General features: G+C 39.7%; 5 protein-coding genes and 1 long non-coding RNA gene across 8 annotated transcripts; 4 read left to right on the top strand and 2 right to left on the bottom strand.

The window, feature by feature from the left end:
• Positions 1-311: 311 nt before the first annotated feature.
• On the top strand, positions 312-5,558 carry sec11a (SEC11 homolog A, signal peptidase complex subunit). Its single transcript, XM_044031208.1, has 6 exons — positions 312-492; positions 953-1,062; positions 3,372-3,521; positions 3,691-3,810; positions 4,984-5,041; positions 5,132-5,558. Exons 1-6 carry the CDS (start codon positions 442-444, stop codon positions 5,180-5,182), a joined length of 540 nt encoding a protein of 179 aa, XP_043887143.1. The 5' UTR covers positions 312-441; the 3' UTR covers positions 5,183-5,558.
• Positions 5,559-9,652: 4,094 nt separating this feature from the next.
• tspan3b (tetraspanin 3b) lies at positions 9,653-15,647 on the top strand. Its single transcript, XM_044030747.1, has 7 exons — positions 9,653-9,856; positions 11,215-11,406; positions 11,556-11,630; positions 12,158-12,259; positions 13,156-13,308; positions 13,799-13,882; positions 14,504-15,647. Exons 1-7 carry the CDS (start codon positions 9,794-9,796, stop codon positions 14,594-14,596), a joined length of 762 nt encoding a protein of 253 aa, XP_043886682.1. The 5' UTR covers positions 9,653-9,793; the 3' UTR covers positions 14,597-15,647.
• Positions 15,648-15,841: 194 nt separating this feature from the next.
• On the bottom strand, positions 15,842-22,496 carry LOC122772574 (proline-serine-threonine phosphatase-interacting protein 1-like). Its single transcript, XM_044030746.1, has 15 exons — positions 22,280-22,496; positions 21,612-21,712; positions 21,262-21,336; positions 20,725-20,759; positions 20,502-20,608; positions 20,251-20,313; positions 20,077-20,169; positions 19,746-19,791; positions 19,591-19,670; positions 18,428-18,526; positions 17,862-17,958; positions 17,625-17,721; positions 17,202-17,266; positions 16,370-16,485; positions 15,842-16,258 (listed from the first exon to the last, which is right to left on the bottom strand). The coding sequence occupies exons 1-15, from the start codon at positions 22,310-22,312 to the stop codon at positions 16,127-16,129; spliced, it is 1,239 nt and encodes a 412-aa protein (XP_043886681.1). The 5' UTR covers positions 22,313-22,496; the 3' UTR covers positions 15,842-16,126.
• Positions 22,497-73,437: 50,941 nt separating this feature from the next.
• On the top strand, positions 73,438-101,365 carry LOC122772056. Its single transcript, XR_006360732.1, has 5 exons — positions 73,438-73,703; positions 74,070-74,116; positions 76,094-77,825; positions 79,509-79,600; positions 100,805-101,365. It is a non-coding gene; the product is annotated as an uncharacterized LOC122772056 (long non-coding RNA).
• Positions 101,366-104,671: 3,306 nt separating this feature from the next.
• isl2b (ISL LIM homeobox 2b) lies at positions 104,672-109,391 on the bottom strand. 3 transcript variants are annotated; one of them, XM_044029612.1, is made up of 6 exons: positions 109,249-109,391; positions 108,667-108,856; positions 108,128-108,390; positions 107,010-107,305; positions 106,197-106,364; positions 104,672-105,444 (listed from the first exon to the last, which is right to left on the bottom strand). In XM_044029612.1, exons 1-6 carry the CDS (start codon positions 109,304-109,306, stop codon positions 105,328-105,330), a joined length of 1,092 nt encoding a protein of 363 aa, XP_043885547.1. In that variant the 5' UTR covers positions 109,307-109,391; the 3' UTR covers positions 104,672-105,327. The 3 variants fall into 3 exon arrangements, with proteins under 3 accessions (XP_043885547.1, XP_043885548.1, XP_043885546.1); XM_044029613.1 differs by having other exon boundaries at positions 107,022-107,305; XM_044029611.1 differs by lacking the exon at positions 109,249-109,391 and having other exon boundaries at positions 108,672-108,733.
• A 2,069-nt stretch (positions 109,392-111,460) lies between these two features.
• Positions 111,461-133,314, top strand: LOC122772620 (talin-2-like). The gene is made up of 30 exons (XM_044030806.1): positions 111,461-111,595; positions 111,718-111,915; positions 111,993-112,132; positions 112,657-112,750; positions 113,463-113,552; positions 113,660-113,782; positions 113,897-114,040; positions 114,513-114,674; positions 114,774-114,914; positions 115,018-115,199; positions 116,409-116,541; positions 116,762-116,863; positions 118,037-118,207; positions 118,692-118,838; positions 120,742-120,843; positions 121,605-121,724; positions 121,856-122,002; positions 123,617-123,783; positions 124,375-124,558; positions 124,690-124,815; positions 125,924-126,040; positions 126,192-126,377; positions 126,497-126,604; positions 127,114-127,219; positions 127,599-127,604; positions 128,010-128,134; positions 129,561-129,749; positions 129,829-130,011; positions 130,153-130,278; positions 131,024-133,314. The coding sequence occupies exons 1-30, from the start codon at positions 111,461-111,463 to the stop codon at positions 131,150-131,152; spliced, it is 4,083 nt and encodes a 1,360-aa protein (XP_043886741.1). The 3' UTR covers positions 131,153-133,314.
• The last annotated feature ends 3,567 nt before the right edge of the window (positions 133,315-136,881 follow it).

Below are 136,881 nucleotides of genomic sequence, written 5' to 3'. Positions count from 1 at the left end.
GAGTTCATTTACTTTAGGATTAGTTTAAATGATTAGTGCAGGCTTACTTGTAACAGTGTAATTTGTGAACAGTGAAAGTAGTTAACTGTTGATAAAATATTCTTGCAGTGTTGATATCTACTTTGATATCTTTGATGGATATAATAGATAGAAGGATTGGAAGATAGCTTGCAGTTTTGATGTGGTTGATGTGTCCGTCAGAAGCTACCTACTAGGATTGGGGACACGTAGTCTCTCTCTCTCTCTCCCCCTCTCTCTCTCGTATCCTGAGCTGACACCTCAGCGGTCTCTGTTCTCGGTGTGGGCGGGACTTCCGGTTGAGCGCACCCGGAAGATTCGGATGCAACTTTCGGTGCCTGGTCGTGTTTCCATCCATATGCTCGACCCTTGAGCGTTTTCATGTGATTTTAGACGCATTTTGTACGCTGTAGTATTTCAACAATGTTATCTTTAGACTTTCTCGACGATGTTCGTCGCATGAATAAGCGGCAGGTAGGTGCACGGCAGCCTCTTCACTCTCGTACAAACGACTGTTGTCGTAAAGCTCAAAGCTAACGGTAATTAGCCGCCGAGCGCTTTTTTTTTTATCGCTGCAGCCTGAGTCTGCCGGACACATGTTAGCCACCTACAAAATAAATGCGTCTAACGTGGAGGGTTTCTCTTATAATACAAGATGAAAGCCGTGCAAATACACTGGTGCAAAAAACACTGCTCAAATAATAATTCCAACCTCAGTGTAGCTAGCTACCTTCCTCATTTTCTACACTATTGTCGTGAACTGAGGCCAGATGTGTTCATCACCTCTTATCTCAAATCTAAGAGTTATTGAGATGCCTCTGTGGTATTCTACACCAGATTGTGTGCCCGATCTTAATGGTACTTGTATACTGTAATTTGCTATGCTGAAGCCTTTCTTCTGACAGAAATGCAATGCTGTGCCTTTGTCCTGCAGCTGTATTACCAGGTGCTCAACTTTGGTATGATCGTTTCCTCTGCGCTGATGATCTGGAAGGGACTGATGGTTGTCACTGGAAGCGAGAGTCCTATTGTTGTTGTTCTTAGGTAAGTTACAGTCATGTACTGAGCTTTTAATACATAATTTTATCACGCATCATGATTAAACACTCACAAGTACACAGCGTATCATTTCCGTTCGGGCTGTACAATGTATTGAACTGTCATCATCAGCGGCGACATCAATGTGCCTGAATAAACCAGTTGATTGTGGTTTTTAACTTGTGTATAGACATGAAAAGTTATGCATTGGTGTTGTGCTTTGATGTGTGTTTGCCTTTGCACAGTTTATCAACATCTATCTACCGTGTTCATTTACCGATATCGAACCTTCGTTATATTGATATTGAAATAACCCTCTTACATCTGTGTGCGCCCTCTTACCTAAATGCAGATTTAGCATTCTGTGCTATTGAACATGTTTCCTCACTCCACGACGTGGACTAACAAGTGAGGTGTCAGATCTGCTGTGTTTCTTCTCACGGTCTGTGTGTGCTCTGATGCACACAGACTCACACACATTCATACAGTAGGCAGTCCGTGGTCAAGTGGAAAGGGAACTTGGCTTGTAACTGGAGAGTCGCCGGTTCAAGTCCCCACCAGGTCAATGGGCCCGTTGCTACCTGGGCGTCACTCAGTGTGGCAGCCCACTGCTCCTAATTCTAGGATGGGTCAAATGCAGAGAAATAATTTCCCTAAGGCGATTGATAAAGTATAAGATTTAGAAAACACTTGCTTACTCACCTTTACAACATCTGTTAGTGTATATTAATATAATATAAGGTTATTATGTTTCTACACATATTGTGTGCATGAGGACTTTATGGTCTAAGTTCTTGTTTAGATAGATAGATAGATAGATATTTTATTCATCTCACAGAGAAATTCACTGTTCTGCAGCTCCAGAATAGGTTACAAAATAGGAACATAAGAGGCATGCAAGTTTATGTACAGTCTAAATATAAACTGAAACATATGTATAAAAAAAGAAAAAAGGAAAAAATATATAAAAAATATAAAGACGTTTAAAAAGAAGGAGATGCACATGTACATGTGTGATTTGTGTGATATGTTGTTTGTTCTGTCACTGTTTTTTTCTTTGATTTGTGTGTCTGTGTGTATAACAGAGGTGATCATTTTGCACAGGATTCTGTCTTTTTTTTCAACACAATTTAAAAATACAGCGAATCGTCCTTTCATTCATTTCCCTGTGCTCTATCTCTCTCTCTCTTTCACACACACACACCGCTGATTAGTCTGTCGCTCCTCTACATGCACAATGCCTGCAGCCTTTGTCAAATGATAATGCATGTCCTGCTCTGTGAGTTAGGTAGCATTAGCTTGCTAGCACCTTTTTCTATTGGTGAATCCAGGCACGATGAATTAATGAATGAACACAAATTCAGCATAGGCTACCAGCATCAAACAGGGGATGAACTGTACAATCTCTCAATTTTATTGTGGACCTATTGAATTTCCCAGGGATCCACACAAATGAGCACATGTGGGTCCCAGGAATCACTACATTGAAAACCTATACATCACTGCATGATTCATAATGTACTCTACTATACTGTACTACTGTACTGCACTTGAATGTTTGAAGTTACATGATCTGCAGACATTAGTTAAAGAATGCTTTTATCATGGATGGCCATCAGTTGTTACAAATACCTGAAATGTTTTGTTCTTTAAACTTTCTATATCTCACTTTTAAGGTAATTACAAGAAGAAATAATTTTCTCCTTGCAATGACTCGTCATGGGGGTCTTTTGAACAGTTCTTTGTCTGATCATTCACCTAAGACTTTTTCTATTTGTAAAACTGTGATGCATTAGTGTGCAGTGCTAGTTAAGTGCTACGATCAAGCACGTTGAGCCCTATCCGGTTGCATAAAAAGACACTCTCAAAGCGGCATGCATTGCCAGACCGCCAGCACAATTCCCTGCACATGAATGTTATGTTATATTTAGATCCCCACCTTGTATTTGCAAAAACACAAGTGTGGGAATGAGTGCAAATTAGGTCAAAGAATACTTGTTGATATGTATCAGTCAGCATTTTTAAGTAGTTATAGACGTAGGCTACACCACTGAATAAAATAAAGTCACGTTCCACTGTCTCACATTTTGTGGATGAATGTCTGTCCTAAACATTCATGTAAATGATGGCATTGCAAACAATAACATTTGTTTTGTCAGTGTAGTTTCTTTTTTACCTATGTAAAAGACATGCCTGCAGATAATGTCTGTTAAGCAAATACTTAGTTTAGCAATTCAAGGTGGACATGTCAAATATTTAAAGGATTCAAATGTTATTAAAGAAATTTCCTAATGTGTATTTATCCTTAATTTCAGTGGGAGTATGGAGCCAGCTTTCCACAGAGGAGACCTGCTGTTCCTGACCAACCGAGTAGAAGATCCCATCAGAGTTGGAGAGATTGTTGTCTTCAGAATAGAAGGCAGAGAGATCCCAATAGTACATCGAGTACTGAAGATCCATGAAAAGTATGACTGCACTTGCTCTAGTCTATAATGAAATTGTGCTTTCATTATCATTCCAATACCTGTGTGTCTGAGAACTTCTTCGTATTTAACTACATGAAAATGCTCATAGAAGACTGTGGGACATTTTTACGAAGGGGACACAATGTTCATGGTGATTCTTTGTTCACAGGGAAAATGGAGACATTAAGTTCTTGACCAAAGGGGACAACAATGCAGTGGATGACAGAGGGCTGTACAAGCAGGGCCAACACTGGCTGGAGAAAAAAGATGTAGTTGGAAGAGCTAGGGGGTAAGTAATTGGTCAGAAAATGCATAATGGTACAGATGGCTTAAAAACAGCTTTAATGAAAGCTTCTTTTTCTCGAGAATAGGGGCCACATAGGGGCCTGTGACACTCAAAACCTGAAGGAGAATGAAAATCTAATGGTGTCTTTCCAATACACTGTCCCGGCATGGCGTGAATCGGCATGTTTTTTTTTTTGCTTTTCCATTAGTGATAGTACCTGGTACTTTTTTAAGATCTGCTTTTGCGAGATTCCAAGTGAGCTGAGTCGATACTATTTATGACATCGACAAACTGCCGGCCACTGATTAGCAGAGTGTCGGCACTGGAAGCGACTGAACAATGCCAAACTGTAGATCAGTTAAAAAAAACTCACAAATCCTGAAAAAATGTGTTAATCTCCAACATTTAGCAAAGAAATGTCTAACTTTTCAATATTTAACAGAGAAATTGCCAAGGTGAGGCGTGCTCGGACTGTAAGTGAAAATATCCATAAGGGAGTCTGAAATATGAAGAAGAGGTGGATAGAATAGAAACATATTTTAATGAAGTGGTTTTATTGATAGCCCTAGTCATTCTTTTGTTTTGAGTTTTATGGAGACTGAATTGATTGAAATGTTGTTGTCTTGAGTATGTTCAAACACTTAACTTACAACTTTAAGTCATTACATGTGTAGAAAATAATCAGTTATAACAAACTGCTGCTTGGATTTGTGTTTGTTTATTCATTATTAATTGTACTACATAAGCCACGTTAATATCAGCAATGTATGTTCATGTTTTCTGTTGATTTAATTTTATGTATATAACTCCTTGACATCACAAAATTGCATCAAAGGGATTTAAGGTTGTCATGTGCTATGTTCCGCGTCTTCTGTTCATACTAAAACAATTGCTGTGTCAGTCTAGAGTTTTGTGCATGCATACTCAAGCTCACGTTCAATCGCTTATTCATCAGGAGTTTCCCTCATTTGTATTTCCTCTCTATATAACCGCAAGCAAGTTTCCATGGCTACCACCTTCTTAGATGTCTCTTTTTACCATAACAAACGTGCACCACCAACTGGGAGCCAAGTTAGGGAGCATGACAGTCTGCGTGGACTTGGATGAGAATGGAGATAGATGTACATCATAGCAGCTATCTGATGTTTACAAACTCCATATCTGTGTCCCTTCCAGGTTTGTGCCATACATTGGAATTGTCACCATTCTCATGAACGATTATCCCAAGTTCAAAGTAAGTTTGTTTTTGACCTTGTCCCAGCTGGAATTTGCTCAAATCCTTAGTGTTAACATTTCTAATGTGATTCTAATTTTCATTTTGCAGTATGCCGTCCTCTTCATGCTGGGTCTCTTTGTGTTAGTCCATCGGGAGTGAGGTACCCAGACTTCAGAACTCAAGAAGGATAAGCTACGTCCAGGAACCTCAGTCATGCCTTTCAATAAACAGAAATTAGTTAGACTTTGTCAAACCCAACAGGCTTTTTTGTACCATTTGTTTAGACATTTTGTAGAAATGTGGATAGGATGTTTACATTTGAAAAATCCAAGCTTTAAAAATATTTTTGTGAAAACTAGTTTAAATTTGGTTCAAACTCAGTCTTTATTTGTAATTCACAGAATGTGAAAAGACATTCTTAAAGATAAATTAAGTCTTGTTTATTTCCCGTTGAGTCATTGTTAAATAAGATATGTGAAGTATTTTATGAGAACTGATTTCAGTGGTATTAAATATGAAATCTGGTTGCCATCCACTATGTCTTTTTCACTTGTCTCAGTTTCTCTTGTTCCCAATTCAATAGATGTGAGCAGTAGTAATATGTGGTCTTTGGTCTCTTTAATGTAGCTTTATCATTATTTAATGGAGATGATAATTCACAACAATGAGTCCAGATATTTTGTTTCATATAAGCAATTTCCCAACCATCAACACCTTCAACGCACAGCTAACAGCAGACTTGGAGCTCTTCTTCCTTCAGGACTAGTTCGCCACTACGTGCAGAGATGATGTTTACGCTGAATAACGTTTGCCAGTGTGGCTTATTTACGTATCTTCTCTTGTTTTCTTTTGTGTCTTTCACCGCTGCTGTCAGTTTCGACTTGACTGAGCTTAGAGATAAAGTTGCAAAAATTAAACTGAATCCAAGAGGCAACCTTTGGGCCACAGGTAACAATCTACCATACTGTAGTAAATTTGTTTGGATGACATATTCATGTTTTTGTCCCCACACTATTTTAGACGACATAGTTAATGCCATTGTTAAAAAGGTTATTACTAATATCTTCGTGTGTGTTTTTTTTATTTATATATTAATATAAGTTTATATTAGTTCACCTGAAGTGATAAAAAAAAATCAATTGAAAGGTATCTACAGTACTTAAGAAACAGGAAGAAAGATTACAAAACAACATAAAGGCAAAACATTCTGGTCCACTCTCCACCACACCCAAATCCTCCCCTGGGATCGTGGAGAACAAGTATATAAATATTTGCCTGGTGCCTGTTGACAGCCCACTGTTCAATAATTATGTCTTTGAATTCACGGAGCCATCATTTCTTTTAAATATCTATGTTTTAACTCTGTTTCAGGAGGCAGACTTGTTGATAAAGGTTTTAGAAAGCTACCTCCAAAGCACAAGGTGACACTCTTGGACGCATGAACATTGGACCTCATTGGTAAAAATAAATCAGACACTCTTCTGCTCATCATGATTGTAATTTATTGTATATTGTTTTTCAGTTTCAGCAAAAAAAACAAACAAACCAAAAAACAATTTCACTTATGCTCTCAATTGAGCATAAGAAAGAAAAAAAAAAAAACGTTTTCCCCCATAATATTTCCATTTTATTTTTATATTTTATATTTTTATATTATATTTGATACCTGTTCAGGCTCAACATGGTCCTTTAACCAGACCAAACAGTCTTTATTTATTCATCTGAAATAACCACATGATTAACTGTGTGTTAATCTGTTGTATGAAAAAATTATTATCAATTTGTGTGTGTATGAATAAGTGATTATAACTCCCCTCTCATGACTTAAAATTACAGATTCAAACATGTTTGCAAATTGTCAAGGTGGTGTCTCCACACAATTTGAACTTCCACTATGGACATGTACGCTTTCTCCCTCCTCAGGGAATGAAAGAGCCAATTAAACGTCTTTTTTTGCTCATATTAGTGCTTTGTAGCACTCACCGCACACAAATGAGGAGCAGCTCTGTGTCTTTAAATTCGCTGGCCAACCACAGGCAAAAACATCTTAAAATTTTAATTTGAGGAAGGAAATTGTTTTTCCTGCACAGATCTGATGTCATTGAAATCGTTCATCATCATCTATTAATTCACCCTTAATACATCTGTATCAGTGGGACAGACAGGAGGGTGTGGGGCTAAACACGCACACAATATAACACACATTTTGTTACAACTCGCTGCTGTCTGCCATAGTTGTACAGACTCTTTATTGCTTGTTTTTATCTTTGAATATTTATTGTTTTAGGACATGCTATCCAAAGTTGGTTGTAGTTATTTTCTAACCCCCTTAATATAATGACTATGAAGCTATGTCTACTACATTTTTAATATGACTAAGAGAGGAATATCTGTTGCAACTGAGGTGTAGCTTGTGTGTAAATATCAGAAATGACCAATATCAATAAACCTTTACATTGATATTTACTGTGGGTGTCATTGGAAAGGAACACTTACCGGTAAGTCTCTGCTGTGATTTAAATAATTAAAAGGCATGAGAACACTATGCCATAAGACAGTGTGTGTATAGTCCAGCCACGATATGTCTAGTAGCTATAGTTCATTATTAAAGAAGTTGAAATCCTGGAGCTAATTAAAAACAGATACAAGCAATGATCAGAAATGAAAGATGTCTTTACTAGATTAATATACGTGATATGTGAGCTTTCTTTTCTTTTCTTTTGTATTTGTACTTGAAGGCTATGTGATCCAACATTGTTGCCTCAAAGCAAGAAGGTCATTGTACTGATCCTGATTCAACTGTGGGCCTTTCCGTGTGGGGTTTGTATGTTCCTGTGCTCCGAGGAAGTATTAACCAACACTTCTCATATTCATTATCTTATTTAATATAATTTCTTGCTTACATACAAACTTAAATCCAGACATATTTGTTGAAAAGATAATATGAACTTAAATCAGAGGCTTATAGTAACCTTTGCTATTTGTCTTTCTGTCCCTTTCTGTTTATTTGCTTGTTTAATAGTTTTACATTGTCTTGTTTTAATAATGACTCAATTTACAGCAATGAGGGGAGCGTGGTGCAAAATTCACAGTGTTGTGCCAACAGAGGCAGTGTCAGCCTCTGCTTGTGTGTGCAAGTTACACTTTTGTTTAGTTTAAACATGAACAGCTGACAGAGATACATGTAATACACTTTAGCTTAATAATACTGAGGCTTTGGGCACCAGCCCAAGTCATCACTGAGCGCCCCAAAGGTGCCGACTTTCAATTGAGTAATCCATCTTTCCCTCATAAGAGATGCACATGTCTCGTAGGTTTTAAGTAAAGGCTGAAGTGGCACATCAACTATCTTTTATTTTCATTTTAAAATGTTTGTTGAGACGCGGTGTGGTTGCAGTATATGTTTATTCACCCAGGCCTGAGACTGAACATGTGAAATATTTGTGTATGCAGTTGTAGGGAGGATGGTCTTACCAACTGCATTCACTGGGTGCATCATATTCTATCACACGTTTTATGACAGTGTCAAACCAGCAATCACACACTGCACCTTCTGACATAAAACCCACTACAACACGAGAGGATCAGATATTCTCATTTTTCCAGTTGGCATACAATGGACACAAAATACTCACCTGCTTTACATGAAACTGATCAGAACACATCATATGCAGTGTCACAACAGCAGTGTCATTTACACAAATACATTATTTGTGTAAATGACACTGTTTCTGGCATCAGCCTCCACTGGGAAATGTAAGTTAAATGTACAAATTCAAGTGTGTATATATAAAAAAATACATCAGACAAGTGCTCCATCTAGTGGAACGACTATGGCTGCAAAAATGAATCTGCTCGGGGTTCGTGAAGGCAATAAACAAATTTCACTTTCATTCATTTTCCTTTATTTAACCAGGTAAAAAGCTCACTGAGATTTAAAACCTCTTTTCCAAGAGTGACCTGGCAAAGATGGCAGAAAAAACACAAAATGTTACTCCAAACACACAAATTAAAAAATAAATAGATAAATCAAAATATTGATATATTGATAAATAAATAAATAAAGAGGGGGGAAACAACACCACCGACATCACAACAATACATCATTATTCATTGATAAGATCCTTGTATTGATTTTTTGATACTATTTTTGGTGTCAATAAATGTCATTGTTTTGATATTTGCTCTGGAAACCTTAAAAACAGTGTCAAGTTTTCCATGCTCTAAGTTCATAATCATATTCTTACATGCACTTTTTAACTGTGCATACACAATGTGAAAATAAATCTGCTAAAAATGTTGCTTCAGTGATACAATAACTATTTTTGTTATCCCTGTCTATACATTTAGAGAAGTAAAACATTTTTTGGACGTGTACAAAATATGTATGTACATTTTTCAGCCTTTTTTACTTTAATCTTAAAGTGTTTTTGTTTCACATGTGGCCCTTATCCTCTTTTGTATTGGTCATTAAACACTTGTGTAACAATAGTCTTTTGTATCCTCTATCCACCATTAGACGCTTTGTTTTCAATGATGACGTCATTTGAGCACGTGACCTGTGACTTTTCATTACGGTCATTTGATTGGTGGAGGCTGATGGAATCTGCAGAGTGGGCAGGGCCACTGAAGCCATTTTATTATTATAACAGGAAAGGTGCAGGTGCATCCTAGCCTTAATAGATATATATATATTTTTTTTATATATATATATCTACATGTCTGTTTATTCACACTGCCACTGTGGTAATTGTTAAGGCGGAGACTACAATGGGTCAGTGTGGAATCACGTCGTCGAAGACCGTGCTGGTTTTTCTCAATCTCATCTTCTGGGTAAGAAAGCGACACTGAACAAAGTGCAGCATCGGTGATGGAGAGCATTAGCACACTAAGCTAACTGCGCCAGAGACGCTCTGCGGCTCTTAATCTAACGGCGGACAGATGTGGTTGTTCGTGGACACTGTGTCACGTTACTTCTTACAGACTGAGCAAATTTAACGGACACACACAGTCACAAATAATGTGTCGCTCGAGCTAGCTGCAGTGTGTGTCGGTGGCTACCGCCCACAAGTTGTTGCTGTGATGTTATGCGGCAGCTGCTGTAGCTGAGTGACCATGTAGCGTTACGGATTAAATTATATATTACACATCTCTGGTATATAATCTGATCTTTAGTTTAGCTACACATGACTCCTCATCTCTGGGGATGTAGAGATAACTAGTGATCCACTTCTCACTGCACATGTATATGGTATTTAACTGACTTCACTTGAGGCTAACCAATCCACACTGTGTGTTCAACATGCATTGAACTGTTTAAAAAGTCGTCATCGTAAGACAAAAAACATTAATGACACTACAGTACATAATGTAGTACATCACTATTGTAGGTGTTGCGATTCTTTTGTTTTGGCATTGGAAGATTATCATGCCTTTCATTGCTGACACATTTTTGTTCTCATTTCTTTAAATGCAGATTGGAGAAACAGATTATGAGTAGTGTTTATTTAAATTGAGCAAATGTGTGTATTGTTTGTTATTATCAAACTGTTATATTTAATCAGATTGCAGAAATAAAAAGATAACTGCCTGGAATACTTTTTTAAATAACTGCTACCGAAAGTCCTTCATCCCCACTGCTGTTTGGATATTTAACTCCTCGTAAATGTCCACTCACTTTCCAACTTGATCCTACTTGATCCCTGATACTACTCTATATTAGAGTGTAATTTTATCTTTTTTACTTTTTATTTTTTGGTAATTTCTCTCACTATTGTATTGTATTTTATTTTTATTTTATTTTTATTTTATTTTATTTTATTTTATTTTATTTTATTTTTATTTTTATTCTATTGTCATTTGTCTTAACTGAGCTGTTGTGAATGTGTGTTTTTCCCCTGGGGGATATTCTGATATTCTGATTTCAGAAGATCGACATTTGTCTTAAAAAACCCTGTATCAGTCAACCTCAACACTACTTGCAGTGTTGGTGTTTTATAGCTGCATTATACTCAACTGAAATCCTGCACTGTATAATAAAAAGAAAGGGAAATAAATTAACTGGAAAAAAATAATGTGCACTATGAGACATTTAGTAGCTGAAACCTAATTATCCGTAGAAGAAATAAAACACACACATTTTCACCCTCCTTTTCTCTGTCTCACTGACTCCCGACTCTCTGTCTGTACAGGCTGCAGCTGGAATTTTATGCTACATCGGAGCCTATGTGTTTATCACATACGACGACTATGACCACTTCTTTGAAGATGTGTACACTCTGATCCCTGCTGTCATAATTATAGCCGTTGGGACCCTTCTCTTCATCATTGGCTTGATTGGCTGCTGTGCAACAATACGTGAAAGCTACTGTGGTCTGGCAACTGTAAGTGTGGATCATTCTGACTCAAAGTAACATCACACTGAGGTGGAACACAGCTTATTTAAGTGCACTGGAAAGTAAAGAGTTATATAAGCATGTTGCCTCAAAGTAACCTTACTAATGTGTATCTGAACAATATACTGTCCTTTCAGTTTGCTGCCATTCTCCTGCTGGTGTTCGTAACAGAGTGTGTGGTGGTGGTGCTGGGTTATATATACAGAGCAAAGGTAAACTCACTCATGCCTTACTGATGATATAGAGCCACACTTTTCATCTCTTTGACATTTCTGAGTAAATCAGAAAATAATTAACTAACTAAATATAGTATTTATTGTATTTATTTGTACAATACCTTGTTGGTGTGCTTATGTTGTCACAGCAATGAACACTTGTTTTTACTCAAGTCTTCATTGCCTACTACTACTACATTTTACTATGTGACACGTGCTATGGTCAAAATACAGATACCACACACATGCACACGATTGCTGTCTTATGGGGTAACACAGTGTTTTTTTATCATGTCTCTACAACATGTCTCAACCCAGAAGTCAAAACCATTTTCTGAGCAGTGTCTACATGTTGATTCTTTTAAAACCACTGAAAGAAGATGATATTGAAATGAAGATAAGGTTCTTAGATACTGAACTTTGGCACTAGATGTTTTGGCTATTCAATAGTATCTAAACAAAGTTCCGTTCCTAGGCCTATTTGTTGAACAGTGACCATAACAGCTGCTGTGTAACTGTTTCAGGTAGAAGATGAGGTGAATCACTCCATTCAGAAGGTTTACAATGAGTACAATGGCACCAACACTGATGCTCCAAGTCGTGCTATTGACTATGTGCAGAAGCAGGTGGGTGAAAAAAAGTCTGCTTTCTCTAATCTTTTTCCTGTCTTGATTTAAATTGTTAAAATTAACATTTTATGCAAGTCTAGTACTGTGCAAAAGTCTTTGGCCACTGTAAGATGTGTTGCTTGCTGTAATGACCATGCAGTATAATTATTTCTCAGTCACTTTATTGAAACACATCCATACAGGAAACATATGCAGCAACACCTTCTACAAGTGTAAAGTATTTAGTGTAACCTGCCCTAACACTTGGACAACAATAGCACCACCCTAGCTCTCTTAAAACAGTAAAAACAAATTAATGTTATTAATAAATGTTGCGTTTGTCCTACTATTTCATTTTAAAAAAATACCTTGAGGTAGGTCTTTTATACTATGCATTAGAGCTGAAACGATAAATCGATTATTAATCGATTACTAAATTAATCAACAACTATTTTGATAATCGATTAATCGGTTTGAAGCTTTTTTCATGATTAAAACAAGATTTCCGATTGTTTCCCCTTTGCTTTGGATAACAAAGAAATCATTAAAAGTTAATCATTTTGAGAACATCATCATTTCCAGGTTTGACGAACACCGATCAACATTTTTAAGGTTTTATGATATTTTATGGACCAAACGCTTAATCGAGAAAATAATCGACAGATTAATCAATTATGGAAATAATCGTTAGTTGCAGCTCTACATTGCATATACGTTGTATGAGGTGATTTGTTAACAGTTTGCTAATATATAAGATCAACTTTCAGTCGCATCGTTCCAACCCAAATGCCATTGATCACAAAAACGACGTAAAAACATCAAAGCTGCTGGTGCCCACGTTGTTTTCACAGTACTGGATTGTCACAAGTATATTTTAGACATTCACTCACCCATCCTTTCTGTTCCCCTAATAGCTTCACTGCTGCGGCATTCACAACTACTCTGATTGGAGGAACACTCACTGGTTTAAAGAATCTAAGAACAACAGTGTCCCAGTAAGCTGCTGTCAGCCCAGCATCAGCAACTGTACCGGCACTCTCACTCGTCCATCAGATCTCTACCAAGAGGTACATAAATGACAACTGGTCGTGATGTCACCACTAAGAATCAGAACCCCGATTTGAATCCTCCAGAATTGCAATTTGGCTCGCACCATGTTGACATTTTGCAACCGGCAGTGAAGAGGTGTCACCTGAACGATACTGTCAGTCACAGTGGTGTCCACTATTATCTGCTTACTGTCTGTTTTAACCTGAAATGGGAAGATCATTTACTAGTGATTGGGACAATTAACTCCTCAGGAAAATGTTTACTGATGTTATTAATTTAGTAAGACGTAGGCAGAATTTTCATTCATTTTTCAACAGCTTTCTTTTTGCAACTAGAAGAGTTGCCTCCTGGTGGATATGATATGATATGATGTAATATATGGGTACACACACATGCATAAATAAATGGGTAAATTGGCTTAAACCATAGAATGACATATGATCGACAGATGAAAATGTTTAGTTCAGCATTTCTCAACAGTTTTGAGATCATTTTTTTGTGTCTTAGGGCTGTGAAGCTCTCGTTGTGAAGAAGCTAAAGGAGATCATGATGTATGTCATATGGGCTGCGTTAACCTTTGCATCTATACAGGTAAGAGAGACAAGCCATACATTTGAACCATGGATGTATAGAAAGCTGTCCAAATGACTCAGATTATCTAGTTATATAACCCCCCTGAAATCGCAATACAGCCTACTGCAGTTTTCAAATTGCAGGAGGCACGATGTTTGTACATCTTTGTTTCTTACAGATCTGCCCAAATAACGCAAATTCTATCGCAATTCCTGTCAAAATATTCGCAATTAGATATTTATTCAATATTGTTCAGAACCCCCCCCACCCCCCATTCAAACATTTACTGAATGCAACGATGGACCTCCACCAGTGGGATTGATTTAGCATGTTTTTATTAGGAACATAATTAAAGCTGCAGTCATCTCTGTCAGCAGAAAACTGACCCAGGTCTGACCCAGTTGTGTCAAACATTTTGTACTTGTAATTAACAAGCTCAGCATGGTTGCTGCGGACCAGGATACCATTGCTCTCAAAGTAGTGATAAAAATCAGGTTTGACCACTCGGTTGATATTGCGCTCATCATAGATTAGCATTCAGTGTGAGTGTGAGAAGATTAGACTTATTTGCCTGTCAGGTCTGAGTAAGGACATAATGACTTATATAACGGCTTTCATTCCTTTACTGTGTGCCTGCAGATGCTGGGAATGCTCTGTGCCTGCGTGGTGCTGTGCAGAAGGAGTCATGACCCAGCATATGAGCTACTGGTCACGACCAACAGCTACGCATGAATGACGCGGCCAGCAAAGCACTCCGAAAATCAAAAAGAGTGTCACCAGACATGTCCACAGTAGATTTCAGCTGTAGTTAAATAAGCTCAAGCACACCTTGCACAATTCATGATAAAGTAGTGAACACTGATGACGTGGTTTTGGTGGGCGGGGGCTACAAGGCAAAACCAGTGACATATTTATTGACATACATTGTAAGTTGCTGTTACTTTAAATATTCTTTTCTCTCCTTACTAATAGTGAAACAGGAACGCCAAAGTTGTGTAAGGCTAATTTTACCGTTGTGATTTTGATGTTGCATTTCCTTGTTTTGTTTTGTTTTTTAAATTGTGATATTTTCTAAAGTGAGGGCACTTTCCCAGTGAGGTTGATGAGAAGTATTTTGGAGCTTGTGTGTGTTATTTGGAATGTATTTCCTTGTCAGCTAGTTTGCACTACGACTGTAACCCTGGGGATATTTTGTGGTCGTTAAAATGCAAGGTCTGTGTTAAAAAGAACACATTCTCCTTCTTTCGGCCTCTCCCAAAACTTAAACTTGATCAGACTTTGTGAAAAGAAAGAACTTTTCTTTTCCATAGAAAGTATATCCTTTATCCGTTTTTATCTTTGTCATTTTTTTTTTGGAACATTGCTTTTAAAGCTGTGGTTTAATAGAATGAGTTCATATTCCCAGTTATGCAGGTTGTAAATGATGCACACTCTGTTTTGGTGGAGATGTTCTCTGATTCTAGCTTCACTAGTGAGACATGCCTAATATACTCACCTTTTAGTCTCCAGTGTTATTGGTTGGAGTATTATCAGTGTTATGAAAACTTGTGTATGTGTAGTTACTGGCAGATAATTCCTTATATCCACTTTGTTAGTTATAAACCTGCTATAAAGAAATATGACACTTTGTTTTATACATTTTCGTGAATTTTGGGTTTTGTTCCGATGTTTTTGTTAAGTTTGTTGACCCCCTACAGATACTTAGCTAGTGCTGATAAAAAAAACAAATGTATAGACTAGAAAAGAGGCAGGCGACAAATAAACTCATACATTTTAATGTGAATGTTTCACTGTTTTTTTATGAAAATAAACCATACATACTAAGATAATGATTTGATAATTCATCTGCCACATGACTGTAGATAGAATCTGTTTCTGTGCATGTGTGTGTGTGTGTGTGTTCAAAATAGCTACAGTTTCCTTGATTATGTCAACCTTAGAAGAACTTTTTAAAAGTAGTGAACAACAGACAAACACTTGAGGCAGCAGGGTTAAATATGTAATATAGCTGCAACCAAACTGAATGACTCCTCTATAAATACAGAATAGCGCACTAAATATTCAAACAAGACAGTGTTAAAATTACGCACTGTTTTCAGGACGGGTTGAGAAAATCAGCTCAGTTTGTAGAAAGCACTTAAAAAGGAAGCTTGGCAAATAAGTATGTGGATTAACTGGGAACATGCATGTACATGTGTTTTCAAGTGTGTGGCTATGTGTTCATTGTCATTTGTGAATGTGAGTGTGTGTGTGTTCTTTTTTTTAGATTTTCCCCAGGTAGTTTCCTGGCACCACTCCAGTCAGCCCGTTCCTGTCCACAAGCCACCAACCATCTTCCCCTTGCTCCAATACTTGGACCACTTCCCCTCTGCTCACAGTCAGTTCATCCGCATCCTGACCAGTCAATGTAAACAAAGGTGTGTCAGAGATGAATAACATGAACTTATACACTTACACTGGCTTTGTAACATCTTAACAATCAAAGTCATGGTTGTGTGTAATTACCTGTGCAGTATATCCATAAATCACCGCGTAACTTTCTTCATCAGCTGTGAATGTAGCCAGCGATGTGTCTCGCTCGTGGCCTGTTAGTGGTGCATATCCTCCATCTGTAATCTCAACTAAAACAGACAAATGCCCAATGAACCTCGCTTTGTAAAGTATAATACACAGTACTGTACATTGTCCAGTTACATTTCCATCTGTTAGTTCAAGATTCCCTTTACTATTAAAAATAATAAATATTTACATTAAAAATGAACACCTACAAACACTTAAAAAATAAAAAGGTTATTGCACTGAATAAAATACTAAATAGGTCACAATCCATATTGCTCATGAAATTTGTAAATAATACTGCCTGTGTTGCAGATCAGAGAAATAGTTAGTGGTGTGTGTGATTGTTGTTTGCAGCCTAACAGCAGCTGAGCAGAAGTCAACAGGGAGAAAAGGCTATGTGTTCTAATTTATACTTTTACTTATTACTTTCAATCTTCAATCCTATATACAGTACACATCCTATATACATTCCCTTTTGTTACATTTTTATTGCAGATGTGTGCATGTGTATATATATGTATATATATATATATATATATATATATATATATAAATATATACACTGCATGTATATGTATATATAGACTGCATATGGCTTTAATCTGAATTGGCCTAATATTTTAAATGTAAATATTTAAATACTTGCATCACAGCCACCCCACAATAATACAATTCTCAACGGAGCCAGAGACATGCTGATTATTCAGTTGAGCTTCGTATTCAAGAACATTTAAACGTGTAAGATGATGGTGAATGAGTGAGTAGATGTAATACTTACATTCACCAGAAGACATCTGTGATAATCGTGAGTTTGGTGGACTCTCGATGCTGATGTCCACAGGCCTGCAGAGAAGGGGTTCAGGGCACAGCGTGTATGTAAATGAATGTGCATAGCTTGATCACACTCTTATGTATATATATAGATATCTATATAGATATATGTATATATATATATGTATGTATGTATATATATACATAGATATATATATATATATCTATGTATATATATATGTATATATATATATATATATATATACAGTTTACTGTTTAAAGTGATCAAAATACACACAGAGAAAGAAAAGATTAATTAAACAAGACTGCCATAACACTTCTGCCAGATGTATAATTTGTCCTGGCAGGTTTCACTAACAATGCTATTATCTTCTGTTAAATTTCCTCCTGTAGGCTACTTATGTCACACCTCCTCGTTACGTCTTCTACTCCTCTTGCGATAAGAGCTTGGCCATTGCTCTGTGTGGACCTTTCAGCTGAGTAGTAGCTCTCAAACACAATGGGATCTGTGAGAGGAAAGAGGTAAGGACACGCACGGGTAAAAAACTTAGTGACTGCCCAACTATCAGTGTAAATGACATTATTTTGCTGTTGCGCTTCTCTCAGTTGTGGTCTAAGTAGTTGTTTCTGAAGGAAAATGGCTCACCTGGAGGCTTAGATCCTGTGCTTTTTGTCTCTATGAAATAGTTGTTGTCTGCAGTGATGTCACATTGTTCCAGATGTTTCCTCACTTCCTCGTAAAACTGATTTTCAGACAGGAGACATTACATGTGAGATCAGAATTGGCCACTTTTCCTGATCAGGTCAGTAGGTGAAGAGCCCAATCATCTCAACGACTGGAGACTTCTCCTCCTTGCCATAATACATTAATTATATAAATTATGTAATGCAGGCACATTTTTCAAGCATAGTCACCCCCCAATTTAGTGTTAATGTATTAGTTTCAACATTTGCTTTCAACCACATCCTAAGGGGATCATGTCATGTCCGGAAGCTTTCATGGAAATTCCTCTAAAAGTTGTGGACCTCTGGTTGTCTGTGGTGTATGGTGTACTTCATTTAAATTCTATTAACTGCTATTTTACCAGTGGTTGTGCATGTACACCGTGTTATTTAGTAGAATTGTCAAATATCAATACAAAGTTGCTGGTACGGTGCAGATATCAAATCCTCTATTTGATGTATAAATAAATGACGGGAAGTACCACTCACCTCGTCATCATTGACGCACTGCTGGGAGAAATGATTGCAGTGGTCCCAGAGAGCACTTCTTAACATGCTAATGCGATCTCCCTCCATTTGCTGGAGCACCTAAAAGACAAACACAGTCTTTTTATTATATATGTTTCATCTTTACTTTCTATAGTATTATTCCCAGTATAATATGAATAATTGGTTAATGTCTGTAAAGACATGAAAGTTTCCTTGGAACAGTCAGAACAATCTTTTTGCTGGTATTATTATTATTATTGTTATTATTGTTGTTATTTACATGCATTACACATGGCTGAATGGGCAGCCCATGGCCTAGTGGAAAGGGAACTTTGCTTGTAACTGGAGGGTTGCCAATTTGAATCCTGACAGGTCAAGGGCCTCTGAGCAAGTTCCATAATCCCCCATTGATAGGGTAAATTGGATACCCTGGTCGGGTGTGGAGTGGGACAACACATCCACTGTCCTAGTACCAGTAAGGGTGTGTTATGTTATTACATGTTTTTATTTGAATTCATTTATACAAACTCATCAACTTTGCTGACCCAATAATATTGGCTTCACATATGTTTTCATATTTTTTGACCAAACAATAAAAAACGATGAATACAATGACAGAGGAGTGATACTAGAAAAGTATAAAAACACACCCAGTATAAAATAATAAACACATCTACAAACTAATGTGAGAAATAAAAACATGACTAATAAAATAAAAATTGTATCTGTGAAAATGAATGCCAAATTGGGTTTGAATGATTTCCTCAGTTATTTCACATAGATATTTAACACAGTTTGTTGATATGATAATTAAATAATGTCTTATACTTTATTGTCAATATTGACAATTCGGGCTTCCATATGTCCAAAAGTGACAGTAACGGAAAATAAGTCAAAACTCTATAGTGTGTGTGTGAACTATGAGCCTAGCTAGTCTCTGCCTCCTCAGCACGAGCTGAATGATAAATCTAACACACCAAGAGAGGCGGGACTTGTTTGCTGCCAATCATCCGCCGGTCACACTCAAAAGCCGGTGTCATGTTTGAGGCATTTTTACCCTCTCACAGGAAAAGTGTGAGTGTTAAAACACACACATCCCCCACCGCTGGTGAAAGTGTGTGACCAGCAACAGAGACAATAGGAACATTGCCAGCCCACAGTACCTCACATGTGCTTTGATGCGTCTCTGCCCAGTCCTGGCGAACATTTTCGAGCTGAGCGATGTTGTTGGAGTACAGCTTTTCTGTGAGAGATTAGAGAATAGTTATAGGTCAAATTCAAACGCAGCCACAAATACATTTGTTGTTCTTTGTCACACCTGCTTCTTTGGCTGTCTGTCTGCAATGCTTGGCCCTGTGACGTATCTGTGAACACATTATTACACAGGAAGAAAGACTTTATTTTTAGCGCAGTTATTGTGGTATACTTCTTGTATATACATAAGACTGAAAATAATCTTTTATGTTAAGTTTACTGCCTCAGTTAGTCTTACCACAGATGTTTTCCTGCAGCTAGAAACCTAACAAAACTGAAGGTTATGTATTTGCTGGGATGTGGTGCAGAGATTAAAATCCAAAACAAAATGTATTTCTTGTTCACAAACAGGATCATCTGACACTACTACTATACAATAGTATATACTGATGTACCTTTTCAGAGTTTTTGCTTGCTATAGTGGTCTTTTCAGCAACCTGTTCAGCTTCATCTGCCTCCTTGCATCTCAGCTCATAGTTCCTCTTTGACTGACAGAAAGAGAAAGTAAGAGTTGCAGTTTCATCAAAGGCAGAACGAGGATTATTGTGAAATACTAATTCTTTTCCAACCTCCATGGCCTTCTTGAATGACGTAATCTTTTTCTTCTGAACCTTCTCCATGATGCTTTCAAACTATAAGGGGAAACCAAGGAGTCAGAATTGGAGGCTTTCAGACTTTATGCGCGCTGCATATTATGGTATGTTGGACTTATAAGTTCCTAATACACATAAAAAGACAGAGAAAGTCCGACTTCACATTATCATGGAAATCAAACCATATACCCATGTGAAGAATCATCGCCGTGAATTGTCCACACTACCTTCCTCCTCTGCTCTCTCTGACGTTCTCTGAATGTCTCAATCTTTTTCACCTCCTCTTTCAGTATATCAGAAAGTTGGATGTGAAAGTTCCCAATGGTCTCGATTTCTGCAGCCAAAAAAAAAAGGCAAACTGAATCGTTGACATTTGAGAGCACACAAGATTAATAGCAGGAGCATTCAGAGGCTGAGGTGTTTTTTCCACAGAGCCAGTGAGAAACTTACGTCTTTTCAAATGGTCGAAGGACGTTCTCAAAGTGCTGGAAATAAGATAATATGATCAGAGATAATTCAGTGTTGTAAGTGTAGTGTGTAAAGATTCTGTCTTTTTGGTCATGGCTGTTTGTCTGTTAATCAAGATTATGGCCCTTGAAAGAAAGGATTAGATCTGGGTTATGCACCAGATATGGATTCTTTTTATATTTTAAATTGTTAGCCTTGGTGGAGGTTTGCACTCTGAGTGCTTTCTCTAGGTTTGGTTGTAGTTTCTGTCGTTGCTACTTAAACAGAAGCAGTCGGAAGCAGAAGCAACACACACACACACGCACACACACACACACGCACGCACGCACACAGTCTATATGAAGACGCAGTCAGGTCCTGACGACCATTGAATTCAGTATTAAACATCTTAATCTTACCACAATTTTTTTTTTTACATAATATATTATGTAAAAAAACACATTAAGTATATTATACTTAAGTTCCAACTGTCTATCCATTTAATACATGACTTTAATGTGACTGAGGCAAAGCACTTACTTGATCTCTGCTTGTCCTCCAGCTTTGCGAGCGATTGTCACCAGCTCCTTCCCATACTTTTCCTCTGCTAGTGCCCTGTGCATTATGAACACACACATACATCATTTATTTAACCTGTAATTGAAGTTGAAAAAGGGAGCAGTAACAAATGCGGATGAAATGCTCGTCATTGGGTGAGGCCAACTACATGTAATTACAATTAACTGCCACATGAGATCACCAATATTTGAAGATTTTGTTTTTAAAAACATATTAAACATCTCATGGTGCCAACTTTTATCAAATCTCAGTGGTTTTATTCTTTTTGTCACAACCACAGATCACATGTGGTTTACACATTTGGTTTCAACCTCATCTTTAGAAGCTCCTCCATGTCTTTGCACATTTGCCTTCCGTCTCGTAACCTTTGGATCACAGCGTCATATCCAGCATGACAAGTGAAATCCGACCCCTGCATTGAGAAGACATGGAAAAAAAAATTGCTGTAATAAACAACATTGCGAAACAGCCATTGCGACATTGACATATGGTTGTGTCAATCCTGGACTCACTGTGGTCAAAATGCAGAACTATACTTGCAAAATATACTTATAGAAACCATGGCAACTAAACTCTTCACTTCATCGAGTTGCTCATATATACTTCTTAGAGTAGATAAGATACTGTAGATGTCAGGTTGGACTACAAATGTGCAGAATATATTTGAAGGGTATAATATGACGTAAAATGAAAAGTGATCAATACATGGAAAAATATGTTAAAGCGTTATTTTATATTAAGTTTTTCACAGCAACATTATTATAGTGACACCAAAGTTATGTGGACTGAGTTATCATTTAAAATAAAGTGTATATGGCAAATTTGGTTTTAGGATAAGTATATAATGGATCATTATAATTGAGTTCAGTTGAGAATTAAAACTTATTAAGCTTGACTGCAATTATTGCATAGTTGTTGTTGTTTTTTTTTTATATAAGAACAACTTCACCAGAGCATAAAACTGCAGAAGCAAACTTACCCAGAAAGCGTCTTTAAACAGCAGCACTTCCATTTTAGCTGTTACTTCCTTGAAAGGAGCACAGTTGTTTGCTCTCAATGAACTTCCCTTGTAGAATTTAAATGTAAAACTAAATGCTGACCATTAGCTTCAATGAAGTTGTCTCAGGTCAGGTGACTCTAGCCGAGTGAGCTGTGTTTTAAAGCGTGAGCTGCCCAAATGACAGTTAGTCATTTTAAATGAGGAAGAGTTTGTGTCCCATGATGTCACTGACCACAGAAGGTTCAGTCCTTATGAGGCAGTTACTCTTTTGTTGTCACTTAATGAACTAGACAGTGTGTTTTCTGTAAAGATTCTTCAACAGTGTATGAGATACATCATTTACATATACCTGCCTGAAGATAATGGAGTGCATGTACATAATGATTGGTTTGATCCATAAAAGTGATGAGCTAATACTGACATAAAGTACATTACAATATGTGACTGTTTAGTGTTCAATAGCAAAATGTTATGAAACCAGGATGTCACCAGCAATATGTAAACAACACATTTTCACAAGCATTACATATATTACATTACATGTGTCATACTACCATAATTCTTTTAATTTGACCTCAGAAAACTGGAAATGTCACATTTTCTTCCCTTTACCCTTTTTGCACCATAGTTTGTTAGACTGGCACCTTTTTGACACTTGACTGGTTCAATGGTGTAAAGCCCAACACCATGTCGCTGCTGTGGGAGCATGTTGGTTTTAAGCCAGATCATTAATAAGAGTTGTGTGTGTTTAATTGTATGTCAAAGGTCAAGGACCAATCTCACCCACCAGGTTCATCCCAGCAGTTACAGAAACTATATGTTTGATTCCCCTGAATGTTTGTATTCGTATTACATTTGGATTAGGCTTATAGTATAATTACAATTGTACAATTTACTCACATTGGTGTAATTGAGTAGGTTTTTTGTGTACTTTTTTAAATAAATCAGGCACCGGAATCTTTGGCAGTGAATGATGAGGACAGATGAATTGGCGCTAATTATGGTCCCCAAGTGGGGTGACTGATATGTTGTGTTTACATATTTAATTTAGTTTGCCTTTAAATAAAAAACAATTTTTTTAACTTTTAAACTGTTTTACCTTTTAGACCAGTATACTTGTAAAATCAAAATAGTGGTACTTTTACTTGTGAGTGTCACACTGACCATTATTCTATTTCTGTTTGTTTTTCTTACTATGTCTGAAACAATGCACCAATTACCAATATCACTAAAGTTGTTTTATTTGTTACTTGAGAACATTTTATTCAGCAGATATTGTGTGTGTTCCTTACCTGTGCTGACCACAAGAGGGCGACATAGACCACTGTAAAACCCCTCAAGCATCAAACCCTACTATCACAGAGTTAGTAGGTCTCAAATGTCCATGTACGGGGGTCAGTCATGAAATCCACAATCTCTCCACCTTGCTGAGATGAAAACAAATCTGTGCCTCTGTCACCTCGCAGATGGAGGCATGTCAGTGAGCACAGAGACACTTTCTATTGATTTTCAAAGTGACGAGAAGGACAGACTGGGCTCTCTCTCACCAGTTGCTCACTGGGTTGTGTGAAAATCTTTGGCTCTCTCACAGAGCTGGGGATCATTCTGTCACACACCTACTGTAACAGCATGTTAAAGGGACAGTGCAGATCAATATGGTCAATAGAAAATGAAGTATTTGGTCTATTTCACAGAGTATTTTTGTGCAATAGACACACATGTTGGAATAATTGATTGGACATTTAAAATCTGATAAGCACATATATGTAAGGTCAGTGTCACTGCCCTGTTTAAACCATATACAATAACTCCAAAACAGCAGCTTTTCCTGGTTTAAGTTTATTAGTTTGCTATTTAAGTTTAAGAAGAAATGGAGTTTTCTTAATCCTCAAGGAAGTGTTAGGATTAAACAGTGTGAGGTGGAGAGACAATGTGAACACGTGAGAGAAACATTTTCCTTTTCAACTTTTATATTGTTATTTTGTCTTTAATTGTATTTGATCTTTTATGACATATATGCCCCTTTCACCTTTCCGTTGGTCTTGCTTCCACCTTTTCATTTCCATGCATCCCGTTCATCATGCTTTATCAGAAGCCACGCGTTTCAAGTTGACGTCCTTTGAGACTGGTCGTCTTTGGGTTGAAAGGGGTAAAATTGAGCTTTCCCACTTGGAAAAAAAAAGATAATCCTGCCAGACCGAGGTTTACAAGTTTTCATATTGAGATGACTGAATCAGTAGTGCTTGGCCTTCACTGTGACCCCGTTCGAGGCCTCTAATGGAGGGACAAGCTCTGGGAATCAGCTGTGCTTCCCTGGTCTGAGCACACAATCACACACCAGGGTTGCAGCACACTTACACACATCTTACCCTCCTCTTCGTCTCGCTCCCTCCCTCTCACTTGCCCAGAGTGGCAGTTATTGAACTGTGACAAACGAGCCGTGTCAGACCAGCCCCCCTACCTGGGGGATTCACTAAATGACCTTTCCATTACCCAACCACTGCTGTATTCCCCCTCCTTAGATAGAGTTACACATACAGCCACACAGCCCATTTGCCAGGACCGGTGTCACTGTCGCTGCCGTTAGCCACTGCATCTTTCTGTGTGTTTTTAAAACCTTTTGTTTTATTTTATTTTATTTTAAGGCAGCAGATTACTTTAACTGCAACATATGCAAGTTCAGCTGTGGGGTCTGGCCCAAGAGACATGTTGTGCCTGGCTGCAGAGTTACTGTAACTGCTTTTCACTGATCCCCTGCTGACCAGTGGTACCAGTCCTGAACTTTCCCAGATACTTTAGGGGACGAGAAATACAGAGGAGCATTGAAGGGATTAGAGGAGGGCAAAGGTTAAAAGTGGATGAGGAGTTCAGATAGCAAGAGGGGAGAAGGAAGGCTAAGGTGATGCTAAAAAAGAGAGAGGGACGGAGGTGATCTGAGGGAACAACGTGCAGGATCAGAGGAAATTAGAGGAAGCGAAGGTGAGAGGATTCAAAGTCAAAGGAGCAGGATAGAGAGCAGAGCTTAGACGACTTCTTCTGACTGCTGGAGAGGAATGCAGTGAATTGAGTCCTTGGCTGCATTAGTGGGAACCTGTTAGGAAGCTGACAGATGGGGAGCTAATGGTGTGTAGGCACAGGGGCAGGGACTGTAGTTGCTAGTGAGACAATCTGTAGTGGCTGTCACAATACAGCTGAAAACCAACAGCTGAGAGCAGCAGTGGTAGAGGAGGAGGAGGAGGAGGAGGAGGAGGAGCACAATCACACTGGCCACAGAGAGTGCAGAGCTGGGGGGCCTTTCTCACGTTTGAACTACATCTCACTTCAAATGGAATATTTATTAGCAGTCTAAATCCCTATTACTGCTCACAACTCCTACTTGAATCAATCTGATTGTGTGTGTGTGTGTGTGTGTGTGTGTGTGTGTTATTCCCTGATGTGATTCTCCGGACACTGGGATGAAAGCAGAATGGAAACACACATCGTGGTTGCTATGTTGGTGTGTCTCTCCCTTGGTATAAATATTTGATGAGCATGGATGGCACATAATGCAGTCATGACTATGTTCCTGTTTGTTTGATGATTTTTAAATGAGCGCATTCACACAGAATGTCTGCGTGTGTGTGTGTGTGTGAGTTTATATTGTGGTGAAAATATGTGGGGAAAGTATTGCGTCTGCGAGGTGAGTTGATGTGAACTGGTGGTGACCCCTGTGAAAGGGGTGCGTGCCACAGGCAATTCCCCCACCGCCTCTCTGCTCTCCTCTCCCCTCACATGGTTCCTTTAGCAGATTTGGATGTTGGTGTCACAGCAATTAGCCTAGCGGCCAGTCTCTCTGTTGGGACACACTCTGTCCTCCTCATTTGAAAAAATGATAATGACAATTTTCTTACATGTTTCTCACTTATTTTCCAACCCCAGCCGTCTCCCTGTGTCATCATCTCCTCCTCTCACTCTCCCTGTCCTCTCCTCTTTCTCTATCTCCCACTCCAGCCTGTGTGCATGTGTCTAGTCCAGCCAGTGTCTTGTGACCTTGCATTTTGCCATCTCCTGCTTGTGTGTGTGTGCACAGATGTGGGTACCTGTGTATTGTACTGCGTGTGTGTGTGTTGTGAAGTCAGTAGAAGAAGACTAAGTGGTTTCTTCCAGATTCTGCTTGAGTTCACTAGTTCTGTGATCCAGGCCACAAGGGGAGTCAGAGTGTGGCCACATGCAGGCCCCACACCAGCTCCACTCTTTGCTTTGTTGTTGTTGTTTTCTTCAAAGAGTACAAACAGGCTGAGGGCATGTGGAGGTTTAGTGTGTGCACTTGTGTGTGTGTGTAGGTTTAAAAGCCTGTTAAGTGGAAAAGTGGACTGTTGTTTGACAAACTGATTAAAGGTGTCAGGTTCCATTTTTGAGTGTCAAGTATTTTTCATACACATATGAACTTGCTGACAAAATAAATGAAACATGGACTTACACTTGAGATACTTGCCATCTTTGTCATCTTTGTCCAGTCCTCGACGAGTCTCTGCTTAACTTACAGGACTGGTGTGAACTGGTTTTCTGATCAAAGTTAAAACTGGACCACTAATCTGTAACTTAAAAAGATATGACTGTGATTATGATAGATTTTTACTCACAAAATGAGCAGACTCTCCTGAATTATGCTGAATAAAGAAGGGTCAAAATCAAATTAGCATTATTCATATTAAAAATCTGTGTATGTCCTTCAGTGGGAAGTTTAAGATCTTATTTCTCGCTGTGTTTCATCCTTCTCCATACATTGTTCTGCATGGACGCTGTTGTAACACTGGGCACATGTTGATTTGACCCTCAGGACAATGCACGTAGTAAACAGTAGGTGGTGCTGTTGAATTTTTAAATTTGTTCAGATGTTGGATGGCTCATCCATTTCCATTGTCATATTCCTTTTGTTATTTTCTTAGGTCTAACAGATAGAGACAAGACCTTCTGAGTATCACCTGTCAGTTTGTGATTACTGCATGTCTGCAGTGTCTTGTACTGTTTCCTGATAACTACTAAAAAGAAGGGTTAACAGGACCCTAAGGCGCAAACATGCAAATAACTTTTGTTTATTTCTTATATTTGCGACTTTCTATAACGAGAGAAAGAACAGTTGAGTTCCCCGACTTTTTCTCTGTGGTGCACTGATGTGCACCGGTGATTTGGAGGTGTTTACAGACGTAGGACATCTACAATGTGACAGTTTGTCTTTGATCCTATGTGTTGCTGTGAATGGCACAAGGTTGGTTGTTGGCAATCCATCAGACATTTTACTGCCGTGGTAAAACTGAGGACAGCACAGGTTACACTTTACAGTATTACAGCAGGGAGAAAATGATTAGCTAAGGGCTCCTTCTCTTTACCTTTGTCACATGCAGGCCTATTGCTTTTCCTTTATCTGGTCTGTTACCACAAAGATCTATATGACGCAACAGCTAATGCATAATGAATGGTGCATGTTTGATGGCAGCAATGTGCATAATATATTGACTATATTGAGTATGTTCTGTAGTGATTCTGCATAATCGCTCACAGTCAACGGATTATGTTCATGTGTGACTACTGTATATCTCAGTTTAATTTACGATTATTTAACATTACATTTGTACCGACTAGGAGTGGTGTAGGAAGAGGAAGTAAATATTAGAAATTATTTTGTATCTATATTGAGGCTGTTGATTTTATTAAAGGCTACATAGATTAAATAGGCTATTCTCATCCAAAATTCACTGGGTTTATGGTAGATTATATGAACTAGTGCTGCAGTACCTGTTCCAGATTAGCCTGTGTATTTTTGTGATTAGCAGATGAGTGGAATATTTCTCGGCACTCTGCTGTGAAGCGGCTGTTTGTTATTAAATCATCCGTTGCATTTCTACCAATATCTTTTGTGTTTTCGATCCAAACAAACCACACGATGGTGGCCTTAGTAATTCACCCGCCAAGTCTGAAGCTTGTCAAACAACCCGTTGAACAGTTATGTGATTAACAGACAGACGGTCCTTGCATTCGTTTTAGTCCTGCTGCTCAAAGTCTCTGAGTTTCCATCATCATCTCACACCGTGCTACTCACTCCTGACAGAAACAAGAAGTCAAATGTCCAAAATCAAAATTCAAACATTCATTTCAACAAGATCATTTTGTTAATTTGAGTGTGGCTTCATCCAGGCGTGATCCGTTATGCAGGCCGGCAGGCAGGCCCAGGTATCGCAGTTACAGTGGTGTTGTGCTATGCGGTGGTGTGCATGATTATCGACCAGCGTGTCATGCCGGATAAGGCCCAGTGTGCCTCTGTTGACTGCTTTGCGGTCAGCACTGCAGGGAGCAGGATTGTGGTTAGCATACAGACAGCCAAGGCTGTGTAAGAAGATCAGCTGTGTGTGTGTGTGTGTGTGTGTGTGTGTGTGTGTGTGTGTGTGTGTGTGTGTGTGTGTGTGTGCGTGTGTGTGTGTGTGTTATTAGTCTTCTACTTTTAATGTGCCCTTTCTCTGTATTTTTGTGCTTTGTACCACTGTGCTTACGATCATTTTGTACTTTTCTACCTTTTTCTACGTACTTTTTCTTTTGTTCTGAATAATAATATATAACAATAATAATATATTGTTGTAATATAATAATAACAATAATAATAATGTAACACAGTGTATCTGTATAGGGACAAACAAACATGTCATCAACATGGACATCTATCATTGTCTCCTTGGCATTGAATACACAACTAAATACGTCTTCACAGACATGGAATGACTTTCCCTACCAGTTTGTGATTGTATTTATTTTTTTATTCTCTGCAAACAGACACACACAAACACACATGCAGCAGCAGTGACCACCGAGCAGATGCATGCAGGAGTTGGGCCCCATGGCTGAAGCTACTAATGGAAGGCTCTCGTAAATGGCACGGAGCTTTGCAGAAATGAAGCGTTTGCCATGCTCTGATTCTTCCCTGCCCTGATGGTAGCAAAGTTCCAGAGAGCTTCATCAATTCTTCATGGGGCCGAGCACTAAACACAAACAATATCTGACGTAGATTTGCCACAGGCATGCTCCGAGCACCCTAGGCCTCCTCTTTCTCTGTCCTCTCTTAGTATGTTTTGCAAGCTTGAGTAGGTCTGATACAGTCGTGCCAGATTGGGGACATCTTCCTCAACATCAAGTCGATTGTTTGATGTAACGTGTTTAACCTTGACTTTGTTTGATTCTTGTCATGACACACTGGAACTATTGATTGTGGTTTTGTTTGTGTTATTACACTTTTGCTGGGCTTTGTTCCACACAAAGGCGGACACAGAATAGCATTGCCTGTTTACAACATGCCATTTGATAGTATAGTGGTAAAGTATTAGAATATTGAGTATGAAATTATTTTGAATTTGATGTACACCCTCAATTCTAAAGATTTTTGCATGGTTACAGTTGACATAATATGTGTTTTATTTGTGTCATTTATTTTTAATAGCATTCAGTGTTTTAATAACATCAGCACAAAATGTTGGCTTTATCTCAGTCATGCCTCCGTCAATATATCTTCCTGAGACATTCGCGTCATGTTTAATGAATTTGTTTGAATAACACAGAGAGCCTTTTAACCCAGAGTATTAATGACTAATTTGTTTTTGCTTTTGTTTTTGTCAAACACTCCCACAGAACCTTGATTTATGCCACTTCATTTTTTATAGAACATGAGGCACTCCTCCCTGTCTTGCAAATGAACCCATCATTTGTTGCCAAACACATTTGGGCCAGAATCCAACAAACTTGTCTACTCCTGAGCGCTAATTGGGTAGATTAGTTTATGAAGGGTTTACGTATTACTTGCCATCCCAGTAACATACAGCTGTAGGGTGAAAAATAGATTGATTTCAAGTCTCCTGTGGTGATTTCACTCATTTGTCTCTGCTGTTGAGGAGTGTGGTGAGATCACACGTGTAGGTCATTCATTTTCTCGCATGAAGGAACCTCTCTTACTCAGCTTATGTGAAGGCTCTTAGTCACTCTACTACAGGACAGTATTATGCAAATGTGAATTGTTTACTTAGTGGATAACATGGAAGAACCTTTTTTTTTTTAAAGAATAATTACATTTATCCTTATGGCCTTCTGTCCATTAATGGTCCCAATTATCCTTTGTGGGTCCAGGGGAGACTTGGGGCCCAGCTGACACTGGGGAGAGGCAGGATACACACCGAAGAGGTCATCAGTTAAAAACATGGCCAAAATACAGACCCAATGACCCTTGTCACCCCTTGTGCGTGTATATGGTGTCCTGATTATTTTTAAATGTAGATATTTCGGGGACACACTGAGAACTATGCTATTTTTCAAATGAACTGAATTTGGACTAAAACTAACATTGTGTGGTCTGTAGTGTAGCTGCTGTGGCCCCCACACTTTCTCGGCGTGGCTCCTCATTTATTACCTGATGAGAGCTCACTGGCATGGCCCTCATCCCACTGTTAACCAGCATCCATAATAAGGAGCACAGTGGTGTAGACATCTTTCACTAGTTGACTTGTCATTAACTAAAAGCATTGTGGAGCTTTACTCCCAATTACCACTCCTCTCACTGCTCACATAAATCACACATTGTCGTCTTTCATGAGCTGCACTCTTGTCTTGATTTTCTCTCTCTCTCCCTCCAGCCGGCCGCTGCTCGCTCGCCCACTTCACTCACGTTCGCTGCGCCACAGGAGACATCTCTGAGTAGCATACACTGTGGATGTTAGTGCCTTTATGAGCAGGGGTAACTTTACCTCCCAACCTGTCCTCTTTTATATTGAATGCAAACAGTGGTTTGATTGCAGGAAGTTTAGGCAAGAGCAACAACAGAAACCTCATCGTTTAAGCTGTTATGATCTTTTAATGGTCTTCCATTACTGTATCGTTATCCTGTAAGCCAGCAGTCACTGCCGTGGGCTCTGGCTTTGATATCACTTTCATTAAAAGGAGGCCAGCATCATTTGTAGTGGCATCTAAGTCATTTGTTGAGGGTGTGTGAATATATGTGTGTGTGTTTATAAAGGAGATGAGCTGAGGTGCTGTGTATTTTTATCTGGATCATCGATCTGTTTCAACCTTCCCTTCTCTGCTCCTGGGTGTAGAAGCCTTGACCTTCAGTGTGGGAGGTATCAGTGAGCCATGTGACCTCCGCTCTGGGCCACTGCTGCTACACCACTCTCTCACACTCACAGGCAAATACACCTGCTTGCAAATGCCAAAAAGACTCTAATCATAGATTACAATAACAACAGAAGATGTAGGAAAGTCTGTATTTACGGTGTAAAGTTCCCTATTTAGCCATCGGTCCACACTGGATTACATTTGCTGCACATGCAGAAGAGTGTCCGTTGCTTCCTTTCTCCCTTTTCACATCAAAACTCACACACACACACACACACACACACACACAGAAGGGTCAGGGTCTCGAAACACAAGATTTCTGTTGTCTTTGTTTGTCGTCAGCACCTTCTCAGGCGGTTGAGGTTTCGCCTTATCCGGAATCAGCCAAGTGCTGCAAGGAGGTACGTCTGTGTGTGTGTTTGCGTATCAGAGACTATGTGTAAGGTATTGTGTGTCTAAGTGTGCACAGGGTGAGAAAGGCTGTGTGTGTGTGTGTATGTGCTGAGGAGAAGGTGGAGGGCTCAGTAGCTGCTGGGGCCTGTATTGATGTCCGCTGTCTCCCCCCCAAGGCCCAGCACTGTGGGATAGTGTGTCAGTAGGACAAAGACATGGCGCCATCCGTCCTGCTCTACGGGCCAGTAACTAGAATTAATTACAAACCAATCGAATCCGCTGCAGCCAATTGGTAAACTAATTGGTAATTTCAGCTGTCCATCTAGTCATGGATGTGCTGTGGCCACTGGGGCTGGTGTTTGAGGTGGGGGCCTCTCAGGTACACTTTTGTAGAAGTACAGTCCACTGCGTTGTTACAGAATCACTGAAATATGAGTTCGATTTGTTTGTAACTCTGCATTTAAAGGTCCAGTATGTAATATTTTAGGAATAAATGTATATACATACAATATATTACCTATTAATTTGTATGTAAAGTATGAAATAGTTTGGTTTTCAAAGCCTTAAATACACATTTAATATGTACTTCAGGCAAAGACCTTGTAGGCTGCCACCATGGTTCTACAGTGACCCAAATGATGAAGCAAAGCAAATGACAAAGAAAGGCTCTGCCCAACCGGATGAATTGACCAATGAAGAAGAAACAGGAAACTGGGAGAGTGGAAAAATGTAAGGAGGGTGTCGAGAAAGAAGGTTTGCGTCATTTCTAGTATGTGAAGGCCACTATAGTTCCCTGATACACTTTGTGATGAAATGTGTGAGTGGAGGAGTCGTCTATTTGTTACAATCCGTGTTCTATATTAGATATTTCCCCTTCATTGACAGAGATCAATGAAGTTTTTCTTATATATAAGATGGCAGTCGACTAAATCCCTAAGAGTCCCCCACCACAGTGTGACTCCAGGGTCCAAAGGGAGATTTGAGTTGTGATTGCACTGTTGTTTCATCTTCATCACTTACACAGGAGCGCAATAGTAAAAGGTGGTAGCCATCAACAATGCCGTGTCAGTGTAATACCTTCATATTGTTTTGAATAAGACAAGGATGGAGTAAGTGCTTGTGTTACCTGGTTAATGGCTACACTTGCCAAGTGGCTGGCTTTGGAGGTGATTGGCTACAATCACAATTTGTCCCCAATTTGCAAGTTACTTTTAAGTAACAGCATTATTTGTTTAGCTTTATCCGAATTTGATTACCCTAAATGCATGTTAATATCAGGTGTGAATGGGGAAAAAAAAAACTGACGATGCCTGGGCTCAGAGGCAAAACAAGCTGAATGATTCAAATGTTACCCCCCGTCCTTTGACCCCCCCTTACCAGGAGGGTAGTAGCAAATAACTCAAGAGAGGTGTATATGTTCAGATGTTTGATCATTGGAGAGGAATTTCGGTTTAAACCTAAACTGACCCCTTAAATGGGAATATATGCCCTCTTATAATTTGGGTGAACTAACCCTTTTAAAATGTTCTGGACTCTTCTGAGTAATATCTTATTTAAACAGCAAGCACTGAGCAGGACATGCTCCACTGGCCCTTGTCTGCTTGTTGGCTGTGTTGTAGAAGTGGTGGACGTGAGGTTCAGGTTACAGCACGCTCCGATGTGGCTTGGTAATGTGGGACACAATAGATCTTCTGCCCCCACTATACTCGTCCAGACATTCCCCACAAATAGCCCTATTAGTCGGGACCGATGCCCCTATTCTTCCAGCCCATTCAAGGATACCTTTCAGTATATCTGTAGCCTAAATTATAGGCAAGACTGGGGCTATGGAATTGTAGGAGATAACGGTGGATTGAACAAGTAGTAATATATTTTTTTAAGAGACCCCGCTGACTGCGGTGACTTGTGTTGATACTGTTCACCGCTCGTGTGTCATCCCTGGCCAAGGATGGCAAAGAAGAGTCCTCAAAAAAGGACAGCTGTCTGATTTTCACTGAGCCGTCAACATGTCTGGCTCTAGCCATTTGGGAGGAAGTGCACACGGGAGGATGAAAGGCATGTCATGGTGCCAGGTTTCTGCAGGAACATCAATCTCCCAATTAGGCCTGAAATAACCTGGTCTGACCTGACACTTCCTGTTTGCCTTGGTGCAGAGAAAGAACGAAAGACAGAGAAGGGAGGAGAGAGGACAGGAAGGCAGAGGGAAAGTGTGAGAAATTAAACTGAATTAGAGAACGAGAGTGAATTAGAGAGAGGAAATGTGTTTGGATTCTGTGCATGTGTGCACACTCTACTTCTCTGCAACCGCCAAGTCCAAGTTACTGGTGGAATCTAGCAGTGATTGACTTCTAGATCTGGAGAGTAAATGCTGAAGTTACTACACAGACAAGATAACACAAGACCAAGGCTTTGTCTGTCTGCCTTCTTATCAGTAAAGCCCAGAATTACGGCAGTGAGGTGTAAATCTGCCTTTAGCTTTTCATCTGCAAACATGTCTCACCTCATGATTCAAATCTGGTTCAGCGGGACACTTTGAAATGTTGATGCCAGTCACCATGTGAAGACTAAAGTAAAGCAGAAAACACAGCGTCTCCAATGCGCGCGCACACACGCATGCATGTAGCCTTTGTATCGCGCATCCTAAACATTGCTGTTCAATGGGCCAAGCAATATTTCAAGGTAATCCACTAGTTTATTGGCTTAAACAAAATGACCAGTACACTCATAAATTGATTAAGGCACAAAAGTGCAGGCTTTTAAGGAGCCAGACCCTCCCTCGAATTGTGCTTTTAGCACAGACTCTACATTGATTGTTTTACTAATGCTTTGCTTAGGTTCTGGCTTTTTGTTTCCCATATGGGTAATAACCCAGTTTACTGATGTAGAAATGTGTATTACATGAGGTGGTTTGTTGTATTAAGATTCCCAATGGGGAGAGGGTGTAGTGACAGGAAACGGTCATCGCACTAACTAGTGCTACTGCAGGCAAGATTTCTGCTGATTAAAGGTGATTAAAAGCTATTCTTTGGGACTGATAGAGATTAAAAATAAATATTAGATTTTGGGTTCTTCAATCCTGCTGTGTCACCCTTTGACTCTGTCAGACACAAGAAAGACACAAGCAATCAGATCAGAAATTCCAAATGTCAGGGAGGATTCACGCCAGTTTCACGCGATCCAGTTTCTGATTTGTGGAAGATTCTGAAATCAAACGCTTCTATTCCTTGCATATAGCACACATTTAGTTTGAGAGTGGGTTTCCACAGAGTGGCAGCGAGATCGAGAGTTTCCTCATATTAAGTTAACACTGCTGATCTGTGCAGGATAAACAGGAATTGCAAACCAGATTAGAGACACATTCCCCTCTCAGATACCCAGTCTGCACTGTTAGGATCTCCCAGTTAGGCCAGTGGAACAAGATGGATGATCCATGGCTTGTCTGAAAATCATTTGTTTAATCTGATTTGTAGGGATTTTCTCTCCTTCTGCAACGGAAACGGTGAAAGAAAAACTGTGGTGGGAGTCTGACGAAACATTGGTTCAATATGGACATTATTCTGAAACCTGACACACAGGAAATAGATATTGATCATGATGACCATTTACTCACTCTATGGCTGCATGGGGGGCAAAGCAAGACTTATCAAGATGGTGCTCAGTTGAGGGGAGCTGTCACAGTAGCCTAAGGTGTGCTGCAACGGTGCTTTGTGTTATGTCAGATTTTAAGATTGACGATGGTCACCATATTATTTCAAGTGGCAACGCCATGAATTGATCTAAACCAGTCAATAATTGATTGTACTAACTATAGTGTACACAGTTGCTTGTTAAGACAAAGCCTAATTTACAGTGCAGCTCCATTGTTGCATATATAGATATATGAAAACATCAGTCTGGTTAATTCTTTGACTATAATTAATGTGGTCACGCTACCTTTTTTAAATATTTAATTTGTTTGTTTTTTTCCTTCTGCCGATAATACCCACTGGAGCTCTAAGTTCATAATTTAAAGTAGTTCTCAACAAAATTCAGTAGTTCCAGTAAGCTTTAAAAACCACAGTGGCCTTCAGTTTTGGGAAATTATGAAGTCATTTTAAATAATGGAAATATAAATCTGTGACCCACATTTAAGATTTACATCTTTAGTAGGAATGAATGGATTTGGCTGGAAACCATTATCAGACTGATGGGAAATGAACATAGAGACTAATGTTGCTTTTGATGTTTGCAGTGGTTGACAATAACAGAAAGATATAATATACAGGGTCTCATCGTGAGCCATTTCCAAACATATAAAGTTGAATTAACACAGCATCACGTGCTTTTCTTCTACACGCTATAGCCATATCCTCTTCTTCTCTCAGCTATTTACATGTCGCCTCTCTCCCCCGGTTTTTACATTATTTAGATCCCAGAAATCTGTTTGCCCAGATACTAAAGCCAGGGCTTTCAGCTGCCGTTAGTGTCTGCATTTTTGTTGTCCTTTTATCAGGCTGCTAAAACTACCTGTGATCTTGAAAAATTCATCAGAGGGGCCAAATGCACCAACAAGTCATGCGTGTGAAAAAGGCAGGCTAATGTCTTTTCAGAATAGCCCAGTTAACCATGAGAACAGCCAAACTGCCCCTGTCTACACTGCTTTTATTAAAAACAAACAAACAAACAAAGTGAAGATTGGAGAGACAGTCTACGTTGGTCAATTTGTCATTATTTAACTGTTCTATTTTATCTCATGTAATGAAAAGATAAACTGGCCAAACATATTGACCATAAAATTGGTGTCTGCAACTCTGATTTCTTAAGATCATCAATAGTCTGGGAAAAGCCCAAATCTGTCAACCTCTTATCCATTTCAATTATACAATGACACAAACACAGTGTGTCTTTGTATAATTCCCCTATAGGACAAACATGCAGTCACACACACTGATATCATTCTGCAGTTTTTTTTGTCAATATATTATTCATGGGAACAATGTATATATGCTTTATAATCTTTATCAAGGGAATTCCATCAGTATTGATCGGGACAGACAGGATGTACAGGATAACACACATAGGAAGAAGCCATGGAATTTAAGAGGATTTGTCTCAGTTAATACACTTTCAAATATGGAGACTCGCCGGGGTGTGTGTGAAGAGAGACAGAAGTGTGTGCATGAGTGTGAAAGACAAAGAGAGAGCGTATGACATCAACAGAACAGATCGATATGGCCTGAGAAAAAAAAGAAAAAGTTTGTTTGTCCTGTACGGGCTGGTCATGTGGCTCATGTCTCCATGTGTAAGTTGAGAACATCACACATTGTGTGTTGTGCGGAACGTGTGGTCTGAAAAATGCTACTGGACCATACAACAACTTTAGATGGGGTTTCCCCAGGACATGTAAATTACAGTATCTTTAGCTTGCAGATCAGTGCAGAGTAATCAGTATTTAATTAGGTGAGGGAATTGCCAAGTAACTTATAACACGATACATGATTTAAGGGCCATTTCAATGTTAATATCACAATACAGAGATTCTGCAATGCGGCAGGGATACTAGATTTGGAAATTGAAGATCAGACTGTAATTTATTCCTGTACTATCTTCCTGGTGAAGTCCAGGGTGTCTGTATGCAAGTGTTTTATATGAGTTTTATCTGACTTTAACTGAACTGCTGCTATCTTTGCCAGGTCTCCCTGTAAAAGAGATCCTTGATCTCAATGCGTCTAAACATGTTAAAGGATGCATGTGTGGATATATCGTTAATTTCTGTGATGAAGTGCCACTAGCTTGATGAAGCTTTTGAGACAGATAGGCAAGGGAGTCTTTGTTTGTGTGCTGAATGTGGACGTGCATGAATAATCATAACCCCCGAGTCAGAATGAGAATATATTGTCATATTAATGTTATCCCACCCCTAATGTTAATATTATATGAAAACAAGAGCCTCTTTTTCTTATGCTGAGATTGGATGGTATATGTTTTGCAAGCTGCACTTCCATTCTCATTTGCGATAATAATAATAATAATAATAATGATGTATTTCAGTAGCACTTTCAGCTCTTTACTGTTTCCTATGCAAATACAGAGCCTCCAAGTAATGCCACCGCATGAAACCTTAACTGTGCTGAAAAACTAGCCTCAGATAGGGATGGACATGGAAACTTGAATATTCGTTTAATTACAAAAAGTTGTTCAGTTAATGTGACTATTTGTAATTTTATTAAAAAATATGTAACAGAAATCTTATATAAGATAAAATAACTGCCTAATTGAGGTGGCGGGACCAGCAAGCACTTGGCCAGCAGACTGTGTGTGTTGAAGTGATGAAATTGAAGAGACTTCTTGAACGCATCTTGAAGCCGCCCTATTCTCATTAGCTCTCATGCACTGGAGTTCAGAATATTTGAACATTCAATAAATAATTCTGACAAATATTCAAATAGCATTTTTGCTTGAAATGCCCATCCCTAGGTTCAACACACTCACTATTTCCATACTCAACAATTAAACTTAACACTTTCTGTGATGGTGCTGCTATAGTTATTAATTGTAGGATGCGGCTAATTAAAGACTGTGAAAGATAACATCTTTTAAATAGTAAATGTAAAGTTGTACAGTGTCGTGGAACATATGTGTATAAGCAAACATCCCAGCTGCTACAAGCACAGCCTCTAACTGGGTTGCTGAGATATTTTAGACAGAGCAGGGTGAGAGATGAGGATTGAGGGAGTGGAGTGTGGGGGTAGAGCTCATTCCCACAGGAGACTGTGACGCCTAAACAAATTCGATAACCTAACCTTGTTACCACCAAGTCGCATGGCGCTGGCCTCCATAAAACCCGCATCTCCATTCAAAACAATAGCTTAAGCAGACAGGCAGGACACGTCGTGCATAATATAGACACTGATGTGCACACATGTTCACATGGTGAAAGACACACACACACAGCTTAAACAAAGTGTTATCCCTGACCTTTAACCTATACCCCAATTCAAATCTTAGACCTAGTTCCTCAGAAATTAGTTTCAGCCTCATTAGGGACAGGTTTTGGTCTCCATAAGGTACCCTGACAAGGTTAGGGTGTCTCTTTTTATCAAAAAAATCAAAAAATAAAATAATAATAATAAAAAAAAAAAATGAATATTTCGAATGTTGGGTCTAAAGTTTTTTTTGGTCACATTCTGTAATCTTACAGACCATTTGAAGTAGCAGTAGCCCTTAGAATTCAGCAGAGGGCGCTTGTAAGGTTTCCTACCATAGATATCCTATTTGGGGACCTGTACAGACAGAGTGACATTGACAAAGGCACCTGCAGCAGCAACAGCAGCTTGGACATGCAAGCCAGCATGAGGGAGACTCTCTCTGCAGATAGAACCCACTGCTTTGGTGGAGAAACATGGGAGCACAATGGCAGCACCGCTCTCTTTAAGCTGGTTCATAAATACTGTATCTGTGTGTGCCAGGGACATCTGTGCACTCTGAATTTATTCAAATTGTTCAAATGTATTCAAATGAATTATGGGTCATTATAAATTTGTTCAAACTTGATTTTTATAAAAAGTGACAGCCCTAGACAAGGTCATTGTTTTATGCCAGAAAAGATATTTAAGAGGTAACAAATACAAGAACACACGCACACACACACACACGAGGAACATAAAGAATGAGTGGTTGTGAATGGATGGCTGTGTGCACTTAGCGCCGGGTGTAGCCAGCCTTGGCCATAGATGATGTATTGACGGCAGTTTGTTGTAGCGGCTGAAAAATCGTGCATCCAAAGATTGAAAGGAGAGGCAGTAAAAGGTGGAGATTTAACCACAAGGTGCGGCAGAGCCAGTGAGAGAAGATGGTTGTGGGGAACGATTTTGAGGAGAAGAGAAAGGGACGACTCCGTGGGGAAGGTGATGAAGCATGCAGCTCAGGTTTCCTGTCTCTGATGTAAGGCCAGCCTGGATCGATGGCTCCACTGGGGCCTGGCCAGCACACTCCAACCTGCCTGCTCCCACAACTATCACCCTCCTTTTGCCTCTAGCCTTATCACTTTTTCTCTTGCTCTTGTCATCTGTCATTCTCTCCATCCCCTTCTCTCACTCTCCCTGGTCGCAGTCACAACAAAAGGCCACGCACCCTGCTTTTATCTCTTTGTCACGTTAACAGACATACCACCTTGATGCACTCAGGTAAAGTGCAACATTTCCCCTTATTACATCACTATACTGTTGATTAATGCCGTGATCAAACAAGGCGAGTCCTCTCTGACATGCGGGGCAGGAAACTGAGGTCATCTTCTCTGTGTGCATGAGTAATTTAGATGAAGGAGACACAGCTAAATTGCTCTTTATGCATTATTATTTGTGGTCAGTATTGACTTCACAGGGTAAGAGATGGTTGAAATTGAAGATCAACACAATGTGTCCATCGGTTAATCATATTGTTGTGAGATGAATTATCACTTGTAAAGTTGCAACACATGTCCTGCATTCTGCTTCATACTTATATATTATTATATTTATGTATATATATATATATATATGTATATATATATGTATATATGTATATTTATTATTGAGTGCATTTGTCTGTTTTTTGATCTGACTGTGGATTCTCAGTGGACTTGTTGAAGGTTTGTACTCTCTGAGTTCTTGGTCTTGTTCATTTGCATAATGGAAAGTGTCCAGAACATAATTTCATTGATTTGAAAATGAATGTTCAGTCACTTTGTGAGATTTGGACACTGGTGTAGGTGTTGCAGTGGACCGAGGAGAAGCTACAGGGTTAAAATAAAACACTTGGGCTGCCTATGACTGGCTGCCACTTGTATTAAGACAAATGGCTTTTTAATAGCCTTCAGGGATTGATATGGTTCTAAGGAGACTGGTCTGGCTGTGTGGCTGTGTCTCTCAGTGTGGGATAAGGCACCAGTTTGGGTGGTAACAGGGACAGACAGCCCACCAATGTTGACTCTGCCAATGCCACCCAAACAGAGACCACTTATCATTTATGCAAAAAATAAGTTGAGCAAAGACAGTCCACTCATTTGTTTGTTTGTCACCATTTTGTGAAAGTCAAATAATGAGTTTTGTTAGGTTTTATACTAAAAAACACTGGGAAAACATACACATAATTGTAATATAAGTCTGCACAGTAAACCCCAGTTCAGTTTTATTTCAAACCAGTTAACAATACACTTTACATAGTAAGGCCGATACCTTAAAATATTATAGAGAAAGAGAAACCATGTAATTCATACAATGAGCAACACTTATCTTCAGTGGAAAGAAAGACAAAAAACACTTCCTTACTATGGTAGAGCATGGTTAGTATTAGTTTTATTAGTTTATTGTATAGTAGGTTCTAGGATGTTTAGCCTTGTTGCATTTAAGTGACACTGTAAAAGATGCATTTAAGTTAAGAGCGTGTTACTTTTTAAGCTGCCAATATGTTTGCTACATGCTGACAACACATTCATTTCCCGATGTACATTTTATTTTATCTAAACGTAATGCTGTAAATAAAACTGAGCTTACAGTTAACATTTCATAGTTTTGAGAAGCTTTTATGCAGGTAGAGGTTAAAAGTACTGAAAAACACAATAAAAGTTTCCATTTTAGAGTGGCTTTTGTGTTTATACTGGCCTCAGTCATGGTGCTGAATGAGTCGTGTCGGTCCTTGTCCTCATTAAGTCCTGTTGCTGCCCGTTAGCAGACATGAGACTGGGGGAACTATTGTTAGGTGTCCAGAGTTTGGGGTTGTCATGGAAAAACTCCAGTCTCATCTGTCAACAGGAGGATAAGTGTTTCAAAACCAAACATGCAGCTCAGACAACTAGCCTCCATAACACCTTTAAGATAAAGTATACTATATGCTTGTCAAAAATACAATTTAGAGAGTGCTTAAACATTTCATATTTGCTTGTTGCAAATGTCTGTAGAGCAGTATGCTTTACCTCGCTGCAGTATTACGTCATTCAGGGTTGTTGTTTTTTTTATTAGGAAATTTCAACTATCAACAACAAACATGTCATTTAGTGTAACGTCTGTCAATTGAGCTTTATTTATTGCTCTTTACTGTGCCTTTAATTTGAGGTTACTGATACATTTCAGGCTAATGAGCGGGAGCAATGGTAATTTATTGGCAAGTAAATTGATACGATACTGAGGCATGCACTGCACAAGTGAAGGGCTGATGTGACCACAACCAGAAAAACAAGAAAGAATCAGCTCAGGGGTTTTGGCTTACTTCATAAATTACACAAATGTGGCCAAATCAACATTTTAACGTGGATGCAAAGTTGATAAAGTGTCTGGTGAGGTCTTCTGCTGCTCCCAAAATGACTAATCAATTTTAATGAGTGGTTATTGGACCTTTCTATCATGTTGTACCAGTTTAGCCATTTTCCTCTGACTGGTTATAAAAAAGGCTTCTTTTCCCCTATAGATATTATTGATTTTTTGATTATTGATGATTTTTTCTTTTTTAGATCATTCTCTGTAAACTTTATGGTTATGTATAAAAATCCCAGTGGATCAGCAGTTGCAGGTCATCTTAACCATGTCTACGTGCACTATGTTGCTGCCATGCGATTGGATGATTTGCATTAAGCAGTGGAACAGCTGTACCTAATAAAGTACATTGATATTGACATGAAATAACACTTTCAAACAATTTCTTTTGTTGCTATAATTCTTACTGGAAATTCTCTTTTTGAAACTTCAGTCGTGGATATACGAGATTTCATCCAGCAGCAGAGATGATGTGAGTCTTGGCAGAGTGTAGGACAATGAAACGACTTATCTCTTACCCTCTGTGTGCATGGAGGGTTTCTTGTCATAGTCTGATCTAAACCCATCTGACATCTAACATAACCATAGCTGACATATCACTGCTGATAGCACATGAGAGCAGTCTGGGCTCGGAGAGATCCACTCCCCTGTGTTTGTGGTCTACCTTAGTTTCCCCACAAATACACAGCAGCATGTCAGCACAGAAGAGCACTGGCTCCATAAATATTTCACCTCCAAAAACCAGGGTGTCAAGAAGTCTCGGATGAGACCCGAGCAAATAATTCATGCCATGTGTAGTCAAAAACGTCCTGGATCGAAGAGTATCATCAGTAAGGTCAATAGAAGGGCAGAAATGGAGAGTTGCGTTATACAGTGTGCTATTGTGTGTTTGCTGCCTGGTGCTCTTACATGTGGTTGTGTAGATACAAACCTTTGGCTTGAGGCAGTTTCCCCAAAGCCGAGGAGCCATGTGAAAGAACTCAAACTGACACAAAGACAGGTGTGTGGACTTTCACCTGGGGCAACAGGTTTCTCAGCAATTTGTTGACAGACCTCAGAGAGAGAGCCCATGCCATAACTTGAACAGTGTAGGGGTCTATAGAGTGGAGGCAGTTGATCTGTAGTGGCATCAGCAGCAATCGAGCAACAGCCAAGTAAGAGGAAGAGGCATAAGTGAAGGCCGTCCAGAATCTATTCACTGGTGCAACCTTGGATGTAGAATCTAACGGTGCACTCATTCACAGAAAGCTGGATAATGTGGCGGCTGGTAAAGGATATTCCTGCCTTTTTAACACGTTGCCATCCTTTCTGGATTTCTTGCACTGTTTTGTCTTTCTCTCTTGCTCAGTCTCTCTCTTGCTGTCCCCAAGCTCCATTCTCACATGCACACAACACACCAATTCTCAGTAGCATGTGAGCTTCCCACAGATATTCTGCCACACTTCCAGCAAAGATTCAGAGCAGCAACATCCAAGCACACACAAATGTTTTATCTTATGTTTTATAAATGCATTTCACATTCACAAGGAAAGTATGTTGCCTTAATATCACAACTTGAGGACAATGATTATTCGATTAATCGATTAGTAATCAGTTACTAAATTAATCATAAATTAATTTCATCATCCATTGTTTTTATATAATAACACTAATTAAAACAAACTTAAATGTCAATATTTCTGGTTTCATTGCTCCATACATAAAAAAGGAAAGAGGTTTAGGAAACACCAATCAACACTTTTCTACAATTTCTATAATTTTATGGAGTAAATACTTAATTAATTGAGAATATAATCAACAGATTCATCAGTTATTGCATTTAAAAAAAGAAATATTCCTACCACTTGAATTATAAACTATTATACTATTATAAATCATTAAGCAGAGCTGATGCATTTAACTTTTCTGTGCACTTACACTTCAATCAAACATATTATTTGAATCAAATGTTTATTGCTTACTAAATTGATAGAAAACAATTTTTTAATTATAGATGATCAGTTTGAGTTTTTATTTTCTAGTTTCTTTCCTCCATATAACAAATACATTTGGTTTATGGACAAAACAATACATTTGAGTAACATCATGTTGTGGTTTGGGAAACTCAGTTCAAGATTTGGCTGACATTTTTCAGACCAAACGAGTAATTGATTGATCAAGAAAATAATAAATAGATTCTGAAAATAATAATAATGATAATGATAATGATAATGATAATGATAACAATAGTTACAGCCCATGGTGCCATTTCAAAATGACTTCATCATACTGCATATGATGATGAATGATTTATCATTTTCAATCTCAAAGTGATGTCATGATATCATTTCTATCATATGATTGATTATGTTTCGATCAATATATTTGTATAGGGAATAATATATCTCTCACATAGTATATGATCAATAATAGCCTAGTCTATTCAAATTTTCTGCTGATCTTGTGTTTTGGACCACACTTTTGTTGACCTTGACCTTGAACCAATCTGAAAGTAAATCATTGAAGATACATCTCAAAAGTAATATTCCGAACAACGTTGATGGAAATCCACCCGTGCATTGTTGAGTTATTTTGTGTCTCACACAGGCGACAGGGTGAAAACAATCCCCCGCTTGCCCGGCTATGCTGGCATGCAGGGTAATTATTCAACTTAAGTTACAGTTCGGTGAAGAGGCTATGACAGCACGATAGGTAATGAATATATCTGCCATCATGATAAGTCCAGAAATCTGACATTAACAGTCAAATGTCATCAGAGGAGTGTATTTCTGGAATAGAATGTTCATGTGTTTCACCTGAAAACAAAAACAATATAGACTTTTATATATTTTAGTGTCATAAACACTCTTGTAGAAGTTGTAGTTTGACAAATAAATCACGAGTAAGTTGCTCATAGAAGGGACCGCATCTAACCCATTGTTGGTTGCATCACACCAGCATCACCTTCATGATATTTGAAGTAGGACATTCATGTTTAGTGAGCTTGAGTTGAGATATTCACACTTGTGGTGGCGCCAGTGAAGCATGCAGATGTGTTAAAGGCTGTTTGTACAGAGCTGCTGTGTCCAGGCGAGAGCCTCTGGTGAGCCAGCAGGGAGCTGCATCAGTCTCATCTCACTGCCTCACCAACTGAGAGGACACTGATGTGGTTGCTTTGTACACAGGGGGCCTTCTCATAGGCAAAGGCACACATGCATGCATGCACCCAAACATGTGTTCATAAAACAGACGTGGAAGGACCTTAAAAGGTACAGTGTGTAGGATTTTGCAGTGTCTATTGGTGAAGTTGCATGTTTCAGCTTAATATTTGTCACCCCATCCTTCCTATTGTAGGCTTCAGGGATTATTTAATCTCAAAAGGTGTTGAATGTGTCCCTTGTTGTAGTCTGGGTTAGGTCTGGATTAGGCTCATTTTGTGGTAATGAAAGCAACGATTGATACATTCAGGTGATTGTACACCTATACAGACATCAGTGTAATTTCATATTTTATTCCTGCCAATTGGATGATTTCATCTAAATTTTACATACATGGTCTTTAACCCTTTAACACTCAACCCTCAAAATGTCCGCCTGGACTTTTTTGCTTATTTTAACCATAAAAGGACCAGAGGATGTCCAGTAACTGAGTGGTTTTGCCATTTTTTCCAGAATAACTTCCAATATTTGGCAGTCATTTACAATGTACTGCATGTTAAAGGTGACATAGAATGCTTATGTTATGCTTATGAATGCATATATGTTAGTTATGGAGGTCTACTTACATATATTAACTTGTTTTCATGGTTAAAAACCTCCTATCAAAATATCTCCTCACTGACGCTCTCGTCAGCCGCGCTGTTTCAGACCAATGCCACACTCCCAGAACGTGGACTGTGTTGTGATTGGCCAGCCAACGAGAGCTTTCCCACTGTCCTGTGATTGGCCAGGTACCTGGAAGTGACGTAATAGATAGGCCAGCTCTCAGATACACAGCTCCCCCTCTGGCACGGTGGATGCTCTGCATCTCAGCAGCTACAACGAGAGTAGTTCTTCTTCTTCTGCGGTTGAATGTACGCAACCGGATGTGCCCGGACTAGTGCCCGCACCGGGAGGCGCTACGGTGGTGAGAGGAGTGGTGAGGATTTCTGATGACGACATCAAATTAAGGAAGTGCCGATCCGCTTCGCAGAGCCCAGGAAAACAATACAACACTATTTTCTCAGCAGTGGCTGAACTGTTTGTTCTGAAACTTTAGGGTTTCATAAACGAGGTAATGACGCAGATACACACACACAAACGCAGCGTTAATTGGAGCTTCCGGTCTATGTCACCTTTAAAATACTGTTAAACATGCATACTGTTTTACCAATTTAAAATGAAGAAAAACAAAAAGGTTTATTTAGTAAAACACAAAAAACACGCCATATTTTTTTTCTAGTTCTTGCGACTCTCTTGTCTCTCGTGACAAAGACACTGATTATCCGGCTGCCTGAAACAGCACGAGTGAAATTACCTTAATAACAGCATGTCGGCTTTGACGTGCAACTTCTCAGCTTTCAGAAACCGTTTGGAATTTTTCCCATAACAAAAAACGTTGCATAATTACACTCATGCAAAGTGCGCTTGTGCAAACGTGTTGTCAGCGATACGCTCGGTTTTAAAGGGTCAAGGACTTTTTTTTATTTATTTTTAATTTATTTTAAAGTAGCCCATTAGGACACGTCCAACTTTAAGGTAACCCTAAAATCCTTTAGATTAAATTCAGCCAGACATTAAATTCACATATACTTCCATGTAAAACTCTGAAACTACTCTGTTCTGTTAACCCTCACAGCATAAAATGAAGCGGTGTGGAACACTGAGCCTCCCAGGCACAAATATCCAGGCCGTTAATGTGTTCCAGCCGGCCAGTGCAACCATAGGGACAATACACACACACACACACACTTACACAAACTAAAACACACTAGCAGGCTTGAGGTGGCGGCTCTGCCAGGCACATACATCTCAGTTGCTAATGTGTTCCAGCCAACCAGCCAAAAGACAGTGACCAGTGGAGCAAATAATCACATCATCTGCAGGAGACCTGCACAGCCAGGCATCGCTACTGCTAATGCTGCTGCTGCTGATGATGGTGACGATAATACTGATGCTTCTGCCCTTCTCTGACCAAGCAAAAAGCGGCATGTGCACATGTTCAAGTGTGTGTATCACTTGGGTTGTAAGCTTCACTATTAGATGTATATTAGCACGGTGAAGTGCTTTTTTAGTACTGACAGTAAAGTGTGTGTCTGTCTGTGTGCGTGTGTTTGTGTGTGTAATGGAAAAGTACTATACTCACAGTAAAGTGTGTGGTTGTACGTTTGTAAGATCACAGCTTTATTAGGGAATATGTGTGCTGTTTGTTACAGTAAAATGTCATTATGGCGCTGAGTAATCATTTTTACTGAGCCTAAGTGATGATCTAAGCCTCACTTACCAGATATAGTAGATGTGTGGCTGCTTCTATGATCAGTATCAGTGGTTTTCCTGATGGTGGTTCACTTAGTGCAGGTATGGTCTATAAATGAATGTTGACCACTCAACCTAAATATTTTTATGAATAAAAAATATTAATAAAAAAATGTACTACATACTGCAATATGGTTCAACAAGTGACATGATTAATATTGTTAACAAAGGCTAGGTTTTAACACAAGGAACTGCTCATTGCTGTGTCTAACCAGCAGTGTTCTTGGTTAACTGTGACAGTAATTACATTGTGGGTCACATACAAAGTTTTTATTTTAAAATAAATAATATGTACCCATTATTTATTTGTAAATAAAAAATGAAATAAAATTAATGTTTTTTTTTTTTTGATACAGGAAGGACATTTGTTTGTAGTCAAAGGGTCAAATTACCCAGAAGATATTGAAAAAAAAAATACATTATTAATTTTTATAATGAGTTGCTTTTACATTCACAACACTGTTTGGCATGGATTTGTGACATGCTACATGGTGGCTACTGAAAAAGTGATCATAATCATCTAAATAATGAAATGCACTAAAATCAAGAAAGAGTAAATTTTAACAAATTGTGTATATGGAGTTATGAAAAGAAGCCATCAATTCAAAAGATTCACGTGCCTTGTTGGAGGGCAGGGGGTTATTTGCCGCAAAGTCATTGTCTTTATACAGTATTTCGATTCACTATCTAATTTTAAAATCTGATGCTTCGTTGTGTTTGGGATTTTATGTTTCGTGCAACAAACACCAAATAACACCACGCTGGGAAAGAAACGGTAGTGATGTTTTCATCTTTCATCTCAACAGACATCTTGAGACATTGCTTGGGTATAATCTGCAATGAAACATGTGACATATGATGTCTCATTTGCATAGTTTTACATGGAAACACAGGGGTAGGTCTCATTTCTTTTGTTAGATCAGAGAGCATATTTAAATGAGTATTTAACCTCATTCATTGACCATGAAGTGGCCAGTGTGATAGATGCACTTTTATGTTTATGCTTGTAGAAGAGAGACGACGAGCTATAAATCAAAACATGCGGAACATTAATCTGTAGTGGAACAAAATGGAAAAGGGGGGAGACAACGAATGTCAAGCGGCATCTTGTTGATTAAAATGATCCAGTGGACAAAGGAGGGGAAGGGGGAAACAAAGGAAGACATTAAGTGGAAGGAGAAGAGAGGCAGGGTGTATACTAAAAAAACAAGAGCAACAAAAAACCTGACAGTGAAATATTGTTATGAGAGACGGGACACATGCAGAGGATAAACAGAGAGAAGCAGAAGAAAGTGCAGCGGAGAGCTCAGAGGATCAAATCTAGTTAACACTGTGGCATGACCTTGGCCAGCAGCTGACACCGGCGATCATCTTTAGGTCACAGTCACTAAGCCACTCTGTTTAATTGACTTGAGCCATGGATGTATGGCTGAGGCCTTTGAGAGGAGTTGCACTATTCATGCTGCTGTTGTGGCTAACTAGGCGACACGTGTGTCCAGTGTTTCCAATGATCATGATTATTATTATTATTTTTAAAGAAGACAAACACATTGATGAACAAACTCTGATTTGTTTTTTGCAAATTATGAACAAATTACTATTTGCAAAAGCAATAGAACATGTATGTATCTCTATGTGTTATCTAATAATAACGTCATATTGCATCATTGTTTTTTGAACACAGCCCTTATTTCAGAGGCTTTATATTTTTTTGACCTTCATTTCTTTGTTTAGAGAGAGACCTTTGTTTTTGTTTGCATTTTCCTCAGTATTTGTCATTTACTGTAGCATACATTTAATGTAATGGAAGTTCCTTTACTGCTCATTCCGGTTTATTATAAATACTACAATCAACACACATGTTGTCCTCATAAGCCATTGACCTTGTACTTTCACTCCACCTGAGAATTAGCCCTCAATGTGGTGGCTCCACTGAAAACCAGGTGCCCCAAACCTTCTGTCAGACGAGAGTGCAGGAGAGCAGTCAACCTAGATGTTTTTATGGAAGAAGGACAAGCTGCAGGTGTCCTTTGATGCACTTACAGACAGTTGGCGGTGTTATCAATACGCTGTCAAAGCTGAAAAAAGTAAATACTTTTCAGAGGTCACAAGCCCTGTGTCCTTTTTGCCACAGTCAATGCTATTTTTAATGTTCCCCACTCTACTTGTCTAGAAGACGCTGCTGCAGTGTGTGAGAATGTTCTCCTCTTCTTTGTTGACAAAGTTGTGTCAACCACGGCTCTCATCTCTCATATGACCTTTCGTTGTCCCTGTCCACCATAATGGACATTTTTGGTCGTATAAAATCTTCTGCCTCCGCCTCCCCCATATGCAGGTATGTTTATATAGTATGTGGTTGTTCATCACCATCTGTTTTATTTTTTTATTTAAAAACAAAAAACGTATTTATATAGTGATTAACAGTAAATATTTGTCATCGTTTATCGTCATTGCAGCAGGAAGTCTGGCTGACCTCTGAAGGTTTCCCAGATTCCCACGTCTGGGACCGGTCGTCATTTTTGCCTTCATCAGATGGCTCTTCTCTGTGTAACAATAACAACAGCAGTGTGTCAGACAAACACAGCCAAAGAAGCAGGGAAGTCCATCAGTGACGGAGTCATTGATGTGAGTCAGGACGCTCTGCGCACTTGGCCCCCACAGACTCTGCGGTTACAATGCCTGGAAGCAGAAGGGCTTTATGGTGGACGCTTTACTTCTTGCACCTATGAGGGCAGAAGGGGAGCGAGGGAGGAATAACGTCTCTCGGAGAGAGTATTGCACAATTTATACCTCGTCAGGATCAGTGCTTCTTTACATTCCAAAGGGGAAGGATCACATGTACAAAGCAATGAATCTTGCCTTTATTTAGTTTCAAAGGAAGAGTTGTTGCTGGATGTCACCACTGCCGTTACTCTAAAGTAACTCCATGTCGACACGTGTACAGTACATAAAATCTATGGGCATCGGCTTTGGAAAAATGACGTTGACCTTTTGTGTTGTATTTCTGCTGTGATTTCTTTGAAACTTTTGCACAAAGCTCTATTTCTGTGCTGTTGCACACCGTTGGTCATATTTACTCAGCACTGACAAACTGTTATGAGATATTATCTGATTATGATCGTTCTTTTTGAGTTCAGCCAGTCTGGCGGCAGAAATCCCCTTAAAACCTGTCACATAATTGGCCACATACAGTAGCATATTTCCCTCTGATCTGAAGTAAATTTTTCCTGACGTCTTTTAAAGAACAAAAAAAAAAGGAATAGATTAGCATCTGGACAAGCTTTTCTTTTAATGTGTGGAGACAGTTTTGTCTTTTTTCTGTCCCGTCGATAGTAAGCAGATCTCCCCTTAATAAACATGCTGAGGTTGTCTGACAACTATTGGTGGTATATGCCTAACCCTTGACCTTGCAGTCGCTCCTCAGTGGAGCCCCCTCTGCTGCCTAATCTCTAATGCCTTCCAAGCTCCACTCTAATTCATTACTTCCCTCTCCACTGCCCTGGCAGGGTCACAGAAACAACGGGCACGGCACTGCACCCTATTATGGCCGAGGCCAGCGTTTGATCTTTAGTGCGTACCTCTGATGTCTCGTTGTTTGTGTGACAGAGGCGATGAGAAAGTGGTTTCAGTGTCATGGTATTTAAACTGACTCAGAGTCAAACTGATGACTGAATTATTTAAGAAAATTTATTAAAAAACTCAGTTGTTATTTGGTGCAATGATTAAGAAAAGAGAACAATAGTCTCAGTACAGACGTGTGTGTGTGTGTGTGTGTGTGTGTGTGTGTGTGTGTGTGTGTGTGTGTGTGACTTATGGTATCACTGAGAGCATCGCAGTGTGGAGTGTGATGGAGGTCTTGGGAGAACTTGAATAAAGATGACAGACGGCAACGGTTCACTTGTGGAGAGTAAAATTTGTTTTGCATAATAAAAAGCTGGTAATAAATAGCAATAAAAAACTGACCTCCCTTCTTATGTTGCCATGTAGTCTTTTACTTGTTGGGGTAAGTGATTTTATCTGAGGTAAGATAACGTGTAATTGTTACCAGACGTATAGTGAGGTCAGTCAGTCATGTCTCATTCATTGGTATTTAAAATGATTTGCAAATGCAGCCCGCACATACATAGTCATTAAACACAGGTGTCTTAGATTACTGCCATGGCCCGTATATTGTAGCTACAGCACATTGTCCTTTTATATTCATTGTTGCACATAGACATGACACAATAGGCAATGAGATCAGAACTAATTTGACAATTAATTTTGCAATAAGTGTCTTGTGCACAGTGTGTCTGCAGTGGTAATTTAATTCATGCGATTACACCTGCAACAAGGGCCTGCTCATATTCTGGTGTCTGCTATCTGAATTATGCAGTAATACACATGCATTCAGCCATAAGAGTGGAATGATAAATACCTTTTTAAGTCACTGACATTGCTAAAAAAAACACCACTTTTCATGCCTGAACCGTGACTATTTTAGAATACCAATATCGGTCCAATACAGTCTTTTTTAATGCCTTTTGAACAAAACAACTACTGTAAGGTGTGGCACATTTGTGCTGATTTACCAGCCATTTAAAAAAACATAATGCTGTACATAGTGTGTAACAAATATTCTTCTCCAATAAGAAAGAAGATTTAACACAGCACGACTCCTCCTGCTACATTTTAATGAATCATTTTCAAAAACAAAATTACATTTGGTTGTTTTGCTTTGTTTTCTTATTGGAGCCTACATAGCTGACGTGATTAGCACTCATTCACGCTGTGGTCTCAAGAAGGTGGTGCTGTTTATTTATTTATGTGATATTTGGAGTTTATTCAGTAATTGTGGACTGATAGTGTTGCGAGTACTAAAGGATGATGCATTGTTGTTGTTCATAAAGAGGCAAAATAAACAAGAACCCCTTAAAGTTATACACTCTGCAGCTTTAAGGACATGTAACAAATGACATCACCCAAGTCTGTACAAAAGCACACCGCAGCCACAAACTAAAAGAACAAGCCAGTCCATTAACATGAAATGCAGTCACACTGTAACATTTAAACAATTGAAATACCTACGTTGTATATTGTACATTAAAACATTTCACAGCCTTTTAGCAGCAGAAACAAAGCTGTTTCTTCGATGTTTGACTTCATGTTTCAGGCTGAATAAAAGTCACGCTATGAAACACACATCCATAATAGTCTCTCCAAAGTCAAACAGTTCTGCATTAAAGTTAGCGGTAATGCAATGAGGTCAATGTTAATAACAGCAGGATCCATAATATCACATAAAGTTATCACATGATTTCAATAAAGTTGTCCAGAACCGCAGTTGGCCGTCTTATAGGGCCCTCCTTTTGGGAAATTGCGTCTTCTGTCACGTCCTATTGAGTAGCTGTTGCTTACTGTATTCACACGCACAATTTGTTATGTGGCATTTCATTCGGGCTGCTGCCAGAAGCCCTCATTGTACCTTCCATAACTCTTACGCCCATGAAAGATTTTTAATTAAAATGAAGACAGCTGGCTGAACTGTGGATGTGTCTCAAATAGTTCTCGCTCCCAAAGAAACCCATTAGGGTCTACAGGCATCAGATTGCAGGCAATTCCAGGTTTTTTTTGAAGAACTTGTTAATCATGTCTCCTTCTTAATTCAATTATCAACAGCTGCAGATTGATGCACCCAGAGATGGGCAGGATGGGGAGAAACAGAGAATTCAATCGCTTTCTGTCGACTTATACCTTGTCATTTGCGCCTTTCTGTATTATATATTGATATGCTAGTGACCCAGTGCATTTACTGTATTGGATTTTTTTATTGCTCACCTTTGAGCCTATGCTAAGGAATAACCACTGACCCCTCAATGTGATCACAGGGGGCCTGATCCTGTGCGTGCGCGTGTGTGTGTGTGTGTGTGTGTTGGCACTGTATGATGAGGCAACACACATAATACACACACATCCTTTTACATGTTCAACATTTGTTTTGTCTTGTCAGGATGGGGTATATGTTGTGGGTCAGAGGGTCACAGGGGTACTGGAGCTCGTTTTGATGTAGTTGGGGGTGGAACACTGTAGCTCCCAGGGCTGAGAGTGGGAGCTGGAGAGTTGGAAGGTCATGTTCATAAATTGTTACCAGTGCGCCGGTGCTTAATTGAAAAGGCTCGCGAAAGAACAGGACCCCTGATCTGTGGCCCCACACCCCTCCCTTCTGACCCTTCTGTCTTTACTCATCCAAGTGTGTCAAGTGTGTTTCTGTGTCTGTCACAGCAAAGAGGAAGTTGAAATATGGGTTCAAATCAATAACTTACCTGGCAATGACAATCAAGTACAGTGTATTCAGTATCCAGTATCCTGACATTTTATTAGACATAAGCTTAGGCTCCTGAGAATAAGAAATCTAAGATTCTGATTTGTTGTACTGATTTAAATGTCTACAATGTGCAAGAATGACCAGTTTAGTTCAGATAACCAATAACTATATCTATACAATATTTTGGATACTCATGTCACAGCAGATGCAGATATACACTTTCTTCATTATGCAAAATAAATATACATTATAAAGTATTAGTGGGAGAGCATAGAAGTCAAGGAGCCTATTTAGCCAATATGATCTTTTAGTCATATTTGGGATCTTGGTTTTCTGATATGTGCAAATACATTTTAAAGATAATGTCTGCCGATAATGTCGTGCATCCCTATCTTTCACCACAGTTTCAGCATCTATACCTGTCTCACATGTCACACTTTTCCATTCATTTTCAACAAGGCTTTTATTGTGAAGTATTTGCAGGACAGACAGCTGTGACATCATACCAAAGACTCCTGGCATTTAGTGAAGTAGACTAAACTTTGGTCAGGTACATTGTTTATTTTACTCACAGTAATATTTAAATACTCAACAGTATAAAGATCAGATTGGGATTGGGGCCAAAAAAGCATACTCATGGGTAGTATATTCATTTTCTGCCAATAAACCTTCCTGAATGTTATACACTGGAGATTCAAAGTTCCTGTGTAGGGGAACATAAATAATATATTATACATTCAATCAATGGAGTAAAATTCAAAACCCACACTGTGGCCTATGGAGTTAGAAGCATCAGAATTATGAACTGCTACGTGTCCAGTAAAGAAGACGTGTTGCATCGTGTTTCACTGATTCCCCTAGAAAAATACTGATATGCATTTATTCACCAATATATTAAAGTAATACTGATTAATATCCTCTCACCATCACTGATCAGTTTATTACCTAAAGGTAAGCATTACTTCAAACTGGAATAACTTGCGTAAAAACATCTTGAGTTAAAATCTGTATTTTTAATTGATTTGTCCCTCCTTGCATACTGTATATCTATGGCCTGATCACTGTATTGGGGCCTCACTGATAATCATCTCTCTCCATCAATCTTTCAGCTGCTGCTTGAGATGACCCCACTCCTGTGTTGACAAAGCAACGGCTCATTTATAAAGCAGAGGTCCCACCTTCCCATCCCCTATGGACCCTGAAATATCTCCGCCAAACAAAGCAATCATAAGCGTGAATAGAGGTGTGCTGTGAAATTCAATCCGACGTGTCTTTACATACTACACAGGTGACACATAGTCGCGGTCTTTTGAAGAGGAGCGGTGAGCCGAGTGGGCACTCGGCAAAAGAGAGGGAGAATCTGTCATTTCACACTGGGAGGAAATCCATCCAGGGCTACCATTGTCCTCCATAATAGGCAGGAGATGGTTAAACATATCATTTTGACACATTGGGCGTTATGACATGGACAGTTTTGCTGCTGCCATGGGTGGAAGAGATGAAGGAAACTCCTTCTCATATTACCCCGTGAGGGGGGAGATAACGATGCTGTCGTCCTCTTCTGTCTTTTCTTCATCTTTTCTGTCTTTGTGTGTGCGATCGCTCCAATGCGTCCCTCTGTGTCTCAGGTGGGCTGTCTTCCGTTTGCATGGTGATGCATAGACAGTTTTTGTGTAAACTGACATTGTGGTTAATTCAGTTCTCAAAAGTCTGTAGGAAAGATTAAGCTACCCTTGACGGATTGTTATGTTGACACAAAGACTAGACATCTGGGCAAACAGCTAGTCTGGGTCTGTTTTTGTTGTTGATGTGTTTATTATTCTGCTTCTGTTTGGTCTTTGTGGACAGAATTGACGTAACATTAGTTTGCTGCGTTCTTCTGAAAACATGCTGTGCCAAGCAATACTATCAGACGTGACTGAGGGAATATTTGCATGTGCACACCCAAAGTGCAGGAGTGGGAGCATTTATCCTGACAAACTGTCAAATGACTAACTTGGGAAACTTTTCGTGGCTGCTTCTTCGTGATTTCAGTCAAACTTCAACTTGTTGGCATCTGGCTTTAGCATCTCAAATTTGCTGTTGCAAATCTAAACACCGTTGTGCTGTGGAATACACTACACTTTGTGTTTAAACTGTGTGTGTGAACTCATGACAATGGTTTTAATGTAATTTGTTTATATTTGAAAGTTAAGTTGGGAAATGAATCACTGCAAGTTATGTAATGCAACGTTGTGTATTCCCCAAAAAAAGTCAACTTATCCTTTCATAAGAAATAAACCCAAAAAACACTGAAAGAGCATTATTAATTAGACAAAGTTAATCAATATTATCAATGCAATTTTCAGATACAGATGTGTCAGAGTGAACCTGTTATGGCCAAAGTAAGTCATCGACTCTCTTATCGTGCTAGACAAACGTACCTCTTTCTTCTAAAGAGACACCTGTTTGACAGCACCTCAAATGATATCCATCAACTGTGACAATCAAGGTTCCATATGTTGGATGGTTTTCACACTTTTGAAGCATATCATCTCTCTGCTCCTTGTCAATATGTCAGCCATCTGTTTTAAGACAATGCAGCGCAGGGAGGGGACTGTTTTGTGATTCTGAGGTGTGAAGCCACGCTGGCCCCCCCCCGTCCGTCCGTCCTCCTCCTCCTTGACGCTCATGTGGTGTCTCCTCATTCACTGTGTCCACCTGAGGTCCCAGGACAGCAGTTATGGACGACGACTGCTCAGCCCTGGTCTGCTGGCTGCCTCTTCTTTAAGGTGTAACAGAAACAATCCCATTAAGTGGTGGATCGCCTTTCACACAGATTACTGAGCATCTGTCACTCCTGCTGGAGGGGGGCAGGGACAAGGTCGTTACCACTGGCACACACCAGTATACAGACCAGCGGGAACTGATGCATACCAGTTCATTTTTTAAACATCAGCAGAGTCGCAGACGTTACTGTTATGAGCTCAGAATGAACGATCACTCGTTTCAGCCAAATAATCAACCAAACAAACCATGTGATGTTTCTGTGACTGTAAGTTGTGTCAGATACTGCATAGGGCTGCAACTAACAATCATTTCCGTCACTGAATAACTCTTTACCCTTCCTTTTTAATTAATTGCTTAGTTGTTTGGTTCACAAGATGGAAAATAAAATTGGCGGTTCAAACATCAACAATGAAGATGCACTCAAATTTCTGCACACTAACCAAATATTATCAGTTTACTGGCATAGCAGAGCAAAGAAACTGGGAAATATTCATTATTTCATTCAATTTAAGCTCATTAAATTAACTGATCATCAAATTAGGTGACAATTTATTTAGTTGTCATTTAATATGACCAAATACTAATATCTACAATACATAACAGCATCTGCACACTATTAATACTATTTCCATAGTAATTTGAAGGATTTGTAGTCCACACAAAGACATATGCCGTTTGAATAACCTTACACTCCAACCAGCGTTTGGTGCCTCCACACCAGCTCAAAGTCTCTTTTGCAATGTCAGTCATTTGTTTGTTCCACCTGGTTTCTTTCGCCAAATTTGTGTCTTTCAGCATTCCACCATCTCTCCATACAGCCTGGCCTCGTCAGACTGGTGTTGTGTTCTGGTCTTCACGGGGCTCGGGGCCCCCGAGCGATGCCGCCTCACGTTCACCCTGGGTGAAAGGTGAGAACTCTGAGAACAGAGCGTTCTGGTCTGTTAGAGAGGACCTGCCTGCTCTGTTCTGCGTGCTTGAGTTTGGGCAAGGGGTGATATGGTAGTGGTGAGGGGTGAATAGGTGAGAAAAAGAGAGAAATAGGAGAAAAAAAGATCAGTGCAACTGAGGACAAATGGCTGACATTCCAAGGGACGCAAAGAGAAACAAAAAAAAAATGCATCACAGAAAGGACAAGGTTTTTCAGTGGATTTAACTGATTGTGAATTTCAAGTGCAATTCATTGTTTTGCTCATTTTAGTTGCAGTAATCAATGATTTTATGTGGATAAAATGTTTTTCCCCCATAACATGAACCCACAGCTTCACAGATTGAGTTTGTCAGTTGTGTTACCGTATGATCCCCAACATCCGTCACGCGGATATTCAAAATGCTCCTTATAGATCACTCATTGGTCTGGATAGACTTTAGGATTCTATCTGTAGTATTGTACATACAAATAGGATCAATAATAATAATAGTTAAAATAATTATAATAATAACTGACATGTCATTTTTTTAGACCACTTTGCAGCCTCCTTTAGTGTATCTGTGTGTGCGTGCTTGCTCGCACACTTGTTTGTGTGTCTGTGTGCAAGAGATTGTGAGTCTTAAGTCAAGTGAACCTTAACTACCTTAAAAAATAATACATCTTAGATTTGTTGCGAGTGATTCCCTTTAATCTTGATTACTAACAAAACCGTTATTATCACAAAGCAGCACTACTACTACTGCCCGTACAAATAAAAACAAGTCTATATCAATTGCTCACAGAGAATTCACAACACTCACGCTCCATGGAAAAACACAGAAACCTCTTTTATAATGACTGCAGTCATACAGCTGGGGTGGAATAACATAACTTACTGTAAATGAACGTAGTCTCCTATTGTAAATTCAAATAAAGTGAGACCGGTCAAATTTCACTTATATATCATGCTGAAGGCCCGCTGTTTGCCTGTTATTTGACACTTGTCCTTTCGGCCTGCCATGTGGAATGATGGAGGATAGAGCAGTTATTTCAGAAAGGGGGGCTATTAAAAGAGCAAAGGATACCAAAAAATAAAAAAAATAAAAAAATTGCAGCCATGCTTCACGGCTGTCTTCTAAACAAAACAGATGCGCTTTAATTTATGGCCACTTTCTGTGATTGGAGAAGAAAGCTTAGAATCGATCCAGGCCCTCTCTCTTCCACCTGTTAAGAGCTTTCCTCGTAATTGGCCGCTGCCATCACGGCTACTGCCAAATCTGTGGCCTTCTTTGTTGCACAATAGTATGTTAAAGTATGTGTAAACTGTGCCTATTTTTCTCCTGCTCTGGCTATTGATTTTTAAATGAAGTATTAAAGAAAATCAATAGTAATCAACAAATAGAAGGCAACACGCTATAGTGTCAGATCCTGGGGCACGGCTTAATCAATTTAGAATCCTGTCACAACATGGGGACATAGGGGGACATAAAAAAAAAGTTTAGAACCTGGTTTGAATGGAAAGTGAGTAGTGAGATAAGCCATTTGTCATTAGACAAGAAGAAAGATGTCAAGCTTGTCCTACACAAAACATATCCAACCCCCCTTCCCTTTCCTCTCCTCCCTGCTCCTCCTTCACTCCCCTGGACTGTGACTGAGCACTCACCCATAGTTTGGGGCAATTCATGTAAAAACATTACAGTATCCCCAAGGCTGGGGATCAGATTACACCTGAGCAAGGTCTTTGCAAAAGAGCCTGTCCAAAATGCTTAATGAATTCTCAAGTGAACTGTGAAACAGGTAGTCTACCTGCCAGTCACTGTCAACACCTAGCCATCTATCAGCGTCACATGTCTCCTCTCTCTCTCTGCATGCCTGAGCGCTGAGCCAATGTTGGGCCTGTGTTGGATCCACGATGAAAGACGTCAGACACCAAAGCCTGAATGACTTATTTATATTATTTTAATAAGTGATAGGATCACCAAACAGCCAAACAGTGACCGAGTTGAGATGTTTCCACAAAAGGCTTTGGCTGGGAATTTTTTTTTTTTTATGTGTGTACATTTATCTTATTTTGATGGTACTTTGGACAATAAAAGACTGATTCATGGGTGCATCAATGATACGTTTGGCTGGGTCTCCTACAAAGCCGTATATAATATCACAGCGTTTCCCAGACTTTTTATTATTATTACTTTTAAAGATGACAAACCATCTTGATTAATTTCACAAAATAAATTGTAACCAGAGCAAATTTGTGCATAATATAACATTTCTGACTATTGTAAGTGTCATTTCTGTACATCTAATATTTTATAATTAGGTAAACTAAGTAAACCAGCCAAGATATATATACATATATATGTATATATATGTATATATATACATATATATACATATATATGTATATATATGTATATATATACATATATATGTATATGTTTGATAAACTTTGTATGCATGTTATTTCAAATATAAACACACAAATCTGAGTAAAATTCTGAAAAGTTTCTGCTAATCTGTGGATCCCGACCCATGTCTTTTGGATTAGGCACAATTTAACCACAATCTCTTCAGTTTGGTGGTGCTTTTCTTGCTTTCTCCCCACACACACACACATTTCCGGTGTCTGCTATGGTCAAATAATAACATTATGGAGAAAAGAGAAAGTCTGTTTCATGTTTTGTGTGACGCTGCAGTATCACATAAAACAGCATCAGCAGTTTTAATGCAATTCAGTAATATTTAGAGTTCTGTATCTGTAAACGTCTGTGATTGTGTGTCACTGTGAAGCAGTTCAGCATTCAAAGCAACTCATGAGCTCATTGAACCTGAGAAACAATCAGTGTATTAGCATTTCTCTACTGATGGTGTGCCATTGTTCCCCCATTAACATCTCTTTATTTCGGCAAATCTTCAATTACGTTCATTCGGAATGCAGAAGGATATCAAGCTGTGTCCGGTCTCCCTTCAGGCTATGCTTTCTAGTAAATGGAAAACGGTGGAGACATGTTTTTGTCCTCTTGCTTTACTGTCTGATTTCCCCTCCACTTCCTCCTCCTCCTGCTCTCTGGGTCCTCCCCACCCGCCACCCGCTCCAGCACTATGAGCAGACTGGTGTGCCAGGTCTCCTTTCAGGCCACAGCGCTGAGAAAGTGACAACATAAGGTCCATTCTGTTCCCTGTCACTCACAGCCCCAGGCCCACTGTTAAATGGAAAAGGCTTTTAGAGGCTGTAAATGGGAGAGTGAGGTGGGTCACAGTGGACATTTCAGTGTGTACGTGTGTGTGTGTGTATGTGTGTGTGTGTGTGTGTCACAACTAAATAGAATCTCACAGCAGGGAGTTGGGGACACTGGTCTCCTGCGTAGGTGAAGCAGGATTAGCTTAAGTGGAGCATGACCATGTAACACTGTGACTGTGTCCACTGGCCTGTTGTTAGCGTACACTGTTTCTCAGTGGGACGTTATTTTATGGCTAATTATTGCCACCAAGCATAGGATTGGCTTTGTTTGTTTCACTACCAGCACAACAGAGTAGGGATACAGTCATTCATTTTGTATCTGCAGTACCAGCTTTTAATGATACAGAAGAGTATTAGGGCCACATGTAAACAAATTTAAATTAAAAGAAAGAAAAAATATGTTTTTTCTCAGGATTCTGACTTTAATCTCAGAATTCATGCTGTTTTTTTTTTTTTGTTTGTTTTTTTGTGTGTCATTATACTCTTCTGTATAATGATGATGCAGTCCCTAGACCAGGGGTGTCAAACTCCTTTTTGTTCAGGGGCCACATACAGCACAATTTGATCTCAAGTGAGCCGGACCTGTAAAAATAGTAAAATATTAGCATAATAAGCATAATATGAATAACAAGAACTTTTTTTCTCCTTTGTTTTACATTTAATGAAGGATATTTTTACCAAAAATGAAGTTTCTTGAGAAATATAAATGCAATTTCAACAATATCGTGCCTAAATGTACTATTTACACATCACACTGGCTCTATAAAGGCACAAACATTTAGTCACAGGTATCTGGAAGAGATTTAGATTGTAATCGTAGTGTGAAATTTTAACAAATTCATCCTGTGGGCCGGATTGGACCCTCTGGCGGGCCGGTTCTGGCCCCTGGGCCATATGTTTGACACCCCTGCCCTAGACTGAATATAAAAACTGACCTAGGAAGTATGATGGAATCAGTGGTTATCCACCAGGGGGCGGTTGTCAGTCACCTCTGACTATGTGCTTTTGTGCAGCACTTTGGCGCGGCACTTGTTTTAAATGCGCAGTGGACATTAAGAAATACAACTTGACTTGAGTGTTGCGATAATGACGTGCTTTTGTAAAATGCAGGGATGTCTGTCGATCACAGGGTCAAATGTGTCCGCACACATCCAGCCTTCATCACTGCAGGCTTTTGAGCAGATATACAGTTTGTCCTTTGACGGCGTCTGGTGAGCAGCACTAAGAACCAAATTCCTCAGTGATCTCGTTTTATGACACAGGTTGTCTGTGTCAATCCCACAAAGGGGTGAATGCAGGGACAGTTTTGATTCATTGATTATTACTTCAGCTTTGAAGCCTTGTGTGTCCCCCCTTTGACCAAGCTGATTATGACTATTTATAACTTTCCGCCATGTAACCGTGTCTGATGTAGATATAATATATTACTTCAAAATTGGTCCTCATTTAACCCAGTGGATTGTAAAGCTGTCATGAAGGAATAATGGAAGACTCAGCAAAATACAGTTCACACTGAGCAACTGGAGCCCAAAATTTGGTTCAACAATTTCTGGATTCGGATTAAATTACTTTCCTGAAGCTGGGAGTGTAATTACACATTTTACTTACTACACATGATTGAGACAGTGGGAAGAAGATAGCGAATGTACATATTCAAATAATACTACTTTAACACAATCAGAGAACAATACAGGTGTCATTTAAATACAATATAACAGTTGATTAAGTTCTGTTTTCTTTGTTTAAATCATTTTCAGATTTCAGCACTGCATAATCTGACATATTGGTTTCAAGTGTGTTACATATTTTTTTTTTTTAAATGTTAGTAACTGTAGATTAAATTATGCTCATAACTCTAACGCTCTAACTGTTTCACAAGAGTACAGTTTTTCATAGTAACATAATTATTTGTTGACTATTATGTGTTTTTTTTTTTTCCTTAGGATTTGTGCTCGTCGTTGTATATATTTTGTACCAAAATAGAACAAAAAAAGCATTGAGATCAAAATCTTTTTTTTACAGTGTAATCACACAAAACGTTTTGAAAACTGAAATAGTATTCTTTCTTAATTCCTTAAAACTACATTGGAAACTTTTTTTTTTTCTTCTTCCCTTGTGTGTGACAGAAGTGATGGATTGACTGTGGTGTGTTGCGGCATTGTCAGTGTTGAGTGTGATGATAGTCAGCTGAAGGTTCTCACTTGTCGCTGCTGAGGCAAAGTGAGGGGACGACTGGCGCCGACTCAGTCTAAACAGGAGTCGGCCCTCGTTGTCTGAACAGGTCTGCCTCACACTGAGCATGTCATGCAGGGAGGGAGAGCGAGAGAGAGAGGGAGCAACACACACACACACACACACAGAGGAAACCTCACACACAGTATCACTCACACACTCCTATCTATATGTTTGTTAGCAGTTAGTTGGAGACTGTTAACACGCTCTCTTCCCGCTGCGGCGAGTACAGTGACTTGAAGAGCTTTTACTGTGCTTGAGTTTTCCAAAATATTTATTCAGAGTGTGTGTTACTGCACGCATCTCGGGCCACATGTGTTTATTTCACACATTATGTATGGACATAGCACAACATGTAGACTTGAAGAGTGTGAACCAACTCATGTTACGTATGATTTCATCTTGAATTTTCAAACACACACTCCAGGACACACCCTCCTTTCTTTTGGACAGTGGGTTAATTTGCAGCATTGAGGTCCCAGGCTACACTCCTCACTCCAGTGTGTGTGTGTGTGTGTGAGAGAGAGAGAGAGAGAGAAAAGAGAGAGAGAGTGATGGCTGAGACAAAACATCTGTTTGGCTGAATCTGGGTGTGCTTGACGTCCCCTCTGTCTCAGTGTGGCTGCCCTGCAGATGTTTTGGTTGTTTTTAGCGCTGCTTTGTTTTTGATTTCTCCTCGTCTGTTTAGAACTGGAGGGATTACATCCCGTCCACTATGCGGACGGGATGTAATCTCAGTGTTATGACCCCGCTATTAAACTGTGCTATTCCACTCGTCTTTGGAGCAATCAGGCAGAGATTTACAATATGAACCTTGGTGTCTTTAAGTTACTGCGTCTGAACTCCCACATATGCCACAATGTGGATTATGTCAGCTAAAGTTTGCCATTTCGTTCGCAAATTGTGTATTGTTAAATTACAGTAATGATATTTATCTGTGTGTATATGTTGATGGATCTGGTTAGGATGCGTGATATTGGACTTTTTACCGTTAATCGGTAGGCCAATATTTTGGGAGTAACCAATATATGCATGTTTTTCCCTGCGCCCAACTGCAGAGGTCATTTAGTCTTTTCTGTAGTGCAATTCATATATTTTCCATACCGAGGGTGTATATATACTTATATTCACTGTGCAAAATAAATAAACATAAAAAACATTATAGTAAAGAGCACAAGTGTAGAAATAGGAGGTAGCAGCTGATTCAGCCTATTAGTCATTAGTCATATTTTGGCGGGTTTGCTGATATGTGATGACGCATTTTACAGCCAGTATCGGTCAATACCAATATTGTTCCAATAATATCCCTTTAGCTCTGGGGAAGATTTCTGTTGTATTCAGAGATTAAGATCTTCTTGGTCTTCACTGGGCATTTGCTTTCACATGGCATATGTCTGTAAATGCCACTTTGGGTATAAGGGGGTCTCTGCTTACACTTTTTACTGTTACTGTATGAAATGTGTCTTTTAAGCTATGCACATTATCTTAAGTGTGTGGTGTCTTCAGAATGCAATCTATCACGTGAAAAGAATCCATGTGCGTCAAAAGTCAAATTCCTTGTACTACTGTTGTGTGTAATGCTGTACTAATGCTGACACTTAGCCAAGATATCACATTACACATTTTAGGGATTTTCACTTTGCATCGTCCAACCACTCAGCACTTATCATTCAGTTATGTTGAGTGATAATTCTTTCTTAAAATAATTACGCTGCAGAAGCGAGAGAATTCAGAAGAGAATGTGTAAGAGTGAATGTCAGGGGAAAAAATGTAACAAGTGATAACGACGATGAACAGATGTAATGGCGATTATGACAAAAGCTTGTTCCTCTGATCGCATCTGACCATATACACTTAAGGCCTTTGAACATCAATGGTGTAATGGATAATAAAATTGCTGATGTGATTCCATTGATTGATTAGTGATTCAAAAATATTATCAATGTGCAAATAAATAGTGTGAAAAAAAGCGTCTGGTGAAGATAGTCATTCAGAGGTGGAAATTTAGTCACACCATGATTATGAGCAGGAGTCGTCTGTTCCTTCAAATTCAAGCATCTGTTTTTTGCCATCTGTCATTAAAGGGAATGAGTCAGGGCGACATGAGAGAATCTTCTGGAATCTGTTGGATCCAGTTTATCTTCCTTTTGCCTCCAGAGCCTCTTTGGTGCGGTGTTAGTGGGATCTCACCGGCCCGTCTTATCTATTGGTGCCCAGGCAGGGTTATCAGCTATGGCCCCCCTTAGGCATAAGGACCTTAGACCTCACACAGACTGGTGAAAAGAGGAGATATTGGAGCTTTCTCTCTTTCGTGAGGTAAAACACATTTTCCTAAAAACACTTTAAATACATTTGGATAAAGATTTGAATACCTCCAGTATTATATATTTGCCCACACACCAGTCAGTGATAGTGATTTTTTACCCATCCTTATTACTCACCAGTAAGTGTGCAGCACACTTCTTCACTCAAGCAGCATTGGCGGGTTGGTACCTTGCTTGGGCACCCAGGATTCAAACTGGCAACCTTTCATTACATGGGCTGTCCCCATCGTAACATAAGTTTGCTTTTCACTCACTTTCCATCACTTTAATCTGATATGTTTATTTGCTGTATATGTCAGCCATATTTGTTTTGGTTAGAGTGTCCCCTACAGTATCGACGCTAAACCTAACTCAACTTCACAAGCATAAATTAGTCAATTGTTGTTCCTGTCAGAGAAGGGTAATACGCCCACACTTGCCCCATGTGTTTTAAGTTGTCCTGAGTGGTGAGTGGGGTAGGTGGTGTTGACTCTGTGGTGAAAAGTGGCCTTGATCCATCTCTGCGTGGTCACTTCCAGGTCAGGCTGTAGGCAGAGTCGTTGCAGGGTGTGGAGGGGGGAAAGCAGGAAATCAGAGACAGGCCAAATAAACAAACCTGTCAGCCATAGCATGGCCCTCTGACCTCCCCTGTCCCATCTGTTTTCTTATCTACCCCACTGCTAATACTGAGAACAAGTGACACCTCTCTCAGGCAAGCACTCACTGTTTTCCTTACACTTAGCCATGGCAGAGGTGCACGAGGACGATATCGTATAGCTGGTTAAGGCAGAGCTGCGCAGAAGGCAGAACATCTTATGATCTGGAATGTTAAACATTTAACCTTTGTTATGGTTATAGTACAAATCTACTTTATGGCTAAATGTGTTTTCCTAACTTTTTTCTTCTATGTAATGTAGGCCTGGGCGATGAGGCCAAAAATGTTATTACCAAAAAATGGTTTGTAATCAGTCAATATCAGTTATTATTGTGACAAAAATGTCACATAGTTAAAGACTGAGTTGAGTGAAACCAGTTAATTGTGGTTTTGTAGGTTTGTTAAAAATAAAGAAAAACATTACATGAATCCAAGGCAAACGATTTGTCGCATTTTTTTGACTTGTAGTGAACATGACATTGGTATTTAAGAAAAACATATAGCACTGTATATAGTTATATTCCATATGCATTGAATTATCACCTAACCCGAATGTGAAGTTCAGTGAAAGAGATCTCACATTATCTTCAAGTGCAAAATTAGCTCAAAAGCTACATATGATTGTGTTTGTTTGAACTTTGAGAGAATCAATCATTTGAAGAATAAACAAATAAAGCAGGACATTTACTTCCACACCTTAGCATACTGTAAGTCTGATCGTGTCATCATGTGCTCACTGTGGTACCTAAACCTGATCAATAACTTTTCTGTCATGTCAAACAAGATAGATTACACAAGTAACTCGTGTGATTGTAACAACAGATGCAGAGCATCCTTCTCCACCTTCTGTCCAGCTGTTGCTCAGTGCTGGACACAGAGGTCATAGGCCCATCATCCATGTAGGGGTGGAGTAGATAGATGGTTGATGGTGCCAATCACTGGTGAGGGCGGAGGAGATGGAGCCTGTTAATGAATCTCCCATGGGAGGCAGATTGTAGGGGAGGAGCTGCAACAGTAGATGATGTCCTGAAGGCGGAGCTTATGTGTTTGGAGGAGGGGGAAACAAGCTGTCACACTGCAGGAAAGTCTGCTCCAGTAAGTCACATCTGCCAAGGGGCGCAAGGACCATGCCTCAGGGCTGCCAGGTCAAAGGGCAATGCGTTTGCCTGCCGAGCGCTCAGATCACATATCCACTCCAGTCAATAAACTGGCTGCTGCTACTGTTACAGACACTGACAATACTGCTCTTTTTTCAATTGAGCCAACTGTAGAACTGTATCCAATTGTTTACACTACGTTTGAGTCTCCCTTATCTGTTGTGTTCTAGGATCCCAGAGATTGATAGATCATGTCTTTTTATGAATAAAGTCAGTGTTCGCTACTTATAAAACTAAAGGTAAGTTTAAATGTGTATGTGCACTCACCAGTCACTTTATTAGGGCACTTCATGAGGTGGCAGGGGTGGCACCTGGTGTGGTCCTCTTTTCCCAGGGTTTGATATGTTCTCCTCTGTTCTCTGGCAGAGACATGGCATTTTTACCCAGAGAACTTGTGCTCACTGGATATTTTCTCTTTTTCAGCCATTTTCTGTAAACCATTGAGGTGGCTGTGTGTGTAAACCTGCCACCAGCCTGTCTGGCATCAACAACCATGTCATGTTTAAAGTCAAATGACCTTTCTTCTCCATTCTGGTGTTCAGTTTGAACTTCAGTAGATTGCCTTGACCATTTCTACATGCCTATAAGCATTGCTGTGATGTCACTGATTATTAGAGACGTGTTGTCGAGCATATTAAACAGGTTTGCTCAGCATTGTCAAAGTTTAGGCGGAATGAAGTGAAAGTCCTTTTCATCATGTTGAGAATTACAACCATCAGTTGTGCTTATAAGTTAAGGTTTCTGACAAATCCTCAAGCAACATTTCAAGTTCTGGAGCCATCCTAACATGAAGTTTATTTATTCTCTGAATTATCTGATCTTGTTCCTAAATTCCAGTCAACTCTGGGCACATGGAATGCAGCCAGCACTCCTCATCTTCTACCCCCTTCAGTGTGTGATCCTCGGCTGCCACTGCCCGCTTACACGTTTGCCAAAGCCCCTGACCTCTCAGCGCAGCTCCCTCGGTGACCGGTAATGGTTTATTTTCTGTCAAAGTGTATTTTGGTACCACGCTGCTCAAATTTTCAGGACTAATTAAACAGTTGTGCAACTTGAACCAGTCATGAGCTCACATGTTTACAGTGAAGGGCTGCCATTGTTTGTCACACCTTTCAAATAAAAGGTAGCCAAGATGGACAGTGTTTACGGGATGCAGGGAGCTGTCTGGGGCCGTGGCTGGCAGCTTTGTCCACTGGGATGGTGTTAGGAGGCTAATTTGATAGTTGTAGAGGTTCCTCCCCCACCCTTCCTACTGCAGCTGAGTGGTTCATGTCTGGATGCTTCATGGTCATTGCATGGATTGTGCAATAAAGGTTGTATGTTTTAAGCACTGTTTTTTGACCGACAATAGATAAAGAATATTTGGGGTTACAGAAGCTCGGTTCATGTCTGTCTTTACTTCCAGCAGCTTAGACTATAACCACTGAGAAACTGTCAGAAAAATAACTTTTAATATCTTCGATTCACTGCTCTGCTTTGTTTTGAGTGGTCCTCATTGAGAGAGAGAGAGAAAGAGTTACACACTGGAGCTTTAACAAATGTGCCCTCAGTCTTGATAAGGCACCTTTAGGTCCCTACAGAAGGAGCAAAAAGTTTAACTGTTAAGTCTTAAAAGAACTCCTAGAGCTGTTTTGATTGGACAACTGATAAAGGCTATTAGACACCAAACTTATAGGGTTGTGTACATGTATTGTTACTTGAACCGTATAATTAAAGCATGGAGTGAAGTAAACAGTGCTAATGTAGTTAGATTTTTGCCAGGTGTATTAAATTAGTCGAGCATCCACACACTATCTGTGGATAATCAGCTTTGTGGGTATACCCCGTTGAGTGCATAGTCTAATATTAGTGGAAAAAAGTATAGAAGAACTTCATCAAATAACCCCTAACCCTAACTGTGAAGAGAATATGTTTAAAACAGAGACACCATTTTGTAATTTTGAGGTAGTCTTAAAGAAATGTATATGAAATTTCCCATAGTTCTTAACTACTTAAATAGTAACTAAACCTCTAAGCCACTTTTTCAGGTGGAGTGGGTGAATGGGTTTCTAGTAATATTATTTGTTGATCCAGTTGCAAACGTTCATAGTGTGAAGTATTGAAATTATACATATTGTGATAATAATATGGATATTATTCTGCCTCTCTCTGGTCAAACACCAGCTACTGCATTCAAATGTTGCCATTGTTTATTTTATGCTTGCATCACTGGTATTGTGTAGTTCAAGGTTTAGTGACTTTTTTTGCCCTTTGAGAAGTTGCATTTCATTTCTGTCTTATTTTTACAATGTTTAATTAGTTAACAGTTTAAATGTACAAAACGACAATGAATAAAAGGAGATAAAAACAATAGTGACCAACGGAAATTAAATGAGACAGTGATACACATATATAAAATGCCTTTCTCAGTACAATACAATAGCATAAAATGTTCATCATTCATGAACTCATTAACCTTGCAATGAGCTGTTACTGCAATGATGTCATGACGACTGCAGCCACATTTATTATTCAGCTTAGTATGAAATAAACAGCAGGGCGATGGTGCACTTGAATGCAACACCTGAGGGCGTTTTTCATATAAGTCGTGGGTTGCAAACTCCAATGAGCATCTAGTCTGGTCAGGAGGGGAACAATATGATCTTAAAATTATATCCACCATGGTACTGCAATAACAATGTTCACGACTACTGGTTTTCCAACAGAATTTCAAATTAAAAGCGATCATAAATGACATTTAGATCACAATAAAACAAGACATATTTATGATGCAAAATTCCCAGACAGACAGAAATAAAATTGAATAAAAAATAATAATTAAAAAATCACATGTGGACAACTGTGATTAAAACTTGATTTTGAATTAAACATTAAAAATAATTATGTATTATTTAAAAGATAATATTATTTATGTCAATTGCTAACAAATGTTTTGTATTATACTCTGTCTATATTCTATCTCTTCTTCACCATGCGCACACGTAGCTTTGCTTTTGCTCTGGTGTCTGCTGCAGGTTAAGCAGTAGCAGCAGTGTGAGCGGCCGACTTTAGTTTCAGTTTCAGTTTTGAGAAACATTTATACCACATTTTCCTACTCTGCATCTTATTGGCACACTCTGATAAGGGAACACACAAAGCAGAAGTGCAGTTGGACGCACACGTGTGCTGTGTTTACAAGGAACAGGAGGTTGTGGGCCAGTTTTTAGTAGAACTTGATCTTAAGTTGCGGGCTGCTGGAATTGATCGGGGGGCTACATGTGGTCAGCAAGCTGCGAGTTTGAGACCTCTGATATAAGCCTTTGCGTAGGAATGAAACAAGTGTGTGTGTGTGTATGTGTGTGTCAGACAGGCCTGACTGCTGTCTGATCAGCTCTCTGTCCAGTTGATCTGGGATCTTACTGGTCAATGATCTTCTCCACCACCCCCTCCTCTCTCCCCACTCCTTCTGTCCTCCTCTTTTTCTCCCTCCCCTGTATTTCGCCCTCCTACCCTGCAGCCTCCTGTCCTTCTTCTCTCCTCAATGCAGACTAATTAGGGGGCAGAGGAAAGGGCAGTACAAAGACCTGGTCTGGCCCACCCACTGACCCCAGTCCACCCTTTTCTGAGCCTTCATTTCTTGTCATTAGCCCTGTCTCCGTCTTTTGATTATGGTCAAGAACGCTTGGACACAAAAGAGGCTAATCATGGGATACAACTGACTGGGATGTGTCACTCAGCTTCAAGACTGTCCCCTTCCCGTCCCACCCTGCCCACTTCTTTCATTTGTCTTTGGTCTACTGCTCCAGAACTGAGCCTCTAATCTGTTTGCTGGTCAGCGAGGCACACAGTCTGTCTCACTGAGTTTCTGTCTCTAATTCTTTAGCTGTCATTAGGAGTGTCTCACACTGAAATTAGAAGACATTCTCCATGTATGTGACAAAATCAAATTCAACTCTTCATTCTTCTTTTGGTTCATTTGAATTAAATATCTAATCCTGACACAGAAATAACATTTACCCAGAAACATAATGCGTCATTATTCACAGTAATAGTCTAAAAGTGAATTTCTATTGCCTACTTTATGCTGTGGACACAGCCATCAAATATGAAATATATTTGTTTGCATAATGGATTATTTACTGAATGTATTATGTCCCGGAGCAGTAATACAAAACCCCATTTTGTAAACAGTACTCCAGTCTTATGAATCTCACGCTCTCTTGTAAGGACACTTTTTATTTTGACTGTAGAGTAAAAATGTGCGCACCTATGCCCTTGTTAGTGTTTTCAATTAGAGCTTTATAAAAGCACCACGACACATGTCAAAATAATGAGAGTAAATGCTAATTGAGGAAATACATTTGCATGACATGTTTGACTCAAACATTCACTAGTCCACTGAAGAGATGAAGAGTTATATGCGGAATAAATGTACACAATAAACCATGACACATTTCTATATCACTCTTACTGGCAGAGAATTAGAGAGCCACCAGATGTGGTTTACTGGTTCTCAATGTATGGTTCATGTACTGTATGTATGGGATGTTGACAGTGCTCTGCCAAGGAGGTTACTGTATGTGTTTCTGTACGCCATGAGACAAACAAACACGAGCACGAGTTACATGATCAGTCGAACTGCACGCATGCTAATAGGTCCACTGACAGTGATGAGGCTGACTTCTTATGTACCAACATTTTATATTGGATGACAACACAATTGGGATATTTGGTGAAACAGAGGAATTTTGATACTGTCGGTACCGCAAAAGTATTAAAGCCCCAAATTCAGTCAACTCAAAAGTGTCACAGTCCAAGGAAATCAAAACTGTTTAAGTCAAAATCTGGATAATGAAGGAAAAAATGAATATGATTCTCCAAACAGAGGTCAGTATTCTACAGTGCCTGAGTTCCAGCTGTCATGGTGAAATTTACTCTTTATTGATTTATCTGTTGGACAGACTTGTTAAAAAAAACATGTGTCTGCTACAAGGCACACAATCCACACACACGCACACACTTTTGTTAAGTAAACACTTCCATAATTGTTCCTGCACACAAAGAAACGTGTCCTGTCATGAAATCACAGTTCAATCAGTAGTTGATTGCGTCGGTGGAATCCAGCCAGTTGAAACCCAAGGATTGTGCCGCATGCCAACATGTCATTCTTCTGGCTTTCTGCTGCACGACGAAACCTCTGGGGCAGTTGCCATGATGAACAGAAAGCTGCTCAGACGACATTTTGGGGGGAAAGTCTCTCCTGTTTTCATGTGAAATGTGTTAAGACTTGCAGGACAATGGAACAAAGCGCCCACTCTGTAAGACTGTCATACTGTCTGCTTGAAGTTGGCACGGTGAGCTAGAATTATAAAGCATGTCTTTGAACTTTTAGATCTGTTGAAAACAAAGCGTGCTCATTATCCAAAACCCTCGCCAACGTCCAGGTGTTTTGAGGCTTCGTTGGCACTGAATGTCGGGGAGAAACATGAGAGTTTGGCCTTTGGTATGATGCTGACATGTGGATTGTGAGTGTTTTTGTTATGTCATTTAACTAATCATTCTGGCCATCAAAAGGGTTGAGAGTTGTTGTATGTCAGTTTACTTTCATATGTATTAATCTATTCAATTAGATAGCAAACTGTGCGCCATCATAGCTGTTTTTTAACTCGTGATTTCACTCTATGTTGCCATCATTTTTAGAAAGAAAATGCAATCATCCTCTTAAACCAGACAAACTGTCTGATCCCCATTATCACTCCTGCAAAACCAGTTGTGTGTTGGAGCAGCGCTCCTGCAGGGTGAAACAATCCTAGAAGCAGGTAAGTATGTCAGCAATGCAAACAGATCCTATAGGCCTGTTAAAGTGGGTGGCGTTAAACTCACGCATTGCACTCTGAAGTCTGCCAGCACTTTAGAAAAACTCGTCTGTTAATTCCCACAGGTTACATAGGTCGTCACAGCAAGCTTGTATCATAAAGAGCCCAAAAGATTGTTGTTTTTTTTCTCCTGCGTCTTCCTCAGTTAGTCTTTGAAGTCTTGTAATGATTTATTTTCACTGAACACATGCACAAGCTGAGTCTTTGCGTGATAAAATGCTGAATAATGAATTTAAATAGCTTTAAATAGCTTTTCAGAGGTGTACCAGTGTTCACCTTGTGATCTATAAAGGAGTTGATTATTAAGCAATGACATTTCTTACAATAAAGAACATTTGATAACTCAATACTGCCATTCTCATGATCTTAAGTAAAGGAATGCAACACAGGAGGAGCAGAAAGACCCGGAAAACACACAGAAAATGCAGCCTTTCACACTTTGTGTGCATAATTCATCTGTGTGCTTCCATCAATGTATTTCCCTACAATTTGACTGTTTGTCTTTGACTCATCCTTGTATTAACATTTAGAGAAATGATGCCATGGATTTGTTCTTGTCATGTAGGATGCTGACTGATGTTCTTCTTCTGTTGGTTTCCTCGTCCTCCTCCTGGATGCCCTGGATTAGAGCAGACCTCCCTGCCGCCGCTCACACACAGACCTGCTTCTTCTCAACTCCTCAATCTCAGTTCTCACCCCCGGTGAGCGCTTGTGTGAAGAGATGCAGTGGTTTATATGGGCAAGTTTGAGCATGTGTGTGTGTGTGTGTGTGTGTGTGGATGGGGGGACTCATGCATTGGCTTTTGAGATTAAGCAGGAATGTTTTAGGGATCACTGTTTCAGATTTCACCTCAGTTTTAGAGGTAGCAGAGGAGGGATGGGACCTTGAGAGAGAGACGGAGAGTTTAAAGAAAGGTGGAGAATGTGGGTACATGAGGATTGTGGGAGTCGGGGGTGGGGTGGGGTTGTTTCAGGGTAAATCATACCTTTCGGAGAATAACTTGATCCCTCGGCTTGGCTGGCTGTTCTTGACTGTGTCTTGTTCTGTCCGTCTCCGAACAATGCAGATGGAGTAACGTTTCACGTCGGAGGGGAACGCTGATTGTCCAGACAGGTAGTCACTGCCCCTCCCTCGTCCTCCTCACTTCCTCCATTTATTTCTCCCCTCTCTGTCTTGCACACACACACACACACACACACACACACACACACACACACACAAACAACAACAACAACACACCAGCTTCCCCTCTGTCCGCCTGGTTGTAGGTCCTCTTTGTGTCCTCCCCTCGTCTCCTGTTGATTCAGTGGACAGGTATAGTTCCCTCTGACCCCACTGCCACCACCTCCACTCACTCCCATCCCCTTTTTTTTAACACAGTCCCATGTGCATTCCTCTGCAGAGACTCAGTATTAAGTGCAAGCATGACCCCCCCTTTAAACACTCCATTCATTACACACTGCTTGCTCTGTTCCTGTGCTGCAGATAATCTGACCTTTTTACAAGTATCTTCAGTGAACTATACACCATTGTTTTGCTTTGTTTTTTTCAAAATTAAAACTGACTCAGCCATGTTCAGACTTATGGATAACAAAGACGAGACGCAATTTTAAGCTGCGAAGCCAATTTAAAGGCACACATGGTATTTACATGCAACATTCTGGCGTGATGCATTATCCCTTTGCTTGTTACTTTGCCCTTGTATTCTTATATATATATATAGTTTTTGTTCTATAAAATCACATAAAACAACAATAACAACGTATTTGATATTGGGCACTTAAGGTGGATCTAATAATTTTTCCAAAATGCCTGACGTAACCAGTATGACTTTCCTGTGAGCTTCATAAAACTCCTTCCCTTTCATGTCATGCATCAGAAATCAAATTAGATCCTCAAATGAAATGAGTCTTTCAAGTTTACAGCAACAAATACATTTTCCTATTTTCTAATCCCCTGTTTTTTCTCTCTCCTCAAATGTACAGAAAGTCCATTAGTACCATTTATCATTAACCTCCCTGTGTGTAAGTTGTGGGTCCACGTGGCCGTGTTAGTTTTTCTCCCTGTGAAAACACAATCATTTCCCAGCGCTAAGAGCCCTTAATGGACTGGAATGGGCACTCTGAGGCTCATTAGCATTAGCCAGCTTCCTACTCTCCGTTAATGGAGAAATGCTCTTTATATTTATAATGCTTTTACAGAGCGGCACGATCAATATCATAATCTACATGATTGTGGAATATGAAGTAAGGTTTTTTGTGTGCATTAGGGAGAAAGTATTGGTTTGAGTTGCAAAACAAGAAAACACTTTGATCAGGGTGTGGTTGCAGTTTAGAGTGGCTATATGAATCCAAATGCAATAACAATAAAAAGATTCTGTTTATGTAACTGAAGAACATATTAATGGCTGGGGAAAAAAAGTTTCCTCTGAATCTGAAAACTTTTGAGGTGTTCTGATGTTTTCCTAATTCATTTTTTATTCAAACTACTGGAAACTACTTAAACCGAGATCAAATAAATAAAGGTTGACGTGCAGTACAGTACAGTCTGCACAGTGTCACAAACATCAGGGCAGGTTTTTCTTTTAGCTCTGCAGAACCAGCCTGCTGCAAGTCTTCTCTCCACATTTCTGTGAGTGATGTCAAGACACTGTGTGGATAAGATAAGCAAGTGGGCACTGTTCTTGCTCTAAAGGCCGGGGGGCTTCCCCAGCACCTCTTCTTCCTGTGTGTGTGTGTGTGTGTGCCTGTGTGTGAGAGTGTGTGTGTATTTGTCACCTCTTGAAGACCTTTCCTGGCAGAAACACTGATCTCGGTCATCAAAACCTCTACTTAATGAGGCAGAACCTCATTTTTGAAGAACTGGTTAAGTTAAGGGATACAATTTTAACTATGGTTAGCTTAAGGTTAGGGATACAATTTTAACTATGGTTAGCTTAAGGTTAGGGTTAGGCATGAGCTGGTTATGGTTAAGTTTAGAGATAATGTGTTGTTTAAGCTGTCCAAATGAATTTAAATCAGTGCAGTATCCAAATAAGAATAGCTGTGCAAACCTGGGTGTGTGTCGATGAGATGTGTTTTGTGTTCCTAGGTGGAGGCTGAGCCACAGAGACAAGTCCTGCTGTATCGCTGGTGTTGAGATGTCTGAGCCTGGAGGACTGTGACACTCATTAGGAATCCCATCACCAGCACTGATGTTGTGGAGGTCTGAAGGACACGCGCCGCGCACTCACATGTAACTTTGGAGGACTCACTTGTGTCATGTATTTTAAACTGGCACTTGCTCTGGTTATAACGTCGGTGTGAGGAGCACGTGAAGGAAATCAAACACACTCACTCACACATGGACTCAGAGACCAGGAAGCTGTAAAAACCCTCAACAGTCATGGTGGTCCACTGGGATCTGTCTCCTTCAGGGCCTGGCTTTACAGTAATGGACCACAGGAAGGACAGAAAAGCCACATTGTTCCCAAAACATCTCTCACTCATCATTTTTTAAAATCATAATTGTTCTCTTTTATTGTGTGCGTGTCATTCACACTGCAGCCCGCTCTCTTCGATGGGTTTTATCATTTTATTTGCGTTACCAAATCTATTGTGAAAGGATTATTTCACCTTCTAGTTGTTGTTTTTTCATTTGTCAGAATGAGTTTATATTTATGTCATATAACCCCTCCTCCCTCTTTCCGTCTTTCCCCTCCTACTCTTTTTTTAACCCCTCTCTTTTCCCATCAAGCCTCACTTTCCTGCAAAATCCACCTCTCAAGACTGATACCTAGATTAGTTTTCTCTTTTTCCAAGGTCAGACTGACGTGTATCATGTTTGATACTTGTGGATCAGCCCATTCTGTCCTGTCAGTCCACATTGTTTTCACTGCTGCTGGTGTGAGCTGCACTGACATTATAGAGCACACAGTAACTTCAGCAAGTTTACCTCCGGAGCATATTGATCAGAAATGCTTAAGGAAGTCGAGTCATTAACCAAAAGGACTACAGTGGCAGAAAGAGATACCTGGTGGGAAATGGCCTCTCCAGTAGAATCTCTGGGGCCTTTTAATCTGGTAATTCTCTGCTGAGATGCAAGTAAGAGGATTTTTGCCTTAAATGTAAAGATGATGTTTAGTGGGATGACAGACAGCACATAATGGGTTTACTAAGCCGCAGCTCCCATTGTTAATGTTATTATGCTCTAACCTATATCGGGTGTTTCATCCATGGACACATTTGAATTTTATTTTATTTTTGAAATATCTGTCATCTTGAAATATGACTGACACACGAACATTCAAATTCAAATCCATACAACAGCTTTGTTGCATTCTGATTTTGCTTTTATTTAAACCACGTAGCAAAGGATTACCGTGCTTTTTTCTGCACGACATCGCTTATTGGATCATTTTCCTTTCGCTGTGATATAGTCTAGTGCTCCAAGTGTAACATCAGTGCATCGGTTTCAATTAACAACTGTGCAAACCTCTTCTTTTTTTTTTCCTCTGTGTACAAGGAGGGTTGATGACTGCAGAGGGAGAAGCAGCTGCTCTCGTCCACATGATTAACCAGCGTCTGAGCGTGCTGCAGGAACACGCGTGTAATGTGCATGGACTGTCTCCAAGACATTGACCTTAAACGTCCCTAATAAATAAAGACAACCTTGCACACAACACATTAGCACCACTCGCCATCTCTGTGGATGCAACCCATTCATACTGTGAAATGGATATTTTTTTTTCATTTTCAGGTAATGTTGCTCCCTTGAACTGACCGAGCTGACTGGACGTCGGAGTGTGGGAATATCACATGTGCTGAGGTAGAAAGGAAAATAAGTAGGTGCCATATTTATACACTCAATGTTCAAATGTTGGCCAAACTTAAAATAGAGGATGATTCCATTAATATGTTTGGCCCATCAAATTCTGATAATGCTGTTTGAGGGATAATGCATTAGACTTATTGCATTTTTACAGCAGTATGCTCTATATGTGCAATATGTTTATATGTGCAAAGTGGACCATATGCAACTTTGATATTTTTTTGTTTTACGTTATTCATTTTATCGTAACAGAGAAGCATAAGGTGCACAGCTCTTCAGTTCAAGACAGGGTTGTCTAGGAGAATACAGTAGCCTATATATTGTCTAACATATGGAATCATGTCATGAACTGCTTTCAGTGTGTTTTTTTTAAGAATGTAAGTACATTACATTTAATTTGTTTGCATATGGATACTTTGGAATTATTCAATGCTCCAATAGGTTCAGGTTTCAATTTCTGTTAGTGATTATTCATGTGAAAGTTAAGTATGGTTTATACAGCTCAAGTATCCACTCTTTACAATAATCCTCATCTTCCAACCTGAAAGAGCAGCCTCTCTTACCCTCTCTCTCTCTCTCTCTCTCCCTCTCTCTCTCCCCCTCCTTCCCTCCCTCTCTCTCTATCCCTCTCTCACTCTCTCTGTCTCTCTGTCTTTCTCACACTCACACATTCTTCATTTCTGTCCATCTCTGGGGGTCTCACCTACAGTAGAGCACATCTGTTCTTCATTCTTTTTCAAACTACCAGCAAAAGTTTGAAACACCTGTTCATACGGCATGTCTATATTCACCGGTGTTTGTGTAAGATGTTGACCAGTACATACAAATCTACATGTTATGTGTAGGTTCTCGTAGACCCCAGTAGGTGCTGCTGCAGAGCAGTATAGAGTGAGACTTAGCTGTGTGTGAATGTCCCCACAATCTGGGCTCACCACCAACCTCCTGTCAGCAGACAAGACCACGACTCACCACGTCTCCAGGGAGACGCTGATAGAAAAAGCCACAGCAACACTAAGTGCCAATTCACACCTGAGACCATGCAGTATTTGAAAAATACAGTTTAACTTGCATTTATTGCTGGATACATTGTGGGGGCTTTTGCTGCATCGGGACAATGTAGACGGATACAGAACATAAATATAACAATAATGAATCATTGTGTTAACTATTATCTATGAGATTCCAGTGTGTAAACAGATGTCTGACTCTGGTTCACATGGTCCAAAAATGTACAATTTATTACATAGTGTAGAAAGCTGAGACATTACAGTCAAACTATAGTCTAACTAACTGGTTAAGCTATTCTAGTCTAATTTCTAAAGACAGCAATGCAAAACTACCTTCCACGACTGTTGTAGTAAAACTGCACCGAGCCACAGTGGTGCAGCTGTCATCAAGACTGTGCCGTCTTAGAAGATTCAAGATTCAAGCACTTTATTGTCATTTGTATTGTCATTTTTTATTGTCAAAAGCATACAAAACAAGACTAAATAAGAAATACAACCAGAGGAATCAGAAAGAACATATGCAGGAAGGAAGCCATATACTGTAGTGCGAACTGTTGCCAGGGAAAAATAGCTGTTCTCGTCTCACTAGCACAGATTATAATTGCACATCATTTATTAGTTAACAGTGCACACATTTTCCTTTAAGCACTATAATATTCTGACTCCTTTTCCCCTTTTCTTTCTTAAAGGTCCAGTTTCATTTTTGGGATTCTAACTCAGGGTGACCAGTCCACTGTCAGCTAATCCCGTCTCCCTCCTCGTATATTGTCTTTTGTATCAGGTGAGTTTTTCAACTTGTATTGTTATTTCTTTTGCAAAAGTGTGAACTATCTTCAGGGGAGTAAGAATGATATGAAGTAAAACAAAAAAAGAAAATGTAATTTGTGACTCCCCTAATCTTCTTTCCCCTCACCCATAAACCATCTGTCCTGGAATTCAGATTGGGAGTTAAAGCTCAACTAAGCTGACAAATTCCCAAAAACCCACACCCTTAAAACCTTCACAGTATAGTTAAAGTTTTATAGACTCTGGACTATAAATATGGTTTGTGGTGTTAAAAAAACATTCTTGTTTCTCTGGTGAGTCTCACTCATCCAAAGTCATTGATCTACAATTAAGTCTGAGGCAATTTTACAAAGCATCACAATTATCGTTATTAAAAAACTATTAGCAACTGATGTGAGGGCAAAAACAAGCAAAGCAACAATTCTGACGATTATATGCTCTGTCCACAGTACAGTAACAACCTGTGTCTATGATCTATACCATGAGCCAGTGTAGCATACAGTAGACATTAACCCTTTGTTAGCCCCTAGGCCAGCAGCCACTGACAAGGTTAAGCTGTTTAGGGTAGGTGAAGAGATTACACATCTTATTATCCACATCTCTCTCTCTCTTTCTCTCTATCTCTCCCCCCCATACACACACACACACTTCCCCCCAACCTGGCCACATGAGGCTGGTCTGAAATTTAATACCATGTCTACAACAAGATAAGGCTTTCTTATGGACAGATTAACAATATGCCCATTGTCTGTTGCCCCTGTGCAGCCTTGCGAGCAGGCAGACACAGGCAGCCCAGGCACTAAAGCCACAGAGTCGGGTTGTCCGATATGAACTCACTAGCAGGAAAAAAAAAGAAAAAGAAATGTAGAATGAGAGTTGAAGGATGGCATGAAAAATTGCCAAAGGTGAGGAGGAGGGGGAAGAGATGATGAGTAAGAGACTTGGACAAACACGAACAATGCAGAGAAAGAATCGGGAGAAAGGAATTCTGCAACCTCAGATAGTTTGGCACTAGTGGGTCAAGCACAGCATACCTCCCGTAACAAGAGACTGGGGAAGGCCTGTCAGCGGCCAAATTGTCCCTCAAACCCGCTGACAATCCTTGTCAGCGGAGAAGGGAGAGAGACTCACTCTGGCCTGCTCTGCTGCCAGGAGTAATCACTGGCAATTGCAGAGAGGAGGAGCAATCAAAACGCCGCGATGGCTCGACACAGGAGTGTGCATGTTTTAATCCGTATAGCTGGGTGTCAAAAGACAACTGTGACTGTGGCCAACCGTTTCTCAAATTATGGAAAAGTGCATGTTTTAATCCGTATAGCTGGTCTTTGAATTAAATTGTGTATGCGTGTCTGTGTGTGTGTGTGTGTGTGTGTGTGTGTGTGTGTGTGTGTGTGTGTTCAAAGAGAGCTGGTAGGATTACAGTAGTGGGGATTTGGAGGTGATGAAGCTTTAAACTGGACGGGTTCCCTAAAGACCCTGTGGTATTGAGCACCTGCACAGATCATGTCAGTAAAGCACGACTGTGATTGTGAGCGAGTGATGATTGCGACACGCTACAGATGGATCCTTAAAAAAAAGGGTTGTTGCTGTCATAGATCGCATGTTTGTGATCCATTTGCTAAAAAGTCCTTAGTAGATAAAAAACATTATTCAGCTCTTTTCTTCTTCTAAAATGTACTATGAATACTATACTCACTGAAAATACCACAGTTGATTGCAAGACTAACAAGAAATGAAAATAGAATTGCAAAATCTATTTAATTTTAAAATAAAATAAAAGTGTCAGTACGTACGTATTTTATATATAAATGTGTTTTACACAATCGTGTGTCAAAATAATGTTGCTGGTGATGAATATGCACTAAGTGGTGTGTGGTCAGTGTCACTGTGCATCCCAGCACCACGCTGCACACGCACTCCCGCTCCCCTTTGCAGACTGTTCGTATTCACATGGTGACAGTTGACAGCTGTTTTTCCTGTAATAAGATTAAGCTAAAGAAATTAGTTGTGCACTCTTTAATCTGCCATTTAACAGAGGGGCCCACCTGGGGTCCGCTTTATCCCATCCACTTTGAATGGCTAATCAGAGAGCATTTGATTCATATACAGCACAAGCATGGCACTCAGAAGCTGCTCTTCTACGAGCCACAAAAATTCATAATTCTCCCATGCAAAGTAAAATAAAAGGGCAATATTTTCAGATCCTCCTTTTACAAAGTTTTCTTTACTTATGTCCTGAAATAACTTATCATACTAGAAGAGGCTAAGTGATTTGCTCACATTCTACACAAAAACGGACGACAAAATGAATATTGCCCTCAGTCTGTGACCGAATGTATTCTCAATTTTATATGAATCTGAATGAGATTTGTAGAGAATTCATTGATTTATTGTTTTGTTGGAAACACTGTCTAAAGAATTTCATTGACTTTGATATGGTATAAGATCAGGATGAAAAACCACAATGATTACAAGCAGACATGTTTGTATGGGAGTGAAGGAACAGGACATTCACAAATGTTATAATCTCACAGAAAAGTAAATACTAATATACTTCACATGATATAAGAACAGATATTAAGTATCTTCAGGTGAATATCAGAATCTGTCTTTTCTATGAAATGTATTTTATACTGTTACAGCATTTCCTAAGTCTTAAAGTACAGGGTGGATGAAGGGAAGGAGCAGTCACCCATGTTTGCTCTCAGTCTGTACGTGTTGGTTAATGTGGTTTCTCTGCAGTGGGAGCTGTAGTGAGCTGGTGGAGTGGAATCAGCTCTGGCACAGCTGTACAAATGGGCCTTTTACTGGTCAAATCAATCAGGCAGCCCCGGATTTGGGCCTCTGCCCAGAAAGCACAGTTTGGTGGGAGTCTCACCTTACTCCTCTGCGCGGGCTGAAAGGAGCTCGTTTTATCACTGTACAGCACCCACTCTGTCACCTCCTCTTTCTTTACCTTTGCCGACTGCTCTGCTCTTTCTCCTGCTGTCATCTCTGTCCTGTTCCCCACTTCTATCCTCATCTCTCCTCATCCTGGCTGTATTCTTTTCCACTTCTCCTCCTCCTCCTCCTCCTCCTCCTCTCATGCTCTGCTAGTCTTTACTCACTCTCCAGCTTAACAGATTGCCATCAGAAGGTTGTGATATATGAGGAGAAATGTCATCTCGTCTCCTGCTATTGGCAGTGCGTCCCTCAAATTGGTTGTGACAGTTTCCTATTACATTGTTTACCTGCCTAAAGGCGGAGGCAGCCCTACTTTAGCTGTATTCAATCTGCTCGATCTGGAGACACCACGAGTCTATGCACAGCTTCTTTTGGTCGATACGTTATGTGGTGTATAATGTCTGCTGTTATTCCAGCGAGGATCGGCTTGAGAATTAGTTCCAGATGGAGAAAGTTATCATGGATGTTGAGATGTTTATGACAAGGAATAAACAGCGGCCTTGTTTCAAATGTCACTAATCTAAGTCACTCCCATGGAATTCCATTTCTGGTTGAGCTGTTGCACGTACACTTTCTGTTTTGAGTGAGGTTTTGGATCCATTAATGGTTAGAGAATGAACAAAGGTCATTGCATGTGGAGATAAATGTCATGATATACTTCATAAGAAACTACATGGTAGTGCAGTCTGGGGATGCAACAGGATGCACAACCTCAGCATGCATCAGCTCTCAGTGCTGCAGTGTGGACTTGCTGGTCTTGGGAGCTCCCTCATTGTCCCTGCTTCTTATCTCAGTGGACAGGTCGTAAGGTCAGGGAGATTAGATTGTCAGTAACGTGGCAGACTTTGGCAAGTGAAAAGCAGGTTCCTTATGGCTGTCTATTGCTTCCTCTTCTATCACAACTGCTGATACTCTACAAGTGCATGCTTTCAACCTCAAACTGCTGCTTTCATGACTCAATTCATAGCAGGAAAATGAATTGGGGGTTAACCAAAAACGGGTATATGGTTTGATTTTTCTCTATAAACCTACTGGAATGTAGATTTTTGTATAGTGTTCAAACACTGAGTATCCTTGACTGACCGGGTTCTGCTGTGACAAGCGGCCATTTTCATAAATAGGATGTGTTGGTCTCTCTGTTGAGTTGTTTAAGTTGCAAATTGAAAATTTGAATAACATCCTCTGGTTTTCCTGGTTTTAAAAGGACATTGTGAAACGGAAATGGCACACTGAATGATTCACCAGTAACACAATAGACAACTGTACTGTACGTGAAAATCTTATACGAGATTGTGGGTGTATAAATACAAAAGCTCATTTTGTACTCTTCAATATTAACTCAGTTCATTTCTCTTTACGTCTCTGTGTATTAAGGATACAGGTGAAGAAATCCCCTCTATGGCTGCCAGTGACCTGCCAAGCACAGTGTTTCCAGAAATCTCCAGAGCCTGGCAATTAGTTAATTGAAAAGTTATGTAGTCGGTATGAATAATTAAATACAGGGTCTCTGGAATTAGCACAGCATCCAGTGAATTCTCCATAGCTCTCTGAGATAGATAGAGGTGCCAATGTTTGGCACATTTGCTACTGTAGATAATTTCTTAATTACATAACATTTTGTGAGAAAAAAAAACATGAAATGAAAGAGTGAAGAAACATATGTACGTATTAAGAACAGATGTTAATGATGACTGTAGAAATGCTCTAATTTGTGTTATTTTTTCCAAAGCTTATCTCTTGATCAAAAGTCAGCAGCGATGTTGAATTTGTCACATTTTCATGTAAATGTAACCGTGCAGACTAAACAAAGTAGACTTTTCAGAATCATTCTCAAACAGACAACACATATGGTCCATGTTAGGAAACCCTGAATCAGACATCTTTGACCATTTCACTTCTTGTATGGGCAGCTACCGACAGTATGTACGTCAAATGTAAAAAGTGAATGCAACTTCTACAAAACTATAACATTAGCAATGGTTAAAGACCCAAATATCTCACATCTCTTTACGTATGTTTTGCCTACAATTTAAACAAATTGAATTAAAACAGTTATCTGAATAGTTTCCTCACATTTAGTTTTGTTAAAATAATCATGTGCACCTCACTTACTCCACCTTGCAGCCTTTTTAACCCTAAAATGTGTCTCTCTCTCTGTCCGCCAAACCTTCCTCAATCACACCACAATGTGGTCCTGCTGAGACACTGGTGGTTTCTCATTGTCAAGCTTTAGCCCCAGTGTTTAGCCATGGTTATCTGAACAGGACTAACATGACCTGCATGGCTCCTTCACACCCTGTGCAAACACTTCCGAGACTTCTCACTTGCCTGCATTTGGCACCCGACCAGAAAGCATCCGTCACAGTGACTTCAAGTGACCAACTTCACTCCCGAGCTGATGAATAATACAGAGATGTGTACTATTATTCATGCTACAATGCTGTGGGATTCTCTCTGAGGCTAATCAAATCTGAGAAGGTACAAAATGCTTTAGATATTACATTTAAAAAAGAAAACGTAAAGTCTGGTTACTTCATTGGGGGTTATTATGGCAATCGTTATTGTTTTTCCCCTGCAAACATTCTATGTCATTCAACAGACCTGCTTCCTTCTGCTGACAGATGAATCAGCTCAGTTCTCCCTGTTCTGTTGAAACTGATCACTTACCATCGGAGCAGGAGCCAAACATTAGTACTGCTTCCTCTCTGTTAGCTAGCATGGCGAAGTGCTGCGCTGGCCTTTTGCCCATTGAAACATGGCCGGCTCTGGAATTACAGCAGAGCAAGGACTGAGCGGCATTTACAGAGGATGTGTCCATGTTGATAGTCCATGCTTACAAGTGGATACGTCATTCTTATGAATAACTTGCTCATAGATAGTGTTTAATATTTATGAAGGACTTTTAATTGAGCCCACCTTTCACTGGGTCCTTGCAGGGACATAGACTTCTGATGTAAATGACGATCACCCGTCATTAGGCGACTCAAAAATGCAGCTATTATAGTTCTAAAATTTTACTGTTTGCTTTAAATCTCTCGGTGCTCTGCTGTGAAGCGGCTGTTTTAGTTATTAAATCATCCGTCGCATTTCTATTAATATCTTCTGTGTTTTTTATCTAAACAAACCACACAGTGGTGCCTTTAGTAATTCACCTGCCAAGGCTGAAGCGTCAAACACGTATTCAAAGGTCATATTGTTCCTGATTGAGTGGATGAGTGAGTGTCATGATTTCTGATAGGTTTTTGTTTTTAGTGTTCAAAAGCGCAATAAAAAATAAACACACAGTCAGGTTGTTTACGTGCATGTTGAAAGTCCACTTTTAGTCAGACTTAGGCAATTATTTATTTAATATCATGTAAACACATTAGTCCGACTAAAATCGAGCTAGTCTTAGCTGGACTAACATAGTCCGATTACTCCCGCATGTAAACAGCCTCTGACCCAGATGCTCTCCCAGATCATACAGCAGCAGCGCCTTTCTTCGGACCACAAGAGAAATGCTCGATCTAGTTTGTATCATGATTAACATGTACAGCAACTCACCGTCCATCTTGCCGTTCACTGTTTGTTTTTCTGTGACGTAAAGGTCAACAGGAAACTGATTCAATAAGCACTAGCTAATAAAGAGATACCGCGCCACCTACGAAGGTGGAGTCAGACATAGACGGCCGATAAATCGATTCTCTCCTCCGCATGTACACTCAGACTCGGCAAGCTGTCCGACTGCCTGACTCGATACTGAGTGACTCAGCCAGAGCTGATGTGAGTCGTGACCCATCCCAGTAAGTCATGAGAAAGATGGATGGACATTTTCTTCTAGACTTTATATTGTATTCAAATCGTGTCACTGAAGGCAACAGCTGTTGATATATCTGTTAATCTTTATTGAAAAGAGGATTCCAGTATCAAGCAGGAAGCTTCTCTCTGTTCAAAGTAAAAGTAAAGAGGAAACTATAGAGATATTTATTTTTATACACATGTGTTTAAGTCAATGAAAAGTGTTAGGGTTAGATATTTTTATACATTTGAACCACAGTAATTAATACTAATATTATTGCATATGTAGTTGTTTTTTATTCACATTGAATATCTGCCGGTGAGTGTAAAAGTCCTGTAGTCTTTACAGTCTAGTGTGGCTTCAGGTAAATTCAGCCTGGACTGTTGAGTACAAGGTCTAAGACTGACAGACCAACAAAAGATGCCTTAGTGAAGCCATTTAAGCAAAGAATGTCACAACAACAAGCTTAAGTCCAAGTGACATGTGACACACTGAGTATGGAGGCTGTTAGCAGTTTGAAATCATAATTGCTGGTATATATAAAGCGTGCAGTGACTGACAGCTCTAACAAAGATGTGAAAGAGGAGTGGGATTGTCTTGGAGAAGGGGAGCGCAGAAGAAAGGCTCTTTAAAATGCTCTTAGCGGGGATCGCCGTATGCTGCTCCGGCTCCAAAGCGGACTGGAAGGACTTTGACACAGTGGGAGGTCTGGTGATGGACAGCTCTCTGCAGGATGTCCCTCCAAGAGAAGTGGGCTGCAGTCCCTCCAGGGTAGACATACCTGAGCCACTCAGACAAGGTGAGACGGATCCTTCCACCAGCTCCACCCAAGGCTCAGCGAGCTGCGCTACTGAAGCAAACCTGGCGACAGAGTAATGGGTCAATTACCAGTTATTTGTAGAGCAGTGGGTGGAGGCGGACCGTTCTACAGACCTGTCAATGCAGACAAATTTGTAATATCACAATAATCTACTGTCATTTCATGTATTGATAATTTGGATGGATTCAAAAATGTTCTTAATTAGAGAATGTTTATATATTCTCACAAGTTAAACAGGGGCATTATCTTAAACTTTGGGGGCCCCAGGTAAATGGGAACTGCTTTGCTGCACTGCACAGTAGTAAAGTCAAACCCCTAACCCATCAATTCAAAAGTCAATCAATTCAAAAGTCATCAATCCGAGCCCCTTTCTTTGGGCTTCCCTCCAAAGCCACACCTCCAGAGCACAGGAACACTCAGTGCTTATTCATGAAAAACGTTGGTTTTTACATGGATGGACACCATAATAACTTTTGGTAGTTTGCAGCGACCTTTTTGGATAATTATTCAAATGACAACGTGATGATGAAAAACAACAAATACTCTGAAAAAATCACAAAGAGCTCAAAGTTTTTAGCACCGATGTTCATGTCTGGGATCGTTCTGTAACAGACTTTTTCTTGTCAGTAGCTTTCCCAAAAACTGCCTTTTGTTTGAGACCAACACCTGTTGTTGGCACCTTTTCTGCCATAACGCTGCAACTGTCTTGTTGATTTTTTATCAAGCTAGCATGAGCTCTGGCATGAATTAGTGCACGAAGAGGAGAACACGCATAGGGGGAGGGAGGACAGATGGCAGTTTGATTGATGCATCACGATCTATTGAATTTATTTGGGGTGTTTAATATGATTGGATGGTGTTTTTACAGGCCAGTCCGTCCTACAGGTGACTGACATTTTTCATTTTTGTCGCAAAGCTGTTGTGGCAATAATTTGTTACAATTGGGGTGTAAAGAGGATTTCAAGCAAAAAAGTAAAATAAAATGCTCCATAAAATGATCTCCCTCCCTAACTTTAATGTTAACTAATTATAAAAGGCATCTCATGTTGTGCTCTATGCCTTTGCTGAATTTTTTTTTTTTTGCATTGTTATTTGACATTTCTAAATTAACTGTCTTTGAAAGTCTTTGTTCAGTTTTCACTTTGAAAAAAAAGTCCAACATTAGTATAAAATTAAGATGTTTTTGTGAATTTGCCCTCAGTTCACATGAAGTGCTTTATGTGTTTCTTAAAACAGAATTGAACGTTTGTTGAAACTAAAATGAATAGAAGTTAATAGTTTTTAATAGCAGTGAATGAAATTAGGTTAACAGTTTTCAGAAAAAGAAGGGTAATCCTGTTAATGAAATACAGTAAGTGTTTGTTATAAATGTTTTTATACTCAACACTGCTGTGGCACAATCTTTAAAGGCCACTAATCACTGTATCACATAGTGTGCTGTGTGTTTATATCACTGTATCATTGATGAATCACCACGGTTCATGTCAGTGTTTACTTTTCTGAATGGTCCCGGCAGCCTCTACGGAAACTGCACCAAACCGAACATGTCTCACATCTATGTGACTGACTCCTGTCTGTGTTAGTGTCAGCTCTCGCTATAAGTGTGGTCATGTCGAGCCCAGCTGCCGTGCTCTAATGATAGCCAGCTGTTTGATCGGCTGCATGCCTGTCACTGAATATGTGTGAGAAACCTGTCGCTTTTTTCTTCACTCATTCCACAGTCGCACCATAATTGCAGTTTGCACAGTAGCAAGTAAATGTAGCGTGTAGTTGTGGATAATATGAGAAAGTTAAATTTTTTCCGCTGTGTTCAGTAATAGTAGGATGGAAGACGGGAGAGGAGAAACAGTCTAACTCACGACTAATTACCTCTCTTCTATTTGTTTCTGGGGTTTTTTCCTATTGTGTACATTTTTCTGAATGATATGCCTCTATTCTTTGTAAATTTCGACATTGTGATGTTGGGGTATATAAATAAAAGTGACTTGACTTGACACTTAATTCTACATTTAATCCAGACTTAGTCGTCTTCCTCTGGTGTGCATCCATGCTTTTGCACAGAGGCATATTTGGCTTTTGTGCTGTCTCAGGTGAGTATGTCCAGAAGTAACCTGTAGCCTCTAGGAGACCTAACTGTGTCTCTTTAGTGTCATCTGACAGCCCAGAGCCTGTGTTGTCCAAGTTGAATTGATTTTAGAGGCAGAAAGTGGAAGTTAGCCCTCTCTCCTCTTTTGGATTAGAGAACAGGAGCACCATAGATCAATGTTGGCAGATTTACAGTGTCCATCCTCCATGCTCAGGTATCTGAGTGCAGCATTAAGAGTGACCAGGGAACCTCACACACAATCAGGCCCTCACACTGTGGAGGTAATGGCATACAGGTCTCCATCCTGTGCTAAGCATGCCACTGAGTAAGAGATACCTGCTCATGGTATTTATCACAGGAAGTGCGGCTCACCCATTTAGAGCAGAAAGTGGTACAAATTTGTAAAGAAAATGTTTGCTGACTCATTATTAGTCCTGACAGAGATTTAAGTTGCAGTGCTCTGAGAGATCAGAGAGTTTGTGTGTTTGTTTGCTTACCTGCTGTGAACAACTTTAACATTTATTAAGTTGAACTGGAGATCTAAGGCAATTTACGTAATGAGTTTATTAGAGATAATTGTGTTAAACCATCCGCTTTCCAGCATGTGGCTTCACTTGCTTTCATCTGTGAATAAAGGCTTCTTTTCAGGATCTTTTTCTTTTTTTTAAATTTGTTCAGCTGACAGGCTGCCAGTCATTTTGGTATGTTGCAGAAATCATCAATTACATGGGTTTGCAGAAGTGGAGAAGTGGACTCATGGATGAAGGAACATTTAGGAACCTCCAGGAACTGATAAATCCATACAGGCAATGAACTAGTGACACAGATTATACCGTAGTTGACTCTACAACGTAATACAGATAGTGGCTCTAGATATAATGTATAAAATACAACATGTAAGCAACAAAAAGATTATTGACAAATACACTTCATCACCTTATCCTCCACACGAGGGTCACAGGGAGCTGGAGCCAATCACAGTAGGGACAAACCACCATTCACTCCTACTGTAAATTTAGAGTTCCCAATTAACCTCTGCATGTTTTTGCACTGTGGGAGGAAACCAAACAAAACCCACCCACACCTTCTCGCTGTGAGGCAACAGTGCTAGCCACCGTTCTGCCATGTGACCCTTTTGAAAATCACCTCTTTTATCAACAGCACAAGCTTCGGTTCAATACTTGTGTGTTAGAGATTTAAAATGATAGAGCATTACCTCCTTACACCATCATGATATAATCGACTAGATGTTAATGCTGTTAAAAAGGATGGAAATTTAAAGATAAGACTTTAGTTGTGTCATTTTGAAAATTAGCGTTGAACACAGTCGACAATATTATATAACAATGAAACAGTAGCTTTTGCAATAGTCTCAAATTGCCCTTTTGATCTGAGAAATGATGACTTGTTCAGCCCTACTGTACGGAGCATCTAATTCATCATATTCTCACCACCATGCATCATGATCATTTAATCAGCTTACAGTAACACCCGATATGACCAGCGTTCCCGTTGCACATTTAAACTGTCATTAGGAAAGGAAGTTTCCTCCGCGAGAATAAGACAGAGTGATCTTTGATCCCCGGCTCCTCCATCATGGAGTCAGACAAGCCTGTGGAAAGAGATAGTGTTGTTTGTGAAACAGCTAAATTTAGCAAACGTGCTGCTCTTCCCCCATTTAAACCCTGACTTTGTCTTAGTCTTTGTTGTCCTTTAGCTTTTTCCTTAAGCTTTTTAAAGAAATAACAAAATGCTATAATCGTCATCTTATGGCCCTCTGGTACAAAGCAGTTCAGTCCAGTGCAGTTGATGATTCAGTTTTAATTCAGCAGAGACAGTTACATTTTTCTTCTTCTCCTTCAAATAAAAACAGGCCTTGTGAGTAATGATGCCAAAATCATGACTCCGAGTTTCATCATGATGACAAAGCTAAACACGTCTAACCAGGTACGGCGGGGTTGAACATTAAATAAGGTGATAGATACCAGTGTGCTGACTCATGATGGATGACTAAATTGTTTGTTGTCTGGATAAAAACATTTATGACGTATCAGAAGGGAATAATTTGTCTTTGTGAGAAAAGACTGTGTTTGTAATGTACATAAATCAAAGCCCTTTTTTCTTTCCTCTGTTTGCTCTCCGCTGTATTTCCAGCTAAATGCACTCAAATTGGTACACATGGTGGAACAGTGGCTTGCATTGTTGCCTCACAGCAAGGAGGTCACAGTTCAAATCCCAGTTAGTTGTGTTTATATGTTTTTCCCTGTGTGGGTGTGTGTGAGGCTTGCATTAATTGGACATCTCTAAATTGTGTGTGTGAGAGTAAGATTCAGTGGTTGTTTGTCCTGCGATGGACTATCAACTTGTCTAGGTGTCCCCACCACCCCACCACCCCGCCACCTTTCGTGCTGCCTCATGTGGAGGATGAAGTGGTAGACAATGAGTGAGTGCTCACAAAGAATAAGATGAATCCTGCAGGAAAACAACTCAACAAAAGCACCTACAGGAAACACTATCCAGCCCCGCGTTTGCTCAGTCACTATATCCACATGCTTTATATCCCAGAGCCGAACAGCAAACTGTCTCTTTTCTACCAGCCTCTGCTTTGCAGTCCACTGCACTGATTTTCTGCCAAGCATCAGCAGGTTGGATTTAAGCCACATTATTTAACGTCCTCCTCCACTCAGGAGTGTGTTTTGCTTTTTGTTGCTGGATATTTGACCCTGACCTGCAGGAAGATGTATGTGAAGAGTCTGACACTGGAGGGGTGTTTTCATATGAACCTGCTGTTCTGTTCACCTTAACTCTGAGGTTAAACATGTCACTCAACATGATTATGTCACATCACAACTGGTTTTAAAACCAGCGGTTCAGTGAGCAGGTAGTGATGTTAGAATAGATGTTCTAGTGAATTGGTAGCCTTGTTTATTGAATGGGTTTAATTAGCAGGAGTTTGTAAAAACTAAAAAACATAAAATGTGATAAAGCAGCCAACTATTGATGAATGCAGATTACATTTATATTTCTTAGAGTTTGTCTGGGTAAGTTCTTTGAGTTTCAGTCGAAACAGACAAGTTTCTCATTCTGTTTTTGTTGGATTGTTTCTCCAAGAAAGACATTAATTCAAAAGATCTGCTCATTGAGAGGAACAAGAAGCAACCATAGCAAACATGACACAGTGTGAGAAACAGGTGGCCGGATTGACAGCGAATGTGTTTATAATGCACTGAAATGTCAGATAAATATTATAAACATTTCACAACGTCAACAGCGTTCTTTCCCTTGTGTGCACACTGAGTGTAAATATATTAGAAAAGGAAGAGATAACAAGGCTCGCTTTCACTGTTGTGTGTGTTGTGCCGCGTGTCAGTTTCCATGTCTCTACATTCTCACTCAAACTCACTTCCACTTTAATCTATTGTGCTCCTGACCTCCTGCTGTTCTGTCACACTGACATGTTTAACAAATACTGTCTGGCACAGGCAGGATCCACCGTGGTGTCACAGAGCTGTCGATGCCTGCCGCACAGAAGGTGATGGATTGTACGAGCGTTCTTATCAAAATTCTTCAAACCTCAAACATTGCAGCACTTTTCTTCCCTCCAATGTAAACACATACATGCACAGTTTGAAACCTAGGTTTTTTTTTTTCGGTTTTGTCCGTTGTTGTTTTCCAATATTAATGACTTCCTTTGTGTAACAATCACATGAGTTTATGTGTGTAATTTAGAAAAATGTTCCCCCCTGTCCACTGTTCTGCCGGACATGTTGAACTTTTTGTTTAGGGGCTCCACTTGTGTCTGCCTGAAGCTTTTTGCCCTCATTTCTTCTTCACGATACAACACAACACAGTGTGTGACACCACCAGTTACATTTGTGCCATCAACGCCAGATACACTGTCAGAACAAGCCCCCGCCACTCAATCACAAAAGCAACAAAACACACCTCTGTAAATATTTCAGTGACCTCAGCACCTCATCCAGGATCTTGCTGCCTGCTGTCTGCACGGCCCTCAGAATGAGCCACTGTGTGTCCCATGGCAGACGGTTTTTGTGTGGTGCTGCTGGACATGGCTGGTCTGTTGTGGGGAGTCAGCGGTGCCTGCATGCATGCAGTAGCAGAGGAGAGGATTAAGGTTGATGTTTCTCTGTGTCTAACTGGCTGCCGGGCATGCTCCACCGCTTTGGCACGGCAGATACAATTTACATCATTTAGTTCTGCTTATTGCACAGTGAAAATCTGGTTTAAATGGAGTTCAGACTATACATCAGAGTTTGGAATCAACCTTGTCCTGAACCGAGGAACAGAGCCAAGTTGTGACTGTGGACGAGATGTTGCCTTTTTGTCACGCTGCAAACATTTATGCAAGGGAAAAAAAAAAGAAATGTGACCAGTTGCCTTTCTCAGTCACTTTCTTAAGTATATTAACAGTTTTATGATTTGTTCACGCTCACAGTCCAAGATCATTGCCATAATAAATGGAAATCCTATTTTAGAAATTGATATGATCCACGTCCCTCTGTGTTTCCCCCGAGCAAGTCTTCAGGGAGCACTTTCCAATAAGAGTAATGTCCCTCCTGTGCATGGCCACATTCAGCAATTTACAGGCAGATTACAGATTCTAATAAAATATTTTGCAGGCTTAAAGAATCTGCTTCACATTTTATGATAGTTCAGCTCCCCTCCACCACCTCTGTCCAATTTAATTATTCTGATGTACGTAATTAGCATGAGCTGGCCATTATTTGACATCATTTGCATATTATATTGGATAATTGAATGAGAGTGGCTGATGATTAAATTAGGGTGAATGATAGATGATTCAGCTCAGTGAGGAAAAGTTAACAGAATGGGCAGACTGGGAATACCACATGTATCTTTTGAATATTTATATGTTCCACCATGTACGCCGCCCCCCCTCACGGACGCACTCTGCTAATTTAAAAAATGTGCAGCAGTGCAGCCGTTGAACTCGGATGCTTGCAAGTCACAGGATGCTGTTTCTTCACCTCTGCATATTTCTCAACAGTCCCTTCACTTCTCTCACACAGACACACACACACACACTCACACATGCACAGCACAATGGGGCAATGCTGTGCATATGAGAAACACTTATATTTTGTTGAATGTTTGAAATGTGCTCCTACATCATTGAGACAACACTGTTACAGACAGATAAGACAAATGAGACTAGTGTGGGGAAATTCATTTCCAGGCACTTCCAGTGTAAACACAGACTCCTGGTGCCTGCCGGCCTGACACTCTACGGACAGGCTCTACCTTCCTCGTGAAAGGCTGTCTTGGGAAAAGACACATGTTGTATAGTTTAAACAATTTATAAATGACAAATCCTGAAATTAAATGGCCCACAGTGCAACGTTGTAGACAAACCAAAGTTAAAAGTCACTTTGCAAATTTCTTTTTAAGACTCTGTGGAAGCATTTGAAAAGAAATCTTAATTTCTGCAATATAAATATGAATTTCTTATTTGTGTTAATTGCCGTATCTTGACAAAACAATATAAGAAGTTCAAATCCTCTTATTGCACCCTAAATGCTTCCTGCTCCTTGAAGTTTTTCCATGTGAAAATGACTGAAATGCAAACATACAGTCCACGATGTCACATATATACCATGTGAATAGTTACACCAAACTCTGAGAAAGAAAAAACGCAACCAAACGAATTGTGTAGTATATATTCTGTATTTCTCGATCGTGTTAATTGACGTATCTTGACAGAACAGTATTAGCAGTTCAAATCCCATCGTTGTACCCTAAATCCATCCCGCTTCTTTGAATGTGGGGATCAGGCAGGATAAATGTTTGAAGGGGAATATTTGGAACAGCTTTAGCCTTTCACATGCTAATGTAAGCACTGGCGGCACAAGAAAGCTGGCCTGACCCAGGGGCCACACGGTGACACAGTCTGCTGATTCAGTGCCGGCAGCCCTGGCTTTGTTTATGTGTGTGCACAAGAAATAATGCAGGTCATAAAAAAGGAGGACTTTGAAGGGGAACCACTATCCCTGCATGATAAATGTCCCCTGTTCTTCAGATATAAATAACTCTTGCCAATTGTACAAAAGCCATCTCAGGGGTGACTTATACATCGTCATTTCTAAAATAACATCGAGATTCATTTCCACCGCTGGCATTCCTCACATGTTGTATCAGTTTCCAGAAATGCTGTCAAGCACAGACAACCTCTTAAAATGAGTCGTCCTTAAAGTCAAATGTGTCACCTGTTATCGAGCGCGTTAACTGGAATTAAAATAAAACGGTTAATAGACGCAACAATTACAAGGTTTTCTGTTGAATTTGAACCGTAGAACCAGTTAACGTAGAGAGGCCAAGCTTTATTGGTTTACTTGAGAATGTCCATTTTCAAACACAATTTGCAACATGAGAAACTTGTGTTTGTCTTTGTCTCCCACATACCTTGTAAAATCTCCTCTGTTCCTCTGTTGTTGTAGTTATAGTACACATCGGTACACAAAGTGTCGTCTCATTGTCTGCGCACAGTCATTTTAAGGGCCAGAGGAATTTACACAGTCTTAGGATCTGTCAGTAGGAGGTATAGGAAACTGTAAAGATAAGTCCCAACAGCAGCTCAAGTCTAGCTTCCTTTATACGAGAGCCTCGGCATCTCTCAGATCTCCCAGATACAGCTGAGCCGTCGCTCTTATCAGGGACATGGCCGTGCTCACTTCCGGCTTGTGATGGAGATCTGGTGTATGTGTGTGTGTGTGTGTGTGTGTGTGTCTGATGTTTGTCAGTGTGTCCAGTGCTTAACGCGTTTAAAATCTCCATGACGGACATTCAAGGTGTCTCGACAAGGAACTGAAGCCACTTAGTGCAATCACGTGTCACTTCTTTCCACTGATATGTTGTTTAATTAAGTTGTCCTTTGCAGAGGTTACATGTCATTACTCTCCAGTCATATGTATCTTTATATTTGGAAAAAAAGTCAATTAAAAATTGACTGGATTATACATTGTTAAAATCGAAATGAATTGTTTTTGATATTCCAAGTTATTCCAAGTAAGGAAACTATGGTTTATCAGTTCATCACACACAAAAAAGAATATGATATAATTTGATCTACTCTGAAAAGGAAGTTGTTTGTAAAATTCAGCTGTACTCACTTTAAACAACTGCATGGGTTTATACTCAGCTCCAATGCACATATGGAGTAAAAAGATGAAAAAGGAAAACAACACGGCCGAAACCAAAGATGCTCATTTGTCTTACTGAGTGGCTCTCAGTGCCTCTGCTATCCCCGAAATCTCTTTCTCAAACGTTGCAGGCCACAGTTTAATGCAGGCTGACAGGTTGAGAGCAGCCACAGCGGCATCATCATCATCCTTTTTGTGGCTGCTACAGCGCCGCGGCCCTGCCCACCTCTCCGCCTTAAGCCTTGTGTCTTTTCCTGAAGCGAGCACTTGACGAAGGGCAGTTTGTTTGGATGGTAAATGTTGTGGCACTGGCTGGTGGAGGATTATATGAGATGGCCCAGTGATTTGTGGCGGCTGGTAGTGGGGCTGGGGTTTGTGTCAGTGCATGTGAGGGAGAGCGTGTGGGCAAACGTATAGAGTGTTCCCGTGTGTCAGTTTTGATAAGTGTCTCCATGTGTGTTACATTTAAGGTAGTGGTTCCTCGGCGTCTATAGGAAGATATTTGTTACCGTTTTGCAGCTTTTTCACATTATAAAGTTCTTTGCCTCCCGAAAGATTAATAATCGTTGAATTTCATTGTTTTAAGATTTATGACAGCCCTCTCTTGCCGAGTCATCTTTATATGTCTTGGCAGCCGGGAGAATCATTGACTTTTCCTGTGAAGCTTCACACACTCAACCCTCAGCCAAATGCTACTGTGAGCTTTCCCAGATTGCACTCCGACAGTCTTTACTGACAAACACGCAAACGGGTGCACAAGGAGCATATCTGTTAGCCAAGAAAAATCATTCTGTCCTTTATAGTGGGCAATCCTTTGCTCCCATTTTTATATAATTCATTATTTATATATAACATAACTCTTTTAGAACCTTAGCTTAAACCTTTTTTATGTTGGAAAAACCAGTGTGCTGTCCTCATGACCCAAGACTCTGTCCGCCCCGTCCCACGACCAATAACCTTTGTTTCAAAATCTTAATATTTATTACTTACTTTTTAAATGATGCCCATTTCTTTGGACGATGAATCTGGCTTTACTTTTATCCTCAAGAGACCAAAGAGATCATCAGTTACATCTTGACCGTTGTCCAAAACATCTTGTGACAGCCCTTCATTTGATCCGTCCAAGGCTCCTTTGAACGCTGCTGTAGAACGTGGTCCTGAAGGGCTTCACCCTCAGATGATAAAAAAAAGTGAATTATTGGTTTGTTTATCGTTCTCTTAAAGCCTAAAGTGCATTATTAAACAGAGAGCACATTAAAAGGGGAGTATTGTTAAAAGTGTTTTAAAAATCTTGTAAATCCCAGTAATTTATGTCACTGTGGGTGAAGAGGCTCACCCGGGCCTTCTGGTTTTAATTTGATTTAGGCTCAGCTCGCCGGGGCCTCTACCTGTGATGCTGCCTCGTTTCCCAGACACTGTCTGACCAATATGACCCCCTCAGTGGGGCCACAGTTTGAGCCTCAAATTTAAAAAGATGGTCAGAAGAAATTAAAATTAAGATGTTTGGATCAATTTAGAATCACGTGTGATTGACAGCATTTGAGCAAAGTACAAGAGAACTAAAGGTAAACAATTGTGAGTGTTTCTTGTTGTCTTCTTTCTTTGGGACCTGTGTCTGTACATGTGTGTCGAAAGCAAAGGAGCAGGAGCGTGGAAACATCTGGGCTAATGTGGGTTGAGTGACTGTACAGGGAAAATTGCAAATGATAAAATAATATTGATGTCATCCCTTTTATCAATATCAAAGTAAGGAGGGAAATGTTTTGTTTGCTCGTGTGTTATCGTTTACTTGTCATTGCATCGTATGAACACGTCACTAATGGATCGCAACTACTTGTTGCCGTTTGCTAAGCGATCTGCTGCCACAGCTTTCCCCCCGAAAAACTGCTTCCCAGCGTCGTCAAACAATGTTTTGATATGGTTTTGAATGAGAGACCCCTAGTGGCAGAAATGTTATATTGCGCGTTTAACTCAAAACCACAATTGTCAACCTATTTCTAAGCGGAAAAGTTAAGTGATCATTAAAGAAAACATTGCACTTCATGTTCTTGGCACCACTAATGATTGTGCAAAATTGAATGAGAGATGTATATATATATATAATGACCAGTAGATAAAGTTACAGAATATACATATATATATACTTCAATAATGAGCAGTAGATAAAATTACAAAATGCCTATAATTTCATATAATCTTTAACTCATAGTTCACATGGATGCAGAAATGACATAACTTTGAAACACTTTGAATGTTCCGGCAGAGACCAGACCTCGTCTGGGTCCAGGAGCCTCTGGGGATTCACTGGCAGAGGCAACAATGGGTCACAGCCCCTTCTTTGTATGGTTGCCCTCCTTAATCAAACTAGCCAGAGGAGTGATTGGATTTTAATACTACTGGGCCCATTGTAATGGTGTGATGGACGGGGACTGGTGAATTGGAGCAGGATGTCAGCCCTCAGAGGCCTCCATTAATGATATTGCTTCATTTCTTAAAGTGGCAGGAACACCTTGTGATGTGGGGATAGCTTCAGTTGGGAGGCAGAGCCCTCCCCTCCCTTTTCACCATCCCTCTCTTTTATTTTTTATTTTTCTCTGTGACCGGGGAGGCTTTGTGTCCCACTCTGCTCTGGATCATTTCTTGAACTGCATGTGCTGAGTGTGTGTGTGTGTGTGTGGTTTCAGGCTGCTACTATTGCTGAGAACAGCCTGCTGCAGATGTAATTCCTGATTCTCAAAAAAAAAAACAAAAGAAACTTGCGTTCACATTTTTTTCAAACTCAACTTTGATTTAGATGTTGAAAACAAATCTCAACCTACAGTAATACTTAATTATTGCGTGATAACCGTGCATCAACAGTGACACTTATCAATACAAACGGGATGTCATATTTCCTGCCTGTTGGAAACAATGGCTTTTTTGACTCAGCAGCTTTTTGTCTGACAGGAGCAGTATATCAGTGTCATTCACGTTTGATTTTCTGCTCTGTGTGCTATAATTAAAGTTTGTCTTCCATCCCAACTCGTGAGTCATGAGGTTAATTAAACATCAGCTCTTACTCTAAAACACAAAAACTTCCTGAAAACATTCTTGAACTCCTGAACTGACACTGTATGTGACCCTAATGAACGCCACAGTGTCTCCCTCAGACCTTTCCATGCTGTTCTCTCATGTAGAGGTGACTCACACTCGCTTGCGTGATTGTTTGCTTCCAGTGACACGTGTTTGTCTTCTTCGTCGGCTAATGACAGTTTTGGTCTTGTCAATGACGGGGGGCAAGTGCAGGTGAAACCTCATTGTGTTTTATAGCGAGTCATTGTCAAGTGGGGCGTCTCCAGCCTTCCTCTTTCCTCCTAATGGGCGTTAGTGTGTTGTTTTTTTTTGCTGTAGATTTATGTGTGGGTGTGGCACTGTGATTTACACAGCTCTGACATTGTCTCAGCAGAGGAACCAGAGAGCTGACTGCAGCTCTCTGTGTGTGTTCCAGGTAAGCCTGAGGTCTGCACACACACACACACACACACACAGAGCCAGAAACACTCTGATGCATACGCCGCTTCTGTGGTGTAACACCGTAAAAGACGCAACTTCCTCTGTAAAGGTTCACCTGAAGTACAGTGGGATAAAAGAGTCACTGTGCCCTGCAGGTACTGAATGCATAATATATAAAAAGTCACTTCAGCGGCACAGCGAGGTCAAAGGTATTTTTGTTGAAATCCAGACAACATGTGGCTTTCAAAATAAATGTTAACACAACACATAAAAAGAAAAAGAAAATCAATATGTATTTATTTTACTCCGCTTTCTAAAATACCTTGTGCCCTGTTTGCCCCCGTGCTTGTAACATTTTGAAGGATTATATATATAAGGATATTTACTCATTGTGTCACTTTCCCATAAAAGCAACATTCCCTTTCCCAGGATCGATGGTACACAAGTAGCCTGGTGTGGACATTGCCCTTTCATTATAAATGTAACCTAAGAGTAGACATGATTAAAGTTTTCTCACCGAATTGGCCATTACCCATCTAAGATTAAGTGGTCCTTAAATTTCCCCCATTACAACTACCTGACAAGATTGAAACGTGATCTAGTGTTAACGATCAGTTTGGCTGTAGTTTACAGGAGATAAACAACAGTGTGATGGAAAGAGATTTTTTCTTTGTTTTACTTTGTTACAGCTGTAGTTTTGGACCTCAGGGACGAACCCACATGTTGTGCCCATGCATGCAGCTCTGTTCTTCATACGTTCATGACATAGCGTTTGATTTAATGTTGCACAAGCGATTGTGTGAAGTGAATGTCACTCCAGCCCACTCATTGTTTTCACACTTGTATGCAACACCACCACCACCACCACCAGCCCTCACCCCATCCCTCTGTTTCTCTTGCAGAGAAGAAACGCTCGCGGTTCAGTCTCTGCATTAAGTCAGCCTGTCAGAATGCTTCCCTCGAGAGCTTTGGACTTCAAGTTCATCCCGGTGGTTCCTCTGCTGGTGGCCCCCACTGGAGGAGCAAGGTCACAGTGGGCCCGAGTGTCGAAATTTTCACACAGCTTCAGCAGAAATCGCACACGTATTTTTACACAATGTTTGTCGGTAAAAGCTAATTCAATAGTCTGAGGACAATTTCTTTAAATTGCACTAATGTGGTTCAGATGGGATTGCAGGCAAAATGACTTAAGATAATAAACTTATTGAAAACACATTGTTTTTCTATTTTTTTTTTTTTTAATGTTTTTCTGCCAAAAATATGTTTGTATAGATGAAAACACCAGAATCCTTTGGCTGCAATGTAATAGCAACCTTTGTAGAATGTTTTATTTCATTGTTTTTAATTATGTATTTAAAAAGTCCAATAGAGTATAATATTGTGGGCACTAATAGGGGACTGTAATATATGTGGCATTTTTTGTGGATTATTGGAAGGACTTTCTAAATAAATAAATGAATCATACTAATAAGATAATAATCGTAATAATATCAGTGATAATTCAAATGAAAATGATGTTTTTATTCAGTTTTTACTTTGTACTATAGTTCAAGTCCTGGCTCTACAATGGTGTAATTTCCACTGTAATTCAAGATAGGTGATTAATAAATGTGAATGGTATTTCACTCCGTTTTAGCAGTGAATTAAATGGTGCAAGATTTAGTAGCAACAAATGTTTCTTTTCACATCCAGACCAAAGATCTTTATAATACTTAAACAGCATAGTCAGAATCAGCTGAGTTTGTTCAAACAGAGAGAGAAATTGTCATTTATGTAAAAGTCCAACTTAAGATTAATATGTTTTACTTAAGCCTGAAGTTTTTTCCTCTTATTTTGCCCTGTTTGTCCCATGTTCCCCTTTGCTGAAATGACTTAAATGCTCTATGATTTAACCACGGATTCATCTAAGTCTGTAAGAGAAGATTTTGCCACACAGACACTTGGAACAATATTTTTAAAATATATGTTAAATATCACTCTCTCATATATATATAGATATATATATATATCTATATATAGATGTATATATATTCATATATTCATATATTTCATCACACGTTGAGTGCTTGATTTCATCAATCTAAGATTGCTAGATGTAACTGACCAGATGTTGATTGACTAGCATCAACATCTGGTCAGTTATATGACTATTATTTATGCAAGATAACAATAACCTTGGGAAACACTTTTCATACATTTTAATAAGGTGAAACTGTTGCCACGTAATTATCACAAGTCTTGTGTGTTAGACTTGTTAGATATATTGTTACACCTTTGGAAACTGCGCATCTAAGAATGTGAAACATGTGTTTAATACTTATCGTTAACCTTATAGAGAATGTGTAGGACAATAGGTTTAAAGTTTAGTTAACACACACCACAGCCTCTGAAGCTGCAGCAGAATGCATCTCCATGCATGTGCACCTCCACAAACAAACTGGGAACAGGAAAATGTTGCTGTGACGCTCAGATGCGTCTCACTCAGCGCTCATGTGTGACTCGTGGTCGCAGTGGGCGCCACTGCCGAGTCCTGATCCCGAGTGGACCGGGTGATCTAATTACGACCGCACCCCCTGCCAATTAGAGAATTACATCACACCTCTAAATGGACTCGACCTCTTAATCATTAATGACACGGTGTCATTCCCACGCACCGCGTCCAGTTGCATTGTGTGGCAACTTGACACGCGCAGACACAGTTCTGGATCAGTCCATCTTAAATGATGAGAGGGAAATGACATTTTTTGGAGCGATCATTCTTCTGTTCAGATTATATAAATTCATTGACCAGTCGTATTTTTTTTATCATAAAAGCATGCGTGGAAGTCAGTGTCGCTGTTACTGTATGATCCTGAAAATCACATGGAAATGTGTGTGTGTGTGTGTGTGTGTGTGTTCAGGGATCACTGCCGTTTATTTTGGTTCTTGTTTAACACACAGAGGGGGAAACGCCCATTGATGGACTGTGTGTGGAGAGGATCGCATGGCCCGTGGGCACTAAGTCACTTTATGAGTGTCAAAGGGCGTGATCTCTGATCTGCATGAGCAACATATATAGTATACTCTAAAGCGTTAACATGAAATGGAAAATAAACTTTAACGGCACCGCTCTTCTTCTGTGCAGGCCTCGTGCATGTCTGGTGAATTTGATTGTGCATTTTACACCTGACGTTTCGTTTGTCATTCGTTTCTCTATCAATCAAATCTCATGTCAGTGAAAGGCATCTTTCATTGTTGTTTTTGGACACAAATAAAAGCGTCTGGGGTTTTTTTCCCCCTGAAAATAATGGTTTTACTGCATGTACACAACTCATGAATGCGCAGTAAATATAAATGATTAGTTAGGTTTTAAATGATTTTATAACCCCTGCCTGATTGTAAGCAGATTTACTTCAATAGAGGAATTTTGGTGACATTTTCTGGGGATGCATGATGTGGGAAACAAAGGTTTATACTGATTTCTAAATGAAGTAAAATGACTATCGTTGTTTTTAATTGTTTAGGGAAATATATATATATTTATATTACTTTATTATTATTATTATTTTAAACATGACAGAGTTTCGATCATTTAGTGAGGGACGTCGGGGGATCAATTAGTAAAGGTATCCACGCTGGATATTGGCTGTTCTATAGGAAACAATGTGTGGCCCCTTGACGTTTCTGTCCTGGAGAAGAGTTTAATCGGCCAGCATTCTTGTCTGTAAACGCCATTGTTATTCCCCCCTTGTTATCTTAATCTGCTCACATTGTTAACTTATCTTATTTGAAATAGCTCAATTACAAATCTATTATCTGTCTTTTGTCATTCAAACTTCCGACGAAAGGCTGTGTTGGGGTTGTTGTCATGTTACACTTTGCACTACAAGGTGTGAATGTCAAAATATTGTGCGACCAGCTCTGTTAAAATGATGTTTAAATTGACTTCATTATTGTTTATATATAAAAAAAGTATATATATTAATTATAATAATATTTCGTCAGATTTTACTTTTTTCAACGCAAGAAATAAATAGAAGTGCTTTATGTTAAAAAAAAAAAAAAATCAAGATTGTATTGATATTGTAATCTGAAAACAAGTTTATCCAGAGGTTTTCAGTGGAAGCTTTGTGTTGGAGGTCAGTTCATTTAGTCCGCGCTGTTGGTTTGTCTGACCCGTGCGCAATAACGCAATTCACAAAAGGAAAATAAACCGAAGAGGAGACGTGACCCTTGCTGCTCACTGCTCCCCTCACTGATGTGGGGGCTTTGGGGTGTGTGTGTGTGTGTGTGTGTGTGGTGGAGGGGTGTGTTTGGTTGGTTTGTTGTGGCTTCAGTCAGTGTATCGCTTGCAGGTGATGCCAGGACTAGATAAGAGGTCGCCGATCCCTGCGCGCTGTCTAGACCAGCCTGTGACTCAACCAGAGAAACTGGACTGAGCACAATTTACAGCAGATTTTTGCCCCCGAGATAGTAAATGACCACTGGCCGATTCCTGCTGCATAACCGAGGGGGAAACGCCGTAAGATGGAGGGCGATAACGAGCAACTTCTGCAAGCTTCAGTTCAGGCAGAGCAACTTCAATATAGGGTCAGAACAAACAGAGCCACCGTGGGTATTCGTTTTTACTTATTTACGCTGTGCATCTGCTCACTGGTATTTGAATGTAGACACTAAGTTTGACTCAGTGCAATCATTTAAATCCACAGCTGAAAGTTCAAACTAATCATGTATGATATTAGCTTGAATCTAAAATGGGCCTTCACAAAGATTGGTCAAGAACAAAAATGTATATATTCAGGATTCTTTTTTTTATTTTTTTTTTTACCAGTTAATAATCCCTTTACGAATTACTTTCCTACTAATAAATAATATAATAACAATAATTTACTTTTTTTGCTCGAGAAGCTCAAACAACCTGTATCCTGCCCTTAACATAAAGATTTTTTGTTTGTTTTTTTTTACAACACGAATAATTAGCAGATTATCATGCTATGACCTTTAAGACAATGAGAGTCAACGGGACTCGAACAACGCAATAAACGTATAAAAAATGTTGCCAGGTTGAAGAAACGAGACACATATGATCACAATGAGACTGCAGAATGTCCATGTCGGTGGTTTCCATATGTGTTATTATGGTTTGTTGCAGTATATCCAGCGGGAAGTCTTCTGTACATCGTCTGTCTCTGCATCAAGTCATGCAACAATTTGTTCTGCTTAGTTTCTGTCAGTGAAGTTTCCAAGAGAGGGGTTGAAAAGGGGAAAAAAAAACGTTCCATTTCTTCCATTTCAAGAAATTAAAAGAAATCTCTCTCCTCGCTGAAGTCTGGGTGATGTGATGAGCAGGTCACATGCAGTGGGGAACCACGGGTGGGGAGGGGGTAACATGCTGCAACTGTCCTTGCAGGGATGAGAGGGGACCCGCAGGTCTGAGGGCCCCGTTTCACGTCTCCACCGGGCTGGGTACCATACTGTTGGGAGTGTCCGGTAATTGAGAGGACAAAGAAGTCACGTCGCTGCCCGAGGAGTTCCCGAGTGATCCCGATTCAGAGAAAGACACCTGACGAAGGGAAAGGAGGGAGACAAATGTTAGAATGTGATCACACATTTTGGTTCAAAATTTTTGAGGGTTGAGAGTTGGTTTTAGGGTCAGAGTTTGTCCAATTCTCACCCTAAAACCATGTTTGGGTTAGAATGCATGTCTATGAATGTGTGTATTTGTGTGTGTTCCAGGTATAACTCATGCTGTGGGGACATACATCTATTCACACATTGTCCTTTTGGGAACTTGTCTAACTCATGGGGACAAAAAGCAAGTTCCCATAACATGTTGTTTGGTGAAGACATGTATGGTTAAGATTAGAGTTAGGTTTAGGTTTAGGCCAGTAATGTTTAAGGTTAAAGTGAGTCTCCAGCAAATGAAAGTTAATGTAATCCGTCTGTGATTGTATACTTATTTATATATTTGTCACATCCTTAGTACCATTTCTGACATAAGAATCTTGTCATGAACAGTGATCTTCCTGGAGACCAAAATCTGGTCATAATGAGACAAAACCTCATTTCTGAGCAACTGGGTAAGCTGATTCAAATTGTGGTTTGGTTAATGTTAGGGTTATGCATTTACAGGTTATGGTTAAGGTTAAAGATAACACACTTTGTTTAGTGCAGTGTGTGTAATAAAATTCAAATTGTTGTTTGTGTTCATTTGTATGCAGATCATCAGTATATTTGTCTGCAACTGTCTCTCAGACAAACATAGATAGACAAACAGAAAGACAGGCAGACACACACACACACACACACACTCACCAGTTGTTGGAAGGCCGGCTGGTCCAGGTCACTCTGCAGGGCGAACTCGCTCAGTGCTTTCCACGGAGGCTGGTAGGTCTGAACCTCCACCGGGTTTCCCTGCACTGTGCTCTCGTGCCGAATGGGACTCCCAGCCACGAGAGGCGTCCCTGTGAGGCCCTGCAGGTTCTGATCAAGCAATACCAAAACACAGCAGGAAAATTATAGCATCTGTCACCACCAAGCTCTCATTTTTAACACCTGCATACTGAAACCTACTGTATGTTTTCATTTCCATACTCAAATCTGTGATGAACAATGTGAAAGTGGAGTGGTGATGCATGACTGCAGAAACACTTTTTGTCAAATGTTTCCTCCTGGGGTTGAAGGAGTGATTGATATGTTGGCATATTAGAGCTGTTTCACTGATGCAAATTAAGTTTTTTTACGGATGTTTTTATCTTTCAGGTCAAGCAATTGAAGCCAAAGCAGTTGATTCATTATTCATTGGCTTAAAGTTTGAATACAGGAGAGGATTGGGGCCTCACTGGGCTGTGCAAGTTAGTTAAAGTAACATAATAATTATTATAATTATTATCATATTAAAGGGGGTTCAATTATTGGATTATATTAGGTTAAACTTTAATTAACCAGCCATATTTTTTTTTACTGAAAACATCTTAAAACTGTATAAGATGATATTGTCATGCATATCAAACGTTGTATTTCACAAAGTCATTTCACAGCTTTGAGCCTATGATTTAACATCAGCGTAAAAACATTCAAACACAAACATATAAATTCGTTGGTAGTAATCAAGTGGGTCCGACTTACGAAAATGCTTACAGTCTTATCACTGTGCTGCTGCTGCTGGAGCTGCTTCATCAGGATGGTTTTCTTCTTGTCTTTGCAGCGCTTGTTCTGGAACCAGACCCGGATCACTCTGGGACTGAGGCCGGTCATCTCCACCAGCTGCTCCTTCATCAGCGCGTCCGGCCGCGGGTTGGCGTTGTAGCAGGTCCGCAGCGTGTGCAGCTGCTTCTCGTTCAGCACCGTCCGCACCCGCGTCGTCTTCTCTGACTGCTTGTGGACGTGGTTCCGATGCGGGGCCTGCCGCACCGTGACCGGATCTGTTGAGGACCGAGCACAGAGTGGAGAACGGTCTCAAGAAAGGCTACAGTTTCATAGCAGTCAAATGATCTCGAGCTTGATCCTTTAAATCACAGACCCAGGACAATTCCAGAATAAAAGCCTAGATACTAAAACAAGAAAAAAAAAACAAAACTTTTTTATATACCAAATGTTCATTTTATTTTTTTATACAAAATGTCCATCTTCGGTCAAACTTTAAAAGCGATACCGAACCATGACGTCACGAGGTCAGTGTCACTTCACTGAGCTGTTATTTTAAATGAGGCTTTAGCAGGAAGTTGTTGGACATTATTCACACATTTGCTTTGTTCCTGTTCTGATGGCACGTGCCACCAGGATGACACACACGCACACAGCCGCGAAGGTTAGTATTATAATATTAATAGCATTGTAGTATAATTCAAATAAATTGTAACAGATGTGGTTATCACTAATGGGATCAATTATATGAAATTAGCTTAAGGAAACATAACACACACACACACACACTGCACACATACTGCACAATTCATGCATATTATATTAATATTAATATAAGGGACTGGAGAAAAATAAAATCATAAAAAAATGAAGGTTAAAAAATATATAGAAAAATGTGTATAATATATTACACTATTATATATTAAACTCTCGCAGTCACATTTATATAATTCTTCCAGAAGCATTGGTCGCTTTAGAAATGCGCATTTTATTTGGGATTGGTTATTTTTTTTCCATGTCATAATAACAATAATAATAATAACACTAATAATAATAATAATAATAATAATAATAATAATAATAATAATAATAATACTGACCTGCCAGGTGTAGTGGTCTGTTGGAGTGGATGTGGACGGGACTGATCGGACTCCCCGCGGAGCTTCTCTCAAGCAGCAGGCTGTGATCCGCCCGGCACAGCAGCTCCTCTTCCCGCAGAGAGAACTCGTCTCCGGGCAGCAGTTGTCTGCTGCACACCGAGCACCGAAAACACTCGATGTGGTACACGTTATCCCGGGCCCTCATCACCAAATCGCTGCTGCTGAATCCCAGGTTGCATTTTGCGCATTTAATCCCAAACAACCTGTACATTTTTTTTTCCAGAAAATTAAAAACAAAATGAAGAAAGATCAGAGAGGGAATGTTTCGGTTCCTATACTTGTGACATGCAGTCCATTTAAATGCCCTCATGTTGTTGTTATTACTATTTGAATATTGAGAAAAAATTCTTTTCTTTATTTATATGATCATTACATGAAATAATGGGGTGTGTCCAAATGAGGCCGAACTTAATTTTAAAAAAAGAATCCAATAATCCTCAAAACAGGCTTGTGTGATCATTTCCACCCAAAACTCCTACCTTACATAATCTCGTTTGCAATATGTTTTGCCGTCGCGGACGAAACAAGTGCAGGTCTCATCCAGGTACTGGCTGCACTCTGCGCACTTCAGACAGGCTGCGTGCCACTCCAGGTCGGGAGAGACTCTCAGTATGTACTGGTCATGGATCTGACTTCCACATCCTACACACATCGCGAATCCTGGCTTCTCTGTACACGGAAAAAACACACCAGCGTTACCACAGACTGAACAATACAGATGCAGAATTAATAAAATAAAATAAAATAAAATAAAATAAATGTTGATGTCCAGATTGTGTCAGTTTTGCAGTGATCTCCTCATTTCTTGCAGACGGGTCAACACTTGGTGTTATGTAACAGATTAGACACTCTTTTTTTTTTGCCAATGTTCGTAAAACAAATTGAAGTTTCATTTCCAGAAGACAAAAAGTGACAGCCATATAATCTCTGAGCAGCATACTTATCAGGAAAATGGCTAAAGTGATCGATCCCCTGCTGAATACATCATGTAGTCCATAACAAGACACTGCGACGCAGACACAATCTGTCACTTCAACTCCACTGGCGCGCGTGTTACTTACTTTTGGAATGATCCCCCATATCACCCAAGAAAGAAGAGCTGAAAATAATATCCACCATACAGGAAAGATGACGGCCACAGTGGTAGATGTAGAAAAGATGGGGAGCAGCTGACTGGACCTTCGCTTGCCTCCCTAATAACTTGTGTCTGTCCGGACTGGAGGGGCGCGAGGAGGCTGCTGCAGGGTCCCACGCGCTGCTCGCACCTCTGACGTCATGACGCTCACACAAGCGGACTCTCCAATCATCACACTCAGCCTGCGAATAAATAAGTCAATCTGTATCTGTGTATTTATGAAAGACAAAGGCGCAATATCTTGGTATGTTTTGCCTCGTCAAACACATATTTTTTTTTACAGATTTAAAAACAAAGCATAGTTGTGTGAGTTTTATAATTTTATGGTGAAAAACTTAAATCTATGTTAGAGCATATTTATTACCCAAATCCCATTCAGTTTAGAACTTTTCATATAGCAATGAAGCAATAACAAATCATATCATCAATAATTGTTTTGATTCTACATGGTTGATTTATTTTTTTATTTTTTCAATAGCTTTTTGGACATGATTGCAGCACTTTTGCCTGCTCATCTATTCGAGAACAGTGCCATCTACTGGAGTAAAACCACAACTGCACTTACTGTATTAGAGAAGGATTAAGGCCAAAAGTAAGTTCCTCTTAATATTTCGGCCTATTAATCAAACCGTCCACTTGAGTATAAAAACAAAGCGCTGCACATTACACATTATTTACAACAGTAATTACGCTATAAGATGCATTAATATATAGATTCAGATAGGCCTGAAAAAAAGAAGAGAGTCGTACAATGCGATGTAAACCAGAACATATGTCAGCATTATGTTTTAAATTAATAATCCACCTTATAAAAACGTTAAAATTGTATTTAAAAAAAATCAGAAGGTGTGATTTTTGGGGTTTAGATAAAATGGGTATCTAAATGTTAGCTTTGGCCCGTTTAATTAACGATTAAATCCTTTTCAATTGCATTTAATTTCAAGTAATTTAGTCACATTTCTGAACAGTATCCAATGTGTTTTCAAATCATATCTGTGAGATTTAACATTAAAAATGTAACTAAGGTAAATTGTATGCATTCAAAGTAAACACTGGATTTTCATTTATTTATTTTTAGAGATAAAAAAACTTTATTTGCAGTTTTTTGCAAAGTAATAGCCCACCATTCTCCATCAAACTGCACGTTTTGATGGAGGATGTGTGGGGGTTTTCTCAAAACTATCAAACTATGACATTTTTGTCACATTTTGGACGACATACTAAACTATGACATACTTGTTTCAATTTGGACGACGCACTAAACTAAGTAATTTTTGTCAAATTTTGGACACCATAATAAACTCTGACATTTTTGTCACATTTTGGACAACATACTAAACTATGACATTTTTGACGCCTTACTAAACTATGACACTTTTGTCAAATTTTTGACGACTAAAAGCGATGACATTTTTAGTCATTTTGGGGACATACTAAATGACATTTTGGGCCTTACTAAAATGGTTTTTGTCAAATTTTGAGCGACACTAAACTATGAAATTTTTGTCAAATTTTGGACGACATACTAAACTATGACATTTTTGACAAATTTTGGACTACATACTAAACTATGACATTTTTGTCAAATTTTGGACAACATACTAAACTATGACATTTTGGACGCCTTACTAAACTATGAAACTTTTGTCAAATTTTGGACGCCATAATAAACTATGACATTTTTGTCACATTTTGGACAACATACTAAACCATGACTTTTTTGACCATTTTTGGACGACATGTCATGTCATAGTTTAGTAATGCGTCCAAAATCTGACAAAAATAGCATAGTTTAGTATGTCGTCCAAAATTTGACAAAGATGACGTAGTTTAGTGCATCGTCCAAATTGTAACAAATATGTCATAGTTTAGTATATCTTCCAAAATGTGACGAAAATGTCATAGTTTTGTATGTCGTCAAAAATCGGTCAAAAAGTCATTGTATAGTATGTCATCCTAAATCAGTCAAAAAAGTCATAGTATAGTATGTCGTCCAAAATTAGTCAAAAAAGTCATACTAAAGTATGTCGTCCATAATCGGTCAAAAAAGTCATAGTACAGTATGTCGTCCAAAATTGGTCAAAAAAGTCATAGTCTAGTATGTCATCCAAAATTGGTAAAAATAGTCATAGTATAGTATGTCATTGTTCCAGGTGGCCAAAGCTGTGTCTCATTCCCTGAATAACTGCGTCAACTGTTTGCCTGGCCAAAAAGATGTGGACATGGCTCTCAAAAGCATCGGGGAGGCCAGCAAGAAACTGCTGATTGAAACTGTGAGTTTGCATAAGGGTTATTATTGGATGTTGATTTACCAAATCTTCACAGTTCGAAAAGCGGTACCGGATTCTGTCGCCTTCCCTAGTGAACTTCCTCTCGTCTCCTCTGCTCCGTTCAGATCCCTCCGGCCTCTAAGTCGTTCCAGGAGGCCCAGAGTGATTTGAACCAAACAGCAGCAGGCCTGAACCAGTCAGCGGGCGACGTGGTCCACGCCTCCAGAGGCTCCAGCAACCACCTCGCAATGGCTTCTGGGAAGTTCAGTCAAGACTTTGATGAGTTCCTGGATGCTGGAATCGAGATGGCTGGACACACTCAGGTTTGTAGCTCCGCACTTTCACATCTTAGCGGCATCTTTGACGATGTTAAAGTGTTACGCTATTGCACCCTCTATAGAAAAAGGATGACCAGGTGCAGGTGATTGGTAATCTGAAGAACATCTCCATGGCGTCTAGCAAGCTGCTGCTGGCTGCTAAGAGTCTGTCCGTCGACCCCGCAGCGGCAAACGCTAAGAACCTGCTGTCTGCTGCCGCGAGGTACCACGCCTACGTTTAAATGTTTAGATTTAAGTGGAATTATTTCAACTGTATTAAAAATAATATTACATTTCACGGCACCTTAAAATGCAGCCTCCAAACGGAGCAAATATAACAAAGTGAACCTTCATAAACGTGGAATTAATGGTAAGAATTACATATTCCGCCACTTAATTCCACTTAATGTACTTAATAAACTGCTATTTTTAAATTATACTTAGAAATGCCAGGCGTTTACCATTAAATATAAGAACAAAAATTAGATTTAATTATAATACCATAGTCTTTTCCTCTCTTTCCAGTGTTTTCAACCATTGTTTGCATTGCATTGTACTGAATGCACTTGAATATGGCAATCATGTTATGAAGTTATCAACAAACCTGCATTCAGACATTGTAATTATAGCAAAGGAATCCCCAATATCTTCAAAAAGACATAAAATAGTATAATAGGATTTGGAACATTGATACATGTGAAGATTTAGTGTGTGTGTGTGACTTCTCTGTTTGCTTCTTCATTTCAGAGCAGTGACTGACAGCATTAACCAGCTGATTACACTGTGTACACAGCAGGCGCCTGGCCAGAAGGAGTGTGACAACGCTCTCAGAGAGCTGGAGGTAAACAAAACCCCTGACACTTTCTAATGAAACAGGAACATTTGGCAGCAAAGTGACAACTTAAATATTCTACCTTTTCGTTCACGGTAGGGTTATGGTCCAAATAAAAACAATGATTGTAATGGACCTAATTTCAATTCAATTCAATTTAGACTTGATTACGGACTCATAAACCAAAACTCTTAATATACTAAAAAGTACACTAATATCTCTACTAATATCTCCACAACTGTGAGTGATAACGAACAATGAGTCTGATACTGGACCACAGTGATTGATCATTAGCTGAAGATTCCTGAAAACAGCTTGAAGAATATTCACTCGCACTGACACAAACGACTCGCTGGCTCTGCACCATCTTGGCCTCTTCAGTCGATTCTGAGAGCATCATTTTGTGATGATATGCCACCTGTCGTCTCTGCATGCTGGATTATTTGTAATTTGTCCACAATGTGGCGTATGCAGAGGTGTACAATAAATGCATAATTCTTCGCGTAATCAGAAGATCTATTGAACATCTTTTTGCAAGGATGCAACACTGTCTCCACATATCTACATCTTCAGTCATTTTATCCGTGATAATATTTTTATTCTGTTACACACATAAAGATCGTTCTCTGCTGAAAACGCGGAGTGTCTGATCCTCTTAGTATCTCTTAGTTCTGAGAATTTAATACTTATGCTAAACTCTCACTGCACTCTCATCGCTCAGGCTGTCAGAGGAATGCTGGACAACCCCAATGAGCCGGTCAGTGACCTCTCCTACTTTGACTGCATTGAGAGTGTGATGGAGAACTCCAAGGTAGGCTTTTTTTTTCTTTTTACAACCAAGTGTTTTAAAACCCAGAGCATCAAACGCCCTGTGCAGCTAAGCATCTTCTGTCTTTGCTTTGCTCACGCTCTGTCCAGGTTCTCGGAGAGTCCATGGCAGGGATTTCTCAGAACTGCAAGACCGGTGATGTGCCTGCTTTTGGAGACTGTGTGGGATCAGCCTCCAAGGCTCTGTGTGGCCTCACTGAAGCTGCAGGACAGGTACACTCAATCAACCTGTGCACAAAGTTACCCAGTAGTTCCAATAGTAATGCAAGTTATCATTATTATTATTATTATTATTATTATTATTATTATTATTATTCTTGTTCTCAGGCTTCCTATCTGGTGGGTGTGTCTGACCCAAACAGTCAGGCGGGGCACGAGGGGCTGGTGGATCCCATCCAGTTTGCAAAGGCCAATCAGGCAATTCAGATGGCCTGTCAGAACCTTGTTGACCCAGACAGCAGTCCCTCCCAGGTACACTATAAAAACAACGTTATTGTTGGTGAGGCTTTCAATCGTGTTGTGTTATGGATTTGCAGCACGATTGTTTAAACAGTTTCCTGGCTTCTCTGCAGATGAATATTTTTATGTGGCTGTGGTTATTTCCTACTCTATTGCTGACAGAGGGTTTGTTGGGTTCACTATGAATATAAATATCCCTGATCCATTATCTCATGCTGACATTATTGCTCTCAAAACTGTTTAATACCGTCTGCAAACACCAGGTAGAAATGTTTTGTCGCCAGATTTCGCTTTCGCTCCAGGCGTGAGAGTCTAATTTTTGTGTTCATTTCATAATCGCCGCAATCTCCAAGACTTAACAGTTGTTGTGTATGTGTCCACCAATATATTCTCCAGAATGTTTACAGTGGTTTGTCGAACATGAAAATGTATTTGCATGGAAATGAAACCTCAGTTTCTCATTTTCTTCTTCATAATGTGGCAGGTCCTGTCTGCAGCCACCATTGTTGCTAAGCACACCTCAGCGCTGTGCAACGCCTGCCGCCTGGCTTCCTCCAGAGCGGCCAACCCAGTTGCCAAGAGGCACTTTGTGCAGTCGGCCAAAGAGGTGGCGAACAGCACTGCCAACTTGGTCAAAACTATTAAGGTAGGATTTTCTTGTTTTTGATGGATTGATGGTTGAGTGATTCATATTAAGTCACATTTGAGGGCAGATTTTTTGTACCTTGTCTCTCTCGCTGTTTAGGCGTTAGATGGCGATTTCTCAGATGAGAACAGGAGCAAGTGTCGGGTTGCCACGGGTCCTCTAATCGAGGCTGTGGAGAACCTGACAACATTTGCTTCGAACCCGGAGTTTGCCAGCATCCCAGCTCAAATCAGCGCCGAGGTATTGACATCAGCATAGTGATTTTAGCAATTATTCCACAAAAACAAGTCCTTTATAAATGTGTGGTGCATACATTACTTATCCTGTGGGTTTTTTTCTGTAGGGCTCTGCTGCTCAGGAGCCCATCCTCCAGTCAGCGTGCTCCATGCTTGATAGCTCCACCTACCTGCTCAAGACTGCACGCTCATTGGTTATCAACCCCAAAGACCCGCCCACCTGGTCTGTCCTGGCCGGTCACTCTCGCACCGTCTCCGACTCCATCAAGAGCCTCATCACGGCCATCCGGTCAGTGAACAAGCTTTTATTCAGATTTCAAATAAAGTGATAAATAAAGCAAGGTTTTGAAAGGAGCAGTTTCACATTAAGAAGAGAATTAGAGAATTAAGAATCAAAAATTTGAGAATGAAATCTTTTTAGTTATACAGCTTTCTTTCCCATCTGTATACATATCACAATATATCATATAATGAAATAGTTTTCTCCTTTCGAATCATGATCTTTCTACTAGCTTGATCAGCAGAGTTTAGTAACAGTTGCCAGTTTGGAAATTCTGTTAATCAATATTCCCTGCAATTCAGGTAATATTTTTTCAATTTCATTTGGATCCTGTTCATTTGACACAGGCCGTTTGTTATGTTGGCGCTGCATTCATCCCTAGCTCAGTGACCACTGAGTAAGCAGAAATAAAAAGCCCTTTATTTTCACCATTCAACACGTTGGTGTGACAAACACTTGTTGTCATACCTTTTGTAATCCCCTTTGTTTCTGACCTTGATCAGAACAAAGCTGATGTCCACGAGGAGCCAAATCCCAGTGTCAAACGCACAGAATTCTAAGTTTCCTGCTCTGCGCGGAACATCTGCACATTAGCATTCACACGGAGCCCACTTGTCATGTCTCTCAGTTCTATTGCCCTTATCACCGTTCTTCTCTTAAGACTGCAAATGGAGGGGTGGGAGTTTGGTTTTCAGTGATACACTGCGGTGTCAGTCAATCCGTCCTGTAAAAATCCAGCTCCATAACTTTAACTCTCATTACGCACACAGGTGAGGTTTTATTTCAGTGTCACTGTCAGTGTGCCACTGTGCATAGAAATAGATGTTTAACTAAACTTATTCAACCCCGCGAGGCCACTGCCACTGACCACTCGGCGGCTTCACAGCTAATTCGGCTCCTCGGCATGATGTCCCTCTGTAGAGATGAGACCCTACAGGCCACATGTCAGCAGATGTGAGCTGAACGTCAATGAGATGAGGGAAATTGTAGGAAAAAAAACGCTTGAGACATCCTGGCTTCTGTCTGCGTCACGATAAGCTTTAGTTAGGTTCAAATTTATTCTTCTCATCTCTCTTCCTGTGTGTATCTTTTCTTTTCTTTTTTTTCCCCCATCGCCATCTGTTTCTTTCTTCCTCCGTCAACTCTCTCTCACTTTGTTCCCAACAATTTTTGCCCTTTTCTGTTTCTCCTCTTTTCCTGTTCCCATTTTATTTTCAGGGACAAGGCCCCAGGCCAGCGAGAGTGTGACTCATCAATTGATAACATCAACAAATGTATCCGGGACATTGAACAGGCCTCTCTGGCAGTGGTCAGCCAGAACTTAGCCAGCAGGGACGACATTTCACTGGAAGTAAGCAACCGTCAGACATTTTCTACTCTCTACTCCATTTCTGTCCAGATGTTTGTTCTTGTTTCGTTATTTATCACCTTTTTTTTTTTCCTCCCTTCTTTCCATTTTCTTGTATTTTTATATCCTTTTAACTAATGTGTCATTTAGTTTTTTAAGGGTTCCTCTGACTCATAAAAAGCCACTTCTTTCTCCAACACAAAAACTTCTTTTTGTTCTTCAGGCACTACAAGAGCAGCTGACGTCCACTGTGCAAGAAATTGGCCACCTAATTGACCCCATTTCCACTGCTGCCAGAGGCGAGGCTTCCCAACTAGGACACAAGGTATATATAGGGCAGGGAGTTAATTACTTTAATGCTGTGACTGTGGAGCAACCGAGTGATACTTTTAGCAATTATTAATATTCACTGGTAAAACTATGTTGTTTTATCACAGCATTAAATGTGACATTTAAGTCCACTATTCGGCCCAATTGAGGGTCCAATCCGGCCCGCAGGATGAATTTGTTAAAATGCAATTTAATGTGAAATGCTATATTTGTCAGTTTCAGATACCTGTGACTAAATGTTTCGTGCCTTTTGTAGATCCACTGTGATCTGTAAGTTGTTCTGCACATGTGTGAATGGTAAACTTAAGCATAATATTGTTGAAATTGCACTTCTCAAGACATTTCCGGTTGTTCGTAATAAGTTTTGTAAAAAGATCCTTAAACAAAGGGAAACATGTGGAGATCTTGTAGTTTATAGGTTATTATGCTATTACTTTACTCGTCCAGCCCACTTGAGATCAAATTGCGTTGTATGTGACCCCTGAACTAACGTTATATACTGTATGCATTTTTGAGTAGTGTACTTACAGTAGCCAGACTGTTTCTTGCAATGTGTAATTTCTATTCGGGGTTATGCACCATTTTCTCTTCTGTCTTTTATCCACTTGTCTCTGCTATTATGAAATGACCGTGAAGCCTTTACAGAGCTTTACAGAAATGAATGAGCAACAACATGCGCAGCTCTCCACATTCATACATACTCTCCTATGTATTCACAGCACTACCTGAATAACTTCTCGTTAGCATCATGTCTGTAGCTCAAACATCCTACTGTGAATAACGGCTATACTTTTTGGGACAAATTCCCATCAAACATCAAATTGTGAACGGGAATATTAAACCAAATGTTGGTAGTACATTAGCCAGTGTGTCGTGTTGTGTTTCTTCATTTCATTGAGAGAGATTTATCTAATATTTATCACTTATGGATAATATACTAATACTCATTCTTGGAGTATTGATTCCACACTAAATTACACATAGATACATTCACCTATCTTTTGTTAATATAGTATTTTTTTCATAATAATACATTCAAAGCAAGTAAACAAGTCACGTGCCGTATGTAAACAAAGCCAACCCTCCTCTCTCTCGTCCTCTCCCAATGTGGCGACAAGACAACAAAAAGCCAGTTTTGAGAAATTCTGCCGTACCTTTTTCCCCTCAGGTGACTCAACTTGCTGGTTACTTTGAACCACTGATCGCAGCGTCTGTGGGCGTGGCGTCTAAGCTGAGGGACCACCAGCAGCAGATGACTTTCCTGGACCAAACCAAGACACTGGCTGAGTCTGCTCTGCAGATGCTCTACGCTGCCAAGGAGGGTGGAGGAAACCCAAAGGTACGCTCCATTTTATACGTCATGGTCTAATCCCATGGTTCTCAAACTGTGGGAGCTTCCTCTGGTGGTACTTGGAAGAAAATCAGAAATGCTGTTCTACTGTATCTAAAAGGGTGTGTGATCAAAGTGGAGTTGAGAAATAATAATAAATGAAATAATAATAATCTAATTTCACTATACTAGTGTCTGAAGTATATGTGAGGAAGAAGCAAATAATCTTATTGGGAATAAATCCTGTGAAAAGACTTTGCTCGGCCTATTTACGCCACTGTATTGTAACTTTGCCGATAATAGTGTTATTTGGAGAGCTCAATATTTTCTCAGGAGGTATTTGGAATAAAAAAGTTTGAGAACCGCTGGTGAATCCTAATCAAGTAGGCATTGATTCCATAATTCAGTGTGTGCCTGCAGGAATATTGGGTTCATTTAGTTGCAGGGACATACACATGTGTGTGCTCATCCTGACTCGTGTCGCACCTCACAGGCGTCTCATACCCATGATGCCATAGCCGAGGCAGCCCAGCTCATGAAGGAGGCAGTGGATGATATCATGGTGACACTGAATGAAGCTGCCAGTGAAGTGGGAATGGTGGGAGGAATGGTGGAGTCCATTGCAGACGCCATGGCCAAGGTAACTCATCCGATGTTTGGGTAACGACAGTAATCTACATGCCTGTTAACTTTACTTCCGTGCTTGAGACCTAGATTAGTTTCAGATCTTTGAATGAGAGTTTACCGTAGCTGCAGACAGACACTGCCTGACATCCTTTCCTCACCCATGTTCTCATAGTTTTCTGGGTTATTCCCAGGTCAGGCGGGATAAAAATAGTCTCTCCAGAGGAAAGGATACAGGAAACATCTGTCTGTGCACAGATGAAAATGACTCAAGACAGGTGTTCTATTCTGATCTTGTGTCTATATCACTGTGTCTTAATAATATATGTGAAATTCCTGCGTTATAGTATTAAAAGGTGATCAAACTGATGTTATATATTTTATTAAGAAGTGTACTTACATTAGCCAACATGTTTCCAATGCTTTATAAATCCATAGTGATCAGTCAAATGTCTGTTCAGGGTAGCAGACTGTTTCATTTTGCTCACCTTTTAAATCCACCTGTGTCTGCTATAACATTTATCAATGTGTGTATGTGTGAGTAATTGATCACGACTTGTACAATTGCCTTATACCTGTGAGCCCATGCTGCTTCCCAACATCATCAAACTAGATATGTTGGTATTGTTCTGATTGATGTCACATAGTCTGTGTTTAATTCTACGACCTTCAGACCCAGCTACAGTCATTAATCAGGTGGTGACGGCTCTATTCTGTCTTTATTAGTTTTACAAGACAGTAAAGCTTCATGTCTCTAAACCTTATCCTGAGATGAGTGTGACCACTTTCTGGGATCACTCTGTTGAAGGTCTCCTTTGGCAGGATTTTGGTTCTGTAATAACTGTGGTTATTCTATATAATCTGGCTCATTGTGGTTGATGGTACAGGTTTACTGACAGACAAGGATTCTTATGTAACCATCATTTCTTAATGAGGATTTCGTTTGATTGTTTTTTAGCCACAATTTCCCTTTGCAGTGTGCAAAATCCAGATTACAAAGTGTCTCCGAGACCCCATAAAAAGGCAATGATTACCAATTTAATGTAAATCACAAACCACTGAAGCAGAGGAAAATTGACGTCTGTGCCTCTCATCCACTGATCAGCAATTTGGACTATCTTTCCAATTACCAGCCAGACGGTTGGCAAACAAAACAAAAGCCCTTAATCTTAAGCACAGGCACAGAAAAGCATTAACTAATTATATCCCTCCTCCTTGCCTCCTTTAGTGACAATTATGGAAAAAGTAAAAAAGAAAAAACCCTCCTGTGTTTGCTCTACAGAAGGAACAGCAACTCACATTTGTGTAGCGTCTCATGAATAGTTGATGAAAGTGGTTTATTTTAAGCCTGCAGGTTGAGTGTATATGTGTCTGTCAGTATGCACAGTATTAGGTTAAAAACAGAAACAGGTAATCCTCGTAGGAGCTCCACTGGATCAACACTGTGGTTTCAAAGGTTAATTAAAGAGCTATGTGTAGTCCAGACACTTAAATTAGAAGATGAAGTGAACATCATGTACTTGCAATATTGTGAGGCCTTTCCATATGCATGCTTTTCCCCACACGTCTCTTCTCACCACTCAGATGTGTTGAGAACAGTCCAATTTAGTAGAAATGCACGGACAGCTGACGACGAAGCAAATGTTTTTGTAGCCGTGGCTGTTTTGAAGCTGTAATTACTGAGTAGATTTGGTGGATTTTCATTTATAATGAGTGTTTAGCATTACCACTGAGTATTTGTTTGAATATAAATTGTGTTAATATTGATTTACAGCTACAAAAGTGGCAGATCTATTAAAACTGAGGGGTAGATTAGATTCAACATGTCCAAAAAAAAAGTGATTGATCGTCATAATGTTTGTCAATGAAATCACACCCTCGCCTAAAACCTGTCTTTCTGTTTGTCTGTCTGTCTCCAGCTGGATGAAGGTACACCACCTGAACCTGAGAGTTCATTCGTGGATTACCAAACCAGTATGGTGAAACACTCTAAGGCTATTGCTGTCACTGCTCAGGAAATGGTACATTCTCAGATTTGCATTTGATACCACTGAACTATTTTAGAACTGTGTTGTGTTTAAACGTTATGATGGTTGATTTTTATACACACGATTTGTTTGGTCGTGTTTAAAGTGTGTGATCAGTGAATTAACACGATCGCCTCTTAACACAATAGCATAAATAAGGTTTTATATTAGCGCTGTCAAAATGAACGCGATAATAATGTGCTAACACGCGTTCACACTTTTAACACCACTAATGTTTTTCCAGTTGTGATTAACATACGCATGTTCTGTGATTGTAATTTTTCTCCTGATAATTTAAAGACACTCAAATGATGCTTTACTGTGAAGTTTGGTCTCAAGTTGAATATCTCACACAACGACTATTTAGCAGTCTATTATCTTCATGGTAACTTCACCACAGTCTTTATAAGGGAAGAAAAACAAAAGAAAAAGAAAAAGTGTGCTGCAGGCCACCGATTTTAAATGATGTTTCTACCTTAGACGTCATTTTGTTAGAGGGCAATTGAGATGGGAAGTGTTTTAGTAATAATAATATTATAACATATTTGCTTAAAGCAAACATATTTATCCACTCCCATTTTGGTAAGAGTATTAAAAACCAGAACAAATATCCTGTTAAGGTACATCTAGATCAGTCATCGAACACAGTTGCGTATTATTGCCATAAAGCACAGTATCAATAACAATGTGCCCTAGATTGACTTTAATTTTGTGTTTTAGTGTGGATTAACATTCTGTGTGTGTTTGTCCCTCAGATGACCAAATCAGTGACATGTCCAGATGAGCTGGGAGGGTTGGCCTCCCAGGTGACCGTGGACTACAGCCAGCTGGCCGTCCAGGGTCGACTGGCTGCTCACACAGCTGAGCCAGAGGAGGTGAGTAGGTCATTGGTAAATCTCACTGAGGCAATAATGAAAGAGCATTGCCAATCATAAATGCGTAAATTGTTATCACCTTTTTCCTCTCCTGTTTCACCTTGTAATCACGTTTCCTCCGTGCTATCCAGATCGGTTTCCAAATCAAGACTCGAGTGCAGGAACTCGGCCATGGCTGTATCTTCCTGGTCCAGAAGGCTGGAGCTCTGCAGATCACACCCTCAGATAGTTTCACTAAACGAGAGCTCATAGATTGTGCCCGTGCAGTCACAGAGAAGGTAATATCCCAACATCACAAGAATTATTATAAATCAATGAATCGTTAGATCATACATTATTCATTGCACCTTATAGCAGTGCAGCTCAAAGCTCGACAGGATAAGAACAAAACAAGGAACAACCCGTGTTACACGAAACTAGGATAAGGGATATGTCGCTTATCCTGGCTGAACTTAGCCTTGAGTCGGTTGCACATAAATCACCATGGCAATTTATTCTATGCAGAACAAAGATTGGTTAAACCTGCTGTTCCTAGTCTGTTCAGTGAGCCGTCACTCTGATCATGATCTTTGTATTAACATTTTACAATGATTGCATGTGTTTTTATGTTATTTGAATTGTGATAGTCCTTATTACTCTTATATGGATTATATAGATGTGATCAAAATGTTGTTGAGATGATTAGAAATGGCTGAGGTTGCAAAGGTGCTTTCAGTGAAGAACATTATAAAAACAGTTATTTTGATCAAATGAGCAAATTATTGAGTAATTATTTCTATAGGACTACATTGAGTCTGTCTGAAATTATCTGCCAGGCTTATTAAAAGTGGCTGTATTGTATGTTTTTACATATTAAGCGTTTCACCTCTTCATAAGTTTCCCATTTAATCTGTTGCATAGGTTAAGGCCCACTTTCTCTGATATTCTGAATTTCTTTATTCTACTTTTGTGCAGCTGAGTTTTAACAACAACAAGAAGAACTTGTAGCTCATAGTTGGTGAGATTTTCCCTCTCAACCTTGATTATCCACGTTAAACTTAAGTCTGTTCAGTTTTGGTCTTCACTGTAACATAAGAACAGTTTCTCTCGCTGTGTAGTTAACTTTGAGTGGGTCCTAGTTTCAGTAGTATAAGGGGACTTGGGAGCTATAATTCAGTTTTATAATGAGTTATAGCACTATTTATTTACTCTTTTTGGAAGAGAGCCCTTGCATTTATGCTTTAAAGGTGGAATCTTTAATTTGTAGTTCTTGGCAAAATACCATTAATAATTCATGCCTGACTAGAGCGCGTATCATATCCAATCATTCTGGCAACACTGTTCAATTTTGGCCTGTGAAAGTAAACAATTCTTCTGGAGGCACCAGTTTAATTATGAGATGTCAATGGCTTTAATGTGAAAGCTAGTGTCACTCGTGTTGAACGTCATGATGAAAATAACGTCCATGTAACATGTCGTGTTCGCTCAGTTTTGGCTGCCTCTGGGGCCTCTGTGCGGAAAACAAATGTATTTGAGTCCAGTTTGACATTCACTCATTCCACTGAGTGAGTGATGTTGCTCACTGCTCTGCACCGACACAGTATTTTGCAATCACAGCAGATTTTCAAATCCTCTTACGACTGCCGCGTCGACTTTGAATGCAACATTTATGATCTTTCAAGGGAGCTGTTTATCACAAGCGAAATGGAAACATTCATCACAATGTAGAGCGGTGTGTTGCTTTGTTTCAGCTCCGCTCTGACCAACAAATGTGTGTTCATTTCAGCTGCGACGGAACAAAACGCAGTCATTCTAACTTTGAGTCAGAAATCAGTGCAAACTCATTCAGAATACATGCACGTTTAGTTCATTTAGCACACCTTCACTGATGTGGTGTCCGCGTGTGTCTCCAGGTGTCCTTGGTGCTCTCAGCTCTCCAGGCAGGCAACAAGGGCACACAAGCTTGCATCACAGCAGCCAGTGCAGTGTCTGGTATCATCGCTGACCTGGACACCACCATCATGTTTGCCTCTGCCGGCACACTGAACACGGAGAACGACGAGTCCTTCGCTGACCACAGGTGAGCTGTTTGATGACGTGTTTCTATTCATACAATTTCTACTGGAGTCTAAACTCTGCCCTCGAGTTATTTGTCTTCCACACCTGACAGAATGACGGATTTGCTGGTGAACAGAGACAGGAAATCTCTGCGGGTAGAAACCACAAATTACCGTCTGCAGGCTGTGATAGATTGAGTAAAGTGCCACTTTTTCTTAAGGGTTGTTGCTCTGAAGATTAAAAACTTCACTCTGAGGTGTGATTTTCAAAATGAAGTGAATGATTTGGAGGTTTAGGAATTATATTTATTTTATCTTTTCGCCTGTGAAATCTGCAGGCCTTATTAAGTTCAAAAAGATGTGTATCATAAAGCTTTTAGATGATTCTTATTGAAATTGTAGTGAACCTCACTGTACGAAATGTGCTTTATATTTCAAATATTGTCATTCAGCAACCTTTGCAGGCTCTCCTTTGAAATTTAGTCAAGTTGTTGCATAACCTCACCTATGCTCCATGTGGTTTACTCCAGCTTTGATGTAGTAGTCAAAGAGATCTACGGTAGGTCAGGTTCAGTCACTGAAAGTCTGTGTCTTCCCTGATCTTCTCCTCTCAGAGAAAACATTTTGAAGACCGCCAAAGCTCTGGTGGAGGACACAAAGATGCTGGTGTCTGGTGCAGCTTCTGGACAGGACAAGTTGGCGCATGCCGCCCAGTCCTCTGCCAAAACCATAACCCAGCTCACAGACGTGGTCAAACTTGGAGCTGCTAGCATTGGCTCGGACGACCCTGAGACACAGGTTCGATGGATATTTTGTCCGTAATTCTCTGTGCCTGTTATCACCAAAACATATGGAAATTGGAGCTGGGAAATCCCGTCAACGTTCAGAGTCTTGTCTCGAGTGTCTTCTCTGTGCATCCATTTTTTTAGGTGGTTCTGATAAATGCTGTCAAAGACGTGGCCAAGGCGCTGGCCGAGCTCATCAGTGCCACCAAGTGTGCTGCCGGAAAAGCTGCAGATGATCCATCCATGTACCAGCTGAAGAGTGCAGCCAAGGTGAGGGGATCACGAGTCTGCTCTTCATGAAACCTGAATTTAATTTAAAGCCCTTCCGTTGACTTAAATACAGTTGATTATGGTCTATGTGTTTTTATATTTGTAGTAAGTCTGCTCAGTTTCATGTTATAAGAAATCAGTAAAGAAACTAAATCATTTATGCTAATTTATTTTCCCCCATTCCAAGTGTTATCTTAAATATAAAATGTGTAACATAAATAGAATCTATGTATTTATGCACAGCAAATATCCTCCTCTTCCTGAGACAGGGTCTTTAATGAGCTCCAACATCTGTCGTGTCATTATGAAACAGCCTTCACATGACTTAAACTGAACGCTGTGTCTCGGTTATATAAATAGCCAGTAGATGGATGTTCAGGAGAAGAGGAAACAGGAATATTTCTAGCCAAAGTAAATTAGCTGTGTGTGTGTGTGTGTGTGTGTGTGCTGTTTTATGTAGTGTAAATTGTCATGTCATGGTGATGGTGTCAACGGCTCATTATCACCTCGAGCTGTGAAGTTTCTTTATTTTAAAAAAGTGTCTTTCACAGTCTGTGGCGGCACAGTGCGTCACATTCCTTCTTATGTGATTTTTAAAACCTGAGGTGAAACCAGTCCTACAAAAGCTCTTAGCTTTTTTTTTGTGTGGTCGCTGTGCGCCACCTGTCTTCTATTTAGATGAAGTACACCCTTAAATGGTCTTGTGTTGTGATGTGATGCTTTAAACAAAGAACTTTCAAAGTATCAAAGTATATGATGTGTTTTGTATTTGTAGCCTGTTTAATATTCATATTTGATTCATATTTAATCCTGAGTTCATCATCTTGAGGACTGACCTGATCTGTTGTTTAACTTGACCCTTTCTCCTGCTTCAGCAATCACATCACATCTTAGATGTTAATAAAATGGTAATTACCATATATATTCTCATTCATTATACTAAAAACCACAGCAACTAATCAAAACCTTGGCAGTCCTTTCTGACCTTTTTTTGCTTCAGCAAAAGCAAACTCTCAGTGAATGTGCATTGTTTTTGATCTAATCTACTTGAATGATTTTATGTTTATTAGATTTTTTTTTGGCCTGGACTTGTCCCTGTTTCTGCTAGGTGATGGTGACCAACGTTACGTCTCTGCTGAAGACGGTTAAGGCTGTGGAGGACGAGGCCTCTCGCGGAACCAGAGCCCTGGAGGCCACAATCGAGTGTATCAAACAGGAATTGGCGGTAAGGACAGGTGGACGGCTATGAATGTGCGTGAATGGATGTTGGGCAACAGTAATGCAGCATTGCCAGTATCACAACAATTATACATGACTGATTTAACAATTTGGTCGTTTTACTACTATTAATGATGCCCTCTGGCTGTCATCCCCAGGTGTTTCAATCCAGGGATGCTCCCAACAAGACCACCACACCTGAGGAGTTTATTCGCATGACTAAAGGCATCACAATGGCAACAGCTAAAGCAGTGGCTGCAGGGAACTCTGCCCGACAGGAGGATATCATCCATACGGCCAACCTGAGCCGCAAAGCCATCTCAGACATGCTCACCACCTGCAAGGTTCTTTTTCATTTAAATAACAGAAAAAAATATCATATGGATAATGTATAAAATAAAAGTGTAAGTATCATGTATTTCCATTAAATCTGTTGTGTATTGCATGTGTTCCTGTCTTTTAGCAAGCTGCATATCACCCAGAGGTCAGTGAGGAGGTGAAGCACAGAGCGCTGATGTACGGATCAGAGTGCACAACCGGATACATCGATCTGCTCGAACAAGTCCTACTGGTGGGTGGAGATATTTTTTTTCTTGTTGTCCATGTTTTGCCAACATTCAAGTAAAAATGTTTGTTGTCTAAAAACGTCATGCTTCTATAATGGTTGATTTCAACCTGATTTCCTTCTTCATTCAGATCTAGACACATTATCTTACTTTATATCTGATTGGTTCAACTCATTATATTATACTGATAGATATATAGATCTTCACAATTAGTTTTGCACAATTTAATAAAATACAAAACTTCATAGGGTAACCTATGAATAATACAATTTCTATTTCAACCTGATGGGTTTGGTATCTTGATTGTGTTCATTATTATTATTATTGTTATTATCATTACTATTATTATTATTATTACTATTATTATCATTAATAATAATAACAATAATAATAATAATAATAATAATAATAATAATAATAATAATGATAATAACAATAATAATAATAATAATAATAATAATAATAATAATAACAATAATAATATTAACATGTGATACGTGTGTAATGTGTTTAGGTCCTGCAGAGGCCCACTGCAGAGCAGAAGCAGCAGCTGGCAGCCTGCTCTAAACGGGTGGCAGGTGCCGTTACAGAGCTCATCCAGAGCGCAGAGGCCATGAAAGGTAAACACACACACACACACACACACATCAAATGTGCATCATAACTTCTCTTTTAAAAATGTTAACATTGTAAACAATAAACCCATGCTGAATATATTCTGGTTACTCACTGTCTGTACTGCTTTTTTTTTTTTAATCATCCTAATATTCAATATCTTTTTCCATATTGTATATTGTTAAATGTTAAAATGTATGATTGTTATTTTTACTTTTCACTGTCTTTCACTGTCGCCAATTTCCCTGCTCCATGATTATTTTTTAATTTCCTAGCAAAAAACTTAGGTGACTACATGTTTTGTTTCTCAACTGACAAAGAAATATAAACATCCCTTTAAACAAACCTATAGTAATATTCCCTGTCCTCCTTCTCTTGCCACAGACGGAGGTAAGTTAGCATTGTTTTCTCTACTGTGTCTGATCTCACCAGTTGTGAGCTGTTCAACACTTTCTCTCCGCAGCGCTAACTCTGATTCATTTCATCTCACTTTGAAATCCAGCTGCTTCTCAACTACGTAGTCGGCTCCATCTGTCACGCTTTTTCTTTTTTGCCATCATTTGAAATAAATACCTCATGTTCACTGCAGTGAGTGGCAGTTTGTGGCCTTCATCAGCTATGCATGGGATGTGTTGATATTTGGCTTTTTTCCTCTGTTTGGTCACTCTGTTGTCATGAGGCATGTTCTGTTGACACACTGCTTTGTGATTTATTAATTAATTTATTTATCTATTTAAATCCCGCTTTTACATTTGGATTGTGATTTGTAATGTTTCATGTGCACGCGTGGCTTAGGTTCAGAGTGGGTGGACCCCGAGGACCCGACAGTGATTGCAGAGACGGAGCTGCTCGGAGCGGCAGCGTCCATCGAAGCAGCGGCAAAGAAGCTGGAGCAGCTCAAACCCAGAGCCAAGCCCAAGGTGGGTGACTCGACTTTTGAAAGGCCTTAACTGTGATTCAGAGGTGTGTTCATCATGAAACACAGGTAGTTATAATATAATATAATAATGTATAGAACGTAGGCAGTTGTAGTAGTAATAGTACTACAAAGATTGGTTTTGCTATGACTATGTCAAAGAATTTGAATAGAAGTTTATTCAAAAAGTTGTGAATGTTGTGACTTGACAATAAGTCATACCTTGCGTTCAGAGTGTAAGGTTGGTTGAGATCTTACACCTAAGGTTGATATTGTATGTTAAAGATAATTCTCAAATAATATGCATTTGCAGCAACTAACAGTTCTATATATAGTTATTTATTAGCTCTCTATATCTAATATATACCTTTAGAAATAGCCATAATAAGGTGTAAACACAGGTGTTACTAATCACATTAATCAAGGCTCTGTACCAAGCCAGACCGGAGCCTTCATCAGTGTAATTAGTAACACCTGTGTTTACCAACTAACATGTCATATAACATAATATACTATTTTCTTTTACTGGTGTCATGTGCCTGTGTCCATGTCTTTGTTTTTTTTAATACTGTGTGTTAATAGTTGAAATTGGTTGTTGGTGCCATTTAACAATAACACATCACACCATTTGTCGTGACATTCTGAGACAGGTTGGTCCCCTGCTGTCTCCTCCCTGTTTTTACATTTTCTCCTCATTATAGCTGTGAATCTCATTTTACATTTGACCTTTTTTTTTTTGGATTTTATCACTGTGGCCAGTTTTGGTGGTGAACACTCACTCCTCATTTTTGCATTTTCTTCAGCCGTCTCTCAATCTTCCATGAAACCAAACACATTTGCCACATTTCCTTCTGCTCACACCATATCCATCTGTGCTAGTTGTAGCTAAAGCCTGTCCAAGTTTGTCGCCTGGTTCCCAGTTAACCCTCCTCCCCTCTCTCCCTGCCTGCCCCCACCACAGGAGGCCTTCTCTGCAGGGCTCTGTCTGATATGTTTGATATATTAGGTTGTTATTCAGTCCCAACTATATATCAAACATATTCCTACAGTGTCCCGCTCTGTCTTCAGACTTGTGGTGTGAATGTATTTGTGTGCAAAAGTGTGTTTTTGTCTGTGGGTATTGTAAATATGGTCGAATGTGCAGAACTGACAGATAATGTTTGTGCAGAGTCTTGTTTTTTCGCTTCTCATCGGTTGTTGCAGTCTAATCAGATGCTTTGTTTGTGGCTGTGTGATGTCGTTTGAGGTTATCTCTGACAAAGTTGTAAAATGTGTTTGTTCGGCTGAAGTCACAGTGACATTTATTGTGTGATTGGTGACAAATGTAGTGGATTGAGTCGACCAGGGTCCTACCAACTTGTGTTTGACTTTAAATCCTAGTTGCACTGAAAACGACAATTGTCTGACTGACTGGTCTTCTGTCCCCCCAGCTGGCAGATGAGACTCTGAACTTTGAGGAGCAAATCCTGGAGGCAGCCAAGTCCATCGCTGCAGCCACCAGTGCTTTAGTCAAATCAGCCTCGGCTGCTCAGAGAGAGCTGGTGGCTCAGGGCAAAGTGGGCTCCATCCCTGCTAATGCTGTGGATGATGGACAGTGGTCACAGGGACTAATCTCAGCAGTAAGTATAACAGAGTGAGGCACAATTTTGCAAACAAAAGTACCTCAATTTCACTTAAAAATCGAAATTTCCTCATCAGGCACGCATGGTAGCAGCAGCAACCAGCAACCTGTGTGAGGCAGCCAATGCATCAGTGCAGGGTCACGCCAGCGAGGAGAAGCTCATCTCCTCAGCCAAGCAAGTGGCGGCGTCCACTGCTCAGCTGCTGGTGGCCTGTAAGGTGAAGGCTGACCAGGACTCGGAGGCCATGAGGAGACTTCAGGTACAGTTTTGGTCCCATTCAGAAAAAGACCAGCATTGACCCTCGTAACATCTGGATTCACAACTTCACTAGTGTTCAATAAAAGTCCACGTGCTGCTTTTGTTTGCGGTGTTACTCAGTGTTCCTCTTTGCTCCACTCAGATTGCCGGTAATGCTGTGAAGAAGGCGTCGGACAACTTGGTGCGAGCAGCACAGAAGGCAGCGTTTGACAAAGCAGACGAAGACAACGTGGTGGTCAAGACAAAGTTCGTGGGTGGAATAGCACAGGTATGAATGTTGAACAGGATTATTTATCATGAAGAGAGTCTGTAGATGTGTTTCTTTTACTACTGTTGTTCATCCACATGTATTGGTGTCAACGTGTAAAACCATCTTTGTCTGCTTGTGCTTTTCTCCCGTTGATCATTTGTTGTAGCATGTTTTTCTTTTTCTACGTATATTCAAGCATCTTTGACAAATTAACTTTTAGATTAACTCTAAACACCACTGTCAAATAGGGCAGTTTTAATTGCTTTTCCCCAAATTGTTGTAATGCAATTGTGTACAGTAATCTGTGGGAAGAATATCAGTTATAGAATATCAGTGTTTTGCACACTTTGTCTGATCAGTAGGAAAAGCACACATTTCTATGTGGGATATCTATTTGTATATATTTAATTTTATTTTATTTAAGGGCCACTTCACCCAAGAATTTTTTTATTTATTTATTTATTTATTTATTTATTTTAATAATTTCCAGAGATAAATGTGTTATTCCATCATCTGAGTGGATCTAAAATACAATAGAGGACATTGGGATTGAAAAAATAATAGGTAAAATTGACAAAAGGTTGAAAAAAGAAAAAATCATAATGATTTAAAGTGTATTCTTCATTTGACCAAGTGGAGAAAAACATCTCATTTACAAAGATATTTAGATGAAAAGACTCCAGAAAGCATGTTTTGAAGCAGAAAACATTTACAGTATATTAGGTGTACGAAAACGAAAATTGTGCTATGTCTGTTTGCCCAGATTATTGCAGCACAGGAGGAGATGCTGAGGAAGGAAAGAGAGCTGGACGAAGCCAGGAAGAAACTGGCTCAGATCAGACAGCAGCAGTACAAGTTCCTGCCCAGTGAACTACGAGAGGACAACAACTAAGGATTCAAATTTGTGTTCTTTTATTGGCACACTTGGACACGTATGTGGCCTACAGCACCTTCAGATAGAAATCATGTCCACATAACATGGAAAGATCATAGTCCTCTCCAAGGAGGTTTTAAAGACTACTGTCTGGAACTGACGACACTCTGAAAACAACGTTAAGATTGTGGTGATTTGCCTGAAGAACTGTTTTTTGTTTTGTCCTCCCAAGAAGCATAACTTCTTTAACTTATGTAATCTAAACCGGAATGTGACGTGCTGATGACGGTACAACTCATACACTTGTTTGTCCATAAGCTGCAGTTTCTTTGTTTTGTTTTACCATGTTCAGCTGAAGGTCATACACTTTTTAAGATGATGAATTGATTGTAACGCAGTTTGAGTCACACAGCCGTTTAACTGCAACATCACTCAGAGAGTGCATTTCAATATTGGATAGTTAGTTAATGGTGATTTCGTTTACTGATGGGTTTCTCATGCAAAATCAATTTTTTCTTTTTCTTTAAAGATGCAACAAATTCAGCATCTTTTGTTGACGCCCATGAATACGCGAGTCATCATTTACAGCCTCTGGGAGAATTGCGTTAAAATGTGAATGCTTTTCAACACTGGACAACGCATTACCGTGGAAAGAATATTTATAGTTCATGTATATTTTTTAGCAGAAAGGCATATTTCAGGGGCAGAAATAGCCTCACTTATTTACCACCACTGGCAGAGTCTGTGGTGGATCACAGACAAATGATCTTCCCCCGATCCTGCCTTTATTTTATTCCTCATTCACCTTCAGACAGTAAATTGATTTTCATTGTGATGCAACAACATAGATTGAGCTTAAGGGGGCAGTATTGATTTGCCTTCCACCTTCCAAAATGGATTAAATTAATTAAACATTTCCAGCAATACTGAACCACTGCCATGGATTGATCATAGCCAAATTCACCTCCAATTATGTGCATCTGAAAATAACTTGCCAATTAAGTTATTCTCACAAAGAAATTAAGGAAGAATTGAGGATGAAAGGAGTGAATTGAAGAAACACTGCAGTTAATCTTTCTCCTTTCTTCTTTCGTCTCTGAAGTTAATGGTGCTCTGTGTGACTTTATGAATATTCTACCTGCTGCAATAGAAGAACCTTTTTTGTTTACCGAGTTTGATTGTAGTGCGTCTGGTTCCCATGTCTGACAAATCTATGGGCTATAATGTGTTGCAAAATTAGGGTCCTGCTGTGAAAATGCATGGCTTTGTGCTTCAGTGGCATCTGTTGTTTATACAGCGAAAGAGCAAACGTTTGGAAAGATGCACTGAGTGGGTCTGACCTCCACATACAGACACTAAAACACGACAAGCAGCTAAAGACGGACTGAATTCAGATGTGTTGTCGAGCATCTTTTTTTTTTTTTTTTTAATGTGCAATTGAAGGAGGGAGGGGTGTGAGGTGGGATTCGGGGGTGGGGGGTTAATCCACTACTCATCAGTTGAGTCTGTAGTGTTTATGATTAGTGCCTTAGTCTGTAGCCCATACAGTGTCTGGTCTGCTTCACCTCATTGGTCAAAGGAAGGTACTGGACAGGATGTTTCGTTTGGGAATGTAGGTTCATGTCCGTGGGTTTTTGTTGTCCCCCTTGTTAACATAATGTTCCTCTGAAGTGCTGAACCAACTGCATCCCTTTATCTTTTCTTATTCTCTCTGCCACATGTCGGGCCTTTGAGGTATGATAGAGGAACTGCCTGTCAAAAATGTGTACTCTCAGTATAGTCTACATATATATGAACACGTTTTTGTACTGCACACCATGGGCATGGACCACAGTGCTTTTAAATTTCTACAGCCTGCAGATTTAGATCTGTTCACTGCTTTATTGTATGATATGAAGTCATGGACATTTTTGTTTTCCTCCCTGTACTTTTAAACCTCTGTGGTAAGATAAATGTGATTAGAGCATTTCAATACATCTGCCACCATAGACAGATGTTGTCGCGCATTTCAACGATATGGAGTATTTGAAGTGTTCTGTGTGTGTGTGTGTTTCTCGCCCCCTTAACAGAAATACAATAATGAAGTTATAGGACAATTAAGACAAGCGATAACATACAGTATGAAAGATATTTATCTGGCGTCAATAAAACTATTTTTTGTATTCACTGAAAGCAAGGCATTTCAATGGAAGTGTGTCGGATTTCTTGTTTTTGTGATTTCTTAAGCAAACACCGTTTTTCACCACTGAGTGTGAATTACATTTTGCAATCCTCAGTTTTTGGCTTATTAAAAAAAGAAAATTTGAAATTTCTGCAATGTAAATGATCCACTACTGAAATGAAAATTTGCATTTGGGGTAAATATGAGTATTTCTTTAAAAATGATATACAATTTTGAAATATGCTTTTAGCTGTCTAGACCTGGCATATTTAATTCTTTATGCTTGATACACTAATTATTTAAAGTTATTATCTGTAACCACAATAACTGAGTATACCAAGGTTCCTTGGGATTTTAACTGCAAACCTTTTGCTTTATTTTACATTTTGTCATCCTGATGGCAAACTAGTTCTAGATGTAAAATCACTACTGACACAATATTTTACTTTGGAGATGGAACTTTTTTTTCTTTTCTTCTATAGCTAAATACATTTCTCCTGTCAAGACTCTCCACCAGAGTCTTCCTATCACTTTGGAAAACACTCAAAAACTCTTACAATGTTAAGATCAAACACAAGATGGGAGACATTTACTGTAGTCCTTTGTGTTTATCAGTGAGATTGTGTTTCAGCAGCAGCACTGGATGCAGGATGCAGAACTGCTGTGAGTTCTCCAGTCCTATTGAATAACAGAGAGGTGAGTTTTGGCAAAGGAACAAGGTCTCTTTGAGTCTCCGTGTCAGTTCAGTGTCAAGGCAGGACGGTATTTCTGAGTCGGCGCTAAACCTGAAGCTATACTGAGTACAGGCTATGAACTGAGACCTGTGCTAAATTTGTCTGCCACTAAAGTTTGAGCAGGCGATGCCAATTACAGTGTCACAGCTGCTCACGGCGCTGCTTTTAACTTCCTGACATTTTCTCATGAAGAAGGTTTTTATTGTTTAACTACGACATGTGTTTCTCACAAGTGACAGGAATCTACATCTCATGAGGACAGTTGCACTGAGTTGGTTGAGGGGGCCACCCATGCACCAGGACAAGAACATTGAATTTAATGACAGCCAATCCATTATTTTTATGTCCTAAATCTAATTATAATAAAAGTCACAAAGCGGGTACAGTTACTGATGACTAAGAGGCTTCAAGCACAATGACCGACCTTGACCTGTGTAGGTGCCACAGGGACAGTTTGTTTATTTCTTCTCTACCACTTTATTTTACACTCACTATTTTATTTTGTTACAATTATTTTGAATAAAAACAACCAGTATTGTGATTCTTGCTGTGCTGCAGAAAGCCGCAATGATTAATAATATAAGAATTGTGCACAGAGGCCAATGCATTTATCATGGTTTGATATTACCACACGTGTACACGTCTGAACCGTGATGATGAGATTAGGTTTGTCACAGAAGGATGAGTTGCAGCACTGACATTCCTCCTCCATACTTGCAGTACTGAGGAGGAAGTGAGAAATTCCAGTCAAGAGTTAAACAATGAAATCATCACGGGTACTCCCATTTTTGTCTGGGAGCTGCTCACCCAGCTGTCTCAACACTTCTATATGAAGTGCCCGAACAGCACTGGCTTTGACTGTGGTCTAACACTAAGGTTCAACTTAACTGCCAAAGAAATTGTTGACTACTTTTGGGATTACAACACTGTAATGATTTCTCAAGCACAAATTATGTGGAGCTGTGACTGTCTCTGGAGTTATGTCTCTCTCACAACAATAAAACAGTGACGAGTGCACGGCCAACGGCAGACAATGGCCACCTAATGAAATGTGAATCATTGTTAGAGCGCCGCGATAACCTCGAGCATGATAGGGATTTGGGGAATACTGAGGGTTGCTTACATTATTACAGCTGTCTGTAGTAATAACCTCACCCTTTTTTGTCAGGATTTATGTTAATTGCTGTTTTTTTTTTTTGTGAAATACAAGGAACTTCTTGATGAACAGACTTGTGACTTCAAAAGTCTTCTGTAAAAAGTCGATTTCCTCTTTTGAGCGTGATAAAGAGGATATGAAACAGTGAGAGGTTTAATACCTCAATGGTATGAGCTGTTTTATATGATTTACCTGTTTTAACACATTCACTCAAGTCTGGAAACAGCCAGTAAAAGAATGTGAATTTAGAGTTGCTTAGTGTGGCTGGTGTAATATAAGATTGAAGATCCAATGAATTTAGAGGACAGACAAAGACAAAACAACTCAGTCAAATCAAATATATTTTATTGCTCCCACAGGGGAAATGTCTCCTGGGCAAATGTGTTATAACAGCTGCACAACAATCCAGTCAGGTAACACAAGATGTATAATTCGCAGAATATAAATAACATGATGCCTTAATATCAAAGTATTGACACGACCAGAACAGAACATGTACTAGAGTGAAAGCACAGTGCTTATTGAGAAACATGATGAAGTTAACCTTTTCCCTGTTTGAGTAGTGTGAAGGACACTGCATACTTGTTACAGGACAATAACGGCTCACGCCCTAGAATGTAAAAAAACCCCAAACACTTTACCTCAACTAAAATTCCTCAAATCCCTGACCTAATCTTAATAAATCATTATTGTTGGACGGATACAGTGCGATGATGTTTATCTCTCTATCTATCCGTGGTGCTAGGGTGACATGGATTGTTCCATGAGCCTCTCTGATCTCTGTGTATGACAGGAATGCCTGGCTGACTGCTAAACAGTCCACAAAACACATGGCAGGATGACAACACAGTGACAGCTGACTGCTTTAAAAGCACCACATGAAGGGTATCAGACGAGACCATCAGAGGGAAAAAGAATCCAAAATGCAAGAAATAATAAAGCAGTTTTGATTGTTATTTTAAAAGTAGCACTTGTCAAATGTCACCCTAAAACAATCCAAGGTCAAACTGTGGTTTCTTCTTATACCAGGAAGCATTTAGACCTTCAGAATCAGTTAAAGATGTAGGCATATCTAATCAACGCTCAGCAAATTTAGTGAAAGTGAAGTCATTTTGGTTTGAAAGTCACAGTCACACAATGATCTAATCTGATTAGAAGGCTAAGATTTGGTGGGGGTGGGGGTATTTACAGGGACCATGAACTGAGTCCAGCAGGTGGTTTTTCCTGCACTAAGAACCCAAACATATTCAAGCAGAAGTGACGGGACAAAAGATGAAAGAAGGATGCAAAATTAACATCAAACTCAAAGTATAAATTGTTATAAACGTGAGCACTGTGACACCCATAAACGTGTCTCATTAAGGTCTAATTTCCCCAACATGTAAAGACATTAAATGTTGTGGAATAGTGGACAGTTAACAATCAATTATTACTTGGCCATCCACCAGTCAATGAACAGAGGTTGTGTGTGACAGCTGTGTTTGTGCCAGTGGCCCCACAGAGACAAATGGAGGGGCCTGTTGAAATGCGAAAGCTCCCGCGTCTTGCACTGTGCATGACACTCTATATCCACTGTGGTCCATTTGAGCTGTAACCTTCAGGCATGTATTAACTGACAGAGGAGTTGGACAAGCTTGATGATATACCGCCACAGAGTAAAGCCTATCTGATTGCTGCTTGGATGTTGAACTATGTG

Source organism: Solea senegalensis, linkage group LG7 (assembly GCF_019176455.1).
Source record: "Solea senegalensis isolate Sse05_10M linkage group LG7, IFAPA_SoseM_1, whole genome shotgun sequence".
Classification (NCBI taxonomy): Eukaryota; Metazoa; Chordata; class Actinopteri; order Pleuronectiformes; family Soleidae; genus Solea; species Solea senegalensis.
Note: the sequence above shows the minus strand (reverse complement) of the source record. Positions and strands in the feature narration are given on the sequence as shown.

Bases quoted from the DNA above. Each gene is read 5' to 3' on its own strand.
- tspan3b (XM_044030747.1), top strand. From the start codon at position 9,794: ATGGGTCAGTGTGGAATCACGTCGTCGAAGACCGTGCTGGTTTTTCTC. The intron at 9,857-11,214 runs GTAAGAAAGCGA...CTGTCTGTACAG, and splicing joins TTCTCAATCTCATCTTCTGG to GCTGCAGCTGGAATTTTATG. The intron at 13,883-14,503 runs GTAAGAGAGACA...GTGTGCCTGCAG, and splicing joins TAACCTTTGCATCTATACAG to ATGCTGGGAATGCTCTGTGC.
- LOC122772574 (XM_044030746.1), bottom strand. From the start codon at position 22,312: ATGGAAGTGCTGCTGTTTAAAGACGCTTTCTGG. The intron at 21,713-22,279 runs GTAAGTTTGCTT...TTCTCAATGCAG, and splicing joins TGTTTAAAGACGCTTTCTGG to GGGTCGGATTTCACTTGTCA. The intron at 21,337-21,611 runs GTTGAAACCAAA...CATAATGCACAG, and splicing joins GAGGAGCTTCTAAAGATGAG to GGCACTAGCAGAGGAAAAGT.
- sec11a (XM_044031208.1), top strand. From the start codon at position 442: ATGTTATCTTTAGACTTTCTCGACGATGTTCGTCGCATGAATAAGCGG. The intron at 1,063-3,371 runs GTAAGTTACAGT...CCTTAATTTCAG, and splicing joins CCTATTGTTGTTGTTCTTAG to TGGGAGTATGGAGCCAGCTT. The intron at 3,522-3,690 runs GTATGACTGCAC...CTTTGTTCACAG, and splicing joins GTACTGAAGATCCATGAAAA to GGAAAATGGAGACATTAAGT.
- isl2b (XM_044029612.1), bottom strand. From the start codon at position 109,306: ATGGTGGATATTATTTTCAGCTCTTCTTTCTTGGGTGATATGGGGGAT. The intron at 108,391-108,666 runs GTAGGAGTTTTG...AAAAATGTACAG, and splicing joins TGCAAACGAGATTATGTAAG to GTTGTTTGGGATTAAATGCG. The intron at 105,445-106,196 runs GTGAGTGTGTGT...TCCCTTCGTCAG, and splicing joins AGCCGGCCTTCCAACAACTG to GTGTCTTTCTCTGAATCGGG.
- LOC122772620 (XM_044030806.1), top strand. From the start codon at position 111,461: ATGTCATTGTTCCAGGTGGCCAAAGCTGTGTCTCATTCCCTGAATAAC. The intron at 111,596-111,717 runs GTGAGTTTGCAT...TGCTCCGTTCAG, and splicing joins AGAAACTGCTGATTGAAACT to ATCCCTCCGGCCTCTAAGTC. The intron at 129,750-129,828 runs GTAAGTATAACA...TTTCCTCATCAG, and splicing joins CACAGGGACTAATCTCAGCA to GCACGCATGGTAGCAGCAGC.